Here is a 144,179-nt window from a genome sequence, read left to right on the forward strand (position 1 = left end):
TCGTTGGGGATGAAATGAAAAGATATAAAGAGTAGAAGCGGTTAGATGCTAGAGTGCGTGAATGATGGTGTTGATGTTGAGAGAGTGGTCGGTATCCTCAGAGGTTGAGGCAGTCTAGAAGGTGAAGCACCTCATCGACATTGCGGTCTTTGGCGCAAAGTCCATGAATCTTTTTGGTACAGTATGACCTATTGATGATGCTGATGTTGATGTTGATACTGATGTTATCTTCTGGTTTTCGTGGTTCATGTTTTGGTGGTTGGTCGACAGTGTGAGTGAAAAGGAAAGCAAGAGGTAAGTTTTTGGTCTTGAGGATCATTGGTGATGGGGCGATGAGGCGGAACATTTCTCATATGCAGACATTCCTGAACTCTTAACACCACCGCAAACCCACAAACACTTTCATTCAAGGACATTGATGATCAAACACAATCAGATCAAACTACTTCACAAGGACAACCCAAATATGCTCAAAAACAAAAACCATCCAGATCAAACTTTTTCAGGAACTCGCTGTAGTTGCCATTGCTATTCAATTGAATGCGAAGCCAGGGGAAGCTCTTGCAGTGGCCGTGGAGGTTGGTTGAGAGTGGTTGGTAGTGGTGAGGGTTTGAAGGGTGTGACTATGAACGAGGGTTTGCTTAGACAGAGAGAAAACAGATGGGGAATTCGCCCTTTCCAACCATTAAAGCCACTACAGAAAGAAAAGAAGCAGAAATTTTAGTACGAGGTCAATCAAAACATAAATGGAAATGGAAATTTAGAGAGAGAGAGAGAGAAATATTACCTGGTTTGTGAGTGAGCCAAAAAATCAAACCAAAAATACTCTAATCTGCTTCTCTCTTTGTGTCTCTCTCATTCTATGACAAACCCACACACAACCCCTATCAGAAAACAAAAACAAAACATTCTGTTGGGAGAATAGTGAAATGGAAATCACAATTTCCCCATCTGTAGACACATCAAGATTCAATCATTCTGACTAAAAACAAATAGCAAGATATAATAGACCTCCAGTTGCAGGCTGACAAAAATGACATCGATGATGAAATAGACAACAAATAGCAAGACTTCAATTAACAAAATGAAGCTGCAGGCCAAAAAACTAAAAAAACACACAAGCAAAAACATTATCATTTAGCTATTATGAAGAGAATAGTGAAATCAATTGACAAAGAGAGATTATTGCCTTGAGTCCTCAAGCATCAAACTCCATCCAAAGTAGACATACCATACCTACACACATTAAACAAATTAATTTAGGGGTAACAAAATCATAAAAACCCTCCCATCCCAGAGCATGTCCAACAATAAAAAAGAAAACTACGCAACTTTGAAACCCAACCAACCAATAAAGTAGATATAAGGAAGCATAGACCTAAACTTCTCTTGTATTTAGAAAACAGTTATTTTTAAGGCATGCAGATCTTATCTTATATTGGCTGCCAATGACACTATGATGCAAATTCAAAGCCCAACTCATGCAAATCACCACAGGAACTACCCACACTATCAAAAGGCATTACCACATACGAATTAGATAACTAAAGAAAAACAAGAAAGCAGGACAAATGGACAAAAATTTCAATGGAACTTTCAAACCCTCGTTGAGTGAGACTGAAATTTATAATCCTCGAGGAAACCAAATCCTAAAAAAAGCATACATTGCCCAATATTAGAAAACAATAGGGAAAATATCCTTATAATTCATATGATTGAAGGAGAGAATAAAGAAAACAAGGGGGAAAGAAAAGATTGCTTATTGCCAAACTAAACTGCATCACTTAAGCTGCCAACAGCAACAAGAAGCCTTAAGCTGCCAAGCACCAAAAGAAAATTTATGCAAGGTACAGAGTCAGGTGGCTAATACAGACAAGCACCCAATAAAACTTCTGAGCTGTGTCCCTACAAGATAAAAGATAATCCAATTGTATAATGAGAGAAAAAATACAACAAAATACAATCACAAACTTTATAGAACATGGCACATAATGGTGCCTCAGAAAGCATAACCACATATGAGGTTAAAGACAACAAAAAGAACACTAATAAAAAAAAACTGTAACACATAAATGGGCAAGGAAAAAATCTCTTGATCAGTACTTAAACTAACCAAAGCACAACTGTGCAAGACCTGTTCTCACTTCACCAAAAACATGTTTCAAAAGACTAACCAGAAAATTGTACCTTCAGTGGACCTGGGGATCAATGAAAGATAAGTGCTACTTTCAAAAAAACAGATTGCAACAATCATAAATAACCAATGAAGTACATGACACCAAGAATCAGAGCATAACTACTATCACATCATGCTTAGCCAAAGAAAGAAGCCTCAATTTATGAATTCTACAAAAAATAACAAAAACTAGGTTGTTCATTCCTGATCCGAAATTTCAAGAGTAGAAAATTTTCTTGACAACAAACAGTTTTGAAATGTAGACAAATACTGTCCAACGAATTCTCAATTTTTAAAACCAAATGTCCATGATCCATTCATTTGCAAAAACTACGACATAAAATTATAGAATAATTACATATAGTCATATACTGCATTTAAAAAAATGAAATATTAAAGAAAGCATGGAAGAAGGAACGCCAACACAGTTGCATAAAACATATAAAAAGAAGAGATTAAATTCTATAAGGACATGGTGAAAAACTCATATTTAACCCCTCCAATCCTAACATGCCACATCATCTTATCACATATTTAAGAATAAACACAATTACACTCAATCAATTCTAATACCCATATATAAATCCAACCAAATTGGGAATTTATTGAGATGTTATTAGGTGTGGTAAGATTTATTGAATTTTAAGTAAAATGCTGATGTGGAAATCATTTATTGGATGGTGTAAAATATGGGTTTTACACCCCATCCTTATAGAATTTAATCTCATAAAAAGAATTCAAACAAAAGAAATATCTTTCACATGAACACAATGCAACTCTAAGGATCTAATCACCAAAAACATAACTATCAGTTAATACAATAGAACCTAAAAGGCCTCTCAAAATAGAAAAAGGAACACCAAATTAATCCTTTATCAGACTGATAGGGTAAGTGAACCATTCAATGCAAAGGAGCATAAATTGTAAACCAAAGCAAGAAATTTATCCATGGGAACAGAGATATTATTAGTTCCCACCACTTTAATCAAATTTACACCATTTGTGGATAATGCTTGTCTTTATAAGGCAATCTCATAGGACACATGGTACTTAAGTAAGATCAATCCAACAACATAATGGCATCACTTTCCATGAGACTCCAAATTGGATATGCCCACAATCTGGACATGCCCACCAAAAAAAAAAAAGAAAACACAAGTGCCAAACAAGGCCATAGTACTTTCAGCATCCAAGAGGAGGTGTTAATGTAGGAAGACAGTGAGGTCATGCTCTATTGAGTTATCAGATTCCATCACCATAATAAGAAGAATAGGTGCCGACCGGAATTGGGAATCACGGAAAGATGGAAGAGCCAGTTGGGAAAGAAAAAAAGGTACACACAATTTAAAATAAAATAAAAGAATGAAATAAGAAATACCATGTTTGGAAACAACATTGACAAAAGTACAAATAAGACCATTGAAAATCTGGATATTGCTTTTGCAAGTCTGGAAAGAAAAGCAAATAGTATATCCTCAAAATTATGACCAAGCCTTGGGAGAACTGTTGGTTCATGCTCCATTTTATCCCAACATTAACAGATTCCACTAAAACAATAAAAGAGGCTTAGTCCTGGACAGAATAGAAGTCCATGACATGGGTCACACCTGAAAAAATAGAAAGAGAAAAAGGGGCCCAAACAAGCAAAAGACAAAAGTATAGGAACTCAAGAAACATCACATCAGACCACTCAATAGCTAGTATGCCCAAATTTGTGACTAGGCAAGTTACGAGAACAGTTGCATTTATTCTACACTAAAGTATTAATGAGATTTCCCCAGAAAAACGAAAGAGAATCAGCTCTAGATGGAAATAGCAGTCCAAGACATGCCCATCATAAGGAAGAAAAAAAGGCCAAAAAACAAAGATCACAGATTGCAGGACAATTTTTTTTTTTTTTAAAGGACAAAATTAGCAGTCCAAGACATGCCTGGAAAAAGGAAAAACAAAGAAAAAACAACAAAAAAGGAAATAAACACAGAAACAAATAAGAAAAGCATAAGTATGACATTCACTGACCCATATATAAGTTTATAACAGAATTTATGCTATACATTTTGTAACCTTTTACATACTTCTTTCAAAATTATTTTCTTTGAATTGCATTTCCCCACAATATCTCTGCAATGCACCCCATTGTGATTATCGTTTTTTTTTAAAAAGACTAAAAAAAAATTGGACTATGTGAATATGGCATTTCAGTGGTTGAAATAATGGAACTCATTCTCCATGATCTTAAGAGTCAATGACTCTCTACATTTTTAACTTTCTACGACTAGGAAATCAATCGGCAATAACCTGAGATTACAAATTATGATGCAAATTCTCCACGTAATTCCCAGAAAGCCCAACTCATACCAATCACTACGGCATGTAATCTGCCCACACCAGTAAAAGTCATTACTACATACGAATGAGATATAAGCTTGTCAAAACAGAATGACTAAAAGTCGAAAAAGAAAGCAGGACAAGGGGACAAGAATTCCAATGGAATTTTCAAACCCTCGTTGAGTGTGACTGGAATTTATAATCCTCAAGGAAACCAAATCCTAAGAAATGCATACATGTCAAAAGTATTGGAAAGAATTAGTACAAGTGGGAAAATATCCTTATAATTCATTTGATTGTAGGAGAGAATAAAGAAAACAAGGGGGAAAAAGAAAGCTTATTGACAAACCAAACTCACCACTTAAGCTGCCTGGCACCAGGGAAAAAAAAAATCCAGTGAGAATATTTCATATGCACCCAGAATTGCAATAGTTGCCCTTACAAGGTAAATCTTGTACTTCTTTGGCATTCAAAACAACTATGTTTGAAGCTGGCTGCTTTTATCTTATATGAATGCCCAATGATGATATGGATGACCTTAGGTTCTTTAAAGTAGTAAGAAGTGCAAGTAGACAGCAGTAAAAAAAGGAACCACGACAAAAATGCCAAGTAGTGCTGGGATTAATTAAAACCAAACAAATGAAACCTGAAAAACACACAATGCAAGCACCAATTTTTGTTTACAATATAAATTTAATTTTTAAACCCATCATTACCAGCCAGCCAACAATAAGGGATTCTGCTCCTATAGACAAGAACCAAATCACTCTAGAAAAGCCAACTTCACAGAAACAAATGCCTTCATAGAATAGTATAGTATCACATTAGTGGGAACACTATATTAAAAGACCTATAAGCAAAATGTAAAATTTAAGACCAAAAAAAAAAAAAAAGAGTTTTCTTATAATTCTGGCCTACACCAATAAGAGGTATTGCCAGATTAAGCTGTGAATTCACTATTGAGGTTGCCAAGGCATAATGACCAAAAATAAAATAAGACAGCAAGATAAAGGGAGAAGAAATGCAATAGAAATTTCAAACCCTCACTTCGCAAGACTAGAAATTTCAACTCATAATCCTTCTCAAAAAGGAAACCTAGGAAATTCAGTCACAAACCCATGTATTAGACAGAATTAAAACAACTAAAATGTATCCTTAAAATTCTTATGCTTGAAGGAGAGAAAAACAAAAGGAGAGAAAAACAAAAGGAAAGAAAAAGAGAGTTTGTCGCCAACCATCTTAAGGTCACAAACTTTGTAATTCACCTATCCCACAAAAATAAGAGGCATTACCATATTCAAATTGAACAAGACAAGACAGAGGTACAAGAATTGCAAGGGAAATTTCAAACCCTCACTAGGTGATTAACAGGGAATAGACTAATGATAAAGTAGCTTATAAGAGCTTGCATCAAGATGATAAACATATGTCATACCACAACTTAGCAAAATATTTGAATGGAGACCACATACTTTACTCAATCTATGATATTGTTCTGCCAGCTTTCCCCTTTTTAAAACCAAAACTTGAAAATCTGGACCCATACCACTGCAGAAGACTTTGCATAGACTTTAATGGCCTGTTTGGAAGTTTAGAGAGGGAGGAGAGTAGAGGGGAGGAGAGTTCCCCTCCACCTTGTTTGGATGTTTTTAAAATTAGTAAGGGGGAAGAAAGTAATTAGCCCGTCCCCTTGTTTGGATGTTTTAAAATTTAGGATAGAGAGGAGAGGAAATGATTAAAATAGACAAATTTAACCCTATTTGAAAATGGACTTGCAACATTGGTCTATTATTAATTTAGAAATAGTAAATTGGGAAATTTATCTAGTCAATAATTTATCTACTCTACTCTTCCTCCAAATCTCTCCAATTTGGGGGAATTAAAAATGAGGGGTTAGAGGTGGTTGAAACCCCTCCAAACTCCTCCCCCTCCTTCCTTAAAAAACTTCCAAACAAGGTAATTGAATTACTCTCCCTCCCTCTACTCTACTCCCCCTCCTTTTTTAAACTTCCAAACAAGCCATAAAATTAGGCAAGAGAGAAACTGAATAATAAACAGGGGATATATAGTAATAGGCCCAAAAAAAACCACTCCATAGACTGAGGTAGAAGTAGTAATAATCTCTAGATGCTTGTTTGGGAGCTAAACTTGATTTTTTTTTTTTTTTTGAATAAGTAAGACTTTATTAAAAATATGAACATCACCCTGCACACATGAAGTACACACAATAAGAACATATAACACGTAATGTGGTATATGGAGTTCGAGAATCAAGCAACCTGGAACTCACATATGAAATTATGTTTCCAAGGAGCACCAAAGCAGCATCTACCTGGATGGAAATTAAAATGAACATCAAAGTGGCGGCTCACACAAACAATTAGAAAAAACTTGCATGCTATTTTAGTAAACTTCCCAACAATTAGATCTTTTAGGCTATGTTTATTTCATACTATCAACAAACTAGAGAAAGGTTGTCTATCATCATAACTATAATTCAGTAAGGCACTAATAAAAAAAAAAACTATAATTCAGTAAGGCATAACTTACTTATAAAAATAAAAGTACACAAACAAACAAACAAAAAGAGTCAAGCTGGGTGAAAATTTAAGGTGCTCAAAGAAAAATAAGTTGAAGAAATATACAAGAACTTGAACCCTCAATATACTGAGACTATCAAAAAAGATTGACACTACCAAAGAAGATTGTACAAACAGAACTTACAACAGCTATATTGACAATACGAAAGAAGATTCCATAAACAAAACTTACAACTGCAGTTACTGAGCTGAACATCGGTATCCCATGCAAGAGACAACTCCATATTACTTGCCAACTACAGTCAAACTACAAAATTTTCTCAAAAAAATAAGTTAGTTTTAAGTTTTTAGTATGAGGATAACAATATTAATTAGAGCAATACAGAAGACATATATGATTATTAATAGGATTTATAATATTGTGATACATAAAAAGTTTTCTTGCAAAAAAAAAAAAAAAAAAAAGAGTGCAAATCTATGAAAAAAAAAGTTTCATTACCAAGAATTGACACATTGGTAAGAAACATGAGACCAATATAAAAGGTTTTGAATCTGAATTTGACAGAAATAGTTTTTGTTTTTCCATATCAGTAAGAAAGTGTAATAATGAATCACCTGTTCAACAATAAATTTTATCAATGCTTCAACCCTCGATCCTCTAGGAATGATTCTTTGGAGGGTTGTGAAGATAGGTGCTAGGTTCTGGTGCAAACGGCAAAATGCAAACATACCACCTATGGCGAAGAAGCCTACAATGCACAAGTTGAAGCCTACAATGCCACACCCACACCCACACCCACACCCAGTCACACCCAATCAAAGCAACCACAGCCAAACCCACGCCTAAACCCCAATCAAAACACCCATCACCCAGAAATCTGAATCTAAAACCTCCACAAACACATAAGTAGTAATTTAAATCTAAAAGCTCTTTACTTTCAAGGACAAAACACCAAACAAAGATATATAAAACAAATAGAAACAGCAATGACAATAAACCAAGAAACAACTATACCGATAATGTTCCGTTTGGTTGCCGAGAAAACGCAGGAAAATACAATAAACACGAGAATCACAAATTCAAAATACACCTAACCTAATAGTAGGCGAAAAGAATCCTCAAATTTATTTTCTCTATATTAATATTGAATTTTCCAGAGCTTTCATGGGAACCAAACGGAGAAGAGAAAGTTAGGGTGTAGCACACCCACAATATCAAAACACCCATCACCACAGCCACAGCCAAACTAACACCCAAACCCACCACCAAACCCCACTACCACCAAACCCAATCGGCTTAGGGCCAAAATATATATATATATATATATACACCAGACCATTGTTGAATTCAACTGAGAGAGAGAAATTGATCTTACCTAGGAGAGAGAGAATGAACGATCTTACCGTGGAGAGATAGAACGTGCCGAGTAGAAAGAGAGAAATCGGTGGTGTGTGGCTGGGACCGAACCGAAGAGAAGGAAGAGTGAAGGGAATGTGGAGAAAGAGAGAGAGAGAGAGAGCCGTTGGGGTGTATTTAAATGATGTGTGGGCCCATAAATTTTGGGTTTTTTACAAAACTGCCACGTTTTGCTAAAAAATGAAAACCCCCAATAATTTTTTTTTTTTTTTTTAATTCCAAATCCAACTTTCACAAAATTATTCTTTCTTTTTTTTTTTCTCTAAAAGGTAATAATAGTAAATACAAATAGTTTTTTTTTTTTTTTTTTTGTAGAAGTTTACTATTTAGTCTTTTGAATTTTTTGTTATGGAAAATATAGATGGTTAAATTGAGTCACGTTATTTCTCTATATTATATTATTTTATTTTTTCTATTTTATCAAAAAATGATTTTTTTTTTACCAAATTATGATACTAATATATTAATCAAGTCAAGACAGATCAAAAATGCTAAAAAAAATCGGTTTCTCAAAAAAAATGCTAAAAAAAAACACACATATAAAAACCGTAATATTTTAATACTAAAGTACATCATAATTTATAAATATATTGTACACAAAATTATTATTATTGACAAATATGTATTTATGAGATAATTTTTTAGGAAAACTTATTAACTTTAAAACTCCAATTAGTATACAAAAACTATCTGTGGGGCCAGACGATTTGTGACCCCGGCCCACTATACATTAGGGCCCAAGGCCCGCGCCGAGGAGAAACGTTGCCGAAGACATGCAACGAGAGTCCAAATGGCTTAGAAATGCAGTCGAGGACGATCCTGTCCTTGGCATCCCAAAACCTATAAGGGAATAACGCCACGCCATTAAAGGCAGCCCCCAAAGCGCTCCCAGAGGAAAAGACGAGTACAATAGAACTTGCACGGGGTACAGTGTGGGAGCGGTTCAAGGAAAAACTATCACCTTCGCATTGAATGCGCCCACAAACGTCCTAGCCACATTGATGGGAAAAGACCCCTGAACAGTATGGTTTCGGTTATTGCAACTAACAGAAAGTGGGGGAAGGCGGCTGATGGGACAAGCACTCGAGTAGTTACCTGCCTGATCAATAGATGGAATGTCAGGATCAACTGAGAGGGGCTATATAATGTAAGAATTTATCCCCGGGAAAAGAGGAAAGAGGGGGGGGGGGAAGAAAAACAAGAGCATTATGTATCGTCTCTTGAACTATTGTAACCTAGTGTAAAAAGAATAATAAGAACACTAAACTCCTCAGATGAGGTCCAATGACCGGAGCCACTCAGGCCATGCCGGAGAGAAAGTCTTCTTGGACAAGCTCAGTTCACCTCTGAGCAATCATTACGAACATCATGACTAATGGCTCTCCGTTCACCAAGGCCTAACCTTTTAGCCCACTCTCTACAAATTTTATTGTTTGGGTCTTTCACTTTCAAACCCAATACACCAATTTGGGGTCGTTACAAATCGAGTCATTACACTATCTAATTTGATATTAGATATGTAAAAAAAAAAATTTAACAAATTAAAAGAACATAGTACTCATATAAAAATGATGCTGAATAATGATTTTTCATTGAATTAAATTCATCTTTTAATATGAAATTAAGAAATTATCTACCAAAGTGAATAAAAAAACATTTTAATGAAACCACCGAAGTTTTCAAAGACATATATTATATAAAACTTCTATAGATATAAGAACACATTTTATAATAAATAAATAAATCTAATTAAGAAAACAAAAATTACCATATTTCAATAACTACTATACCAATTAGACAAAAAAAAAAAAAAAAAAATTCTTAAGAGCTTTATTGAATTAATTCAAATATTATTAATAACTCATTTTCATTAATTCAGCGGCAATGTTATGAGAAACACATGTATTCATTTTTTGAATCACTATCTTATGATGAGATGTTCACATTAAAATCCATAACATATTTTGGCGGTTGACATTATCATTATTTTCTGTTCTTTATAAATCACACATTATATCTAATATTCTAATCTATGTAACTCCAATCAAACAAAAATATCAAGTCTCCAAAAAGAAAAGCAAACCAAGAATTCAGCCCCAACTGGTTTTTGCTTTTTTTATTTGACATTTTTTTTTTACATTAATTGGGTTGTATATGGGCTTAGGGCCTCCATACAAAATGAGGATGGATATATGGCCCAGACATAGAACAAGATGTCAAGATGGCCTAAGGGACCTAGAGAGACAAGGATGGACCTAAGGATAAAAGACAAAACTAGATGTGCCTAAGCTACCTAAACAAGATAGGAATGGACCTAAGTCACAAATAAAGAACAAGGATGGGACTAGTGCCCTTAAACAAAACAATGATAGGCTAATTGGCACCAAAATAAAACAAGGATAGACCTAAAACCCTTTGATCAAGGACAAAATGGACTTAATGCCCTAGATAAGACAAATAATGGCTAAGCCCAAATAATGTTGAATGCAAAAGATGGGCTTGAAGCCCCTAGACAAAATCACAAATTCAAAAAAGAAAGGCTCAAATCATCAAACAAATTAGACCACATGGTTGAGTCAACCTCTAAAAATATTTTGAGAACATCTTTAAAGATTTATTTGTAGGGGATTTTTTTTCTAGAAACTCCATTTGAATTTGTGGGGGAAAAAAACTTTTTTTTTTGGGATTTTTTTCTTTTTTTTTTTAAACATTCAATTTTTTTTTTTTACTTCTTTGAAAAATCTAGAAAACTTCTTTGAGAATTTAAAAGATTTTGAAAACTTCTTTTGTCTATTTTGAAAACTTATTCAAGAATTTATTTGAAAAGAAATTTTGGAAAACAAATTTGTATAATTTTTTTTTAGTGGTTGACCTTTTTTGGTAGACCTAATAAACAATACAAATACAATTGGGCTAATGCCACATGTGTGAGCCTAATTCCCCTGAATGACTCGTAAGCCCAGAGAACAAGCCCACAATTAATTTGTATAACGTGGGCAATGGAATTCCTATAATGGGAAGACCTCTTATTGCCAACTTGGTAGCCCAAATGACGGAGTTCTTAGTCTAGTCTGTATCCTCCCACCCCCTTTTTCGTGTATTCCCCGAGGAGTACCTCAGCCATTGATGGGGTTCTCCCTTTTCTTTGGTTCCTAACAATTCTCTCATGTGTTTCTCTCACCCTCCTTTTTCCAACCCCCTTTTTCTCCCCTTCATTTCTTATTTATAGACTTCCCTTAGTTTGGTAGTCATGATGACTGGGAGGCCTTTTAGGTGGGTGAGACCCCTCTGGAATAAATTCCTAACTCGATAGGACCAACTTTTCTAAAAAACCTGACCGTCTTGAAACTTGCTTTCACTGGCAATTGGTTATCAACAAGCGATTTCCCTCAAGGCACTACCGTGCTGAGCAATATCCATCCCCGACATGTAACTAGTTTCTAGGCCGGTACGATGTACAACCCATTATTAGGCTCGGGGTTCTCGGTTTACTAAAATTAAGGGGCTGGGTCTCTATGTCATGCCCGTACACTGAGCTAGGCCTAAATACCATGTCCGTACACCACATGTCATCACAATAAACAAAGTAAACACACATATAATTAGGTTCTAAGGTTTTCTATTTGTGGGTAAGGATAACAATATCTCATTCTCCTCCTCATTCAAAAGGTCACATATAACTAGGGAAACTCTTTCTCCAATCCATGTAGAGTGAACCCTTAATGGGTTGGCGGACCAGCCTTTTAGCATACTCATAATCCTTTATAGGTAATGGCATAGGTTGTGAGCCAATGTAAGGAGGTTCAAAGAGTTTAAGCCTAAGTGAGAATTAACTTTTTGTGTGTGGGAAAACTACATATAAAATGAAATAGAGAATTGTAAATTTATAGTAAGAGGAGGGTAAAAAGAAAAGTCAAAAATAAAAAGGAAAATAATGGGATACTGGAAAAGTGATATTAAGATAGATAGTAATGGGGAGATGAAAATGTAAAACTCATAGGTTTCAAAACCTATTTGTTGATTAGTCACTGACCTAAACAGCTAAACCAGATCTAACTCAAACTAGACTGACTTGGCCTGTTTGCCAAGTATAGGGCATTAGTTAAGTTTAAAAAAGAACCAAAAAAAGCCTAACACCCCTAAAGGCTCTTCACACTTTTTAATTCTAGTTTGAGTTGCAACTTTTTTTTTCTTTTTTCAATGTTGCACATTTTAAGTTTTTTTTTTTTTTTTTAATTGTTTAATATACACACATGATAATCACTAAGTAATGGGAAGAGTAAAAATTAAGTTTATCAAATGCAAGGTACTTCATGTGCAAAGAATGACATCAAAAGAGAGTTGACCAAATGCAAGATACTTCATTTTAAAAGACTTAACGTGACAATACATTTACATCCACTGTTGTAAAACACCTAAAAATCTAAAATAGATTTGAGTTGTGTATACTAATTACACAAAACACCCCCTCTGCATCACTATACAAAAATTTGCTAGAGTTGAAGTTCTCTTCTAAATATACACGAGAATCTTTAGCTCTTGTAAAAATTTTAAATATCTTCACTATACAAAAATTTGCAAAAGCTATAGTCCTCTTCTAAATATACGATAGAATTGTAGCTCTTGTAAAAAAAATTATATTCCTTTTTTATTAACTTTTTGGTACTCTCTCCTCTCTTGTACCTTCTCTCCTTTACTCTCTCATTAGATCTATAGTGGCTGACTACTCTCCCTTACTCTCATGACACCGCCAACAATGGTGGTATCATCAAATCGGTGGTGAATGACAAATATCATCAGAAAATTGTAAAAACTAATTTACCCTAATAAAATATTCTTATTAATTTACCACAATTAAAGAATATTGTTATCATCAATTATTGTTCGTGAAGATTTTTTTATGAAGCCCAATTTGTGTTGAAAAATAAGGCATAAACATTTAGGGCTTGTTTGTATTGAGGGAGAGGGATGGGGAATATAGTAGAGTTGACCAAAAATTAAGAGTAGAAATTAATTTCCGGCCAACTCTACTCTACTTCACCCTTCCCCTCAATCCAAACAAGCGCTTAGTTTTGCAAGATACAAATAGTGTTCATTGGAAAATTTTCAAGAAAAGAAGGAAACTAATCTACATCATACAACATACATGTGACATGCCACTAAAATTTAACAAACAATATTCAGCAAAAATAATAATAATTATAATAATAATAATAATAATAAACAATAACCCTTACTCTATCCAATAACACAGTAATTAATTTTACTAATGACATCATGAAGCATTCATGTGACATGCCACTAAAATTTAATAAACAATAACCCTTACTCTATCCAATAACACAATAATCAACTCTATTATGACATCATGAAGCATGATGCACTGGATGTAGCCATATGCTAGAGATTCTTCAAATGGACACTACATTAACACACTTGGAAAAAAGAGAGTAAGTTAATGCAATTAAAAAAACAAAGATTATTATTACAAAGACCTTCAATAGGTTATCTTGTTGAAGAAAATACATTATATAATAATAACAAGTAGTTGTAAGTCCAACCTATTTGTCTCATTATTATTATTATTTACTATTATCAAGGTTTTTTTTTTTTTTTGGATTGTACTATTATCAAGGTTAAGGTCTTGAAACTCTGAAGATAATTGCAAAGAAGGCATGACATTTTATGGTCATGCAAAACAAAAAAGTTACTTTCTACTCTGTAACCATGCTATGTGAAAGGTCTTGGATGAAGGCATTGATGTTGGTTTCAAATGATCCTCCATTTGCAATTGCACGTTGACAAATGCGTTGAACTTCACTTGCTCTTGTCCTAATTTCTTTCACTTCATCATTTTCAAAATTCATAAATTTATGCACTAGCCTTGCAATTTCCACTCTTGACACCAAATTGTTCATTCCCACATCTTGCTTCACCCTCCACCCAATCTTCCAATCTTCCACAATTAACTTACTGTTTAGGATTTGATCAAAGATTATGGGAAAGGTAAGAAAAGGAAGACCACATAACATTCCTTCCCGAGTGGAACTCCACCCACAGTGTGACCAAAAGCCCCCTACAGAAGAATGAGATAAGACCATCAATTGATCACACCAAGGCACTACTAATCCTCTATGACCACAAACCTCTTTCAATCTACTAGTCTCGTCACGTGCCACCCAAAAGAATCTAACACCAGCATCACACAAACCAGCTGCAATTTCATCCATTTGGGCACTAGAAAATGAAAGAAAACTTCCCATTGAAATATATAAAACAGAATTTCTAGGTTGGCAGTCTAACCAATGTAAATAGTTGTCGTCACTGTGTTTTGTGTTTTCTCCAAAATCAAAGTTAGGTACGATTTGACCCATAGCATATATTGGAAATGAGAATTTTGCTTTTAGAACATCGAATACTTTGGATTCGAACTCATAACTGGAAGTTAATAAGAGATATTGTGCTTTGTTTAACCATGAAAAAGCTTCGAGAATCCTTGGCGTCGTTTGTTGGTTTCTCCCATTAAATGGAATATTCACTAGTTGTGTGGAGGAAATTCCAGGGATGTAATCTACCTGCTCCTCAAATTTTGCTAACATAAAAAAAAAAAATAAATAAATAAAACAATGGTATCAAAATAAATCCAAATTGGCTAAACATAATAAAGTATGACAATGAAGAAACTACGTTAATTGGTAATTAGTTCATTTATTTTCTAGCCGTTTTCAAGTTTTGTTCGAGTTACTATGAAAATGAAGTTAACTTATTGTTGAATTGGTTCTTTTGTCTAAGGTAGTTGTAAGGGTTAAATCTCATAGGCAAAAAATTAATAAGCAAACATAAAACTAAAACAAAAAAAGTAAGAACAAAATTTGGTTACAAATTTGGTTATAACATAAGGCTACCAACAACAATAGGAAGATTATATGTGTCCTTGTTATATGCAATGCACCTAAAATTGATTGTATACAATCACTTAAGTGTGATTTAATAAGTAAACACATGACATTTTCCTATTGTTGGTTGTAGCCAAATTTTATCCGGAAAGTAATCCATCCTCTAATTTGTCATGGTGTTCTCTCCATTTTCATAATTTCATTGTGTTTGTTCAGCAACTATAGCTTCATTTCGCACTACCAAATCAATATCTTTGGTAATCTTTCAAAGCAAAGAAAGAACCCCCCCCCCCCAATAGCCAGGGGAAAAAATGATTTTTGTGAGAAACCAAGAACGTGACCAAGGATACGGTACAAGTATAATACGGAAAATATACGGATGGGTATATTTCGACATCTTTAAAAAAAGTACATTTCAAAAATTCGGCATAAAAATACGAAAACAGATTAAAAAAAACAGTACATGTATCGTACAAGTATGCTACGTTTATTTAAAAAAAAAATCGTAACAAAAATATGGAAAACATTTTCCATATATATTTTTTATAGATAAAAGCAAATAATCTTTGTATCATAATTTTTTAACTCTTGCTAAGTGTGACTTAATCCTTAGAAGATCCCAACAAAATTTTTTAAAAAAATTATAAGAAGATAGCAACTTTCATTAAGAATAAGATAAAAGTAATACATCTTAAACCAAAGCAGACTTAATCATATAAAATTTAAATTTTTCTAAGAATGATATTAGAGATATTACAAATTTAACTATATAGGTCTTATAAATTGATGCATCACTAATTATAAAAATTAATTCAAACATTCATTATTATGCTCACCAATCACATTCATTGGTCCATTGATTATTAAGTTTTTGTATTAAGAGTTAGGGGTGTGCATAGGTTGAGTTGGGTCAAGTTGAGGAGTTTTTTTTCAATCCAACCCACCATGGTGGGTTATAAAAATCCAACCCAACCCATTATAAGGGTCTAACCCGACCCACATGGATCGGGTTAAACCTATGGGTTTGACATTTTTTTTAATTACTATTATTATTATTAAATTGAGTATTATAACAACACTATCACAAATAAGGGCAAATTTATAACCAAATAATCATGAGTATAACATCAAACAAATACAAACTATATAAGAAGAAATTAGGGTTTGAGTTTTATTTAGGAAGAGAGGCAAAAAAGTAAATAACAAAATTATATAATATATTTTTTTAAATTTAAAAATATATTAAATATAGGTGGTTGGATTGGGTTAAGTGGATTTGAAAATCTCATGACCCGAACCCAACCTAACCCACTGTAAAAAATAAAATAAAAATAAAAATAAATCATGACCCAACCCAACCCACCAACCCTTAAAAACTGACCCAACTTGGTGGATTGAGTTAGGTTATGTTGGGTCGGTTTTGGTGGGTTGGCGGGTTTGTTGTACACCCTTATTAGGAGTAATGCTACATCCATAACAATTTCACAACAAATTCCTGGTGGCAAATCGTTACTGGTGATGGTGAATAAAAAAGTGGTATTAGTAATGGATAGAGATTATAATCAATACCAACTCACTGCCTATACTTACTGTAAAATTATTATGAAAATATTGTAGATGCAACATTACTGATTTATGTTGTAGTAGAATTAGTTTTTATTTTTATTTTTATTTTTTTTTTATTAAAGAAACTAAATATGATTACTTGGGCATTGGAAATGGAATTTGCGATTTGTTGTCAATTTTTTTTTTTTTTTGGGTTATATACTTGAAATATATTAAACATGACATGCTCATTCTCTTAAGATACGTTTAGTAGATTGTAATAATGATTACATATAAATAGGAAAAGGCATTATAAGGAATACAAAATGATATAATATAATACTTATTACTATTCATTTGTTTAATGACAACATAAGAATAGAACCCTGAAGACAATGGAATGAAAGCATTTTAAATCAAATTGTTTAAATTGTAACATTAGAAAAAAAATTTAAGATATATTTTAGGAAATATCTTATTCATATAATTATATTTCCTAAATTTTTTTTTTTTTTTTAAATTTGAAAGAGAGAATAGTTATTTTTTATGATTTTTTATTTTCATAATTGTTATGTGCATGTGGAAAGTTTATTTATTTTGAAATATATTAATTTTAGAAATTAATACACCTATTAAATAATATCTATTACAATCATTTTAGAAAGGAATAATTATTTATCGTTTTAAAGAATAGCTATTCATAAGTAATGAGTAATGACCATTTCCTGTAATAAAAATACAACCAAACTACTGAATAACTAAACTATATGAATAACTATTACATTACAGTGACTATTACAGTTTACCAAACATACCCTTAGTGTTTGACATGTGTATGTCTTTATTGAGATTTTTTAAAATATTTTATATCTCTTGTCCTTACGCTAACCACTATCAAGTTTCAATAAAAATTGCTTTTAATCTTTTATAACAATCCGTATAACTCGCCAACTTGTCCGTAACTAACGCGTGATATACGTCTAGCCTCATAATAACACATTTAATTCTGTAAGTTTGCACACAATACATAAGACGTGAGTAATTTTAATTGTTACGCACGGTACAATATGCGTATTATAGGGATATTAGGTCCAGTAGAATGTATTGGGCCGGGGGCCCAGTCCAAGGACACCTCATAAGCTCGAGGATGGAAAGACATGGGATAGAGGTCAACACTGATAAATAAAGGAAGGGATTTAGGCGTTATGTTGCAGGGAAGTGGTCCGAGGATGAATGCCTCCTCGGCTAAGTAAAGACAAGGTCGGAAGGTATGGTTCGACATCAAAAGCAACGTTCCAGATAGTTCCATTGATGATGATAAGTATCAAGAAGGAACAGGATATAGGGAGGTTATGAAATATCTGAAAGGAAAGCTGCTACCACCGCATTAAAAGTTCTGCAGCTAACTCTCTGGCCACATTAATGAGGAAGTGATATTTGAACAGTAACTTTCAGCCTTACACCTACTACCCAAAGACTTCAGGAAGGTGCTAATGGGACAAGGATCAACACCCACAATCTGATCTGCACGTGAAAGGTGGAGATGAAAGGAAAATAAAGTATAAAATGGAAGGGAGATCCTAAGACAAAAGGATCGAGAAATTAAGAGAGAAACACTGTAGTAATCAAGAACTGAACTTGTAATTAAACTTGAGAATCAATATATAAGAATTGATTTTCTCGGACTGTGTAGAGAACAGTTTTCTTTAGATTAAATTAGTTTATCTACTTTTTCTTATCATCTAAATCCACTTTATTCGTTGTCTGATTCATTAAAGCCTAGTTTTCTAACTCACTCTCTACAAATTCATTGTATTGGGCTTTTTGGGCCTAAATTCATTGATCATTTGGGATAGGGACTCAAATCTGGTCCTTACACGTACTTACTAACTATACTACATCATCAATATTCGCTTCCTAATTATTTGCATTTTTTTTTCTTTTGAAAAAGTCAAATATTATAATTAGATTTCTCATAAAATACAAATTAAATAAAAGTCATATTTATTACATTATCATATGTCTAATATTCTTCTAAATAGAAAATTAATTAAAATAGTATTGCCACATTAAAAATAAAATAAAATAAACTCAAACACATTAATCTTTGCAGTGGTTGCTCTCCTTAGTAGAACCACTTGAGGACATAAAGATCGGTGATTGTTGGTGGACAATGGTGGTTGTCCTCAAAGGATGAACTAACTTAAAGGTGTAGGTTATGAGCTAACGTTTAAGCATTTGTTAAAGATGAAAGGCTTTTATTATTATTATTATTATTATGTTTTTTTTTTTGGGAGGAAGCCACAAGTATGAATCATTTGTTTATTATATTTTATGGGTCTATTTAAGTTAAATTTTATTACTTATTAGGAAGCCACGCTATAATTTTTGGATTCAAACTTTAAATTATTTTATATATCTATATGCAATATAAAAAAAAAAATTGAATTTCTTTTGATTTCTTTTATTTCTGCCACATAAACTTTCAAAACACATTTTTTTCACGTAATTATTCTAATATGTTTTTTTTGTAGAGTTTAAATCCTATAAGGATTCACTATAGAAGCTATAATTTTGAATACAAACGTTAAATTATTTTATATATCTATAATCTAAATCTATATGCAATATAAAATAAAATAAAATGACTTTATGTTAACTTCTTCTATTATTGCCACATAAACTTTAGAACACATTTTTTTTTTCACGTTATTATTCTAATATGTATTTTTTCGTTGAGTTTAAATTCTATAAGTATTCACTATAAAAGCTCTTATATTTATCGTCTACATTAGAATTGTCATATTATATTTTCTTTAAATAATATAATAGATTCAATTCCATTAACAAACACAATCATATATTATGAATATCTTTTAATAATTATCAAAGTCCATATTTAATTTTTTTTATTATAAAAACATAGAGAAGATAATATTTTGTTACTTTTGTATGTGTAGGGCCGAGGAGCTTATGATCCGGCCCACGTTCTATCCGGACTCAGGGCCCGTGCCGAGGAGGTAGTGTGCCGAGGACGAGTGATCAAAGGCCGACGGGTTAAAGGTAACAGCTGAAGACGACCCTATTCTCGACACTCCAAGACTTCGATGAGAAGAGCAACGTCTTAGTGAAGGCCATCCCCAAATAGTCCCCTGAAGGGGATGTGACCGGAATAGGGCCCACGTGGAGGTACGGTGGAAAATAGGTTCAAGGAAAATACGTCCCCTCCGCTTTAAATGCACCAGCCAACGTCCTGATCATGTTAATGAGAAAAGACGCTTGGACGGTATAACTTCGATCCTCGCAACTAACAGAAAGTAAGAGGGGACAGCTGATGGGACAGGTACAGAAGTAAGCATCTGCCTGACCAACAAGTGGAGGGCTAGGATCAACCAAGAATGACTATATAATATAAAAATTAGTGCACCCAAAGGGGGTTAGGAAAAATGGCAAAAAACCAGAGCCTCCCAGCCCGCCTCCAGGAGAGAGAGACTCCCAAGGCGAACACGATTTAAACCATGTATGAACACCACGAAAAACCCACCGTTTGGTGACCAAGGCCTAGCCTTTCAAACCCACGCTCTACAAATGATATTGTTTGAGCCTTTTTACGTGCGAACCCAACACAGTTATGGGTCGTTAGGAATCGTGTCCTTACAATTGGCGCCGTCTGTGGGGAAGGCTTGTGTGTTGGCATAGGCAGTAGGTTGAGACAGTTCCCTTGTCACTTCTAACAGCCGGTTATAGTATTCTAGCATAAAGTTCCACTAGGGGCTACGATTCTTTACTAGGGGCTACGCTTTGTAGCGTCAATCGCGTGGATGGTTCTAGGGGCTTGGCCGAGGAGCTAATTCCCCTAAAGCCAAGGCCCCATATCAAAATCAAGGTTTGGACAGAACCAAGGTATTGTATGGTCCTCGGACTCAAACTTATGGGGAAACCAACTACTTAGATGAGAAAACTGAGTTTTGGACAGAACCAAGGTATTGTATGGTCCTCGGACTCAAACCTATGGGGAAACCAACTACTTAGATGAGAAAACTGAGTTTTGGACAGAACCAAGGTATTGTATGGTTCTCGGACTCAAACCTATGGGGAAACCAACTACTTAGATGAGAAAACTGAGTTTTGGACAGAACCAAGGTATTGTATGGTCCTCGGACTCAAACCTATGGGGAAACCAACTACTTAGATGAGAAAACTGAGTTTTGGACAGAACCAAGGTATTGTATGGTCCTCCGACTCAAACCTATGGGGAAACCAACTACTTAGATGAGAAAACTGAGTTTTGGACAGAACCAAGGTATTGCATGGTCCTCGGACTCAAACCTGTGGGGAAACCAACTACTTGGAAGAAAAACTGAGTTTTGGACAGAACCAAGGTATTGCATGGTCCTCGGACTCAAACCTATGGGGAAACCAACTACTTATCAAAATCAAGTTTTTGACAGAACCAAGGTATTGCATGGTCCTCTGACTCAAACCTATGGGGAAACCAACTACTTATTAAAATCAAGTTTTGGACAGAACCAAGGTATTGTATGGTCCTCGGACTAAAACCAACTACTTTAAAGAAACCTGGGCACTAAGCAGGACTTAGCGACTACACGTGACATCTAAAATGATGCCTATATCTTTGTTGAATGAGGGTTAGAAATGAGTCCAAGGCTCTGCTGGTGCAGGTAAGTTGGGGTTTTGAAACATGATGTTAAATGTATCGCATGCACATATGTTCATATGTGTTAAGATAAATTAGTTCAGAATTCATAAACAATAGTAAGTATCGACAAGGGCAACTAACAAGTAACCAAAAGGCAAAAGGGAGAAAGAGATTTCATATGTACATGTTCAACAGGTTCAAACTACTAATAGATTACAAAGTTTTCAAAATGAAAAAGAAACAAATTAATCGTTAAAAAAAAAAAAAAAAAAACAAATACGGAGCCTAGCCAGGGTTTCTATTTCTTTAGTTTTGCGTCGGCCACGTCTTGGAAAGGAGGAACGGAATCAGCTTTGACGCCCTAGAGGAGAGTCCCTTCTGGGGAAGGTTGAACAAGGTCAGTATCGGTACTCTTGAGGACCACAGCAGGGGGAATTGCTTGTGGGGGCTGAGCAAGTATGGCTGGTTCCTCAGCATTAGGCATCTGAGTACCAACCACGGACTCAGTAACCTCTTTAGGGGCCTCAGGATCCGTATGCTGAGATATTTCTATCACATCCTGAAGTTCTCCCTCTTTGAGCATCTTGCCAGGAGAACCGCCGACCTGTAAGTCTTCCGACTGAGTGACCCCTTCCTCGGGTTGGTTACCCTTAGCCATAGAGTTAGAGGAAGTGGCCTCGCGGATGGCTGTAGGGTAGAATATGTTCTCCGCCTTCCACAAATCGGATAAAGCATTTACCCCATCTCGCTTCAATGCCTCTTCCCAAACCTGGGAGTAGTAAAGCCTACATAATCCGGGAATTTGGGTTTTAAGAATGGCTTAGGTTTCAGCTACCCCCGCATTATAACCTTCATCCTTCTCCTTCTCCTTAGAAGGTTGGGATTTTCCCCCATCCATGGTTTCCTTGTCCTTGGGGCTCCTCTTTCTCTTTGAATCAGTGTCTTCCGGCCGAGAAGGCAGAGCTGGTTGGGAGGAAGCAAGAAGTTTGGGGCGAGGGGATTGTGGCTGTGACTTGGTGGAAGATGACCTAGTCTGGACAATCTGGGGCTGAGGTGGTGGGGAAGGAGCATTGGGTTGTGGCGTTCCCTGCGTATCCTTCCCAGGTTGGCCCTCGAGGAGTTCGAGTAGGGGGGTCGGGGGCTTTCTCTTGAGTCCCATCTCGGCTTGAGAAGAGGTGCCTACTGATGACAATTCCGCCTCGGACAAGGCTGGGTCACCTATATCACCAGAAGGATCCTCGGATTGGTGGGCTAGGTCAAATACCCCAAAAGCTTCCTCGGGCCAGTCTAGCTCGCCTTCGTCCTCAGCTACTTGATGAGACGAGGAGGGGCCCACCGGTGGGATGTTCTCCGGGACAGATGGTTCCTGGGAGATTAAAAATCCTGTCTCGACCACGGTAATTTTTGGAAGCCAAGGACGGCTGGCGCTGATCACGTGCCTTACGTCCGCAAATGACTTCTGAACAGGAGGGTACCCTAGTATTTTGTGAGCTGTTCGGACTTGACCATCTCCGTCATTTACGAAAACTGCCGCTTGTAAGACAGTCTCCAAGTCCGCCCGGTTGACCAAGTGAAAATGCCGTTGGTAGGCGTGTGGATCTACAAAAAGAAAAACACGTATGCATGGTTAGTTACCGAATAACATCAGATTAGAATGGCGTAAAGGTTCATCGCCCTTCCATTCCCAGTACCCCACCTGGTTCTCCTTCTACTACGGGGCACGGATCGCCATCGTGCCATTCACTAGAGACGATGAGAAAATCCTTATTTAATCCCTTGTTGGAGTCAGGGAGGCACTGGATTAATCGAACCCTTTCATCCCTTGACTTCATGTAAAAGGTTTTCCCCTTCAACTTTTGGAGATTATAGCACCAGTTCACATCATGGTGGGTCAGTCTTAACCCCATCTTCTCGTTTAAAGCGTCCACGCAACTCAGAATCCTAAAAACGTTGCCGGCGCACTGGGTGGGGGCTAATCGGAAGTGCCTGAGGTAACCCCTCGTTACCGGCCCCATAGGGATTCTCATACCCCCCTACAAAGGCGAGGACGGGAATTACTACCGCGCTCGTTTCCCTCTTATAATGCCACTCCCCCATCTTACAATGCCTCAGACTTATGTTGGGAGGAATCCTATAATCGACGATGAACTTATTCATCGCCTCTTCAGTATCGATTAATTTCCTCAGTCTCAATTTAGCCATCTCTATGATTTACTAAACAAACCCAACCCGTGACGGGAGAAGAAAGGGAATCAACGAAAAATAAACCAAGAAAAGAAAAAGTATGAGTTAATGGAGGTAGGGAACTTACATAAAAGAGGAAAGGCGCTTCGGATAGGTTTTTTGTGTTGGAGATAGACTTGAATTTGGACGAAAATTCAGATGAACCCAGAATATACGCGCTAGAACTCTTAAGTGCAAAACTGAAGAGATAGATCCGTTCCAAAAAATCTCTTATACTTTCTAGGGTAACTGCACAAATTTTCCCGCCCATAAAGACCAAGGGATCACGACCGTTCGATCTTCATCATGCCGTAGAACGTGGGAAACACAAAGCCGCCCGTATTTAATGAGGCCACGTTTCGCCTTCCAAGGGCTCCAGGAACGTGTCTCGGGCAGATAAAAAGTCTCGGGAACCGATAGGTGACAAGGATGGACAGGCATTGGCAGATATATGATGTCATCAAAACCCTCCTATCCGTCCGAGGAGTCGGATAGCAGGATTTTGAAGGGCTATTGTAGGACCGGGGAGCTTATGATCCGGCCCACGCTCTATCCGGGCTCAGGGCCCGTGCCAAGGAGGTAGTGTGCCGAGGACGAGTGATCAAAGACCGAGGGGTTAAGGGTAACAGCTGAAGATGACCCTATCCTCGACACTCCAAGACTTCGATGAGAAGAGCAACGTTTTAGTGAAGGCCATCCCCAAATAGTCCCCTGAAGGGGATGTGAGCGAAGTAGGGCCCACGTGGAGGTATAGTGCAAAATAGGTTCAAGGAAAATACGTCCCCTCCGCATTAAATGCACCGGCCAACGTCCTGATCTTGTTAATGAGAAAAGACGCTTGGACGGTGTAACTTCGATCCTCGCAACTAACGGAAAGTAAGAGGGGACAGCTAATGGGACAGGTACAGAAGTAAGCACTTGCCTGACCAACAAGTGGAGGGCTAGGATTAACCAATAATGACTATATAATATAAAAGTTAGGGCACCCAAAGGAGGTTAGGAAAAATGGCCAAAAACCAGAACCTCCCAGCCCGCCTCCAGGAGAGAGAGACTCCCAAGGCGAACACGATTTAAGCCATGTATGAACACCACGAAAAACCCACCGTTTGGTGACCAAGGCCTAGCATTTCAAACCCACGCTCTACAAATGATATTATTTGGGTCTTTTTACGTGCGAACCCAACACAGTTATGGGTCGTTAGGAATCGTGTCCTTACAGTATGCATTGCAAAGATTACTAAATAATTTTTAATCAATAATTTTTAATATATATAGAACCAAAGCAGTTTGACTTTTGGTTGAACATATAACATTGTCTTATGTAACCTTTTGAAACCTTACAATTTTACACATCATTAATTTAATATAAATATATATATATAAATAATTAAATTTAAATTTTATTTCATATTTAAACCCACTATTAGATTCTTTGCGCATCATATTTCTTCAAACTCTAGAATTTATTGTTTCATATATAAATAAATCATAATGAATGACTATTAAAAACTAAATCTTGCTTGGACTGTGTTCCATGCCATAAAATGGTAAGGTGGGTTTTTTGTTTTCCAATAATGCTTTTTTTTTTCCTACTCACATTGTCACATGTTAAAAAAGATTGAAATATTTTATTTATTATTTACTAAGAAAAAAAAGAAGTAGGAGGAGAGATAAGTAAAAAGAATTTGTATTAATAATTTAATACATACTCACCTGAGTCAGATGGGAAATGACCATTTTTGACTAAAAGATCCACGTGTTGGATGATGGTGAACATGGACGACGACATAGGCCAAAACGATGCCACTGGAATATTCCTTCGGTTCCCAACTCCAACTGCCCAGAAAAGAAAAGTATCAGCCATGATAACTGTAACCGGAGGCTCAAGCTGATCAAGGAGCCGCACAAATGGAGCTTCAAACTTCGTCATGACAGCTTCGGCGAAGGAGTAAACGTCAGCTGCGCGGACTCGCTCTGATGGGACAACGTTAGGAATGGTGCCGAAGCGAATGTTGTCGGGTTTAGGATCGGAGCCGATGAAACCAAGCCATTCTTCGGTGACAACGAAAGTGACGAGGATATTGCTGTTTTTGGAAGCTAGTATCCTGCAAAGGTTCATCATGGGGTTGATGTGGCCACGGCCTGGATAAGGCATGGCCACCACGTGGCATTGCATGGTTGGTTTAGCTTTGAGGGAATTCATGTCCGAAACTGGATGTGCCGTAAGCGTAGGTGTCACTGATTCAATTCAATAGCATAGAAGAACACTTAATAATCTACAAAGGTCAAAAAAATACAACACTTGTAAACATATATAGTAATAACCAAAGGAGTCGTTGCTTATTACTTAATTATTATGCAATTTCACACGTGTGCTTTGATCTGATAACTTGAAACTTGAAAGTCATGCCAGTGTCGCATGCCATGAGCTCAGCCTTTGTTATGGTCAAAAAGTAAAACCCGCTTCTCAAAAAAAAAAGGTAAAACCCAAATACCCATTTTCCTTTTTGTGCTTAGAAGACTTGTGAAGGTTTACCAGCATAAATTTCATACGCATGTGCCATAAAGTGGAGTGTACTAGTGCAGCCATAGATTTCCATTACATTATTATTGTAAAAAAAAAAAAGGGTCTGAATTTTGACTGAAGTGTTCCCCGGCCTCCATAGACTTTTCGTCTATGTGAGTAGTTGCCTCACTTGCCTGGTGACTTTTCGTCAATGTGAGTAGTTGCCTCACTTGCCTGACACTGGTGACTTGACTTTTTGTCAATGTGAGTAGTTGCCTCACTAGCCTGGTGACTTTTCGTCTATGTGAGTAGTTGCCTGACACTGATGACTTTTTAGTGTGTTGTCTAATGGTAAAATTGGATTAGAAATTCAAAATGTGTACCCTGGAGAATTTTTTTTTTTTTTTTTTAAGTGAGTAAAGATTTTTGGACATGTGAAAAAGGGGTTAGTCTGCATCCGATCGGCTAAGAGTATCCACACTTTTAAAGTCTTCTAAAATGCAAAAAGTGACAAAATTTACACAATTTTCTTTCAAAATTGCCCACATTAGTGGGGTAAAGATTAGGGATGGCAATTTTTATAAAAATTGATTTGATTTGATAGGATAAATTTGTAATTTTAAGTATATTTTCCTTAATAAAATAAGTTTTATTAAAAAAATTGTACTAGTTGTAGGGCAAATTAACAAAAAGTAGAGTTTTATGGGGTGGAGCGGGGTTTCGTGGGGCCTCAAGGGGCGAGGATGGGGTGAGAAAGTGTTCCCCGTCATGCAGGGCGGGGCGGGGCGGGGCGAGGATGGGGCAAGACAAAACCATGTGGGGCGGGGATGAAGACTCCATCCTTCGACCCCGCCACGCCCCATTGCCATCCCTAGTAAAGATGTGCATATTTGCACGTTACTACAGTAACTGTGCAAATATGCATAGTTACTGTAGATGTGTATAATAATATTATATTATTTTTTTATTACTTTTTTTTATCTCTCCTCTAGGCTATGAACACTGTCCTCCATTAGCAGTCATGAGCACTTCTTCCTCAGCCCCAAAAATCACAGAACAGGAAGTGTAGTCCACCAATACTCCTAAACCAACTATACCAATCCTTTCAACTACAAAAATCACCAAAGAGGAAGCAAATCCTCTTTTGCGGTTGATCACCGAAGAAGAAATCGCTTCAATCACCAAAGAAGATGCCTCCGACATGAAACCCAACGGAACCGCTATAGTTGCCGATCTACTCCACTGTTGCTGCTAATCTGCTGCCACTGTTGCCGTCGATCTACTGCCGCTCTACCGCCGGATCTGCCGCTGTGTGTGAGTGTTTGAGAGAGGAAAATAGTTAAGGGAGGAATGAGAGAGAGACTTTTGGATAGGATTGATGAAAGATACGGTAACTCTAAAAATTAATAAATAAGTAATAAAAAAAGAATAAATAATAGTATTATTTAAATAGAGTATAATTTAAAATAGATGATCTGATGTGGGTGTTTTAGAAAAGTAATAATGTAAAATAGAAAAAGTAGGTTTTTAATGTAAAATAGACGAAAAAATTTGGCCGAACTGATGTGGTTACTCTAAAGTAGTAAAATGACTGGTTGCGGTTTTAGTGAAGGAAAAAAAATCTCAGATTTGGGATAAAAGGAGATTTAGGGTCCGTCTGGTTGTAGGAGTGGAAAAGTGGGAGAATGAAAAATTGTTGGGAGGATGGAAAAGTGAGAGGATGGAAAATATTTAGTTTTCTTTCGTGTGTGTTTGGTTGGAGGGATGGAAAAATATGGGGGTAGAAAACTCTTTTGTTTGGTTGAAAAGAAAAGTGGGAGGATAGAAAATGTAGTTTATATAAATTGACTATTATACTCTTATTACATAATAGATAAGAAATAGATTTATTTATACTTATTAAATAATATAAAATTTACCAACAATTATATTTTTCAATGAGAAGTGTTACGTCCACAACATTTTTCACAATACTTTCACAATAAAATTTATGTGGAAAGTTGTTACTAGTTCTAATTTGAACCTATCACTAAAATTATTTTTTTACTCACCAATATTAACTAATAGCAATCTGTTACTTAAAATTTATTGTGAAAATATTGTGATAACATTTCTCAATTTTTGATTCTTTATATTATTTCTCCTTTATCTCATTTGATTTCATCCATATGGTTTTTTTTTTTTCCTCCATACACGTTTGTCCTTATCTCTTTATCTTCCCCTTCTTTTCTTTCTTTTTCTCCCTCATTCAAGAAGTGCTCTCATTCTTTCTCTGATATTTCTCCAGCTCTCGCTCTCTCTCTCTTTTTTTTTTCCCCTCTATACACGTTTGTCCTTATCTCTTTATCTCCCCCTTTTTTTCTTTCTTTTTCTCCCTCATTCAAAAAGTGCTCCCATTCTCTCTCTCTTTTTTTTTTTTTTTTTTTTTTTTTTTTTTTTTTTTTTTTTTTTTTTTTTTTTTTTTTTAAATTGATTCTAGAATAGCTGTTGTGTTTGTGAAGAGGGTAGGTGAGACAGGGCATTTGTGTAATTCCACAGTGAGAGCAGTTTTCTCTCCACAATTTTCCTCCCGATTTGGGAGGATGCAAATTGTGGGCCCAGGAGAGAAAATTTTCTCCCCGATTTTCCATCCTCAACATTTTCCTCAGCATGCCAAACAGTGGAAAACACTGTTTTCCACCCTATTTTCCTCCCTTTGTTTTCCATCCTCCCTATTATCCCCCCAACCAAACATAGTGTTAAGGAGACTTACTTTGGGAAAAATCTCATATTTGTTTGAGGAGGTGTGAGAATCTATGTGAGAAAATGATTAGGAAACATCTCAGGTCTGTTTGGTTTGGGTGAGGAGTGAGGATGAACTACTGGACTAGGCTTGGAGGAGAGGAATTTAAATCTGCCACTGCTACTTCTTCAGAGAGAGAGAGCTCTAAGCAATTTTCTAACTTTTTATGGATCTACTTTTATTTAAGCCTTTAAGGAGAGAAGACTTTATTTCTTTTAAAAAGTTTAGCATAAACATGTTTGGATGTTGTTTGGCCATGATGGTGGTTAGGTGGGAGACCACTTTGTGACTCCCATGTTCTTATTTGCACTTCATAAATAACAGCAATAGCAAGGCTTGTTGCATTTTGGGCATAAAATATTTACATAAAAAATACTAATATTTTTGGGAGAAATATTTAGGTGTGAAATTATATTAACATTGGTAAATATTTTTCTAAATAAATAATGGTTTTGTTAAAACTTAAAAGTAAAGAAAATTATATATGAATGTAAAACTCTAAACCCGTTTTCATAAAACTTTAAAACCATAACCTTTTCTATTTGATAGTTTGTTTAGGTTAATATCTTTTAATTTGAGTTAAATTTGACATAAAAATACTTCTAAAATGTTATATCTATTTTTTTTTTAGTAAATATTGGTAGCTATATATATTTTTTAAATTATATATTTATTAATTAAATTATTTATTACGTCACTAGATTGACCATCAGTTCAACTTCGGTTAAGCTTAAAAACCAATAACCAGTCTATTTTACGGTTCTTTAACGAATTCGGTTTTTAAAACCATGCTCTTTTACAGTTCTTTAAAGAATTCGGTTTTTAAAACAATGCTTAAAAACCGTTCTATGCATTAAAACTGAACCAAACCGAACAGTTCAACCAGTCCGACCATGAATCGATATGTATACCAATTCGGTTATCATGAAAAATCGAAAAAACCTAGAAAACCGCAGTTCAACCAGGAAACCTAGGAACCTGAATGATTAAACAGTTTTCCAACGGTTCTGTAACTTAGCTACAAAGTAACTGTAGGGTCACGATTCGTGGCGGACCGTAACAGTGTCGGGTTCGCACGTAAAACGGCCCTAACAATATCATTTGTAGAGCGTGGGTTTGAAAGGCTAGGCCTTGATCGATAGGCGATGGGTTTTTCATGGCGTTCATACAAGGTTAAACGATCGTCACCCCTAGAGTACTTCTCCTGGAGGTGGGCTGGGAGGCTCTCGTTTTTGGCCATTTTTCCCAGCCCCCTCCCAAAGTTACTTAGTTTTCCTTTTTATACTCGCCTGTGTCCATTATCCTTCATCCACGTGTAGGGTCAATCTTTCCAAGGCTGATACTTGTCCCATCAGTCCATCCCCCAAAGTCGTTGGGGGTGGTCGTAAGAGCCAAAGAATGCGGTCCTGTCGGGTTCAGAACATTAAATGACAATAACAGCAGCTTTCCCTGGATATTTTAGATCTTTCTTCCATGTTCCAGTCCTATACCATTTTTACCCTTCCCTTTGGGGGTACTGTGGGTCTGCCGAGGACTGAACTACTCTCGGTGGTACCCAAAGGCTATTTCGTTGAACTTGGGCCATAATCCTCCTCGGCTTGGGCCTTTGGACTCTCCCTGGGTAGATGGGCCTGACCCATAAATCATTTGTGCCCCACAGTAACAAAACTGCTTAAAAAAAATTACCAAGCCAGCATTGCCAACCACCTTAAGAAAAATTGAGCAGATTGGAACTCTGATCTAATTTCTTTGACTGAGAGATATTTGTGTAAAGCTTTCAAGTTTCAAGTTGAGAGATATAGAGAAACAAAAAATGAAGTTTTGAGGGAAGAAATCTTGCCGTCTTGGTACCGTACTTGCACTAGTGAAAAACCAACCCACAGAACTATTGAAAAACTCAAAAGCCAAGTATTAATGAAAGGCATAAAAGGTAATCTATTAAAGTATCAAGGCCCGTTTGGTACATATGTTTAAACAACAGTTTTTCAGTTTTTTTATAAATACGTGTGGATGAAAAAGTTGGTAGAAATGCGTGTAATGTTGTTTAAAAACTGAAAACATGTGTTTAAAATGATGTACCAAACAGCCCCTTAATGCTTGGCAATTGGCACTTGGGAATTAGGTTGGGTACTTCGGGAGATGTACAACCATGCATGTTAGCTAAGGGGTGGCGTTTGTGTCTAGTGGTCAGTTCCACTAGACACGTTGGGATATGGACACGTGTCCACATCGTAACGTGTCCAGTGAAACTGGCCACTGGACACAAGCCGTTCCCTTAGCCAAGTGTTTCATTTTTTATTTTTAGTGTGTACTGTATGTTTGTGTTGCATCTTATTTTGCTGAATAATTTTGTGTTAATAACTTAATTTTGATTAATAAAGGAATACAAATACATAACATAGTTTTTAAACGATAAAAGAATGATTTGTATTTTAACATTTAGGCTACTATCATCTAATTAAACACCCTTTTATTTAGAATAGATCTTTAAAGTACTATAAAATTACTTATTCTTAATACCGTTGTTAAAAAAATGATAAATAAAACAAAAAAGAAATAACATTGATATTATTTTTGTAATGTTAATTTTGATTATTTATACTTTCTTTCCCTTTCCCATCTAATATAAGGTATGAAAACTCATTTATAATTTTTTTTTTATTTGTTTGGATATATTTGATGAGTTATTATTTATTTTATAATTTTAAAATAATTAATTAAATTATCTATGACATCATTGGTTTGATCATCGGTCTGACCCCAGTCGGACTAGAAAACCAAGAAGCATTACCTTTTTTGGTTCTATCACTGTTTCGATTTTTAAAACCAATCGAACCACGGTCGAACTACCCGGGTTTGAAAACCATGGACAATTCTCATGATTCCGGTCAAAGCTTGAAAAAAATATATTATCTACAAGCTTGCAAAAGCAAATCTCCATTGTTATAGCTTCAAACACTGTAAGATGCTGTTAGATGTTGAGACTTGAGATTGCATCACAGTTTCTTCTCATTCTTCTTCTGTATATCGCTCTCTCGTTCCTTCTTTGTCTTAGACTCTCATTATTCTTCTCTTTCTCTTTCTTTTTCTCTTCTCTCTTGTTATTTATATGTTTTTGCCTTCTCTTTCTCCCTCTCTTCTCTTGTTATTTCTATGATTTTGCCTTCTCATTTACTCAACTTGATTGTCAACCACAACCTATATTCTTGGGCTTTGATTTTAGGGTTTGGTTTACTTCCAGTATTTTTTTAACTGGAATCTCTTTTTATTTTAATGAGAGATTGTTACATCATCTACTAACTAGGCTAGTAGAATCTTGATTATCTTCCCCGGAATGATACCCCTCTCCCTCTGTTAACACTGTTAACAGTAGGGCTCGTTGGTTTTTTCTTTTTCGTGGGTTTAGGGAAACACATCTCACCTTTCTTTTTCCATCTTTCCATCCTTTCTTTACTACTCGCTTCAATCAAACCATGGACGAAGTTCTCAGTGCATGGGAAAATTTGTCCTTTACTGCTGAGGAAAGTACAAAACTTAGCCTGACAAAATCAAAAAACCTGAGGGAAAAAGAATATGTCCTAGCAGCAAAGTTTCTAACAAAACGTGCCATGAACGTGGAAGCTATTGGGAGAACATTTAAACCGTTGTGGAGGGCCAGGGAGGAGTTCAAGATTAGAGAAGCAGGAGACCACATTTTATTATTTGTTTTCAAGCTTGAGACAGATGCGGTACGTGTATTAGCCCAAGAACCGTGGTCGTTTGATAAACATCTCGTTCTGTTCCAACGATATGATTATTCGATCCTAGCCAAACACTTACGCTTTACAAAGATTATGTTTTGGGTGCAAATACATGGTCTGCCTATGAGAATGCTAGACCCCGAGACTGCCATTGAATTAGGAGAAACTCTTGGAGAGGTTTCAACCAAGGAAACAAAGAAGGAGATGGTGGGGGGTGACTTTGTCCGGGTTAGGGTGAAGATCGATGTCTCAAAGCCTTTAAGCCGAGGTCGAAGAATTGTATTGGATGAAGACATTGAAACGTGGGTAGCCTTCAAATATGAAAAGCTCACCAACTTCTGTTACTGGTGTGGTATGGTCTCTCATGAGGAGAAAGAGTGCGAGAAATGGCTTGCTGGAAGGGACCAAATCCTCATAAAAAACAGGAATATGGGGCATGGATGCAGGCCACTCCTTACAATCCGGGGAAATCTCCCTACACGACTGTGCCAGGTATGGGCGATGGGCTTGGGGGTTTCACAACGCAGTCTTATGCAGAGAAGACTAGTGTGGCAGAGGAGCCATCACCGGCGACTCAAGACGGCGAACCTGTCCTGGTACAATCCAGTAACGTCCAAGTAAACGCCGATCTCCATCAAGTTTCTTAGATGGATATTGCGGATTCTACGGAGGATTTGGCGCAGATTTCACGCCCGAATTTATCTCCATTTAATCGGGTAATAAATTCTATTCCAAACTCTTCTCCATCCCATATCCGTTTACAAGATTTTGAGAACCAAATAGAAGAAATTGATTCGGCTTTAATGAAATTTGACTCCCATGCACCTCCAATAATAAATAAGCCAACTGTAACCCCTAAACATGCAGAATCTGTTGGAGACAAATCAAGGGGTATTATAGATACTCACGGTGATGTGGCCAATAATAACCCCACTCACGTGACCATCCAAAATAACTCCCATGAGAACCATGCACTTCGCACGTGGAAGAGATTAGCCAGAAATAACATTACACCTGAGACCCCAAATAACCACTCTGTTTTTCACAAGCGAAACAGAGAGTTTGAAGAGTGCGACCAATCTGAGTTACCAAAGAAGAAGTTCCTGGTTTCAAAAGATGATTCGGATAATTCATTGGCGGAGGCTGCTGCGCAGCTCCGCCAAGAGCCATAAGCATTATAGTTTGGAACTGCCGTGGGCTTGGGAACCTACGGATAGGAAAAGAGCTTGAAGTAGTGATTCGAGCGAAAGTTCCCTCCGTCGTGTTTATAGCCGAAACGTGGGCGGATGAAGCAAGGCTACAACAGATTAAACGGAACATTGAGTTTGATAATTTATTTTTTGTTGAGAGAAATAACAGGGGTGGGGGTCTTGCACTCTTTTGGCGAAATTCTGTTGATCTGAGTGTTGATTCTTTCTCACCAAACCATATAGACTCCATCATAAATAAAGGGAAGGAAGATGTATGGAGGTTCACCGGGTTTTACGGTGAGCCAGTGACGCATAAAAGAATGGAATCCTGGAATAAGCTTCGACAACTTCATAACAAATTTGATCTCCCTTGGCTGTGCGCCGGGGATTTTAATGAGATTATTAGAAGCTCTGAAAAAATGGGGGGAAGTAACAGAAGCCAAACTCAGATGCAATATTTTCGGGATGCAATGGATGAGTGCGGATTTATTGACCTTGGTTTTTTAGGTCCCTGGTATACATGGCAGAAACATTTTTCTGCTGGTTACTCAATTTGGGAGAGACTCGACCGTGCATTGGCTACTAATGATTGGTTGTTGAGATTTGCAGGAACACATGTCCACCACCTCAAGTCAGATACTTCGGACCACAGTCCACTATGGATTGATATGGAGGGTCATAATTTTCAGTCCATCTCCAAGCCTTTCTGATTCGAAGAGGCATGGCTGTCTGATCATACATGCTCGGAGGTCGTTGAAGCAATCTGGGAAGCAAGGGAAGTGGCTGATCCAGCAGCTAGAGTCATTCGGAAAATTGATAAATGTGGCCGAGAATTAAAGCGATGGGAGAAAGATCACTTCGGCAACATAAGGAACACTCTAAAGGAGAAAAGAAAGGAGTTGGCTAAAGCAGAAAAAGAGGCGTTACGCACTGGACTAAATTTCCGAATACAGGAACTAAAACGGGAGATTACGGATTTGGTGGACAAAGAAAACAGGTTATGGTTTCAAAGGTCTAAAGTGTTGTGGGCACAACAGGGAGACCGAAACTCCAAATATTTTCACAGCCGAGCCACTCAACGATGGCGTAAAAATACCATCCAGCAGCTTCGGTCACCAAGTGGACAATGGAAGTCTAACAGTACAGAGGTAGCTGAGATTCTAATAGACTATTTCCAGGAGCTGTACACCTCGGCCAACCAGGCCCCATGTGATGCAGCCACAATGTCCATTGGAAAAATTATCAGCTCGGATTTAAACAACCAGCTTGAACAGGAATTTACAGCATGGGAGGTGCAGAAAGCAATAAAAGAAATGGCCCCTCTCAAAGCCCCTGGTCCGGATGGAATGCCTCCGTTGTTCTATCAACATTATTGGAACACAATTGGTAATGATGTTACACAATCTGTTTTACATTTCCTTAATTCAGCTTGTCTTCCTGAAAATCTCAATCATACTTTTATTACCCTTATACCAGAAAAGAATTCTCCTGAATATGCTTATGATTTTAGACCCATCAGCCTTTGCAATGTTTTGTATAAAATATTTTCAAAGGTCCTAGCCAATAGAATAAAAAAAATCCTCCCAAAGATCATTTCAGAACATCAAAGTGCATTTACCAAAAGCAGATTAATTTCTGATAATATTCTAGTTGCTTTTGAATCTCTCCATAGTATGCAGAAACATGCAGGAAAGGAAGATTATATGGCCATCAAATTAGATATGAGCAAAGCATATGACAGGGTAGAATGGTCGTATCTGGAATTAGTCATGCGACGCGTGGGCTTCACTGAAAGATGGATTACTCTCTTGATGCTTTGTGTCAAGACAGTCTCTTATTCTATTCTAGTGAATGGAGAGCCAAAAGGGATGATTTACCCCACTCGAGGCATCCGTCAAGGAGACCCTCTATCACCTTTCCTTTTCCTACTTTGCACTGAAGGATTAAATGGTCTCATCAACATGGCAGCAGATAAAGACCATATTAAGGGTTATGCCCTTTGTAGAAATAGCCCCAGACTAACCCATCTATTGTTTGCAGATGATAGTCTATTATTTTGCAGGGCCACAATCCAAGAGTGCCAACAAGTTTTGAATATTCTGGAGACTTATGGCAGATGCTCGGGTCAACGAATCAATAAAACAAAAGCCACCATTTTTTTCAGCAAGTCTACTCCTGCAGAAGTCAAAAACCATATTAAATCGGCCTTGGATGTTCTGGTGATCCTGCAATATGAGAAGTACCTAGGGTTACCTTCATTGGTGGGGAAAAATAAAAAGGCCAGCTTTAACTACATTAAGGAGAGAGTTTGGAAAAAAATTCAAGGGTGGAAGGAAAAACTTTTGTCTCAAGCAGGTAGAGAAATCCTTATTAAGGCCGTAGTTCAAGCAATCCCAACTTACATAATGAGTTGCTTTAAACTCCCTTTGGGTCTTTGTGGAGAAATCGAAAGTCTTATAAGGAAATTTTGGTGGGGCTAAAAAGGAGACCGAAGGAAGGTACATTGGGTAAAATGGGACACTCTATGTAAGACCAAATCGGAGGGGGGCATGGGATTCAAAGATTTGGCAAATTTCAATGATGCCCTACTAGCCAAAAAAGCATGGCGATTACTTCACCAAAAAAACTCTCTATTTTATAGGGTTTTTCAGGCGAGGTTTTTCCCACAATGTTTTATCTTAGAAGCCCCTTACTCAAGCACGGGATCATATGCATGGCATAGTATTTTGAAAGGGAGAGATTTAATTTTGAAGGGTGCACGGTGGAGAGTGGGAAGTGGTGAAGCCATAAGTGTGTGGAACGATGCTTGGTTGCCGTCCACAACTCATCCAAGAATTGAAGCCAATGTGGTACCAGGTTTTGAAGATATGAAAGTTTCTGATATCATTGATCCAGCCACGAAGAAGTGGGACCTTAGCATGTTGCATGGACTCTTCACTAACCAAGAGGTAGAACCGATTTCAAGCATTCCTCTGTGTTCTAATGCAGTGGAGGATGTTATTGTTTGGCCCTTTACTCCATCAGGGAATTACACGGTAAAATCAGGCACACGGTTCCTCACCTCTGACCAAGCTCCTCTTCAACCTGTGATCACTGCCCAGCCCGAGAAAGAAGTGTGGAAATTGATTTGGAGTCTCAACGTGCAAAGCAAAGTCAGAAACTTCTTATAGAGGTCCTGCCACAATGCTATTCCGGTTAAACAAAATCTGAAACGACGGCATATCATGAATGACGATGTATGCGAACTATGCAAGCGGGAGTCTGAGTCAGTTGTCCATGCTTTATGGGGATGCTCACAGCTCACACAGGTGTGGGGTTCAATTCCGTCGTTTTCATTTCGGTAGACACAAGTTTTCTCCTCCATCCAAGATGTGCTCACCTATACACACAAGAAACAGGGGAACACGGAGCTACTGGCATCAATTATGTGGTCACTTTGGCATCGTAGAAACCAAGTACGAACATCCTCCAAGGAGTATCCGCTATCACTGGTTGCTCCAACAGCGTCGCAAGCACTGGCTGACTTCCAACGGGCTAACTCCTCTGATGCTCTGCAACCCAGAAGCTATGGCCAAACACGGAATCAATGGACACCACCAGTAGAAGGAGAAATCAAAGTAAACTTTGACGGAGCCCAGTTCAAAGATTTGGGTAAAGCAGGTTTGGGAGTCATCATTCGGAATAGCAGAGGACAAGCGCTTGCGTCTCTGTCTGAGCAAGCACTTTTGCCTTTCTCGCCGGAAATTGTCGAAGCTATGGCAGCAGCTAGAGCTATCTCCTTTGCACAGGGACTTGGCTTCACATCCTTCATATTAGAGGGGGACTCGGTGAATGTAATAAAAGCAATGCAGTCTGATGATGAGTCCCTTTCTCCATATGGTCATATCCTTAGCTCGGCAAAGTCCATGGTAGTTACAGGCAGTAGCATCAAGTACTCGCATGTGGGTCGAAATGGTAATACTGTAGCACACAACCTAGCTAAACATGCTAGACATGTTAGAGGTTTTTCGGTGTGGACGGAGGATGTTCCTCCCCACCTTTCTCATGTAATTTTTGCCGACCACGGCTGATTTGATTTTAATAAAGTTTCAAGGTCTTGTTTCTCAAAAAAAAATAAATAAATAAAAAGTGGAGATTAAAACTCACTACCACTTGTCATTATATATTTAAAACAACTGGATGTGTCTAATTAAAAAAATACTGAAAGTGAATCAATCACTTGATTTTAAACTAGCGGACAAAAGAATATCTTCCTTTCTCACATTTCTCGCTTTAGTTTATATTTTATTTTTAAAATTTCATGGGGGGAATGGGTAAAGTATGAGAGCTTTGGGTCTCTCAACAAAAGCTTAGTGGGAGACAAACCATTGCCGCCACTGTTCAAGTTTTTTCTTTTTTTCCCGTTAATTTCATAGGGAATCTGGAAATGTCTATTAACTTCTTCTTTTTTCAATTAATTTCATGGAAATGTCTATTAACTTTTATATTGGGTTTTGTTAATAAAAAAAAAGTTTATTGGATTGAATAGTCAAATATTTGAACTATTTTTGGCAATTTTTCAATTTTTACAAATTTAATATATTTATTTATATTTTAATTAATTATTAAATTAATTATGATGTCGTTATAATTCGACCTCGATCCAATCTTAAAAACCTTGAACATTTTCCTTTTATGGTTCATTAAACAGTCCAGATCTGAAAACCATGATATTTCTAACTTCCATATTAAAGGAAAGCCAAGAAAATGAAAATTAAATAGAACTTTTCCATCTTATTTTATTTTGTAAATGAAAATAAACTGGTTTTATTAATGGAGATGTCACACGACCTCAGGCTCAACTTCGTGTTGCAAGAGTAGAACTCCTACTTTGTTGAATCATGGTCTACTCTAAACAATATAAGAAAAGGCAAAATCATACAAGGACGTATATATTTTATGCAATGGCATAAAATAGCCTGGGTAATATTGAACCACATGACTAGAGCAAAGCTATAGCAATATATTCCAGACCAAGCGCACACAATTATATCACAATGTATAAACTTCAACAAAGAACTATTTAAAATGCCAATTTTATAGTTCCCTTGCAATTATACACAAAAAAAATTTTATTGGTAAATTACACACAAAACACAATCGGTGGGCTCTTTTAAGTCCATGACCTTATCTTCTGCCTTTGCTCTAATAAGGGGAGAAGGTGCCATTCAAGTTCATTGGCTCAAAAAAAAAAATATATATATATATATATATATATTGATAGGTAAGAAAAATTTTATTGAAAAAAGAGTAAAATACGACAAAGTTGAAAAAGATACAAAGGAAATAAAAAAGAATATGTACAAAAGAGAAGAGAATCTATAAACATTGGGAGAGATTCACTAGATGTGAGACCCCAAAGCCAAGACCAATCAAATAAAGTGCCTATAATGATAAAATGGGTATTAAGTAGAGATTTTTTTTTGGGTGAGGGTTGGGAATAGGAAAGTGGGGGTAGATGTGAGACCCCAAAGCCAAGAACAATCAAATAAAGTGCCTATAATGATAAAATGGGTATTAAGTAGAGATTTTTTTTTGGGTGAGGGTTGGGAATAGGAAAGTGGGGTGGTGTTCTTAAATTTGTTTAAAAATGTGTGTAGTTGCTGAAGATGGCAAAATAATGCTGCTTTCATACCATGTGTATAAATGAGTATTTTTCTCATAATATATTTATTTTGAACATGATAGGTTATTAATAGTTTTTCAATATTTATAAGTTTGTCTAACTCAATATTTTGCAAAGGTTCATCTCAATATTTATAAGTTGAGTGGAAATTTTATGGGTAGAAATTGTGTTAATCTAACTTCCATCAAACGAGATGCTGATTTTCAATAAAATAGACCAAGAAGTTCAAAAGTAATGCAATTTTCTGACTAAATTCTATATATATTTTTTCTTTTTGGTAGTTTCCCAACACATCCGATTAATAGTTGTTCATTCATTGTGATTTGCGAACAGTGAATTGGTTGGGGTTGTGACATTCTGGCATTCTGCTCCATGTACAACTAGGTGAACTTGCTCCAGTTTTTCAAGAAGTAATCATTCAACTCTCTTAGCAATTAGTATTTTTGTAGAACAAAATGGTGTAATAGAATAGATATGAGAAGATGGAACACGAATAGAGTGATTAAGGTCCATGTATGGTAGTTTCTCAAAAAATTAATTCAGTCCATGTATGGTTAAAGGTAATGAACAAAATGTTAGACCTTTGACATGAACTTTGTAAGCTTTATCAATTTGACCAAATATGATTGGAATTTTGCCAAGTATAGTTGATTCAGTAAAAATTGAAATGGTTTTCTTCATGTATCTACTCTGGGTATCATTTTTTGCTGCAGCATTTTTTTTTTTTTTAATGTTATGTTAATTTAATTTTTCTCTCTTCATCTTACAATTTCTTTGTCTGCAAAATACCAATGTGAGCCCAAGTTTAGCTTCCACTTCTTGGTTAGTTTTAACCATGGGATACTCTTATATGTGATGATTGAAAAATATGACTGCAAAATGTAAGAACCCTGCTTTATGATGAAAGAAAATTATTGACATTTTCAAAGAACATCTTGTTCACAATAGCGAACACTTTTTTTTTTTATAATCCACAATAGTAAACACTCTGTGCTTATAACAAATACAACTCAAAAAGAGGTACGAGCAGAAAGTAGAAAATCATGAATGGAAATAAATTGTGTAAAACCTTGAATGATCTAAAAACAAAGTTCCATAACTGAAAAATAAAATTGAGATCTATTCAACATTAACAAAATATAAAACGAAATAAATAATAATAATAATAATTGTTTCTTAATAAATTTTCTTATGTAAATAAACATGACAGTCAATAATTTTTAATATATATATAAAACCAAAGCATTTTGACTTTTGGTTGAACTTGTAATACTATGCCACACAAACTTTTAAGACCTTACAATTTTACACATCATTATATATATATATATATATATATAATTGAATTTAAATTTCATTTCATATTTAAACCCACCATTAGAATCTTAGCACATCATATTTCTTCAAGTTCTAGAATTTATAGTTTCATATACAAATAAATCAAAATGAATGACTATTAAAAACTATCATAATTATCAAATTTCATATTCAAATAAAAATAAAATAAAAAAGAGAACAAAACATATTATGTTAAAATTCCCTGTGTAGTGTATGGTTACCTACTATTAATATATATAAAATGTAAGATTTTGACTCTCTGTTAAATTTTTTTTTTTTAAATTGCAACAAATTTTAGAAAACTCACATTTTTCCGTCATCATTATAATATATATATATATATATATAAATTTTCTTAGAACTTTTAAACACAAAAAAAATTAAATAAATTTAAAGGAATTATTTAATATGATATTTACATGGTACCAATCACATAGCTAGTAGCTACCATGTCAATTTGTAAATCTTTTATAGTAAAATTAGAAATACTATTTATTATTTCCTTCTATAGTATATTTCATCAATATGTGTGTATATATTACAAAAGTTTATTAAGATTCAAAATATTTCATAACAAATACATAATTTAAGGGAAAAAATTTATATTCAAAATTAAATAAATAAGGCTTTTTTTTTTACATAATTCATATATGTAATTATACCTATAATATATAAAATAGAAGTCTTTTAACTTTTTATTGACTATGTTTTTTTAAACTGAATAGATCATTTTTTTTTTTTTTTATAATATAAACCAACCACATATAAAATCTTTTGCTTGGACTGTGTTCCATACATGATTTAAAAAACCAGTACATTCAAAGAACTAGAATAAAGAGTGATTCTTGGTTTTATAGTCCGACAGATGGTTAAACCGATGGTGTCATAAATAAATAATAAATAATTATAAAATTATAAAATAAATTAATAATTTTATAAATAATCATTTCAGGGTCATCACTCATCTCTTTGGCCATGGCATTATAAGAGGACGAAGACTCACCACTCTGCGAAACTTCCATTCTATCTCCATCATCAGACCAGAAAGTTTTGTCCGCAGAGCTATGCCTCTGGCTTGGGTGGGACAATTCCACTCCTATTATCTTCTAATATTTCCTTTGTAAATTTATATGTGCTAGAATCTGATCCCACCAAAGCTCTCCCAAAAGATTCTTCTCTAAGTTCCTACTCACTCCATAAACTGCATTTTATCACCCCCATAATTGCTGCTACCACCCAGGGAGAACTTCCCTGATCCAGCCTATTATGCTCCTCATGATGAGCTACAACTCAAGCAGAAAAAATGTACAAATGAGCAAAATAACTTATTCAGCATTTTTCTAGTAACAATATAGTTTTACACAAGCAAACAAAACAGAATTTGCTATTATAGAACAACTGCTCTATCATAAGAGAACTGGAACTTATAACCACCAAGATAACAGTGTGCCCTCCAACCATCCATAGCCACAAAACATTATAAATTCCAACTGTTTCTTTCATTCCACTAAAGCCTCGTATTTGCAGTACACTTACTCCCCAGATCCAGAAAGAGGCATGACTTTAAAGAATGAGTAATCAAAAAGTAAATTGAAGGGCAAAGAGAAAATTCATTTACCTGCAGCAATAACCTTCTTTGGTTGTTTTTTGAAGAATGTCATATAAGCACAAGCATCCATTCGCTTTTGTTTCACCGATGCAGATTCATCCTCTTTTTCATTTTGAACAGCTTCTATGGTTTCCAGTGTCAACTGTTTCACGCTCTTCTCCGTTTCTTCCCTTTTGAGATCTCTGAGTACTTGGAGGGCTAGGAATCATCTTTCCAGTCGGTTATGTTTCTCTAGCAGACCTTCTTAAACCAGTGATGAAACAGTGGAGGCATTGATCTAAGAATTAAGACATTTTAAAGAAACTCAGCTTCCCATGGCAATGTTATAAAGCAAGGCATTGTTTTCATTTGAACCTCAAGCACTGTATACTTCAGCTTAATCAAACATTGGTTGATGACTGCCACAGTGCCACCACTCACTTAGTCACTTTGAAGTTCTACATTCCACAGCCACATGAAACAAGACAAGGTTTCATATCTGTCAAGAATTATTGCAAATGCATTGAACTTCCCTACTTGTTTCGTCACGACTGGAGACTTAGAATTCTCTAATCTGAAACCTGCTCATGTTGTAGAAATACCTTTAAAAAATTTCTTAGGAAGAAACATACCTAAAGTTTTTTCAAAGTATTTTAGGTAACATACCAACAACAACCTACCAAACTTAAATCTCCAACCAACCAAGCATATAAAAAAAACAACCTCGATTAGATTTTTCTTTTTTCTTTTGAGAAAAACCCATATTAGATTTAGATTAGTGAATCAAGAAGAGGAAAAACAAACAAACAAAAAAACAGAAATATTTAGGCCCTATTTGGTAGAGCATCTTAAACACATGTTTTTAGTTTTTAAACAACATTACATATATTTCCACATACTTTTTCACTCACACGTATTTCAAAAAAATACAAATAACATTACTCAAACTCTTCTATCAAACGAGCCCTAAATAATAACTTGTCTAGGAGGGGGAGGGTCCATCAAGTCTTGGTAAGAACTCATTGAAATTGATCATCCCATCCCTGTTTCTATCAACACTGCTGATCATCTTCTTGCGCTCCATCAAGGAGTGAGACCATGAGGCCGTAAGGTTGAGCGAGGCCATGAGAGGGTGGCTAAGTGAGGCCGTGAGGGGGCGGCTAAGTGAGGCCGTGAGTGAGTGGCTGACTGGTAGGTATTGATGCGAGATGGGTAAGGGATATGACCATATGGGTTGTACGAGATGGGTGAGGGAGATGAGAGAGTTATGTGAGATGGGCAAGGGAGAACCGGAGATGAGAGAGTCAGAGAGTTGTGCTTGTGGCCTTGTGAGTGAGAGAGCTGAGAGATGAAGAGGGAGAGGGCGGCTGAGTTAGGGTTAGGAAAAATGAAAATGGAGAGAAAGTTAAGATATTTATACTTAGGGAGTTAGGGTTTTTAAAATTTTTTAATATTATATATGTATACGAGTTGGGTTCGAGGTGGGTATGTATAAACCCGCACCCAACCCGAACCCGCCCCATTAGGGTCCGATTGGGTCGAGTACTAGTGGGCTAGACAAATTTTGCCATTCCTAAGAGAGGCAAGGATGGACCTAAGGATAAAAGACAAAACTAGATGTGTCTAAGCTACCTAAACAAAATAAGAATGAACCTAAGTCACAAACAAAGAACAAGGATGGGACTAATTCCCTTAAACAAAATAATGATGGGCTAATTGGCACCAAGGCAAAACAAAGATGGACCTAAAACCCCTTGATCAAGGACAAAATGGACTTAATGCCCTAGACAAGACAAATATTGGCTAAGCCTAAATAAAAGTTGAATAAAAAATATGGACTTGAAGCCCCTAGACAAAATCACAAAATCAAAAAAGAAAGACTTGAAGCATCAAACAAATTAGGACATAAGATTGAGTCAACCTCTAAAAATATTTTGAGAACATCTTTAAAGATTTTTTTTATAGGGGATTTTTTTTTTTTGTGGAAACTCCATTTGAATTTGTGGGGAAAATTTGGTTGCTAAAAAAAAATTCAGATTTTTCTTTTTTGAAAATATTCAATTTTTTTTTTTTTTTACTTCATTGAAAATCTATAAAACTTCTTTGAGAATTTAAAAGATTTTGAAAGTTTCATTTGTCTTTTTTGAAAACTTATTTGAGAATTTATTTGAAAAGAAATTTTGAAAAAAAAATTTTGTATAATTTTTTTTAGTGGTTGACCTTTTTTGGTAGGCCTAATAAACAATACAAATACAATTGGCTAATGCCACATGTCATCCCAACAAACAAAGCAAACACACATACAATTGGGTTAACCCTACAAGTTGGGTTCTAAGGTTTTCTATTTGTGGGTAAGGATAACAATGTCTCATTCTCCTCATCCTTCAAAAGGTCACCTATGACTAGGGAAACTCATTCTCCAATCCATACAGAGTGAACCCTTAATGGGTTGGCGGACCAGCCTTTTAACGTACTCATAATTCTTTATAGGTAGTAGCATAGGTTGTGAGCTAATGTAATGAGGTTCAGAGAGCTTAAGCCTAAGTGAGAAATAACCTTTTGTGCGTGGGAAAACTACATATAAAATGAAATATATAATTGTAAATTTATAGTAAGAGGAGGGTAAAAAGAAAAGCCAAAAATAAAAGGAAAATAAAGGGATAGAGGAAAAGTAATATTAAGGTAGATAGTAGTAGGGAGATGAAAATGTAAAACCCATAGGTTTTAAAACCTATTGGTTGATTAGTCACTGACCGAAACAGCTAAACCAAATCTAACCCAAACTAGATTGACTCGGCCTGTTTGCCAAGTATGGGGCATTAGTTAAGTTTAAAAAAGAACCAAAAAAAGCCTAACACCCCCTAAAGGCTCTTCACACTTTTTAATTCTAGTTTGAGTTGCACTTTTTTTTTTCTTTTATCAATGTTGCATGTTTTAAGTTTTTTTTTTTTTTAAAAAAAAAAAAAATTGTTTTGGCAGTTAGATCAAATTTAGCATGAAATAATTAAAATTGTTATTTTAAAAAAGATGCATAATTCCCTGTAACTACCATACCATTAATATAAAAGTTGTTATGAATTTCAATTGATAATATACACATATGATAATCACTAAGTAATGGGAATTGTAAAAATTGAGTTTATCAAATGCAAGGTACTTCATGTGCAAAGAATGACATTAAAAGAGAATTGACCAAATGCAATACTTCATCTTAAAAGACTTAATGTGACAATACATTCACATCCACTGTTATAAAACACCTAAAAATCTAAAATAGATCTGCATCATATATACTAATTACACAAAAACACCCCCTTAGCATCACTATACAAAAATTTGCAAAAGTTTAAATATCACATGAGAATCTTGTAAAAAGTTTAAATATCTTCACTATAAAAAAATTTGCAAAAGCTGAAATTCTCTTCTAAATATACACGAGAATCTTTAGCTCTTGTAAAAAGTTTAAATATCTTTACTGTACAAAAATTTGCAAAAGCTATGGTCCTCTTCTAAATATACAATAGAATTGTAGCTCTTGTAAAAAAATTATATTCTTTATTTATTAACTTTTTGGTACTCTCTCCTCTCTTGTACCCTCTCTCCTCTACTTTCTCACTAGATCTATAGTGGTTGATTACTCTCCCTTTTTCTCATGACACCGCCAACAATGGTGGTATCATCGAAACGGTGGTGAATGACAAATTTCATCCAAACATTGTAAAAACTATTTTATCCTAATAAAATCTTCTTATTAATTTACCATAATTAAAGAATATTGTTATCATCAATTATTGTTCATGAAGATGTTTTTTTATGAAGCCCAATTTGTGTTGAAAAGTAAGGCATAAACATTTAGGGCTTATTTGGATTGAGGGAGAGGGATGTGAAGTATAGTAGAGTTGGCCAAAAATTAAGAGTAGAAATTAATTTCCGGCCAACTCTACTCTACTCCCTCCTTTCCCTCAATCCAAACAAGCACTTAGTTTTGCAAGACACAAATATTGTTAATTAGAAAATTTTCAAGAAAAGAAGGAAACTAATCTACAACATACAACATTCATGTGACATGCCACTAAAATTTATTTAACAATATTCAGCAAAAAAAAAAAAAAAAAAATTAATAAACAGTAACCATTACTCTATCCAATAACACAATAATTAAAAAATACTTAGTATTCTAAAAAAAAAAAAAAACTCTATTATGACATCATGAAGCATGATATACAAGATGTAGTCACTTGCTAGAGATTCTTCAAATGGACAACACATTAACACACTTGGAAAAAAAAAAAAAGAGTAAGTTAATGCAATTTATAAAATAAAGATTATTATTACAAAGACCTTCAATAGATTATCTTGTTGAAGAAAGTACATTATATAATAATAACAAGTAGCTGCAAGTCCAAACTATTTGGCTCATTATTATTATTATTATTATTATTATTATTTATTTTTTATTATTTATTGTTATCAAGGTTTTTTTTTTTGGCTTGTAATGTTATCAAGGTTAAGGTCTTGAAACTTCGTAAATAACTGCAAAGAAGGCATGACATTTTTTGGTCATGCCGAACAAAAAAGTTACTTTCTACTCAATAACCATGCTATGTGAAAGGTCTTGGATGAAGGCATTGATGTTGGTTTCAGATGATCCTCCTTTTGCAATTGCACGTTGACAAATCTGTTGAAATTCACTTGCTCTTGTCCTAATTTCTTTCACTTCATCATTTTCAAAATTCATAAATTTCTGCACTAGCCTTGAAATTTCCACTCTTGACACCAAATTGTTCATTCCCACATCTTGCTTCACCCTCCACCCAATTTTCCAATCTTCGACAATTAACTTACTATTTAGAATTTGATCAAAGATTATGGGAAAGGTAAGAAAAGGAAGACCACATAACATTCCTTCTCGAGTGGAACTCCACCCACAGTGTGACCAAAAGCCCCCTATAGAAGAATGAGATAAGACCATCAATTGATCGCACCAAGGCACTACTAATCCTCTATGACCACAAACATCTTTCAATCTGCTAGTCTCGTCACGTGCCACCCAAAAGAATCTGACACCACTATCACACAAACCAATTGCAATTTCATCCATTTGGGCACTAGAAAATGAAAGAAAACTTCCCATTGAAATATATAAAACGGAACTTCTAGGTTGGTAGTCTAACCAATGTAGATAGTTGTTGTCACTATGGTTTGTGTTTTCTCCAAAATCAAAGTTAGGTACAATTTGATCCATAGCATATACCGGGAATGAGAATTTTGCTTTTAGAACATCAAATACTTTGGATTCGAACTCATAAATGGAAGTTAATAAGAGATATTGTGCTTTGTTTACCCATGAAAAAGCTTCGAGAATCCATTTCGTCGTTTGTTGGTTTCTCCCATCAAAAGGAATATTCATTAGTTGTGTGGAGGAAATTCCAGGGATGTAATCTACATGCTCCTCAAATTTTGCTGACATAAAAAAAAAATTAAATAAATAAAAAAACCAATGGTATCAATAGAAATCCAAAATTAGGTAGACATAATCCTAGTAAAAGTATGATAATGAAGAAACTACGTTAATTGGTGTTTAGTTCAATTATTTTTCTAGCTATTTTGAAGTTCTGTTTTTGAGTTGCTATGAAAATAAAGTTGACTTATTGTTGAATTGGTTCTTTTGTCTAAGGTAGCTGTAAGGGTTAAATCTCATAGGCAAAAAATTAATAAGCAAAAATAAAACTAAAACAAAAAAAAAAAATGTAAGAACAAAATTTGGTTACAAACTTGGTTATAACATAGGGCTACCACCAACAATAGGAAAATTATATGTGTCCTTGTCATATGCAATGTACCTAAAATTGATTGTATACAATCACTTAAGTGTGATTTAGTTAGTAAACACAAGACATTTTCCTATTGTTGATTGTAGCCAAATTTTATCCAAAAAGTAATCCGTCCTCTAATTTGTCAAGGTGTTCTCTCCATTTTTATAATTTCATTGCCTTTGTTCAGTAGTTATAGCTTCATTTTGCACTACCAAATCAATCTCTTTGGTAATCTTTCAAAGCAAAGAAAGAAAAAGCACCCCCCCCCCCCATGCCCAAGGGAAAAAAATGATTTATGTGAGAAACTAAGAACTTGACCAAGGAAATGGCACCAGTATAATACGGTAAATATACAGGCGGGTATATTTTGGCATCTTTAAAAAAGTACATTTCAAAAATTCAACGTAAAAATATGGTGTGGGGCCCAAATGATTTATGGGCCAGGCCCATCTACCTGGGGAGAACCCAAAGGCCCAAGCCAAGGAGGGCTATGGCCCAAACTCGACAAGATATCCTTTAGATACCGCCGAGAGCAGTTCAGTCCTCGGCAGAGCCAAAGTACCCCCAGAAAGAAGGGTAAAAACGGTATAGGACTAAAACTTGGAAGAAAGATCTAAAATATCAAGGGAAAGCTGCCCTTACTGCCATTCAATGCTCTGAACCTGATAGAGCCGCATTCTTTGACTTTTACAACCACCCCCAACGACTTTGAGTATAGGCTGATGGGACAAATATCAGCCTTGGAAATGTTGACCCTATACGTGGACGAAGGACAGTGAACACAGGCGAGTATAAAAGGAAAAATCAGTAACCTAAAGGAGGGGTTGGGAAAAATGGCCAAAAACCAGAGCCTCCCAGCCCACCTCCAGGAGAAAGACTCCAGGGGTGAAGGAAAACTTAACCTTGTATGAACACCACGAAAAACCCACCACCTGTCGATCAAGGCCTAGCCTTCCAAACCCACACTCTACAAATGATATTGTCAGGACCTTTTCACGTGCAAACCCGACACTGTTACGGTCCGCCACGAATCGTGTCCTTACATATGGAATAAGATAAAAAAACAGTACATGTAGTGTGCGTTTGCCTAGCATTGAAGCTACGTTTTTTTGGCTGGTCCCATGGCACTATTCATGGACCAGCTAAAGTACAAAAACGCGTGAATAGTATTCGTGAATAGTATTTTGCATTTAAAAAAATATTTTGCTATAGTATTTTTAGCAATAAGTTTTCAGTTTTCAGCAAATAAGCGATATTCAAACAGACTTGTATTGTATGAGTATGTTACGCTTATTTAAAAAAAATATAGTAACAAAAATATGGAAAACATTTACAATATATATTTTTTATAGATAAAAGCAAATAATATTTGTTTTTTAGGAGGGAGCCACAAGTATGGATCATCTGTCTATTATATTTTATGGGTCCCTTTAAGTTAAATTTTATTACTTATTAGGAAGTCACGCTATAATTTTGGATTCAAACTTTAAATTATTTTATATATCAATAATCTTTATCTATATGTATTATAAAATAAAATAAAAATGAATTTCTATTAATTTCTTCCATTATTGCCACTTAAAATTTTAAACAAATTTTTTTTTCACGTCATTATTCTAATATGTATTTTTTTTGTTGAGTTTAAATTCTATAAGGATTCACTGTACAAGTTCTTATATTTATCGTCTATATTTGAATTTTGTCATATTATATTTTCTTTAAATAATATAATAGATTCAATTCCATTAACAAACACAATCATATATTATGAATATCTTTTAACAATCCGTATAACTTGCCGACTTGTCTGTAACTAACGTGTGATGTATTAATGTACGTCTAGCCTTATAATAATGTGTTTAATTCTGTATGTTTGCACACAATACGCAAGACGTGAGTAATTTTAATTGTTATGCACAGTACAATATGCGTACTTACTGACTATACTACATTATCGATATTGGCTTTTTAATTATTTGCATTTTTTTTCTTTTGAAAAAGTCAAATATTATATATAGTTAAATTTCTCATAATATACAAATTAAATAGAAGTCATATTTATTACATTATTATGTGTCTAGTATTCTTCTAAAAGAAAATTAATTAAAATAGTATTGACACATTAAAAAATAAAATAAAATAAACTCAAAAACATTAATCTTTGCAGTGGTTGCTCTTCTTGGTAGAAGCACTTGAGGACATCAAGATCATTGATTGTTGGTGTACACTGGTGGTTGTCCTCAAAGGATGAACTAACTTAGGGCCATAGGTTATGAGCTAACTTTTAAGGATTTGTTAAAAGTAAAAGTTTTTTTTTTTTTTTTTTTGGTTTTTTGGGAGGGAGCCACAAGCATGGATCATCTGTCTATTATATTTTATGGGTCCCTTTAAGTTAAATTTTATTACTTATTAGGAAGCCACGCTATAATTTTGGATTCAACTGTTAAATTATTTTATATATCTATAATCCAAATCTATATGCAATATAAAATAAAATAAAAATGACTTTATGTTAACTTCTTCTATTATTGCCACATAAACTTTTAAAACACTTTTTTTTTTCATGTCATTATTCTAATTTGTATTTTTTCGTCGAGTTTAAATTCCATAAGAATTCACCATAAAAGCTCTTATATTTATCGCCTCCATTAGAATTGTCGTATTATATTTTCTTTAAATAACATAATAGATTCAATCACATTAACAAACTTAATCATATATTATGAATATCTTTCAATAATTATCAAAGTCCATATTTATTTATTTTTATTATAAAAAAATAGAGAAGATAATATTTTGTTACTTTTGTATGCATTGCAAAGATTGGTAACTAAATTTTAATAAATAATATTTAATATATATAAAACCAAAGCAGTTTGACTTTTCGTTGAACATATAATATTGTATTACCTAAACTTTTGAGACCTTACAATTTTACACATCATTATTTTCATATATATATATATATATTAAATTTAAATTTTATTTCATATTTAAACCCACTATTAGATTCTTAGCCCATCATATTTCTTCAAATTCTAGAATTTATGATTTCATATATAAATAAATCATAATGAATGACTATTAAAAACTAAATCTTTGCTTGGACTGTTTTCCATACCATAAAATGATAAGGTGGGTTATTTTATTATTGGGTTTTTTGTTTTCCAATAATTTTTTTTTCCAACTCACATAGTCACATGTTAAAAAAAAATTGAAATATTTTATTTATTATTTACTAAGAAAAAGAAGAAGTAGGAGGAGAGATAAGTAAGAAGAATTTGTATTAATAATCTAATACATACTCACCTGAGTCAGATGGGAAATGACTATTTTTGACTAAAAGATCCACATGTTGGATGATGGTGAACATGGACGGCGACATGGGCCAAAACGATGCCACTGGAATATTCCTTCGGTTCCCAACTCCAACTGCCCAGAAAAGAAAAGTATCAGCCATGATAACTGTAACCGGAGGCTCAAGCTGATCAAGGAGCCGCACAAATGGAGCTTCCAACTTCGTCATGACAGCTTCGGTGAAGGAGGAAATGTCAGCTGCGCGGACTAGCTCTGATGGGACAACGTTAGGAATGGTGCCGAAGCGAATGCTGTCGGGCTTAGGATCGGAGCCGATGAAACCAAGCCATTCTTCGGTGACGACGAAAGTGACGAGGATATTGCTGTTTTTGGAAGCTAGTATCTTGCAGAGGTTCATCATGGGGTTGATGTGGCCACGGCCTGGAGAAGGCATGGCCACCACGTGGCACTGCGTGGTTGGTTTAGCTTTGATGGAATTCATGTCCGAAACAGGATGTGCCATTAGTATAGGTATCACTGATTCAATTTAATAGCAGACAAGAACACCTTATAATCTACAAGGTAAAAAAAAAAAAAAAAATACACACTTGTAAATATATATAGTAATAACGAAAGGAGTAGTTGGTATTACTTAATTATTATGCAACTACTCCTTTAAAGTAATAAGCAACTACTCCTTTAAAGGAGTTGTTGCTATAAAGGAGTTGTTGCTTATTACTTAATTATTATGCAATTTCACATGTGTGCTTTGATCTGATAACTTGAAAGTCATAGCAGTGTCGCATGCCATGAACTCAGCCTTTGTTCTGGTCAAAAAGTAAAACCCAGATCCCCATTTTCTTTTTTGTGCTTAGAAGACAAGTGAAGGTTACAAGTATAAATTTCATATGCACGTGCCATAAAATGGAGTGTACTAGCGCAGCCATGGATTTTCATTACATTATTATTGTAAAAAAAGGGTCTGAATTTTGACTGAAGTGTTCCCCGGCCTCCATAGAGTCTCCCAACTTCAGCCTCTTTATTAATTTATTTTGAATAAAATAATCTTATATTTTGCTTTATTGTTTTGTGTGTCTGACATCCACTAATTTATTTTGAATAAAATAATATTATATTTTGCCTTATTACTTTGTGTGAATGAGAGCATTAACAACCCTCGTTATAAAATAATATTATTTTAACATGTCAAAAAGTTATTTTTACTATTTTAACACATTACTTTACAATAAATATATTCTTTTTTTTTACAATTTCATTTAAATATTATTTCTTAATTCTTATTTTATTCTTTCTTTATTATTTGTCCCTAACAATCATATTTTCAAATATTCTTATTCTAATGGTAACATTCTCAAATAATCCTCTTATTCTAACTGACATAATTTTTAAAATCATATTTTCTTAACAAGTATTTTTTCAATTTATCAAGACTTAGAACTTGTCAATTTAAGAGCCTGTCAATTGAACTTGTCAAGACCTAGAACCTTTCAATTGAACCTGTCATATTTTTAAAAATCCATAAAAATAAAAATAAAAAACTTAGAACCTGTCACCTTCCAAAAAAAAAAAAAAAACGTTGAACTTGTCATGACTCATATCAAAAGCCAAAAACATATTTATAAATGCAATCTAAAAGCCAATCTGTCAAGTTGAAGTTGTTTCAATTTAACTAAACTACCAATGTAGTCCATAGGAAACTTATACACATAACTCATATCCAATAGCATTATCTAACATAGAAAACCCATTGAATTAAACAGAGTTGAGCTTGCTACTTCCTTGATGACAAATGGTACTTAAACTTAATACAACAAAACAATTGGCTAGTACTTAACACAACAAAACAACATAGCCAATGAAGGGGGAGTCAAATGGGCGTAGTCTTCCTAGATCTAGCTTCAGTTGCTGAAAGGCGGGGAGGTAGATGATGTATGCAGAGCTACTGTTGTCTACAAGGATCCTCTTGGTATTGAATCCTTCTATCGTGAGCATTATGACCAAGGGGTTGTTATGAGGCTGCTTCACTCCCCTAGCATCTTCTTCGTTGAAAGACGTGTCTTGGTCTGTCTGTTTCTACTTGAACGGGGGTATCATGTAGACGTTGTTCACCTGCCGCTGACATGCTTTCCTGAGGGATCTGAATGACCCGCTTGTGAATGGTCCTCCTGCAATTGTCTTTATCTCCCTAATTACATTATGTGGGGGCTGGGACGTGTTATGTTTGTCTCTTAACGAGGAGTCACGCTGCTTTTTGTTACCATCCCTAAACCTGCTAGACTCTTCTTTCTTCACATACTGTTGCAGTTTCCCTTTCCGTATCAACTCCTCTATTTGCTCCTTTAGGTCCCGACAATCTTCTGTGTAGTGGTCATGATCCTTGTGAAATCGACAGTATTTATTATTATCTCGGATGTTGGGGGACGAATGTAATGGCCTCGGCCATTTGAGGTAGTGCTCATCCTTAATCTGCATTAGAATTTTGTCAACAGGCATAACTAAAGGGGTAAATTTTACCGTTCGAGGAGTTTTATCGTCTTTCATTTTTCCTTCGTCATTGCTCCAACGATCTGGGCGTTCCCTCTTTTGTCCTCTACAATCGTCTTCCTTCTTTCCCTTGTCTCCTGGCCTCTCTGCATCCCTTATGGCTGCTAATGCGTCTTCAGCATTCATATACTTCTGTGCTTTCAAGAGTGTCTCTGCCATCGTCTTTGGAGGATTCTTCATGAGTAAAGCCACGAACTCTCTGGAACTCAGTCCCGCTTTGAAGGTCGTCAACTGCACCTTGTCGTCAGCTTCGTCTACCTCCAAGGTCTCTCGAGTGAAGCGTTGTACATACGACCTTAAGGTTTCTTTATCTCCTTGTCTAATGGTGAGTAAATGGTCCGCCGGCCTCTTAGGGTGTTGTCCTCCAATGAAGTGGCGTAAAAAGGTGTTACTCAGCTACTCGAAGCTATCGACGGACAATGTTGGCAACTTGGTGAACCATTCTCTTGCCGCACCTTTGAGGGTTGTAGGAAAAGAATGGCACAGTATCTCATCAGGTGGCTGTTGAAGGCTTAGCGACGTTTTGAAGGTGTTGAGGTGGTCTTAGGGGTCTTTAAGCCTGTCAAACGGTTCAAGTTGGGATAGTCGAAATTTCGATAACACTGGACACTCTAGGACTTTCGTAGTGAAGGGTGAGTTTGTTGCCCTGACCATTCTATCCACATTCTGGTTTGTTTTCTCCTTGATTGTGTTCCTCAGTTCGTCCATCTCCTTCCTCATCTCTCAAAGAAGATCCGAACTCTGTTCATCTAGAGTTGTAGGTCTTCGATGGTCACTTCTTCTATGGCTATCTCATTCGTCCTCCAAGTTGCCTTTGGATCGATTTTCCTCCTATTGAAGTCGTAGCTTCATTTCCTGATTTTGTCTAGTAAGCTCTTCAACGGTGGCCGCTAGGGTCTGGACTTGCTGAGCCAAGGCTGCAGAATCTTGATTAGACTCCATTTGGATGTTATAGTTAATCGGAAACTACGTTTTTGAATTTGAATACGAAAATGTTCTTTTCCCACAGACGGTACCAATCTGATGAAGCATGACTTCGTCAGTCTAATTGAACGTGTCCAGATGGATCCAAACTCTCGCCTGGATACATGTGTAAATGAAATGACTACTCCTTTCAAGGTGGTCACCGGTGTGGTGCCTGCCACAACGTCTCCGATACCCAAGTCAGAACAAGAAAATACTTTGTAAAATGAAACAGAATAGCAGGATAAAAATGAGTATTTCTCAAAGTGTCTATGTACCTTGTGTTGGCAATGTGAGGGCTTTATATATGTTGCCTTGTATTCTAGCCGTTGTGGTTGATATTGTGATGTTAATGTCTTTCTTGGTAACGCCTCCTGCTTAGTAATTGGGCTTCAATATGCTCTCAACGGTCTGTACAACTGGTTTTGTAACCGTCCGAGACATTATTGGCGGTATTGAATGGTCCTGCTATCCTTGTCGGTGACGTGGGCATTGGTTTGAGCTCGTCTAAGAGAATGACCTCGTCTGTCTTATTGGGTTCTTCTGCAGTTGATTTCGTCGGTCCCATCACAACTACTATTTGATGGATGAAATCGTAGTATGATAATTTTAAATAATGTGAATGACATGCTTATATTAATCTACATGATTATATGTACGACATATGAATTCAAATAGTCAAAGGATTTACTATCCTAAGAATTAGTTCATGTAATATGTGAGTGCATGATCATGGAAATCAACATGAGATGCCAAAATCTAAGAACTATCATGATGGAAATCAAAGTATAAAAGAGATCTATAATAAAACATTTTTTTGGTTTTTTTTTTGTTCATACTATCAAAAGATAACAAAAACCCTAACTAAACATGCTATGGGAAAATTAGAGTTATCAGCAAAGAATTTGAAAATAAACTACATGCGTTCTTGGTATTTGAACAATTGATGGCTACCGGATGGACTGTCGACCCTTCATGCTCGTATGGTTTGCCTTGATCACATATTGCCACCTTTAAATCTTCACCATGTTATACAGATTCTCCAAAAGATTGATGCTTGTTGACAGATCTTTACTAAGTTGAATGATGATGAATGCAAATAAATCCTAGAAATTCCTATGTGGATCGGTATGCTCCGATGAATCCATGTATGTTGTGAGGAGTGATGTGTAATGAAAAAATGCATAAACTGTTAAAAAATTTGGTTTTACAGTGGGGTTGGTGAACTAGTTATAGGGATTCCTAAGACTACACAAAGTGATGTTTTGGAGCCCCAGGGTCATCCATGGTCCTTGGGACTTTTTTTTATATATATATATTTTTGAAAAACAAACTAATTGCTAAACACACAAACATGTTTAATTACACTCTCTCACCAAACTCAAAAAACTAGTTAGTAATTGTGCAATGCACATGAAAGTTTAACATAATATGATTTGTTTCTCTCTTTTATATCTATTGTCTAAATATTAATTTTGACTATTATAGCCGTCATTAATAGACATTTATTGTGTTTGTCTATGAAATTATATATTATATGTACTATTGAGCATGTATTCATTGTAATTGTATTTGTAAGGGGTGTGATCCAACGATCTGGCCCAAACTAGTTAAGGGTGGGCTAGGATGAAGGCCCAATACAATTAATTTGTAGAGGTAGATTATCAAGGCCAACCCTTCAAGCCTTAATAGTAGCTTTTCTTAGTAATTTAAAGAAAAAAAGTTGGCTAAGACAACAATTTAAGTAGAGAATAACAAAAAGAAAGATGAAGATTCTTATTCAAGTTCTTCCTCGAGTTGGCCAAGGATCGACAGTTCTTTGGGATACACACTTCTTGGTTTCACAATTCTTAATTTCTCTCTCTATTTTCTACTTATTCCTTTTTTGATTATCTCGATCTACCTTTCAGGAGGATCTTCCTTCCTATATATAACTACTAGGGTTGCATTCAAGCCCTCCACTTGGATGGTCATCGATTCCTCCTTGGATACTTATCACATCGTTGCTTTACTGGTGGTGGAGGTGGTATAGTAGAATGCAGGTTGTGGGGGCACTATTCAGGGGTCATTCTGCCATTAATGTGATAACTGGGTTGGTATAGTGCATTTAATGTGGAGGTGATGGGTGCTTTATCTAGAAGCTTCCCCCTTCTCTTGCTTGCACATCTCTACTTTATTTCTCAGACTTCAACCTTATGGCCTTGGTGGTTTGTCTCCAGTCTCCCGAGGAGTGTCTAATCCTCGACCTCTTCGAGCGGGCCGCCTTCCTCGATTTCCCTGACTAGAGTTTAATTGATCATTTTAGGACCAAACAAAATTAACATAGGATAATCTTATGAGTGCGTGTCCCCAGTTAGATCATGGATCAACCAATCAAATTTAAGGCCTTATAAAACAATGATTTGGGCATTGTTTTAACATAAAGAAAAATACCAATTTGCCCTTAATTGCTCCATGACCACTCGAGATATTAATTTTAGGGTCAATGCCATTTTTTTGAATTTACACTCATGCAAATTTTACTTTTCTTACACTTAATGCTAAAAAAAAGTTAAAATAATGAAAATATATATAATGAAAAGGGTTGCAATGGGGTGTATACAATTTTTGGCACTATTTCTCTACAAGTGAATAAAGGATTACTCAGCTAAAATAGGTAATTGGAGAATTGACTAAGAAACTAATTTATAGACCGAAGAAAGTCTAATTAATAAGAACCCGTGTTAGTGTACAATTGTGATGAGTGATCACGTCATAATATGATACACCTTCATACATGCAATAACTACTCACTTGATGGATAATGTTGATTCTTATACGTGAGATTTGTTTATGTAGAAAAGTATTAATTAAATAGTATTTTGGGTAAAGTTGTGACTATTGGAACATAATAGGTATATATATTTTCATAAGGGGTATACGCCTATAAATACCTATTGCCTATGAATGTCATCACATTCGTTATATTAATGGCTCTCTTCGCATTTGTTCAATATGGGCCCATCCTAGCTATAGGCTCGAGACTAAACCACTAACTCAAAAGTTATGGTGGGTCATAGAGTCACTGCTTTATTTTAGGTCCAATAGCCGATTTTGACCCCTATGCAAGGGTCCAACTTAAAAATACATTTATCATTAGGTTGAAAGTCAGGATACAAGCTTGGGAAAGTGTCAAACACTCAAGCCTTCATGATGAAATGGACCGACCTGAATTTTTTTTCTAAATAACAATAAATATTAAAAAATTTAGTTAGTTATCACGTTTCAAAACAATGTTGAAAACTAGCATCTCGAGTGTCTAAAACTTGAGTTCTAAGATAAAACTCGAGTTTTTAAGTCTCAATTTGTAAGAGGATGGGTTAAAAGTGAGAAAAAAATCGACGTGAAAATTGAGTTTTAAAGACTCGATTTCTATAAATTGTAGAAAAACGCCGCTATAGGGCTTAAAAACGTCACTATAGGGCTTAAAAACGCCACTATAGGGCTCCTTAAACTTGGTACTTATAATTTTTTTTTTTTGCAAGAAAATGTCGCTATAGGGTTTTAAAACGTCACTGTAAGGCTTAAAAACGCCACTATAGGTGAAATTTTTTTTGCATGAAACTCGAGTCTTAAAGACTCGAGATCTATGTGGTAATTTTACACTTGCGACGTGAGTCTTTCGTACTCGGGTTCTAATATGGATCTCGAGTTTCTAAAACTCAAGATGTTACTTTTCTTAAATCTTTCAAACCGTTCCTAACTTACTATTTTGAATCACTATACACATCTGTTATGCACAAAACCTCGGACCGACCTTCATTTGTGTTATTATTTAATTAAGGATTTTACTAGGGTAGATCCTTATTTCTTTTTTTTTTTTTTTGGATGAAGGTAGATCGTTATTCCTGATCATACAATATTTGCATTGAATACAATAAATAACTCGCATAAGGAAATATTTCATTTCAATAACCATATTATAACACAAAGTAAACACGTTTGGAATTGAAATTCAAAACTAAATGGCAAATTGAATCAAATCAAACCAAATAAAATCAATAATGTCAATTACTAAAATCAAACTAACTATGGAAAATTATCTTAGTTATAAAAGTTTAGTTGATTTATGTCAATCTAGCTAACTTAACCAATTGCACAAGGTCCAAATATATCTTCAAAGAAAACAAGATTAAATTATAAAAATCAAATGCAATTTGCTTTGTTAAGGAAGGGAGGTAATCACCAATTAAGCCTAATTGACCTAGTCATAGAAATCCCATAATTAATTCAGTTTACATGAATGTATATCAAGTCAAATATCACACCAATTTTCAGTTTACACTACTGCACACCCTTGCTGCAATGATCACTTCACAAGTATAAGTACTTGTGGAGTCTGGGGGGTAAGGACCGTGGTTCAAGTCTCCAAGAGGGAGCTTCACACACTTACACACTTAGATTAAGTTAGAGTAGAATTCTATCTTGTATTAAAAAAAAAAAAAATTCAGTTTACATAGAAATCCCATAATCAGTAATTTTCTTTATGTATCATCTTTCTCAAGCTTTTCATATATAGCAACCAAACTTAAAAATGTGAATAGTTATTATGTATCATCTTTTTCAGGGTTTTCATATATAGCAACCAAACTTAAGAATATTAATAGTTATTTCTACAACATATTTTGTTCATGTATTTTTTTGATAGAGTTTTAATCTATAGCGTCCGCTTCTATAATTTTTTATCTTTATCATTAGACCAAGACACCAATTAATTTTTAGTGTAGACGGGGATTGAATCCCAGATATCTCATTCAATCATCAGAGGCTTTATCAGTTAAGTTAACTAAAACCCACTATTTTGTTCATATTAATAAATATTAATATTTATAGTGTAGTCTCCATTCAATGTGCTAAATGTGCCCTAAATCAATTAGTCATTACAAAATTTTAAAAATTTAATTGAAACATTTTTTTATATTATGAATTGGTTAAGTTTGCTACTCATTCTTAACAATGCGTAGGCATCCACTTTTAGAATTTTAATTATTATATTTTTATTTAATTTTGATTCAAATTTACCCATACATTGGTTATCAATCATTTGTTCATACTATCTAATAGTTCTCAACACATAAAAACATTAGTCCTGAATGCATAAAAAAAGAAGTAAAATAGAACAAAAATAATCCCGTAATTCTAAGGATATGTTCTACAAATTACTTATTTATTTGTTCGAGTGGAATTTTTTGGGAGTAACAACCAATGATATCTCGCAGGGACAACCAAAAAAAAAAAAAACTAAGATAGTAACAACCAATGATATCTTGCAAAAGTATACTTTAAGTAACATTATAAAGGGCAATGAGAGCATCAAAGGAAAGGAGTGAGACAAAAAGTTACCAACAACACTTGTTTTTGGAGGAATTTTCATTGCTTACGACATCAGATGGCTCTTCAAATACTTTGCCTCCCTTTGATTGCAAGATTTTGTGGAATAACTTATGTGATTGACTACTTATTCATATAGGGTCCATTTAGATAAAACTTATTTTGCTGAAACTGAAAACTGAAAATACTATAGCAAAATAATTTTTAAATGTGTGAAGAGTACCGTGGGACTAATTTTTAACGAAAAAGTTGCTGAAAAATTAAGTTTATGGGTCCCATTAATAGTGCATGGGTGCACTGTTCACGAGAGAATTGGTCAACAACTACGGCTGGAAAAAAAAAAAAAAAGCCTGAAAACACGCTAGAGCTGAAAACGTGGACGTGGATGTGTATCCAAACGGATACATAGTATTCAATTAACTTCATAATCTCATTATTTTGATTTTTTTTTATTGAATTACTTTCAATTAGACTAGTCACAAAATGATTTGAGCCAAGCTCATTAGAATATTATCCTATTATTATAAAGAAAAGGGAAGAGAAATTCTTTGAGTATGAGTTGTAACACCAAAATTATGAACGATTGTTAATAAGAGTTTATTTTTTGAGAATCAACAAGTTATAAGAGTTGAATGATAGTTAATAACCCAATGGGATTGACAGAGTGATTGGGCACTCAGCTCCAAAGTAAATGTCTCGAGTGACAGTAAAAGAGCTGGAGTTTGATTCTAGCACTTTAGAAAAACTCTTTGGACTAGTGATTCACCTTTGCCCATAATTTCGAGCAAAATTATGGTGACAAATGTGGGCTTAACTGTAATGACCAAGTTGGCACGATGAGTTGAGTTGATCTGACTACATTTTCCTTAAGATCAGTTAATTACTGATATTACCTATAACTTATCAATCAAGTATATTTGCTTTTCTTCTTAAAAAAGAAGAAGAAGAAGTATATAAGAAATTTCTTCTTAAAAAAGAAGAAGTATATATATATATATATATGCAATTAATCTAATAAGATCCAATTATTAAGTATATTTATAATTATTTAATTGAAAAACTTTTATTAATCAAAATCATGAAAAGAAAAACATTAATAATAGTCTATCGAATCTAACAATCAATAGCAATTTGTTTCTCTACCTATAGCAAATGAATTTAAGAAGCACCTGCCAAATTCCATGCCTCGTACGGCGGGAAGCTTGAAAACTAGAATTTCGGTATCACCCGATTCAACCCCCACCGTGCGGGAGACAACTTCTTATCATTTAAGGACGCTTTGGTCATTTAAACAAGGGCAAAATAGTCACGAAACAAATAAGGTTCTCAGTTTCAGTAAGTTCTCTACTTCTCTCATCAACCTTGACAACAGCGTTTATATTCTAATTTTCCCAGCACCAAACAAACACTCAACCTAACTTATAAACTTTCTCTTCTTTTTCTCGGAAAATCAAAAACTAAAAATCTGGATTATTATTTTCCCTGGAAAATAATTCAATATCCGCATTTGCATGCAGGTTAGTCACACTTTCACGTGTTTCTTATGCTTGATTTTACTCTAAAGATGGAACTGTATGTGCTTGAAATTTCGTTCTTTTTTGTGAATTAGGGTTTCGGTTTGAATTCTCTGTGATTGCGTAATGTGCGTGAGTATTGAGTGTTTTCTGGTGTTGTTTGTGCGTGATTTAGGGTTTTGAGCATCTGACAATGTCAATCTGAAACGAAATGTTTTCACAGAGTTGAAGGCATGGCAAACGAGACTCGACCTAGTCGAAGTGTTAAAGACGATGAGAGTAACAATTCGAAAGTGAGGCAGAGCAGTGGTAAAGAATCGACTACCTCTGCTGGCTCTGCGGCAACGTCTGGGTTAAGAAGGTCTGTTAGAGAAACTTCATCGTCGAAGAGGACGAAGGTTCCGAGCCCTAGTCCGCCGACTATTCGGAAATCTGAGCGGCTTGAGGAGAAGCGTACGCCGATTCAGAGGAAATCTGAGAGGATTGAGAAGAGGGAAACGCTGAGTTCTCTTAGGAGATCTGTTAAGAGTAAGAAGATTACCAAGTCGAGTTCTTCTGGATCAAAGAAATCTGGGAAGAGCTCAAGCTCATCTGTGGCGAAGCCGAAGAAGGAAAAGAAGGAGAAGAGTGTGAAGGAGTTGACAATGGAAACTAAAGAGTTAGGGAAAAGTGTAGAAGAGGATGAATCTGTTGCTGAACCGGTGAAAAAAAAGCGAATGGATGCTCGGGCTTATAGGGCATTGTTCAAAAAACAACCAAAGAGGGTCAATGCTGCAGGTAAAATGAGTTTTCTCTTTTGTCCGTGTTCATTTATGGGGAGTAAGTAAGTAGATTATTGTTAGTACTAGGCATTAGTGGAGTGAAAGCACCAGAAACTTCTGTATTGTTTGCTTGTGTAAAACTGTATTGTTATAATTAAAATGCTGAATAGGTTAACTTGCTCATTTGTATTCTTTTTTGCTTGAGTTGTAGCGCATCACGAGGAGCAGAATAGGCTGGATAAGTTCTCCCAGGGAGGTAGCAGCAATCGTGGGGGTGGCGAATGTAGTAGAAGGCAGGAGGAGGAACCGGCAGAGGAAACTTTGGTGGGATTGGATTCTAGTGTACACAAATTTGCAAAGGGAAAATTAGAAGATAAAAGTGGAGTGGAATTGTCCCACCCAAGCCAGAGGCATATCTCTTCTGCTGAAAGTTGCAGGTCTGATGATGGAGATGGCATGGAAGTTTCTCAGAGTGGTGATTCTTCGTCATTTAATAATGCCATGGCCAAAGCAATGAGTGATGGTCCTGAAAGGGTACAGGCAGATTGTTTTGTAAAGGAAAATTTACAGACACCCGATTTGATAGATTCCACACTGAAAGGAGGGTCACTTGACGGTGACTCAGGAAAGTGTCAGGAAGTCGTACCTGTAAATAATAGAAAAAGAAAGTCAGTGGAAATGGGTTCTGATACTTCTGCTATAATTGCAAGAAAAGATACCTGCACCCCAATAGCTGATGCCATCTCTTCAATGCCACCTGCGTGTGAAAGAAATGATCTTGTTGAGACATGTGGCACATGTTTTAAGAGGCAAAGGTGCTTATCTGTTATCCATTTTTTCTATGGGTGGCAGTTCGCAAAATTCTTACTGTTAATTATGACAATCACTGTGTTTATTTGTATATATGTTTGCTATTACTATATGTAAGATGTGTGGATTTTGAATTCCATTCGTCATTGGCATCGCATTCAGCATGAGATATTATTTTGTGAGAATTTTGAAACTTGTGGAAGTTGACTGATGCTCACTGCCTTCTACTTCGGACAACTTGTGGAAGTTGTCTGATACCAAAAATCTTTAATCATTAGTTTCATTGTTAGTGTATAATTGAGCCATTGAGCTTTAGCTTGAATGGCACCTCCTTCCTTTGTAAGGGCAAGGTGGAGGGTTAGGTCATGGACAGAAGACCCCCTGAGTGTGTGTAACTTACCAATAAAAGAATTGTTAGTGTATAATTGAAACAGAACTGTAAAATTGGCATTTTATATTGATGCCTATAAGTTGTGATATAATTGTGTATGCTTGTTCTGGAATATATTGCTACAGATTTGCTCAAGTCAGGTGGCAAACAAGTGGTTATCCAGGCGATTTTATGCCATTCCTTAAAATATATACATCCCTGTATGTTTTTGCTTTTCATTTATCTTGCATGTTTTGCAGAGTGGATCATGATTCGACGAAGCCAGAGTTCTGCCCTTGCAACAAGAAGTTGAGCCAGGGGTTGCGTGACATTTCCATTAATAAGGTTGGTTTATTTTCATTTACAGAAAAAAGAAGGAAAACTTCTGTTTATTTTTCTTTATTTTCCTGTTCTTTTCACTGTACTTCCAGTTCTTTTTTTTCCAGATTCCCTTGGCCTTCCCCTTATATGGAAGATAGAAATGATTATTATAAACTCTATATATCTCTTTGTTGCCCTGGCTTTATAGATTAAAACTAAATGTACTCAAATATGAAACTTTTGCTCCTTTTCTGCCTATGCTTTGATATGGCACTTCTTTGTCCTTGCATCTCTTTTCCTGGTGATTAGTATGTGTATATATATATATATATATATTTTTTTTTTTTGATAGATAACAAAAACTTTTATTAATAAAAAGGCCAACCCAATACATTGGAAATGTACTAAAGGGGCAAGACTCAAGAACCCAGATTACAAAAATAAATTAAAACAGGAGGGGAACAACATGAATATGTTGGCAATACTAAACTCCATTCAAGGAGGGTAAAAAAGAAAGCAGACTAAATCTGGAGAATAGACTGTTCACAGCCTTCAAAACATCTAGCATTCTGCTCCCTTGAAATCCACCACATCAAACAGTGTGGTACGAACCTCTAGATAGCTAGATTTTGATACTGACTGAACTTTCGTCGCCATGAAGCCAAAACTCAATAACCCTGTGTGGCATAGCCCAATGAATGCCAAACAACTCATAGGCTATAGGGCAGTGAAGAAGAAGATGGTACTGATTGCCCATACCTCTTACACATATAGCACCAATCAAGAACTGCAATATGCACCAACCACCCCATTCATTCCCATATTTTGCGTCTATAACCCTCCTCCACAGGGCATCTCTCTCCGTTCCATATCTCCACAACCATTTGCTTAACAAAGCTGAATTAGACCTTCTTAAACACCGAATACCTAACCTGCCATGCTGCACTGGCTTGCAAAGCTTAGACCATTTCATTGGAGGTGTTTTTGGGTTGTCACCAATACCAATCGAAAGGAAATCTCTCTGTAATATCTCCATACGTTTAGCCACCTTCACTAGAATAGGGAGAAGAAAGAGGAAATAAGTAGGCAAACTGCAGAGAGTACTTTTAATAAGTCTTAGCTTATCCCCCCTTAGATACATACAATCTCCCTTAGATAAATAAGCATGTGTATCATTGTCCTTCTTTCAAGATGAGTTGTATATGTCATTTTATTTTAGGGACAGATGCTTCCATCTTATTGTCAAAAAAGCAGCTGATTGAATTGTTTCCCTTGTTTTTGATGAAATGATGGAGGCACTCATCTTTTTATTGATGTAGGAAAAATTGGTGAATTTTATCATTTGCTTGTGGTGGTATAAGGTTTGAGAAGGGTTAGGGTTCAATAATGTATATTGGTTCACTAAAAAAGGGAAAATATTTGATTTTTTGTTGAAACCTTACTGTATCTATAAAAAGAAAAAGAAAAGAAAATATAAGATACTTAGGATCTCCTTGAAAATTGTATACTTGACTAACTACCAAAATTATAGTTTGCCCTTGAATACAAAACTGACCATAACTTGTTAAATGAAAAACCACACTACAAGTTGATTTTTTTTTTTTTTTTGATAAGTATGAAAGATATATATTTAGAAAGCTACCTCATGCAAAAGGAGCGTAAGGCAGACCAAAGATTACAAAAAGAGAAATGAAAAAACAAAGAAAAAGCTAATTACAAAGGAGAGAACTAAGGAACAAAGGGAGAGAATCACTAGAGGTGAGTCCCCAAGCCCTAGACCAGTCAAAAAGGGAGCCACTGAAAGAAGCAAGCAATTGGTCATTGGAGCTTTCCATGTCCTCAAAAGTCTGCCAATTTCGCTCCCTCCAAATACATCACGTTAAACACAACGGAACTAAATTTCAAATGCTAGATGAGTGCTTTCCAAATCAATTCCATCAACCAAAGAGAGTATTTGCAATTGACCTTGGCAAGACCCATGAAACCATGGGGCACATGTGACTAGACCTGTAAAACCATGTGACTTTGACTTCAATTGGACTTCACAGTTCACACATGGGCCCCATAAAAGAACTCTTGAATGGACAAATTTGCGAAGTTGTAACAAATTGCCATTCATGGCTGTATCACTTGTCTAGTGCTCAGTGATTGGTTACTCTTGGTTCCCTAGAGGTTTAAAAAAGTGAGTTACAGATCTGATATGGTGAATTTATATGCATTTGTCTTCTCTAGTTGTTTTGAAGCCTCTAAGAAATAGTATTGTATTGTACAATTTTAAATAAGGATAATTGCCAGATTTGTTGCTGTTTTTACTGCTGTGGTAGTTTTGATTGCTTATGGGGATCAAGCTGATCTGAACATGTCTGTGAGCGCATCAATATAAATTTACCTATAAAGCTATTGATACCTAGCACTGAAATTGCTCATCAATGTAGCCACCTTTATCTTCTTATCTTTATTTTAGGAAGTATTCTTTTTTTCTTTTCACCATAATTAAAGTCCTAGTTTTCCTCTTTGATCTACTTATTTCAGATCTTGCTGAATTATTTTTACTTATCAAATAGGTGGGATATGTCGTCACAATTTACTTATGAATTTACTGGATGATTTTTTTACATGTTCCCCAGATGAGTCATTGATCTTGTTATGAATATCATTTTTCTAAATGTATTGCATTAGGATAGAGGGAAACCTGGAGACAATGTTACAGTTGGTTATTCTGGAAAGCGCAACGATTATTTGCAGCAAAAGGAATCTTCTGTAGATCTTCAAAGAGAAAGTGACCAAAATATATGCCTTTCTTGCAAGCTTGGCGGGAAGCTATTGTGGGTAACCTTTTTCAATTGGTTTATATATCATTATGATTGGACTCTATGCCTGTTGTTTTTCTATTTCCATGCCTGATGCCTCTGCCAATTTAATAGATGTTTTCTTGTTAATGTAGCTATGTACACACGTACGCAAATGTGATGTACATACTTTTTGTTGTAATCTTATCTTTTAAGTTAATTTTCAGGTGCTGTGAAGGAAGAGGCTGCAGAAGAAGTTACCATCTTTCTTGTCTAGATCCTCCTTTGGAAGATGTTCCCCTTGGAGTTTGGCACTGTCCTGTATGTGTGAGGAAGAAGATAGAAGCAGGTGTACATTCAGTGTCAGAGGGTGTGGAGTCAATCTGGGATGAAAGAGAAGTGGAGGTGTTAGATGTTGATGGTATGGGCAAAATACTAGATAATTCAGGCTTTCTTGTTAATAGTTTGCTTAATCTTTAACATGTGCTCCAAAATCTTGTTAATTGATTTTGAATCATTTTCTTAAAGTTCTAGTCATGCTCTGCATTCATACTGCTGTGGGTGGTCATGATGGTTTCTGATAATGTTGATTGGCCTTATGGTACTTGGTTTTAGGTTTGCAAAAGCAGAAGCAGTTTTTTGTTAAATACAAAGGTCTGGCTCATGTTCATAATCGTTGGGTGCCAGAAAGTCAACTCATTCTTGAAGCTCCATCTCTTGTTACGAAATTCAACCGAAAACACCAGGTTTCTTATATCTTTAGATGCAATATTGGTCTTGTTTAATCATTAAAGTTGTTGTTGTTGTTGGTTTATTTTATTTTATTTAATTTTTAATTTTTAATTTTATTATATTTTTTATTATTAAAATTTATAATTTAATTAATTAATTTTTTATAAATAAAATTAATTAATTAATACTTTAAAGCTCCTGGGCTTCATCCTTCCATCCTCCCCTTCTTAAATTTAAAATGTAAAAATGAGAAAATGAGAAAAAGAGAAAAAAAGAAAGATAGAAACGAAAACCTTTGGGCCATGTGGCTGGTGTTGGCAAGGCAGCTTTGGTCGTCATCGAAATGGTTATATTTGGTCCATCATTCTTCATTGCTTATTGTGGTGTCTTTGGAGGGAGAGGAACAGTAGATGTTTTGAAGATACTGAGAAATCTATTCCTGACCTCAAGCTTCTCTTTTTTAGAACTTTAAGGGATTGGTTGTTTGCTTTGCAAGATAAATCTTTCCCCTCTTTTATTGATTTCCTAGACTCTTGCAATTTTTGTATTTGATTTCTTTTCCCTTGTACACTCCCTGTGCACTAGGGTGTCCCCTTTATATCAATATATCTTATTACTTATCAAAAAAAAAAAAAAAAAACCTTTGGGCCATGTGGGTGAATTTGGTAAGGAGGTAGGATGGAGGATGATTTCTAAGTACTTGAGCTACCTTAGGAGTTAGAATACTACTTTTCGGATGGGCTTGGGAGTTCACTTATTGGCTTTATTCTCTCTTCTATCCTCAAAATAACTTAGCAAAACATACCCAAAAAAAGAAAAAAAGAAAGTAAACTTTGTTATGAATGGGAAAAGGGTTTGGAAATTCTTGATTCCAACTCTCTTGCTATTCATTTCTTATATAGTTAAGGGTGGTTGCAATAAGAAAATGAATATTCTTGAATGGGATAGCTGGTAGGGACACATCACCACTAGAAACTTAATTACCCTTTCTAGAAGAGTACCACCTATACAACACAAGAGTACAACCCATAAAATCATCTTTCTATTTCTCTAACAAACTTAGGCCTTTTGGATGAACCTTGCGTTATGAAGGAGGAAGGATGAGTGATAGTATATAGCTGCTTAAACTACCTTAGGAGTTAGGATACTGTTTTTGGGGTATGCTTGGAAGTTTGCCGATGGGCTTTATCCTCTCACTCTCGAATTAACTTTAAAAAGTAAAATGAAAGAATTAAAGAAAGAAAAAGAGAATCAAATTTTTTGGCCACGTAGGTGAATAATTGGTTGGTGGGGGAGGGTGCTTACTAGTGGTAATTTGAGATGAAGAGGCTAAACTATGGTAAATTGTTGTTGCATGTGCCGATGTAGTGGGGAGACAGTAGATCACTATTTGATCCATTGCGGGGAGGCCTATCAGCCGTGGAGTTTTATTTTTAGATCTTTTGGAGTCTCTTTGGTTTTGCCAGAGAGAGTGATAGACCTCTTGTTTGGGTGAATAAATTAGTTAGGAAAGCATTTGTCGAGCTATTTGGAATTTGGCGCTACCATGTTTGATGTGGTGCATTTGGAGGGAGCACAACAATCTTATGTTTGAGGATGTGGAGAGCTCAGAGGACCTACTCCTAGCCTCTATTGTTGGCAATCTATTTGATTGGTCTCGAGCTTGAAGACTCACATCTAGTGATTTCCTTCCTAGTGTTTTCCAAATTAATTCCTCTAACCAAACAAAAGATCTTTCACGCACCTCCGGTAAGACCTAGGAGATACCGAAAGATCTAAATACAAAATACCACAATTGATAAGCTTCCGTGCAATGAATCAAAAGATGATCCAACCCCTCCCCACTACACTAACAAATGCAACACCGTTCCATTATAGTATATCCTCTCCTTGTAACCGTTCCATTATAGTATATCCTCTCCTTGTAAGATTGTCTCAAGTAAGAATCTTCCCCCATATCTACCTGTAGTCCAAGGGAAATGATAACTCAATAGATGAAGAAAATCAGCCACCAAATCCACCTCTCAATCATTAAAGTCCCAAGAGAACTGTATATCCCACATATGTATCTATTGCAGTTTGGAATGTGGTGTTAGAAATATTAGAGAAGCAGTTGCTTATAAAAAAGAAAGATCAGAGGAGGAGTTGGTTGGGTGAAAGAGATTGTATTTGTCTAAAGGAGGCCACTTTATGCTTCTCAGACATACTTTAGCTAGTTTACCTACTTATTTCTCACCTCTATTCAATATTTCATTATACTTGTCTAATAGGATTGAGAGGGATCCAATGCAACTTCTTGTGGTTTGGGGAGGATGGTTATGCAGTATTTCATTTACTATGCTGGGATAATGTGTGCTCTCCTATTGAATATGGGGTTTAGGGGTTTGACGAGTTACCACCTTTCATCAAGTCTTGCTGGGTAAGTGGTTATAGAGATATGGAGTTGTGAGCAACTTTGGCGTGGTGTCATTAACCCAAAATATGGGGAACATTGGGGTGCTTGGTCTACGGCAGTAGTGTGGAGACCTCATAGTTGTAGTTTGTGGAAAGGCATTCAAGTTGGTTGGATAGATTTTCTGCTTTTGCATCTTTTAGGCTGGGGAATGGAAAAAGGATTAGGTTTTGGCATGATGTCTGGTGCAGAGATTTGTCTTTGAAGGTCTTGCACCCTTAGTTATATTCTATTGCAGTGGATAAGGATGCTTCAGTGCATTCATTCATTATGTTTGGAGAGGTTGACAGTAGTTGGTATTGAAATATTTATTTATTTTTGATAGGTAATACGAGAACTATTATTAATGAGAAAAAAAAGACAAGTACAAGTTGTTCATGATGATAAACAACAAGAAACAAATAAAACAAACAACAAAACAATGGAGAGGGAGATCAGAAAGATAATCTAAGGGAAAACATAAACTCTAAAAGAGACGAAGAATTAGTAAAGCTCCAACAATGAGACCACTCAAAAAGACTACGTTGGCATAAAACCTTTAACTCATCCAACGTCTTCTCCTTGTTCTCAAAGGAGCGACGGTTCGTTCTAACCAGACCATCCACATTAAGCACCCTGGAATCAAATTCCAAATATTCGAGATATGCTTCCCAAGCCACTGATACCAACAAGATAACAATCCTGCCACTGATCCTTGCATAACCCAATGAATACCAAAAGCCTGAAGACGTTGGAATATATATATATATATATATATATTTTGATTGTTATATTTGGTTAATTGTTCCCCTTTTTTGATTGGAACATTCAAGGGGTGAATGGCTTGATATATATATATATATATTTTTGATAAGTAATAAGTTTTATTGATATCAAAAAAGGAATACCCTAGTACAGGGAGTGTACAAGGGGTCAACAAATCAAGTACAAAAATTACAAGAATCAAGAAAATCAATAAAAGAAGGGAATGATTGGTTTTGCATGGCAACCAACCAATCCAATAAAGTTCTAAAGAAAAGTAACTTGAGGTCTAGTATGGATCTCTTATTATCCTCAAAACACCTACTATTTCTCTCCTTCCAAAGACACCACATTAAGCAATGGGGAACAATTAACCAAATATAACCATTTTGATGATGACCAAACTTGCCTTTCCAACACGCTTGGAGACCCAAAACGGATTGCGGCATAACCCAGCTTACTCCAGATAAACCCAAAATTATAGACCACAAATCCATAACAACCAGACAATGAAGAAAGAGATGGTCAACTAATTCACCATTACATTTGCACATGTAACACCAATGATATATTTGATTTACTCTAAGCTGATTGTAGAAAGGAATGAGGATTGTGTTGTTTGGAACCCAGATGGTAAAGGCCAGTTTAGTGTTAGATCTTGTTATGCATGTTTGAGACATGCACCCACATCTACAATCCCTTGTAAAGGTGTCTGGGTTGGTAAGGTTCCACATAAGGTAGCTTTCTTCGTATCAACAGCAACGGAATTCCCATATTGACCATGGACAACCTAATTAAACGAAAGCTAATGGTTGTCATTAGATATATAATTTTTGAAGTCTTTGCTAGTTGGGACATTGTTTGGATGGTCTCGTATTTGGGTTTTATGCAGTGTATTTCTGTATTTGATTTCCTGCAATCTGTTTCTGTTTCTCTTTGATTTGTTTGTATTTGTTTCAAGTACAGTTTGTTCATCATCGTGAATATGATGTACTTTTTTATTAATGAATATATCTATTACCTATCAAAAAAAAAAAAAAAAAAAGCAAAGAAAAAGAAACAGTTGAGCACTTGTTACTGCACTGTCCTACAGTTAGGTAACTTTGGTCTTTTGCACTTATGACCTTTGGAGTCATTTGGGTGATGCCAAGCCAAGTGATATATTTGTTGACCCTTTGGAGAGGTTGTTTGGGCTTCACTGAAATAATCTTGTGTGGCAAGCTAATCGGCATTGCATTGTGTGCACTATATGTAGGGAGAGGAACCCCCGGACGTTTGAGAATGGAGAGCAATTTATGCAAGAGATTAAGGCTAGTTTTTGAGATCATTGCATATTGTACTTCGGTTGGGCTCATTGGGGGAATGCCATGTATTTCCATTGTTGATTTTTTGGACCACATTAGTGTTTGTATGTAATTCTTTAGGGGCGCTTGAATTTGAGTATTCATTCCTTCTAATAAACTATTCAATTTACATATTAAAAAAAAATGTGTATTTTTATTTTTGATAAGTAATGGAAATTTTATAGATATCAAAAAAATGTTCACCAAAGTATACATGGAGTATAAAATGGGGACTATCAATCAATCATGCAAATTACATGAATCTATCAAATCAATAATAGACCAAAAAGACTAACTATGCAAAACTAACATTCAATCTATCAAAGTTCTAAGGAAAAATAATTTGAGATCAGGCGTAGTTTTCTCTGTATCTTCGAAGCTCCGGTTGTTCATCTTCCTCCATAGACACCACATCATGTAGCGTGGGGCAGCCATCCACAATTGACCATTCTAGTGATGCTACCTGTCATAGGGAGAAGTTAGCCATTTCGTGCAACCACAGTTTCTGAGACCAAACTTTTATTATATAGAATATGATATGATTTTTTGAAATTTTTTATGATAGAATTTTAGTTGGAGTATAATTTTAAACGTTTTGAAACTTAGTTTATAGAGTTTTACTTGGAATAAACTATTATAATATTAAATTTCTTAAAATTTTGGTAATAGAATTTTAGTTGGAGCAGAATTTAAAATTTCTTGGAACTTATGTAAATGAGTTTTAGTTGGAACAAACTATTCTAACAATTAAATCATCACTTGCTCTTTTGGTAATAGAGCTTCATTTGTACTGAATTATCTTAATAAATAATGAGAGTGTAACCACTTGTCATAGAGAGAAGATAGCCACATGGAACAGCCACAGCTTTGAAGACCCAAATTTTATTATATGGTATATGAATAGTATATGATTTTTGTTGTCTTTTTCACTCTCTTAAACCCGCCCCCCCCCCCCCCCCCCCCCCACAAACACACACAAAATCTGATATTGATAAGTGGGAACAAATTGGATAATTGATTCCATCATATGTGTTTGTTCTTCAGGTTGTGAAGTGGAAGCAAGTATGGACATTGCCACATCGTTTGCTGCAAAAAAGATTGTTATTGTTATTGTCTCCCAGAGAGTGTGATAAATATCATAAGGGGCCTGCTGGTGATAATCTAGGTTGCCACTACGAATGGCTTGTGAAATGGCGCAGTCTAGACTATGAGCATGCTACATGGGAATTGGAGAATGCTTCATTTTTATGTTCACCTGAAGGTCTGGGCCTTATTAGAGATTATGAAAATCGTCGCAGAACAGCAAGGTCAACTTCTAGAGTAGATAAGGTGCCCCCAGAAACAAGACTACATTTAAATTATCTTATTTTTTGTTGATGCTTTATCTTCATGAAATTTCTTTAACATTTATATTTATAGATGCCTATCTTTGAATATGTATGCATTAAAGTTGTTCTTTGGCTACTGTTTTTATTCATGAATATATGACCCCAAGGACCTACTCTGTCCTAAGTCTTTTTTTTTTTTTGGTCTTAAATTATTAGCAGCAAAATATATCCTAACCACCTAATTATCAAAAAATAAAAATACAAAAAAAAGCCTAACCTCCTTTTAAATAAATCAATAGTAGAGAGGGACACCAAGCAGATTCTTGGGTTGTAAGGTGTGCTATCACTTAGCTGGAATTGCTACTATGGTTCTCTTTAAGTCTAGGTTAGTTTCAAATGTGTTAATGGAAGGAATGAACGTGGATTAGCAAGGTGGAAGAAGATACAGATCCAGGGGACTTATTTTCATTAATAGTTCTCTCTAATATGCCTTCCTATATTGTTTACTTTTCCTGTTAAGCTGGCTAATAGATTGTAGAAATGGGATTTGGGGAGGTATTGGGAATGAGCAAAATACCTTTTGGTTGAAAATAACTTGTTTACCACTTTAGACGGGGTTTGGGAATTAGAAAATAACTTGTTTATCACTTAAGACAGGAGGTTTGGGAATTAGAAAAATTGAGTGTTTTCAGCCAAGCTTTCTAGGAAATTGGTGACAGTGTATGCCCAGGAATGAGATCAACTTTGGAGTCTAGTGAAAGTTAATTATGTTGAAGATTGGGGTAAATGGACATCTGCTTTAGTAGGATGCAGTCATGTTGTGGGTTTATGAAAGAAAATTAAGATATTTTCACGATCTGTCAGATTTCCAATTGGTGATGGGAGATGAGTTTGTTCCTGCTATGGCATGTGATGTGTAGATGAATACAATATCTAATTTCCATTTCCTGGTAGCCGCAGATAGAAACACCTTGGAAGCGTCATCTATGGGGATAACAGGACAGATAGTGCATTGGAGTCCTATTTCTATAGCATAGCATTCTTTTGGAAGACTATTTAATTGAAAGTAGCTTTCTATGTTGCCTTCAACTTTGGGAAAATTCTTTTTTTTGATAGGTAATTAGAAAACTTATATTAAAGAGGAAAAAAAAAGAAAAGAGAAGTACAAGATGTTCATGATGATGAACAACAACACAACACAACAGCAAAAAAACAGCAACACAGCACAACACTACACAACACAATAGCAAGAGAGAAGTCAGGAAACTAAGCTAAGGGAAGGCATAAACTCAGAGAGGGAAGAACACTCAGTAAAACCCCAGCACTGAGACCACTCCAATAGACTGCGTTGGCATAAAATCTTTAACTCCTCCAACGTTTTCTCTTTATCTTCAAAAGATCGACGATTTCGCTCCAGCCACACAATCCACATTAAGCACCCTGGAACCAAGTTCCAAATTTCTGAATTATGCTTCTCAAGCCATTGATGCCAACTAGATAACAAACCCGCCTCCGAACCCGGCATAACCCAATGAATACCAAAAGCCTGAAGCATGAAAGCCCATAGGGAATGTATAATAGGACAATGAAGAAGAAGGTGGTCTACCGACTCTCCATCAGAGCAACACATACAACACCAATTAGCTAGAGGACGACCCTTAAGCATGAGGTTATCCAAAGTGAGGATCCGACCATGAGCAGCAGTCCACAGAAAAAAAGCCATGCGCTTAGGAATCTTTGGTTTCCAAACACCCTTCCAAGGAAATAAAGAATTCGAGGCACCCCGAATCTCATGGTAGTAAGATCGGGTGTCGAACTTCCCATCCCCTTTCAGCCCCCAGCGAAGAGTATCTCTCCTATCACCTCGAGGAATACGAGGATGGATAAGCTGAAAAAGAGAGTAAGAAGCAGCCAACTCCCAATCTTCAAACGCTCTATAAAACCTTAAATTCCACTCTAACAGAACCCCCTTCTGGAGCCCACAAAACCTCAGAGATGCAAGCATCCTTGACCGCTGAACATGCATAAAGCACAGGATAGCGATCTTTTAAAGAATTCTCACCAATCCACCTATCATGCCAAAAGCGGATACGAGTACCATCACCCACTTCATAGGATAGATGCTTAGAAAATCTCTCCCACCCTTCATTAATGCTTCTCCAAAGACCACACCCATGAGCCCTCCTGCAGACTTTAGTGCACCACCCCCCTAGATCCTCACCATATTTTGAGGAGATAACTCTCCTCCAAAGATGGGTAGCTTCATGACCAAATCTCCATAGCCAATTCCCTAAAAGAGCTTGATTAAAAGACACCACATTTCTTATCCCTAAACCGCCCCTCTCAACGGGAGAACACACCTTATCCCAAGCCACCAACGGAAACTTGAAACTCCCCTCAGAAGACCCCCACAGAAAATTCCTTTGAATACTTTCCAATCTAGCCGCCACAGCTTTAGGAATAGTAAAAAGAGATAAAAAATACGTAGGGAGACTTGAGAGAGTACTCTTTATAAGCATGAGTCTACCACCTTTAGATAAATAGAGCCGCTTCCACCCAGATAGCTTCTTCTCCATTTTCTCCAAAATAGGATTCCATATTGCAGCTGTCTTAAAAGAAGTTCCCAACGGCATCCCCAAATATTTCATAGGCAATCTGCCCACTCTACATTGAAAAATATTAGCCAGAACATCTATATTATTCACCTCCCCAACAGGAACGATCTCACTTTTCCCGATATTAACCTTCAACCCTGTAAAAGACTGAAAACAAGACATCACCAACCTTATGGACAGCACCTGTTCCCTAGAGGCATCACAAAATAAGATAGTGTCATCAGCAAATAACAGATGGGAAATATGCACACCAACAGCGTTCACACCTCCCACATGGAATCCCCGAATAAGATTACACTCCTCTGTCTTCTTCAAGAGTCTACTTAGAACCTCCATAATCAAGAGAAACAATAGCGGGGATAGTGGATCCCCTTGTCTCAATCCACACGAGCATCCAAAAAAACCTTCAGGTGATCCACTTTTCAGGACAGAAAAACGGACAGATGTAACACAAGCCTTAATCCACCCCCTCCATTTCATCCCAAAACCCATCCGGTCCATCAAATAAAACAAGGCTTCCCAATTCACGTGATCATAAGCTTTTTCAATATCAAGCTTGCATATCACCCCTGGACTTCTGCTCTTCAACCTGCTATCCAGGCATTCGTTTGCAATAAGCACTGAATCTAGAATCTGCCTTCCGCCAACAAATGCATTTTGAGTCTCAGATATGAGCTTGTCCAAAACCACCCTCAACCTATTAGCCAAAACCTTAGATAGCAACTTGTACACGCTACTCACCAAACTGATGGGACGAAAATCCTTGATGTTAATGGCATTACACTTCTTAGGAATTAAAGTGATAAACGAAGCATTCATAGACCTCTCAAACCCTGAGTGTCGGTGAAAATAGGCGAAAAAATCCATAACATCTTTTTCCACCACACTCCAACAAGTGTGGAAAAAAGCTATGGTGAAACCATCATAGTGGAATGGTGTTGTGTGTGTTTTCAAATGGTGAAATTGCAGATCATCTATTGCTTAATTGCCCACTTGTAGGGGACGTGGACCTGTGGTTGCTCATAGTTACGCTATTTGGTGTCAAATGGGTTATGCCAATGACAATGTTTTCTTGAATTGATTGTTGGAGTTGGAAGCCAAGAATATTTTGAAGTGAGGTGTGGGATGTAGTGACGTTGTCTTGTGTGGAGTATATGTTATGAGGCAGGAGGACGGACTTTTGAAGGAGTTGAGCTTCCTATTGACATGCTCAACCTTTTGTTTTTGAGAATGTACTGACATTGTCTTTGTGGAGTATATGGCATGAGACAAGAAGAAAGACTTTTGATGGGGTTGAGCTTCCTATTGACAGCTCAACTTATTGTTTTTGAGAATGATAATTCATGTGGTAACATATGGAGTAACAGTTACACCACTCCACTTTATTTAAACAAGAAGGCAATCTACCTCTTCAAGTTTGGTCCGTTCATGAAATACTGGATTGGAAACAATGTGGATTGTTGCATGGTTGTCACAGAACATAATCTGAGGCAGTTGCACATCAAACCTTAATTCCTTTACAAGATGCTTAATTTTACAAGTTCACATTATGTGTGAGCCATAGTTCTACACTTGGCCTCTCCGCTAGATCTGGACATAATAATTTGCTTCTTACTTTTCTAAGTGATCAAGTTTTCCCCAAGGAAAGAGCAATATCTTGTAGTAGATCTCCTGTCTGAGGGTGATCCTGCCTAGTCGAAGACTATAAAGACTTCTACACACAAATGAACATTGACTCTATTTATACATCCACGTCCTAGATCAGCCTTAAGACATCTCACAATTCGGGCAACCTCTTAAAGTGGAAGACAAGGTCCTATTGAGTACTGACTCATAACACTAATAGGAAAGAGCAATATGTTGTAGAAGATCTCCTATCTGAGGGTGATCCTGCCTAGTCTGAGACTATAAAGACTTCTACACACAAATGACCATTGACTCTATTTATACATCCATGTCCTAGATCAGCCTTAAGATATCTCACAATTTGGACAACCTCTTAAAGTGGAAGATGAGGTCCTATTGAGTACTGACTTAGCACTAATTGTAAGAATATATCTAGGAGAGCATAACACTAATTGCAAAGGATATATCCAGGTGAGTAATGGTGAGATGGTTTAACTTAGCAACCAATTGATGATATCTCTCAGGATTTGTTAACAACTCACTCTGATTTGTATGTAGTTTAAAATTAGGATCTTTGGGGGGGTTGCTACAAGGTTTGAACCTAATAAACTTGTTTCTTCCAACATATCCAACACATGTTTGCTTCGAAAAATTAATTCCTTAGGTTGTGTTACCTCAATAACCAACAAGCAACATAACTTTCTATATCTTTGGTCCAAAAATTGGTTTCAAGAATTGCCTTTAACTCAACAATTCCTTATGTTCATCACCAGTAATAAGGATGCCATCAACATAAACTATCAATAAAATTTTCCTTCTCTTATATTTAGAAGATAAGAATGAGTAATTGGCAACAATGCACCCCAAAATCTGATAACTGCTTCACTGAATTACCAAACCAAGCCGGGAAGATTGCCTAAGGCCATATAGTACTTTTTGCAGTCTAAGCACCATTTTTAGACTCCCTCTGTCGTCTTCCATATCTGTTTTCCAGCTTGGAATAGGAGTCTCTTGGATAGACTTTAGGATAACTATAGAAGAAACAGAAGTAGAAAAAATATGAAAGGATGGAGACAAGTGTGTGTATGAAACAAATTAGGAGATAGGGTGAGAAACACAACTACGTTTATGGCTTGTTTGGAAGTTAAAAAAAGGAGGGGGAGTAGAGTAGAGGGAGGGAGAGTAATTCAATTACCTTATTTGGAAGTTTTTTAAGGAAGGAGGGGGAGGAGTTTGGAGGGGTTTTAACCACCTCTAACCCCTCATTTTTAATTCCCCCAAATTGGAGAGATTTGGAGGGAGAGTAGAGTAGATAAATTATTGACTAGATAAACTTCTCAATTTACCATTTCTAAATTAATAATATACCAATGTTGTAAGTCCATTTTTAAATAGGGGTAAATTTGTCTATTTTAATCATTTTATCTCCTCTCCATCCTAATTTTTAAAACATCCAAACAAGGGAAAGGGCTAATTACTCCCTTCCCCCTTACTAATTTTAAAAACATCCAAACAAGGTGGAGGGGAATCATTCCCCTCTACTCTCCTCCCCACTACTCTCCTCCCTCTCTAAACTTCCAAACAGGCCATTACCTTTACGCTTGACAATTCAAAGAGAATTAGGATCTAGTTGAGCACTAGACAAGGTTTGAACATCATTGTGAACATAGAGTACTTTTTATCAATAAATTTTTTTTATTACTTATAAAAAAAGAGGATAAAAATAAGGAACAATATCGGAGACAGGAGGAGAAGGTGTTGAAGTGCATCTATGATAGGGAAGGAGTCGGTAGTCTCAGTGGGAGGTAGTCGTAAACACTGATACACTTGTAGTAGATTCTCTAAACTAGTGGTAGGAGGAGAAAGTAGAGTCAACCAAGGAAGACAAGGAGGAGAACTATCAACCTGTAGAAGAAATAAAGAAAGGAAATAATCAACCTGTGCAACTAGTAGCTAACCAAAATACTGCCAATGAGGTCTAGCTCAATTGGGACCTCCTCCCCATTTAAGTGCCATGTGGAGGGTGAGGTTGTGGGTTCAAGATCCATTGAGTTTGCATGTAACTTATCAATAATTAAAAAAAAAAAAAACTCAATTTCTCATTGTCAAAGTTTATTGGTCAAAGTCTGGTTTTGTTTGAGTACAGTGGAGCATATATATGACGAAAATTAATCAGATTCTGACCAACCAAATGCTGATTCCTTCAAGTTTAAGGAGCACTTAATAGACTCTAGAACCCCTGTTTAGTTACTGCATTGGGATTTCTACTTATAAAAAAATCCCAATATAAACGAATGAGAATTTCAAATTAGAAATTGCCTCTTACTTATTAATTTGAATTTATTCCTTTGGTGTTTCTTGTCCTTTCCATCTAACTTTTCTTGTTGATTATAATCAACTACCTGCAGATGGCACAGAGAGAAAGAAGTTCCTCAGATAAATTGTTGCAGATGACAGCTGGAGGTTCACCTGCATTTGACAATAATTATCTAGACTACGTTAACAAGCTACGTGAATTTTGGAACAAATGCCAGAATGCAGTTGTTATTGATGATCAGGTTAGTTAATCAATAATACTGTTCCAAATCTGATTTTGGTCAGATGTTTTGGATTTTTTAAGAGGTATGCAATCTGGTGACCTGATAATTTTCCAAATATGATTCTTCTGTTAGTCACAGGATTTGATTTGAATGTATGGGTTATTCTGATATGATATCAACCTGATGGAACTTGTGATGAATATAATTTTTTTTAGTATATATAGAAATATGATGTATGATGTCATGAATATTGGCTAGAATAATATATATTGGATAGCATCATATGATTCATATTCTTCCTTGCACGTGTGATGAATGTTTTCTTATGCACTTTTTTGATAATGTTGTTGGGTGGTTTTGCAACTGTTCTGTTCCTTTAGAAGGCCTTGAAAATTTTGTGCATTAGAATGTGCTTAGTTTTATGAGGTACAAGGACTTCTTCTGCCTCATTAGTGATGCGGGTATTAATTTAGTTTTGTTTAATTTAGAAGTCAATTGTATTTTTTTTACTATTAGTCTATTGGATTTATTTTAGGTCATATTAATTGTTAGATTATTAGTATTTTATTACTTTCCCAAAGTTAACTTTTTTTTTTTTTTAAATTCAATAATTGGATTTCATAAGTCAATTAGGGGTGTTTGGTTTTTGTGTTTTCATCACCCATAACTCTGTTTCCATCACTCATAACTCAAAAATGGTGGGACCCATGGAGAGAAAGCTTGTTTGGATTTGTTTTCAAGTTTTGTTTCCATCACTCAATTCTCTGATTTTTGAGTGATGAGTTATGGAAACTGAAAACACATTTTAGATATTTTCAAGTTATGGAAAAAGAGTTATGATGGCAATCTTGTAAATACACACACATTGAGGGACCCACCAGCCGCAACTTTTGACTTCACTCTCCTCTTTTTTTTTGGTTAAAAGATGAATTCATTAAAAACTAAGAAACAGAGTTCAGCTCAGGACCATGCCTGACCGAAAACAACCCAGATACATCAAAATCCAAATGTCCATAGGCGGACATGTAAAAGATAAAAAGCTAATATCCTGCTCAGCACCCATCTTTGCAAGAGCGTCTGCACAGCGATTTGCTTGGTGACAAATGTGCTTAATTTGAACCTGGACATGAGCTGCAAGCATCAGTTCTTTCTTTCTTTCTTTCTTCTTTTTTTTTTTTTTTTCACCTTTCTCATCTCAGACCCAAAAAAAAAAAAAAAAAATCAAGAAACAAACTTTTCTTTCTCTGTTCTTCGCTGCATGCGTCAGTTCTTTTTTTTTTTTTTTTTTTTTTTTGCCTTTCTCCTTTTCGCTGCTGTTGATGTTGCTGTTGCTGTTGCTGTTGCTGCTGTTGTGGCTGTGGTGGGTTTTGGAGTTTTTAAGGGGCGGAATGTCGTTGTCTGTCACTGTGGGTTGTAACGGCGGCAGGGGAAAAACGAAGAGAAAAGCAGAGAAAAATGAAGGGGAGAGGCAGAGAAAGATGAGAGTCAGGGGAAAAAGGAAAAAAAAAAAAGGAGAGAGAAGCTTTATGACATTGGGTCAGTGTGTGGGTCCCAGTTTTTTTAGTTTTTTGGTTGAAAACATAACTGAGTGATGGGTGCCAAACGTGTGGGGTTTAGGGAATTGGGGTATTTTAAGTGACGAGTGATGAAAATTGAGTGAGGAGTGATGAGTGATTGAAAAAAAAAAAAACCAAACAGTCCCTTAAAATTTTGGTTAAGTTATAGTAGTCTATATAAGCACACTATTGTACTTCACTAGACACACTTTACAGGTAAGTTGGTATGCTTGATTAATAAAATTTCCGTTAAAACTTTCTGGTGTTACTGCAAGCAAACCATAGGTGTTGATTCCTAGGTTGTTCTTTCTTGTTTGGTGTCAATTCCAGACAAGCCTAGGTCCTAATTCCTAGGCTATTTTATTTTTTCTGCTCTTTAATTTTCAGAGTTGCATCAGTTTTAGTTTTGTCCTGCGTCACTCAGCTCTCACTGCCTGTCTTTCTTCTGTTCCTTGCAATACAAATTTGTTTATGCTAAATTTGTTATTTCATTGAATAATTTGTCTTGATTTCATATATATATATATATATATATATATTTTTTTTTTTGGTTTTATAGATGAATTTTCATGTGCATTGGTTCTGATAATTCTGTTTTTGCAGGAACGCATTGTGAAGGTGATTGCGTTTATGTTATCTTTGCAGCCTGATGCCCATCAGCCGTTTCTCATCATCTCAACTTCCACAGCACTTTATTCTTGGGATCATGAGTTCTTGCGTTTGGCACCATCTCTCTATGTTGTGGTTTACAATGGAAACAAAGATATGCGAAAATTTATCAGGACACTAGAGTTCTATGAGGATAGCGGTTGCCTATTGTTTCAAGTACTTATAACCTCACCAGAAGTTATAATGACGGTAAATCTTTACAGCTTGCTTGAGTGCATAGCTTTGAAAAATTGTACTGGACTTCAGGAGTGACAAGTTGTCCTAAGAATTAGTTCTCCCATTTGTTAATGTGAACCTGGTTACTTAAGCATATAAAAAAGAAGTTAATACGGATTCATAGATTCTATTTATTTATTTTTTTAAATATGCATGCTGTTTACACCCTTCCTGTTCTGATAAATGGACATCCAAAGTTGTTGTAGCTGGTGCTACTTTCTAGAAAGTCACCAGGATAATAAGTTTTCCTTGATTCATCAAGGAAAACATGCCACAGCCTCAGGTTTTTCAATTTTCTCTATCCATGAGCATGTCAGCCAAGAGCCATGTAGCTTGATTGGCACCTCCCCATGCACAAAGTGCTTTTAGGGATTTAGGGTGGAAAGAGTTTGAGCTGCGGGTTAGTAGCATATAGTAACTATCTAAAAAAAAAAAACTACATAGAGATCATTAATGGTTCTACTAAACAGTTTGTTTCACAATTTTTACTTATTTAAAAAAAAAAAAAAAAACCTATCCATGAGCATGTCTTGTTGACCTCCTTTGTTTTGCAGGATCGTGATATGTTAGAATGCATACGTTGGGAAGCAATAGTAGTTGATGAGTGCCAACGTTCTGTAATTTCTTCACATTTTGAACATATTAAGATGTTGCATACTGATAGGAGGCTTCTTCTTGTCAATGGTCAATTAAAGGTTTGTTTCTTGTATTTGGTTTTTAGTGGATATAAGGCACACTCTTGCACATATAATCTCATAGGTTTGCTCATGCAATGCTACTGGATTTTGCAGGATAGCAAAGATGAATATCTTAAGTTGCTTTCTGTGCTTGACTCTCCGGGTGATTTGAATACTGATGATGTTTCAATAGCTAGTTCCAATGAAAATGTCTATAAATTGAAGGAAAGGTTGTCAAAGTATATTGCATATGGATGCATGTCAGACTCTTCTAGGTTTCTAGAGTACTGGGTACCAGCACAGTTAACTAATGTGCAGCTTGAGCTGTATTGTGCTACTCTACTCTCAAAGTCCATGGCACTTCGCTCATTTTCAAAGAATGACTCTGTTGAGGCTCTCCGTGATATTCTTATTACTACCCGGAAGGTTGGCTTGTTGAACTTGTTGTGTTAATCCTGTGGTTGCATGAGATCTAGATGTTATTCCATTATAACTTTGTAGTCCAACAATTTAGGTGTTTCTTTTTCTTTGTACAGTCCCAAGATTATATCACAAACTTATCAAGTTTTGTATTTTTATATATGTCAATATTGCATGGGTCTGGCTATAGATCTGCATCATAACTGGTGTTTTACTATCAAATCCAGTGAAAATACATATTATAGGGAATTTCTAAAGGTGGAATTTGATTCTATCTTTTGCTATTGGTAATTTGAATTTTAAAGTTGTTGTGGTAAGTTGGTTCCAAAAAAGTTCTTCAATCATGAATTTTTATTTAATTGTTCATCTGTAACCTTATAAATCTGAGTTTGATATTTCTAATGTTCTTTGCATTTTTAAATCTGAAGTGGTGCTCCTCTATGCTTTTGAATGAAAGTTGTGAGAAAATATTGTCTATATCCCTGAAAGCTGAGTTATGCAGTATTTGTTTGCAGTCTAGTCAGAAAAATGATAGCCCTTAATGATTTTTAACGTTTTCTTCAATTTTGTTTAAATTGTATTTCTTGGCAGTGTTCTGATCATCCCTATGTTGCGGATCCATCCCTCCAAGAGTTACTAACTACAGGCCTTCAACCAGTTGAGTATTTAGATGTTGGAATAAATGCAAGTGGCAAGCTACAACTTCTTGACTTGATGCTTATGGAGATAAAAAAACGAGGTTTAAGAGCACTTATTCTTTTTCAGGTACACATTTTATTGACTGACTTGTGCCTTTGTTACTTGTTATTCTCCTCTGTCCCTTCAAGTAATTCTTATCTGCTTTAGTGTTGTTGGTACTAGTGTTACTGATATGCACTTGATTACTGTTGTGTACCAACATGTTGTCATTTTGCCTGAAGATGTCAAATGTTGATCTCATTTGACAAAACCTTGAAAAAATGGTTATTCATTCTTTGATTGAGGAATCAATTTCTTATTTCAAACAGACAATCTGAGTTTTGCATGATATTCAGTGACTGAGGGAAAAAATAATGATAATCAGATTTTCATTTGGGGTTTCAATTACATGGAGATATCGATATCTAAAGCAGGATGCAAGAGGCTCTTGAAAAAATAGGTCTAAAGACCAAGAAAATTGTTAATTCTGGTTTTGGTTTTTTGAATGCAAATTTTAACAAATTTACCATTGGATTAGATTTTCTTGTACTATACATGGTTGCAAAATTCCAAGATAATCTAAAGTCAATAACTATGTTATTGTTCAAATTTTTAAATTTCAAGTTTTTCTATTTATAATTGTGCACAAAAGATGTGTTTCTAGATTGAATAGTAAATAACATCCGATTGACACGAAACTTGTTATGGGTGTTAGGAACATAGAGAACATGTAATCCAACGGTTGGAGGGGTTGGTACTCCAAGTTGCGAAGGGGTTCGCATGAGTGTGGTTTATGGTGAGGTATATGGATGGGGTGGGAGAGTTTTAGTAAGTTCATTTATTTTGAGATTGCTACTTATAAGGAGGCATCTATGTTGATTTGTTATTGAGTCATACGGTGGAGGAAGGGTGGAGTTGGGATGTACGGTTTTAACGTGGTTTTAATGATTGGGAAATGGAATTGGTGGGGCCCTGCCTTGGAGTCACTGAATCCTCCAAATGAGGAAGGGGTTAGGATGAGGTGGGGGTTGAAGTTGAAGGGGGATTTTGAAAGTCTTTTTATGGTGCTTTGAGGGGATCTAACTCTACTTCTTTTTCATGGAAAAGCATTTGGGGTGTGAAGGCCTCATGTCGAGTGTCTTTCTTTGTTGGACAGCTGCGTGGAGAAAGATTCTAACAGGTGATTATTTAAGGAGAAGGGGCGTTCCATTTCTCAGTTATGGAGAGTGTTGATAACCTCTTGTTGCATTGTGAGGAAGTTTCTCAGTTATGGAGGCTTGCTCTTAGATTGTTTGGTGTTGCTTGAGTTTTACCCAAGAAGGTTATTGATTTATTGGCAGTATGGATAAACTGGTTGGGAAAGCACTCTTCAAATATTTGGAATTTGGTACCACATTGTGTGATGTGGATTATTTGGAGGGAGCGCAATGGTTGTCTTTTTGAAGATATGCAGCTTACCGGGGATCAGTTCTTAGCTTTATATGTAGGGACCTTGTTTGATTGGTCTCGTTTGTGGGGTTTTACTTTTAAGGAATCCATTTCGTTATTTTTAGATTCCCTTTCTTCTTGTACATAATTCTTTTTTCCTTTTATGTTGTTTGTGTGTCTATATATATATATATATATTTATGGCTATTTCATTTTTCTAATGAAGTAGTATTCTCTTAATTAGTGTTGTTAAAAGTGCGCTTTAGGCATGCTTAAGCTTAAAGCTTGAAGCCCCAAACTCTCATCACTTTGCTAGGCCAAAAAAAAAGAACATTTAATGAAGCACACTTTAGGCACAGTTTTTTGGAGCTTTTTGAATATGCACATTAAGCACAAAGCTTGCCTAGGCACACATTTTTATTTTTTTGCTAAAAAAGATACGGATCATCAAAATTAATTGCTTGAGCTTGAAAGAAATGACAATGACCAATGATTTACTACACAACCACTATCCTTGGGGTGTTGTCTTACACAATATTTTTTATTATTTTATGTCATAACTCATAAGATACAAACAAGGTTAATTCACAATTCTTGTGCTTTTTGGTCTTTGACTTTTAGATGTATGTTGATTGAATCATATACATCTTTTATATATCATTTGATCATAACTATCATGGCTATGTACACTTTCATATAGTACAATAGAATTATATAAAATATTATGTTTGAACTTCTATGACTAGATTATTAGGGTATTGACCCTTGATAATTGTTTTCAATTTACTATATAAAATTTTTAAGAATTGAAATAACTTAGGTAAGATTTGCACTTACAAATATTATACAATTGCACTTACCTAATAGGTGAAACATATAAATTTTGAAGTTATTATTATTTTTAATTATATGTTACTAATATTTCTACTAGAAGTTATGAGATATTATATTTGAAAACTATGCCCTTTACCAACTTTGCTCTTCATATAAGTTTTCTTACCTATAAAATGCTTTTACCAACATTGCTCTTAATACGGCCTATAAAAAATACATGTAATTCAGTGATGAGATTTTTGAAATATAAATCTAATAAAAAGTTATTAGATGATATAACATTGTTTAGAGATATATCAAGTGTAACTTGAACCCAACTCTCTCTCTCTCTCTCTCTCTCTCTCTCTCAAGTTATGCTTGGTGTAACTTTTGGCAATGTTACACCAGTCAATATATTTTAATTGAATGTGAATTTTAACAAATCTACCGTTGGATTGCATTATCTTCATATATTTTCCATGCTTGCAAAATTTCTAGGTGATCAAAGATCAATAGCCATTTTATTAATTAATTGTTTAAATGCAAATTTTTGTAATTTAAAATAATGCATAAAATATGAGTTTATGGATTGAATAGTTAATAACATCCAATTGGCATGAAAATTGGCAATGCATATTAAGAACATATAGAACATGTAATCTAATCCAATAGTGAGATTTTCAAAATTTGAATTTAATATCAAGTTATTATGTAGTGTAACATTGCTTAGAGTTACGATTTAAACAAACAATTTTTGTTGAGAAAAGAGAATTACTTCATGTTCACGATGATGAGCACAAAGTATCAAAAGAATTACAAAGAATCAACCAGAAAAACTTAGAGAGTTGTGAAACCCAAAAATGGAAAAAAAAGACATTGGTAATTGAGTCTTAGTTTCATGTTTGTGCATTAGGAAGCTTGTAGCTTGTTTAAAGTTATTTTTATTCAAATTAAGGAGTTAGTATGTATACATACACGCACTAGTAATTTGTGGGCTGGCTGGACATAGATTATAGTGGCCCCTAGGTCTTATAATGGGTCTTATGTAATTTCGCTTTTATTTCTGTTCTTCTTTGTTTTTTAGTTAGTCTTTTTTTAAACAATTTTTTATGCTATGAACTATACCCTCTAAGTTTGGTCTGTTTTCAATTTTGTCTCTAATGATTTTTCAATTTAGTCCATCAAGTTCCATTTCATGTTCAATGTGGTCCTTTCATCCACTTTTGCCAAGTGGGTCCATAAAGTTCCATTTCATGTTCAATGTGGTCCTTTCATCCAATTTAGCCCAGTGGGCTGCAGTTAAGTCTCCTAAAATGGTATTGTTTTGAATTCACTTTTAAAATATGTAATAAAAAAATAATTGCAAAAACCCTTGCTCTCCTTCTTGTCTTTATTGAATCATCTTACCCCTTTTGCTCATTCTTTCTCTTTGCCTCTTCATGGCAACAATAGCTAGTTGAGAATTTGTGATTCTTCACATTTGAATATTGCCAATATTTCAGATCAAGAATTTGGGCATAAAGTTTTTGTGTTTTGGTGACCAGTGCTTGAGTGTTTGGGCATGGTGGTGGTGGTTTAAGGCTTTGGGGTGACTGGTTGGTCTGAGGCAGAGTTTTTGGGGACGGATACACTCCAGTTATTGGTGAGATGGAATGGGTTTGGGTGGCGCCTGAGGTTTTGATTTGGAGTGGTTTGTTTTTTGCATTTTGAGATGGTGTGGATTGGGACCTCATGACAGATTTTTGGGTGTCTAAATCGGCTGGTTCAATGACTCTCCTAAGCAGCTGAGCCTGGGCATTGAGAATTCGTACGTGACACTAGAATCGCTGTCTCAAGCTTTCTTGGTTGGGTTTGGTAGCATGCTGGCAATGGATCAGACAAGTATTGGGGCATGTTCCTTCTAGATCTGTCAAGTGGCTACCATTAAGTCTCCTAAAACAGATTAGTCTACTTTTTTTTTTTTTTTTATATGTTTCAAAATCTTAAAAAGTAGAGAAATTGTTTTTATATAAAAAAAATTGTTTAAAATAAGGCTAAAATGCAAAACTCACCCTCTAAGTTTCACCACTTTTCATTTCAGTCTTTTAAGTTTAAGTTTTGTCATTTCAGTCCTTTAAGTTCATTCATCCTCAATTAAGTCCCTTGTTAACAATCTGTTAGTTGTTGCCGTTATCCCACCCAAACAACACCGTTTTTGCCCTTTATTTATTTTTTTAATTAATTAATTTTTTTTTAAAAACGTTAATTTAAAAAAAAAAAAAATATTAATCAGTGTCATCCCTACCATCTGAAAGAACACAATTGCAATCCCACCCACCTGATACCCCAGCCCAGCCCAATACTGAGAGGGAGAGAGACAAAACTTAAACTTAGAGGACTGAAATGAAAAGTGGTGAAACTTAGAGGGTGAGTTTTGCATTTTGGCCTTAAAATAATTATTAAAGAATAAAATACTACCCACAAGCCACAACCCACCACCATGAATACCATTCTCAGTGAAGTAAGAGATGACTAATTGATTCCCCATTACATATACATATACACATTTAACACCAATCTAGAAGCCTCATCTTTTTCCGTTAATTGTCAATCGTCAAGATTTCATCCAAAGCTGCAGTCCAAATAAATAAGGCAACTCTAGAAAGAACCTTTGATTTCCATATGCTCTTCCAAGGGAAGGATTGATCTCCATTGCCAACTCTCTAATTCTTTTACATTTTACTGCATTTGATTTGATGATTTTCTTTTGGTTGAGAAGTAAAAGTACTTATAACAAATCAATATACAATAATAAAAAAGGAGAATGATAGAATATACTAGCTATATACCTAAAAGTTCCCCAAAAGAGATGCAAAATACAAGGGATTTAAAAAGCATGCATGTTGGAAGGTCTACTTCCATCCGTAGATGTCCAACAAGACCCAAGAAACTGGGACTTAATCTCTGTGTACAGTGTTTGTGTATGTTTTGGAAAATGCACAGCATATGTTTGCAACTGTAACGGTTCTTATCTAAACATTTTTTTTTATTGACAGGCGATTGGTGGTTCTGGAAGAGATACTATTGGAGATATTTTGGATGACTTCCTGCGTCAAAGATTTGGTGCAGAATCTTATGAACGTGTTGAAATGGGTGTTATACGTTCTAAGAAGGAAGCTGCTATGAATATGTTCAACAACAAGGAGTGTGGGAGGTTTGTGTTTTTATTAGAATACCGTGCTTGTCTTCCAAGCGTGAAGCTGTCATCGGTTGATACTGTACTAATATTTGATAGTGATTGGACTCCTATGAATAATTTAAGAGCTCTGCAAAGGATAACACTTGACTCACAGCCTGAGCAGATAAAAATATTCCGTTTATATTCATCTTTTACTGTGGAAGAAAATGTTCTAATCCTTGCAAAGCAAAAAAAGATATTTGAAAGCTTACAGAACATTACCCGGAGTACTAGCCATATGCTGCTCATGTTGGGGGTAACTCATTTATTTGATAATTTGGATAAGTTCCATTGTGGCAATACTCCAGCCTCTAGTGCAAGTAATATGTCTGAACAATCACGTATGAAAGATATAGTCCGGGAGTTCTTGTCCATACTTCAGAATGGTGAAGCCACTGACACAAGTAACTTGTCTATAATTTTGAAAGTTCAACAAGTAGGAGGATCTTACAGCATGAGTTCTCCATTGCCTGGTGAGCTTATAGTTCCTCCATCAGATGAATCACAACCCCACATTTTTTGGGCAAAATTGTTGGAGGGAAAGAATCCTCCATGGAAATATTGTGTTGGTTCATCTCAGAGGAATCGGAAAAGGGTTCAACATATTGATGAGTTGCCAAGGAGATCAGAAGTTGACAGCGAAGAAGTTGTAAAGAAACGCAAGAAGGTGGTCAACAGTAATGTTGATCCACCCTTTCTTAAATGTAGACCAGAGGAAAGAACAAATGCAGGGGACAAGGAAGGTAAATATGACTGATTTAACTTTTTGGGGGGACATAATTCATTATTCGATAGGGCTTTTGTTGGTGGATTGAAGATTCAATATTTGTAGGAAAGGATTGTAGACTTAATTTATTCCCAAATATAACTTTCTAAAGCATCTCTTATGTAGGTGAGCATATTGTGTCTCAATCTGTCCGTGGGTCAACTGCTCTTGTGAATGATAACCTTGATGCAAATCATGCTCCTACCTCACCTTGGTTGGCTAATAGTATTTCAGAATTACCAGAAGGTAACACGAGTGAGTCTGAGGAACGGAGAAAATTGCATGATGCACAGAAGATTCTCCATCTTGATTTGAAGAAACAGATAAAACAACTATGCCAAATCCTACAACTCACAGTATGAATCTCATTCCTCTCCTGATAAAATTTTATGTGTCACTTGTTGAGCTGCTATTGTTCTTTTCTTTGGCAATTATTCTTATCCGTTTGTTTACTACAATGATATTCATACACATTCCCTTAATCAGGAGGATGTCAAGGACATGGTTGAAAAGTTTCTTGAATATGTAATGACTAATCATCATGTCAACAGAGAACCAGAGACAATATTGCAGGCTTTTCAGATATCTCTGGTCAGAAATGTCTCCCTCATTTGCTTTTTTCTGGGAATTTTTTTTTTCCTTCCATTATACTTGCTGCTCCGTCATCTGTTTGTTTTTGGAAGTATCTGTCATTTTCTGAACGAAATCTAAGCAATGGCGTTTTTGTATATGAATATTAGAAATTGGTTAGATGTATGGTTAGTTGTATAAATTAAGAAGTTGTTATTATTTATGAATATTTTTGATTTATTTATTTCAGTTCAGTAGTCATTATTAGCCTGTTGATGTTGTCCTGTCCCTATAAATATTAGTAGCCACTTCATCATCTAGGCCCCCTTTTCGTTTGGGATGCTTACCACTTACAATGAAATAGCAATGTTTTCTTTTAGGCAATATCCAGTTTAACACACCTTGAATAAAAAAATTCTGTCGATGTACTGACACCACTCTTTCAAAAATGGAGCACCCTTCCAAAAAACTCTCTGGTTATAACACTTTGAACTTGTCATGCCAAAACATCACATGATTACTATCCCCTACATCACATGTTAACCCCATTTACCCCTAGCTTTAAGTGTGCTTCTACCAATATTGTAATGCCCTTTCCCTTCTTGAATCTGGACTTGAAACCATGGCTCCTCTGAGCCAGGAATCCATCATGTGGCTCCAACTACTCTCCTACACCTTGATGCCTGCGCTCTTTGGATCCATTACTTCCTTGAAACCACCGCTGGTAAGCCAAAGCTTACACTGTAACCCTCGCAGCAACTATATTAGGGTGATGGTGCTCCACACTTAATTTTCTCCTTCCCGTAGCAAGTAACATCCATGGAGTTGTGCATTGGGCCAAATTTTGATGCTCTTCTTTGGTCGAGAGAGCTCCTTCCTCTCTCTCTGACTCTAGCTTTCTTTCTTTGAGAATATTGTCTCCTTCCTGAGCTCAGCACAAGTCACCTGATTACTTGTAAGTATGCACATAGATGGCCTAGGTCTGATGGTAAATCTTGGGCCGTCTACCTTCACATGAATAACCATTCCATTATGGGATCTATTACAGGATATTAAAAGTGCCCTTAGTGCTCCGCCGCTCAACCCCTTTCAGTGCAGCTGTTTAGATTGCCGGCCTTGGATGCTGCTATAATTTATCTACAGTTTCTGTTACTGCTGATTTCCTTGTTTCAGCCCTCTGATTTGGGATTGCACAAAGTTCCAGGGTTCTCCTTACTTCCAGCCCAAAATCTTTCTACCCATTACAATTCTGTCCCCCCGGAATAATGATCAAACCCTTCCATTTGCCACTGCAGAACTCTGTAGTTGTCAAAAACATACCCCTAGAGTTGGACGGTTGCTGTATCATGAACACTTTTGTCTCCCTCTCTTGATATTCTTTTAGACTCCTTTTCCTTGTCTGTATCATAAACACTTTTGTCTCCATCTCTTGATATTCTTTTAAACCCCTTTACCTTGTTGGTCCTAACCAACTTACAGGATGGATGACAGCCATTGTGCACTTCTCTTCCCTAGGAAAACTGACCTCAAGAAGTCATTTCCTCTCTCGTAAATTTGGAGTCGGAAGTACTAACCCCGTTCTTCCATTGTGATCTTCAACGCTTTGTTTTCGATAAAAAATCTTCGTGTGCCTCACATGATGCTGTGTTATAGTCTCGATATGCTAAATGCCTGAGTGACTATCACCTCTACTACCAATATGGACCTCCAAAGGTTGCTGCCAGCCAGCAGCGGAGGAGCTTCAGTGTGGGAGCTGGTGGTTCCCCAGGAAAGGGAAACAATTTGTCTCTCCAGTTTCTCTCAACAAAAAACTGAAACTTTTCACCTAACCAATTCCACTAACCAATTAGTAAATCTGTCACTCTACTCCGCATCACCCAATTTACTTACTCCAAAGAGACTGAAACATAGCCTAGCCCCAGTGCACCAGTAAACTCACAATTTACTTACTCCAAAGAGACTGAATCCTAGCCCCAGTGCATGAATAATTTCACAATGCAGTAAAAGATGATACCTCCGCTCCCTAATCCTTACTGCACCAATCCATTAACTTGGTACCCCTTTTCTAAGGTTATCATTTGTTTGAATCCTCCTCCATGCTGCAGTCCACACAAAGAAATCTCCCTTGGGCGTCGCACTGTTATATATTTTTCCCTTTAACTTAACAAATATTTTATGATCACATAATATTTCTTATGCATTTCTCCACTTCATCCACCTTGCTCTTATCCTATGATTCACATCCTCTTCAATTTCTCCATCTTCAGGAATAATTGATCCAAGATATCAAAAACTCTAGCTCTTTGGTATCTCTTGGCCATTAAGTCTTAAAGCTCTTCATCTTTGTTTCTATCTTTACTAAACTTACATTCTATGTATTCCATTTGAAAGACTCTAGATTCTAAAGCAGCCTGCCAAATTTCTAACTTGCCCTTAACTTCATATCTAGTTTCATCCTTTAAAATTATATCATTTGTAAAAAGCATACATCAAGGGACTCTCTCTTGAATTGATTCAGTGAGCTCATCCATCACTATTGCGAAGAGATATGGACTAGTTACAACTCCGTTATATATATATATATATATATATATCCTTAAAATCAACTTAATATCTTTAGAGGAACTTCTTTCTTTTCCAAAACCCACCACATAACCTCACTAGGGATTCCATATGCTTTTTCGAGGTCAATAAATACCATACGAAGATCTTTGTGGGTCTCCGTATTTTTCTATTAGGCTTTTACGAAGAAAATAGATTCCGTGGTTGATCACCTTTGCATAAAATCAAATTGATTCTCCAACATTGTTGTTATGGTCTCAACCTATGTTCAATCACCCTCTCCCAAAGTTTCTTAGGGATTGACCGTGAACAAAATATATGGCACTAAATGCCGACATAGGCAAAGTTAAAATTCTAGACTCAACTAAATTACCAAAATATCCTTAATTTGAAGGGATTGTAGAAAGTACAGTTTTTCTGCTAAATACAAAATTAACCATAGCTTAAATGACATCCAAATCAAAAACTGTTTTAGTTCTGTAGGACAAATAACTAGACCTTTAAAACCTCACAACTTTTACTTCAATTGTACTTCACACATGGGCACCGTAAAATAAATCCTAAGTTGTCAATAGACTCAATACTTTAGTGTCTCTGTACTAGTGGTTTGGTTAGAGGGAACGAAATATTTTGGTACTGGTTAATATCCTTGTACCATTTCAGGGTTACCACTATTTTGTGTGTATTTATTTACTTATATTTTTATAAGCATAGAAACTAAATCCACATTTTATAACCCCTATATATTAGCCAACTAGCATATTTTATAACTATTTTTTTTTCTTCTTGTACTGGCTGAAACACCTTACAAATCACTGGTACAATCGGTACTGGCCAGTATTTTATTCGTTATGTTTCAGGGGATATTTGTACTTGATGGTATGTATTGACAACATTGAATGAATAGATGAATTTGCGAAATAGTAACAAATTAAATTAAAATGGCTGCATCACTTGCTGCTTATTGTTGCACTCAACTAAAACTAAAGCACAATCTAAAAATGTGACGTGGCTGGTTAGACATAGAAAACCCACTGTTGATACTTTTTAATTATGTGGGGGTTCCCTTTGGTTTTGCTTGGGTGCGATACATGCCTGTGTGTGTATCTCGATAATAAAAATAGCAATATTTAAAGATGTCATTATATATTTTACAATTCCACTTGGCGTTTGCCTGCATGCATGCAATTATTTTTTATTTTCCCTTTTTATAATACTACTTTGGCGCTTCTAATGACCACTGTTGTACTGTTTAAATTTCAGTGTTGGACTGCAGCTTCATTGTTAAAGCACAAAATTGACCACAAAGAGTCGCTTGCACTTGCGAAACAGCATCTAAATTTTGACTGCAAGAAAGATGAGGTGGACTATGTTTACTCATTGTTGCGGTGCCTGAAGAAAATGTTTTTATGCCGTACAGGGATTTTCAAAGTTTCAGATTATCCAAATGTTTGCGAATTGTCAAGTAAAGGTGTTACAGATGACCATTCACGTGCGAGGCTTTCACGTTCAATGACATCTAGCCCACAAAAGGTGAATGGAGAGGTTGAAACTCTGTCATTGCATCAAGAATTCTCTGATAAACAGGTCCTTTCCCAGCTAGGATCAGTGCCTGAATTTAGATTAGCACTGAAAGATGTCACAAAAAGTATCAAAGAAATTCAGAAGAAGTGTAACAAGCAGTTGATGAAAGTTAGTCAGAAGCAAGAGGAAGAAAAGAATGAGATTAAGCGAACTTATGAGGAAGAAAAGTCACTTCTTGAGAAAAAGCACAGAATGGAATCAACTATATTCCGTACTTGTTTGCAAAGTAATATTTCTTTGAGAGCAGATAAGCTTAAGATACTGGATAATGAATATGTAAACAAACTTGAAGTTCTGGCACAGCAGCTAGAAATGCGCCTAAAAACTCTAGAGGATATGCATCAAGCTGCAAGAAACAAGTTGGCTGAGAGGGAGGCCCGCTGGGTGGAAGATGTAAAGTCCTGGGCTCAAGTTGAATTAATGGGCAAGACATGTTCAAATGGGCCTGAGTGTGGAGTGAAATGCTTGCAGACAACTGAACAAGTTACAGTTCATGCTGGTCCTAAGAATGTTGCACCTGTTTCTGGTCATCTATCAGAAGAGTGTATTCCTCGCAAAACTGCACCTAGTTTACCAGGCCATGGATTGGGATTTATTGAATTACCAGAAAATGTGCCTGACAAAGCTGTTGCATGCAGTGGTGCCGTTGAAACACTGGCTCCCCTGCATAGGCCTGATACTGCGAATGATGAATCAAATACCATCAGTTCTGAGAGTGTCTCAGTTACTGGATTTGTGAACTGCAATGGAACTGGCACTTCAGGTGATGTTCAAGTGAAAATTGGCTCTATTAATCCTTGTACCAAAGAGTGTAATCGTGATGGAGCCACTTCTAGTAAGCCAGATGATGAGGTTCTACTGGAAGTGCCTGAAACTGTCAGTTCCAGTGATGGTACCAAGAAAGTGGTCCCATCTTCATCTGAAGAAGGGAGAGACACATTAAGTGTGCCTCATGGAGAAGTTCCAATGGGAATTCATGATAGTTCAACTGAGTTTCCAGAGAAGGTACTCTCGTTGAATTTGCCTTCTACTGAGCAGATTCCTGATGAGGCTACATTAAGTGTGCCTGGCACAGAGGTTCTGTTGAAAGTTCCTGAAACTCACAATTCCAATGATGGTCTGCAAAATGTTGTCTCTGTTGATGGATCCAGTCTACCAACTGAAGGGGTTCCATTTGGAGTTCCTGAGACTGTTAGTTCCAATGATGGTCTGGAGAATTTTCTTTCTGTGACTCCGCTTTCATCTGATGAACAAATTCTTGACAGAGCTTCATCAAGCATGCCTAATGGAGAAGTTCAATTGGAAAGTGCTGCCAGTAAAGTGGTGGAGTTTAATAACACCAACAACCACAATGATGGATCATATGCTGTGGCCTCAGATCATTTTATTAGAGTTGACCAGCAGGATGGAGTGGATAATACTATCAATCAAAACTCTCATTCTCAGATGCTCTCTCTGGTAAATTCACCTTCAGTGCAGCCCATGACAACCTTGGATCAAGGAAGTCCTTTGCCATTTGAACAGGTAGTGTATTTTAGTGTCAATCTGTATCATAATCACACTGTTGGTATCATATGGCATTATATCAAACCAATTTAATATTGTGATTTCCTTAGTAGTGGACTATGTATTCCGTGTTGGAAATTCCAGAGGATTGTTTCTGAATATATTTAGAGGTGTGTTGCAGCACTCTTGTTTGACTCTTATTGTGATATCATCTTGCCCATGTTTTTGGTCCATTTTCTGCATCGATAATATCTGTTGGAAAATTAAAAATAGAGATTGTCCTTAGCTATCCAATTCTTATTGATGAATCTGTTTCCAGGCACTCCAAGATGAAGGCACACCAATCTCCACATCTGCCCGTTTTCCAGTTAGAGATGCACCAGCTAATGAGATGCAGAATACTTCACATCAAGTTGAATCTTCAGTATCTAATCAAGATGAAGCTGTGCCTTCCAATCGATTGAATCATGAAGCGGCCACAACAGAGCCTTTGACGCAAATACAGCTGTTATCACCTGCAGATTCACACACTGGCAATAATGTTGATTTACCTTCAACTGGTGGAATCGAACCTCAGCTAAGCTCTGGAGGCCATACATCCAACCAACTTGCTCAGACTCCTACACAAGCAGTTGAGAATCCTGTTGAGCTTTCAAATCAAGCTGTTTCGCAACCTTCAACATCTTATGCATCACATTTGCCCATTGATGCACCTATGGTTGGCTTGGGAACACATTTATCAGACACCAGGATGATGCCCACTACAGAAATTAGTAATCCTCCTATTCCAAATGCAGCCCCTGTGGCATCCAGCATGTCTTTGCTTTTGTATCCTGACCCACTTCAATATGAGTTCGAAAGAATACGTAAAGAAACAGACCAAGCCGAGAACTCCCATAAAGATGCAGTCAGTTTCCAATTTATTTAGTTGCTTGGTTAGTTATAATTACACTTTTTATTATCTAACTGCCTTTGTTTTTCCTTGGAGCAGAAGTTGCAGCTCAAGTCTGATTGTGAGAAGGAGATTGAGGAGCTTACTGCCCAAATTCGTAGGAAGTATGACATGAAAATTCAGGAGATGGAATCTGAATTTCTGCTTAAAAAGAAGGAACTGGATGCAAATCGTAACAAAGTTCTAATGAATAAGATCTTGGCCGAGGCTTTTAGGTCTAAATGCATGGATCTTAGGGTACCTGGTCCATCAGGAATGCCGCGAGGTATGTGACATCTCAACAGCTTTTGAATTTTTAGTGCTTTTCTTTAGTTCACTGCTCAAATTAGTTGTCAGAGAAATGACCTTGTTCAAAAGGTTTTTATATTTGGTGAATCTATAATGTATATGGCTTTCATCAAATTTTTTTTTTTTTTTTGGGGTTAAAAATTGATTACTTTTTGTTGTTTGATTTTCAACATAGGGTAGCAGTTGCAAATCATGATTATGTTTAAAGCTTTATGTAAACAATTTTGAATAGAAGATATAACTTGTGTAGGATGCTTGTGACGCAAGCTTTGTGAGGGCAATTATGCAATCTTCTAGTTTCTGGACAAGGCTATTTATTTGGATGTATTACTTTTTATTAGGGGGGCAAAAAGAATAAGTTTTCTAGAGTTTCTAAAGCTATAAAGGTTTTTTGAGGTTTGTGTGATCCAACCTTCTTCAAGGTTTGATGCGAAGGAAATCCTAGGTTGAAGTTTATTTATTCTCTTCTTCTTTTTTTTTTCTTCTTAAATTTCCAGCAACCTGAAACCTTGCAACCACACAATTTGTCACCTTTAGAGCTTAAAATTCAAAACTTCAGAATCCTAAACCACGCATCCATCAAATAGTCCCAAATAACTCACAAACAGCCCAATTATTGTTCATGGTTACTGTTTACAGCCCTAGAATAGCAAAACCCAGATCTTGGTTTTCCCTTTTATTTCATCACCAAATTCTACTATTCCTTTTCATCATTAGAAACGCTATATGCTTACTATTTCCAGCCTTTTCCCACCCAACCCTAACCCTAATTTTTCATATCCAACTTGTCCAGGAATTGCCAGACCTGATTTGGTGTTACTCCATTTGTCCTACCTACATTAGCTTGGTTTGACTGTTTGATTAGAACCATTGGAAAATTTTGGCTGAATGTTGGAAATTGGGTCAATTGATATCCCTGCTTGCTTGTGTTTGTTGAAACAATGAAAACTCTACTAATCTGTTGGGATTTGGGGCTTGCAAAAGCATGTTCACACTAACAATTGAAAAAAAGGTTGAAAATATTGATTGTGGGTCAGCTAACTTTAAGCCAACATCCGGATAATGCCAACCAAAATCCACTATCAACAATTTGGATTACAACCACTCATTTAAACCTCACAAACTAGACTCTAACAAACACAATCGTAAACACAACTCTCAGAAGCACACAGAAACTCACAAACCTCCCACACAAACTCATAATCCCAAAGCCCCAATATACCCAATACCTGTTGCACGCTCATACAAAAAGGGGGGAAAAAAACTCAATAAGTCAAACATATGGGTATCTTTCAACTGCAAAAACACTAACGCACCATTCTTCACACAAGAGGACTGCTTTGGATAGAGCTCCCACTTGGGGCTAAACACACCAAACCTTTTACAATGCCTTTTTTTATAAAGTTCCAATTTTATTCCTTGGTAAACAAGGAATACCCAACTACTTCAATGCGGGAAACTTTTTCCTCATACACCAATATATCAAATCTAAATAGGAAATCAAGGCAATTTCCAACAGTATTCATATAAAATATGGTACACTTAGTGTCTGTCTTTTCAAACTACAACATTTTAAACTTCACTTTTTTCTAGTTATAGTTTTTACAAACAACCCCATTTTCAAAAAGTTGTTCCAAATGGGCACTTATGGTTTCAATGAATTTGATGCTTATAAACAAAAAATAAATGGTTCAGTGAATATGAATTTTTATTAGTGATAACCTATAAAATAGGGTAGTGAGTTTGTTTCTGCATCCACAATCCAAATGTGGATTCATGCTCTGAGGTTCAACCGTTCAAGGTTGACACTTCTTTCACATAGATTGTGTCATAATGGGTTGACTTCTGGCATTACAAAGCTGATCTCTATTATAAGTGTAGACTCAGTACTGGCTGAGGTTAATTTTGGACACATAAATTTTCACGTAATTTGTTCTAATAATTAATAATTTGGAGATAATGAAAGGTGCCAGAACATTTTATTAAATCGAAGAGATGTCTATTTAATAAACAATAGCTCATTGAGTCCAAAGAAATTGAGTCAGTCTCAGAAACCAACCATAACTTATTTGTACTGAGACTGTTGGCATATGTTGCCAGCTCTTAGTCAAAGGGAGGTACAGCAGGATTTTCCTTGATACAAATGTAGTTAAGAGATAATCAATGATAGTTCAGACCCTATCAAGGTTGATGGCACCTCATTTTTCTTTCCCACTTATGGTAGTGAGCTTTCATAACAATGTAGTTCATTAAATATATTAACGGCCTCATATGAGAGGAAATAAGGTCAAAATTAGAAATTGGGAGAAATTATACTTTACCCCCTTAAACTATACCCCTTTTTACACTTACTAAACTATGAGAATGCACACTTAGCCCTCTTAAACTATTATCCGCGTAACCCTTGTCCCCCCTAAACTATGAGTGCACACTTACCCCCTCTATAAACTATTACCCGTATAATACTTTGCACCCCCATCCCTATTTAATAGTTTAAGAAAGTGTGCATTCTCATAGTTTTGATTGATAGTTTTGGCATGGATGTGTTTTGGAAGAGAGAGTGGAAACAAAAATATGAAATTAGTAAAAAAAATGTAGAAGAAAATTTTGAGGGGAGAGAGAGAGAGAGAGAGAGAGAGAGAGAGATGAATTATGAGGACTATGGAAGTGGTTGAGAGAATTCAGGATATCGAAAGAGAGAGGTAGAGACTACATGAGTGTTTAATTGGCAGATGACAATTATACCTTTGTATTATTGCCCCCCTTCCCTGCAAAGGCAATCAAACATTATGGAATATCCGGTGACAAATTTCATCATAAAATGGCTAAAGAGGGTCATATTTACTCAAGTGCTTGAGCTGTGTGTATATGTATGTGCATGCATCTCAAGTTTCCCTGTATATTTACTTTCCTCTCATTGGATGTGAACTCATGTATATTTATTATGCATGCACATACAAAATATGCTGAATGCATATTGAAATTACTTATATGCCAGTTTTCTCTCATCATGCTCTATTTCTTATTTTTCCTAGCAGATGTGAATTTAAGTTTCGTGCAGCAGCTGTTTCAGCTATCGATGCAGCAAAATGCACAAAGACCTCTTACAGCCAGTCCATCTTCAGCCAGCCCGTCTGGAGCTAGTCTGCAGAATACCAGTTTACCTGCAGCTAGCCTTCAGACCATACCACCTGCAGCTAGCCTTCAGACCATACCACCTGCAGCTAGTCCTCATATTACAAACCCAACTGTGCAGACTTTTAACCATTCATCTTCAGTTTTCCCGAGTATTCCAACAAGACCTCCCAACATCAGCCCCATCTCCCCTCCCACAGGAAATCTCCAGGTTGGCAGTGAAATTCGTGCCCCAGCTCCACACCTGCAGCCTTTTAGACCTACATCCGTGTCTCCAATCAGTCTCCCTTCTCTTCAGCGTGGGCTGCCTAGTCAGCAGGCACCTTGCAACTCCACTGCAACGTCTACCTCACTTGCCCATCAGCAACCCCGAGCAGCAGCACCTACATACCAACCTGGTCCTTACAGTAGGGGCCAGTGGCTTGAAACTTCTGGTGGGTTGCCATCTGCTCTGGAGTTGCTTATGGACGTTGACAGTCAATCTGGTGCAAAGTTGCGCCGACAACCTGAGTTATGCTCAAACTTTGACTCCCTAAACATCTCAGAATTCGGCACAAGTAGTACACGGGTCAATGCTGTCCGTACAGGTGGAAGCCCTGACATTGTTTGTTTATCAGATGATGACTAACCAGCCTAGGGATTTTGTATAGTATGTGCATACTGTCTAACTACCCCATTAGTGTTCCTTGGAGCCCTGTAACTTTGTGCCTGAAGGAAAGCTTGTGACCTGGCCTAGTGAGAGGATGGAAAAGCTGTACTGCTGATGCTAGGAATTTGCTGCCGTACATTGTCGTTTTTTGTTCTAGTTGTGCAATGCAAAATTCATTGTCTTTTTCCCTTGTAATATATTTCTTTTGCTGCATGGCTAGAAATTTCAAGTTATGAACTAATGCAAATGGGCTTTAATATTCAATTCATGAATTATTGTCGGACAGAGTTGTACTTAAAATAATCTTGTTAAAACTGATGTGATTACATATAGTGGTACTAAGCATAACATGCGAACAACCAAACGTGAGCAAAATGTGCTGAATTTATGGTGGAATTTGGGAAATGGAAGAGAATGCTATCTCTGTGAGTTAACTATTACTTTCATTTGATAAGGCAAAAATTATCGTTCTCGGCAAAGATAAGCTGCAGCGCACCAATTATCAGGGTGCACTAGTGGACCACAACCTTTCAAATTTTGAGATTTATTTTTATTTTTTTTGATAATTTGGAAAACTGTTATTGCCCAAAGAAGCAGGATTACAGAGGATCAAAAGGCCCAGCCTCGTTAACGATACCTGAATTACAAAGCGTGTAGGTGACCCATGCCAAAACTACCAAAATAACAAAAGTTCTCAAGACCATCTAGCCAACTCATGAGCTACCATCTACACTTGTGTTTTAGGGACGGCCACAGGCCGGGTTTGGGTCTGATCGACCTAAACCTAAAATGAGCCCGACCTTATACTCGAACCCCACCTGCCCCATTCCATACACAGACTCGATGACCTGCGGGTACTTGAACCCTACCTGGCCTGATTTTTTTTTTAAAATTGTTTATTACATATGTACTCTATACACAAATGGAACCCAAACCCAGGATAAGGAATAACCAGACTCAAAGAAAGGAAAAAGAAAAAAAGAAAAAAAGAAGAGAATGTGAAAGATGATGAAAAATAGTAAAGCTTGTACATGCTGAAATCTTATCTTGAACTGTACTTGGATTTAGTGCGAATTTACTTTGATTCGCTATTCCAATTGACTTAAATTTAATTGGATTGATCTTATCTGCTTCATTATTGCCCTCGTCAAAATTTAGTGGGTAAATTACAAGTTTGGTCTCTAACGTTTGCATTACATGTTAGTTTGATCTCTAAAGTTTTAAATGTGTCAGTTTAGTTCCTAACATTTTAGTATTATATCAAAATAGTGTCTGCTGTTAAGTAGGGGATGAAAAATAATGACTATGGATAATGGAGTTATTAAATTTTATTTTTTACCAACTGAATTGGCACGTGTTAAATAAAAGGACACGTTCAGCAAACTAAATATAAGATGTATCACTTGAGATTGAGAGAGAAGATTAATTTGGAAACTGAATCTTGGTATGTAAATTTTTTTTTTTTTGAACACATTGGGGAGAAAAACTTGAAAAAGAGAGAGATGGAGATTTAAGTAATTTCAAATTGGGTTTTTGTCCGGCGGCATTGCTCTCAAGAGAAAAAATTTCCAACTTTGCTGTTTCCTTTTCTTCTTTTTTTTTTTTGATGGGGCTGTTTCCTTTTCTAAGTAGTTTCTTTATGAAGATTTGAAATAATTCAAAGACTGTTGATGCAATTTTAATTGAAGGATTTATATATATATATATATAAATTTTTAAATTTTATTTTATTAATTCAAATCTATAGCTTGCTTTTTGTAAGACACGACCTCTGTAGCTTTGCCTTTTCCGTTTGTTTTACCATTTCTGGGTTGCATGTTTTTTGTTTTTTAGTTTTTGTTTTTAATTAAGGACATGTGTCAGCACACTTCTAATTGGTAAAAAAAAAATATTTTAATAACCATGTTATCATTTTTCATCCACTACTTAATAGCAGAGAGTTAGAGACTATTTTGAAACAATATTAAAATGTTGAGGACTCTCCCATTAAAAAGAAAAGAAAAGATTCAATTGATACATTTGAAACGTTAAAAACCAAATTGACTCATGGTGCAAATATGAGGGACCAAACTCATAATTCACCCAAATTTAGTTTATTAGCCTTCTTCTTTACACAAATTTGCTAGTGCCTTTTTTAATAAATATTGCTAGAACTAATTTAATTATCCCACAAAAGACATATTCATGCATTATAATTTATTTTATGCACAAAATTAATTAATTAAAAACCAAATATAAAATACATGAATTAACATAAAAAAGTATGATAATACTTTCCAATAATTATATAAATGTGAAAAATTAATCTATCATCAATTTGCTTAAACAAAATTTATTCATCAAACAAGTTTTGTGGTTTTTTATTTTTATTTTTTATTTTTAAATTTTATTAAATTTATGTTTATTATGGTTAAAATCACATGTTGAATGGATTGTATATGAAAGACCATTAAATATCTAAAAGATCAATTTAGGTTAAGTGAAATGGGTGCCTAGGACATTCTCATCTAGTAACTTACCTTTGATCTTAGAGCTGGGGTTCAAGATTGTGCTTTTCTATATAATTTTACATTTTTTAGGAATGTAACTAGGTGTCAATGTCATGTAACTTTTCTTAGATTATAACTAGGATGACCGTCCTATTGTATAAAAGAGAGCTGAGGAAGTGAAATAAAACGAAGAGACAAACTAATGGCAGATCTTACCTTGTGGAGAGTCCAAGCTAGTGGATGCTCACAATTGCTTCGTTTTTATAGTTCAATAATTCGTAGAAGAGATATTTGAATCTTAAATATTTTTATTGGAAACATTAATAAGTGTCAACTAGTTGAGTTACAAGAGGTCTTGAGTTTTCATATTTTAGTTCCAGGCTTGATGTTTTGGCTTTGCTTTAGAGGATTTTTTTTTCTTTTGGGGGGGGGGGGGGGTGTGGGTTTGGGGGCTATTGCTTTACAAGCTTTTCTTTACACTTTTTGTGGACTGAAGCTTGTATGTCTGAGGTCTGAGAGGGTATTCATAAAGAGAAGGTGTAAGTTAGTTAGGCAGAGTGAAGGCATAAGGTTTTTTTTTTTTTTTGAGAAACTAGTGAAGGTATAAGTTAATTGGGAGTTCATGTGAAAAATGCCATAAATTTTGAGAATTTACACGGATTTTGCTAATATCATGATTGCATCAATAGGACCTTATTCTTTTGTATAGATGGATCCAATACCCCAATCTCAATAAGAGTTATTGTACAGAATCAATTATAGTCTCATCGGTACTCACACACGACACAACCAACATTTGGTTGGTACCATTCCATGCCTTGATGGCATAGTTACCTATATTTTACCACTTCCAGTCACAAAAGTCATAAATAAAACTCCTTATGTGATGAATAATTTACAGTCAAACCGACGCATCTGCAGCAGTATCAGCAATTGCAACCTCTCTTACAAGATTTTTGGTTGAAGGCAACCCTGCAACCACATCGTCTTCAATACCACACTCATTTGTCCCTCTTCTGATCATGAAGTAACCATCCTGTCATCAAAATCAAGTACTAAATTAGAATTTGGGAAGGTACAATTTTAAAGTGGAGAACAATTTGGTGGAAACATACATCACCCCAGCCTCTATTCCACTGATTCGCAAGAAGCTGCAACAGAGAAAAACGGCATATTATCTTCCCAAATCTTGTAACTATAAAATTTTAAGGCAATAACAAGAAAATATCAACATACCCAATAGTCCTCCCCAGAATCACTTGTCCCCCACCCAATTAGCTTTACAGCATGACCGCCCATTACATCACCAGTAACGTGTTTGTAAACCCCAGATTTGTAGTGAGCAAAATCCTGTAAAATGGTTAACAGAAACTACAATGATCAGATAAGTTCATATCTAACAGAAAAAAGAAAGGGAACAAAACCTAAGAAGAAGAAGAAGAAGTCATTTCCTTGAAAATGGTTGTAAAAATGTAAAATGACAAAAGAATAAAGGCTATGAATAAATTAATTTGATACTTATTTTGTTGAAAGAACTATAATGACCAAGTGAGTATATTATTTAACTTGATAATAACAAAATGTCATTTTTTCAATCATTTGGATAATGCAATGCATGAGCGCCAAGGGTTTGAAATCCTTCTTCGTTTTTAGTTTAAGGGGAGCTCACAAGCTAACCTTAAAGTTAGAAAGGTAAGTGTACAGTGACATGTTATAGCTCATGTCCGCAACAAGGCCATCTGCAATGCTCTGAAGAATAGATAGAAGAAAAGGAATTGACGACCCAGTTGGCATCCTCTACAAAGTGGCAAGGGTCTGAAATCCTTTTTCATTTTTAGTTTAAGGTGTCAATCAAAGCTACTTCAAATGGTAAGTGATCATCAAAAACCACATCTTAGGGTTTATTCTTTGTTTATAGTCCCACATTTTTCATAAAACAAGTTTTCAAAAGCCCTAACCTTTACATTTTGCAAAACAATTAAAATTGAGTTTTGCATTGGTTGCTCGAATAAATTCTAATGACCTTATAAGAGAAAACACATTCTAGTCATTCAAAAAATCTTCCTTGTAGATCAAATGAGGCAACTTTATGGGCTTGACAGCCTTTGAAATCTCGGACAATTGAATGACCTCTTCAAGCGATTGATCAAGAAGGCTCTTTTTGCAAATTTTGTCTATTAGAATTAGGAATCCTTGTTTTCTCTAGGTGCTTGAGCAACAAAATTTTCCCTCTATATAAGGACCCTTCCGCTAGAAAAAACAAGAGTGATCAGTTCTTCAAAAGCCAAAAATTCCTTTGGGAGCAATCTCTCTTTTTTGAGTTATCTTTTGATTCAAAGTCTATGTTTTGTGAGAATTCTTTGTGTTCTCTCCATTTCTTTGTATTTTTCATGATTAAAAAAAAAAAAAAAGAAGAAAACCTCTGAGAGGTCCAAACTGCATCCTTAAACACTTTGTTACAGTGAGTTTGATAACACTATGGACTTTATATTGTGTGCTTTCCAGAGAAATTTTCAACCTTTGGCCTGGGAAAGATTGGTATTGGTAGTTTCAATCTTTCATCTATAAAAGGTTGGTATTGAAGAATACACATGTTGAAGAAAAAGCTCAGGTTTTAGCTTGTATTGCATGAAGATTTACAGAGGGCCTGGATATTCAAGGAGGACGTGGATAGTCAGTTTGACAATTGGGGACTCATGGATTTGAGTTGGAAACTCATTGTTGGTAACTAAATGTAATCTTTGTTTATAGTTTATCGGATGCAGGAGTCTGGTTATCCTGCGTCATTATCTCTTTGTGCAGACTAGGTTCTGTGGCCTTTTTCGGGTTGGGTTTTCCACATTAAAAATCTTATGCCAAGCATCTGTGTGTGATTGATTAATTATCTTGTTATGTTAATTTACAAGCTTGGTTGAACTCTAAATTCATTTCCACTATGAGTAACAGCATAGGTGTTAACTCTAGGGATATATGTTTACACGCACCACACCTTTTCATGTTTATCAAGGGAAATAGTGCTAGAAGGTCTTAGGAGACTGTGGATCATTTACTCAACTGTTTGAACAAGCCAGAGTTAAAACCTAGAAATTACAAACCAAGCTCCAGCTATGCTTGCTTTCTTTACTAACACTCCACAATGTACCACTCATCCTGCCTTTAGATGGGGACAATCAAGATTCTGGTGGCTTTGCCACCTGAACCCTATGGTCCCATCACATTAGTGAAATCCAATGGCGGGCAGATTGCATCCCACAGTTGACTGATGAGAGTAAAGACCAACTAAATCAAAAATAATCAAGGACCAAAAATTGCAAAATAAAACCGGGGTTCTGCTGGATCTCCCTTCAACAAGTCATATTTGAAGATGCCAACCAAACTGATGAAAGAGGCCAGGCAGCTTAGGTGGACATAACATGCAATGCATCTACAAGGGAAATACGGTAGAGATCAAGTGATCTTTGAATGTACTTTCTCAAAATTTGGTCATTGTGGGAAAGAGCCCTTATTCCAGAGGTGTGGGTGATTGGAATGTGGAGTCTGCTTAGGATAGAAGTATTCTGAATAGGAGTTCGCTTTGGTGCATATGAAAGTGGCATGGTCAGCCAGCATAAATTAAATATGGAATAACAGAGAAATCCAGGCCCCACAGAAATTGGTAATACTAGTATAGTTCTGGCCACTGGATGGATTGTTTACTCTTAAACTCCATCAGCTTTGATATGACTGTTGTATCTATGTCTTGATCCACTTGCATAACAATTTTTTGTCTAATTAAATTTTCTTGTTATTATATGAAGAAAAAAGAAAAAGAAAATTTCCCTTATTAATATAGTCCCCAGCTGTATACTTGGGTGACTATTGTTTTATAGCAATAAAAATTCCATTACTTATCAAAAAAAATATTAAAAAGAAGAAGAAAAAGAACTAATGATATTAATAAATAATGTCGAAGGAAATTCAGCAAATTCAATTATAAAAGCATAAATCAAGAAGCCAAGAAACTTTCGTTTACCTCATAAACGGTGAAGGCGACCTCAACTGGTCCATTCTTATAAATTTCTGCCATGATACTGTCTGGATCAGAACTGATTCTATATGCACTAACACCATAGTGCTTTGAATTCCTCCATAGCTGGTTCTTGTTTACACACTTCCTAACGCACTTGGGAGTAGGATATGCAGGCTCACAACCAGGGTGGGAACAGCCAATATCATCAAAGTATGGGTCACACTGCCAAATGAAAAAAGAGTTCATTAAGCATACACCACCCAAAAAAAGAAAAATGCAACACCAATGTTACAGAGCAACTTGATCACGCAAAATTGAGAGAGAGAGAGAGAGTTGTTACCTCTTCAGTGACAACACCATGGTGGACAAAGTATCGCCATGCATAAATTGGATACCCCCCATCACAACCAGAGCCACACATAAAGCCACAGCATGCTACGAGATCGTTAGCAGAGAGAGATATGTTCTGCAATAAATCATATAGGGAATAAAATGCCCCCAACCAAAAAAAAAAAAAAAAAGGATATGCATTAATATTGTTCAAGACAATGCAATCTGTTTCCTATATAACAATTCAGTTACCATGCCAAAATGGATGCAAAAACGATCTGATAGTGCTTCAACAGCACCAAACGCCCAACAAGAACCACAGTGACCCTGAAACATCAAAACCAAGAAGTTTTGAGAGTTTTTATAACTCTTCTCTATCAGGAGATAATACGAGGTATAGAAGTAGAATTACCTGATCTTCAATAGTGAAATTGGGTCCAGCATTTGACATATAAACAAGCTAACCATTAGGACTTCTGAAAGAATCTTTTAATGACAAAATATAAACCAATCAAGCAACTTACCTAGAATTCTTCCAATTGTGCTACACTGTGGCCAAGCAGTTCTTGCATCAAAACTAGTTGGCAACTTAGATAATTTTGGATGAGTTATAAGAGGGATACTCTCCAAATCCTTTTGAGGTGTTGGTTTGACTCCAAGAATGTGCTTAAATTGCCCAACCTGTGCATAATAAGAAGCACTTGTCAAGCATGTAAATGGGGTAAGAAGTAATCATAAGATGTTACTGCCAATTGAATACTCACGGTATAATTAGCAAATCGAGGATTCATGGTAGCTTCCCAACCAGCATTAGGGTCATCGTTTACCTGTTTAGTGATTGACTCCTGCAATGGCCATGTGAGAGCCAAAACTTAAATAATTTTGACTTCCACCCAAAGCAAAGTGCTGAAGCAGTACTTATGTAAAAAAATTCACAATGAAATAGGTAAAAAGAATGTTATTTACACCATACCTTCACAAGTAAAATGGTAATATGAAAGTTATTTTATTTTGAAGAGCTCCCAAAGGAAGCTCCGAATATCCATTCCAAGGATATTGGAAGTTATAAAAGTTTCCATTAATTTGGTAATAAAATTCTCATTACTTACCAGAGAGAGAGTCTTTCAACAAGTAAGGAAAGTACCTGAAGGATATGAGAGTTAAGTTTGAGACTGGGAACTGGTTTGACTGCAACTACCTGCAGACAACAACGATAAGATGTTCACATAGAGATTTCAAACCTTAAAACATTAAGAGAAACAAAAAATTCACTTGAAAGTAGAACTAATGATGATAGACTTGGATGAAGACAACATAAGGTTCCCATTGTCCAACTCTATATATGAGCTCAAAGTTAAGAGTTAACATAATAAACTAGAACCTGGTGAACGATGTGGTACACTTTGTTTACAAATTAAAAAATTTGGCAAACCAAAAATTCCGATCTTTTTCTTCCTTAAGAGACGACTATTTTGAATACTGAAATCTTATACTTGTCAGATGCCATAGGGTCAAATCTATCATATCTATCAAAAAAAAAACTTATACAGCAAGTTTTTTGTCAAAATCAGGCTAAAACTATAAAAATTAGAACTTGAATACAGTATTATCATTATTTTGTATAAAATATTTATACACTTCTCATCCCAATAGCAGATCAATATTGTTCACAACAATATACCCATTAAAAAAAAAAAAAAAAATCCCAGAGAGTAAATTGTTTAGTTTAGTAATAGTAAGAGGTCATGAATAGGAACTTTGGATCATTCTTTTTTAAAATAAATCACTGAATCAAAAAGGGTATAACATCTAGCTGAATTTAAGGTTGTTATTACAATAAAACTAACAGTTACAAACAGAGATAACAATAAAAGTGAAATTGGTGTCATATGAAACATATATGAAGTAGGTAGTTAGTTTAGTTAATACCTGTTGGTGAAAGGCTGAAATGGCACCCAAAAGTAACAAAAGAGATACAAAATAAAACGGAGTATTGGCCATTGTCCCCAGCCTCTTCTCCCTCGTGTTGATCGAGAATGAACTTTTTAACTTTGAAGAAGGAACAAGATAAGGGAAAGGTTGTTGGGTGGCGTGCTAATTTCGAAATGATCAACTATTGGTTGCGTCTCCTATTATCGATATTTGATGCGTGTGACTAAAGAAGAAGGAAATCGACATTTCGACTGACTATTATGTAATGAGCTCATACTTCATCTTATGTTATCCTATCCTAGCCCAACAGCCAGCCCAACAACAATACCATTCACGTGTGTCAATAAGGATCAAGAGCACGTACTAAGATTTTTCGGATAATTTTAAATGGACCATAAACATCACTGTTGTTTGTAATTGAGCTTTATGAGTCTTGGTAGAGCTAATACAAGACAAAGATTAAACTAAGAAGAGTTTGTAAATGATTAGTAAGTATTGATACTCATTTTCGTGACACTTTTGGGCTCAATTCATGTATTATATTCTTTTAAGCACGATCTAAGCCCATGCAACATGTTGGAGAAATTGAGTAAGTGTGGTTTGGAGAGAATGTGTTAGTTTCTTTCGGACCTTTTGCATGAGCTTAGCCTATATGCGTTACTAAGTGGGTAAGGGACACTAGTAGCACCTTAAGCTCATAGAGGAGGTTTTGTACCCGAAATTTTCACCTTAAAAGAGCTTCTATTCTCTGGCTAACTGTGGCCCAAAGTTTTTGCCTTAACTTATTTTTGCTTTTAAACATAGTTGGCTCTCATTGGCCAACTCCAGCTACTAGCCTTCACTTAGGTGAACCTCCCAATGATATGAAACAACTAAAAAGGGGGAGCTAATGGGGGTTTAGTCAAACCTTTCCCTTAATGATGATAAAAGTAAGCCTTCCTTTTATCCAAACAAAAGCAAACCTAAAAATTACTATTTGCTTAACACCTTGGGGTTCAAAATCTTTTCTATTGACCAAAAACCAGTCACTAAGAGCACCCAAAACTCAATATAAAATTTCAAAACAGGCCAATCGTGTTTTTCCCATATAGCTGAAACTTGAGAGTAAAAGCTCACTTAGTCAGGAAACATTCTCACAATTATAAAGCTTGAGGGTGGAAATAAGGGTACAGGAGAATTTTCCCTCTTGTCCTCACAATCTCTCTTAATTTCCTCTTCTCGTTGACTGTGGGTCGAAATTTCGGACTTGTTATGTTTTTATGCATTTCTCTGCATTTTTGTTATTGACATTTTGATTTCTCTCTTGTTAAAGCACCATTAGCCTTTATTTGCTATACATTGTGAATTTTGGGCTTGACTCTCCACAAATAATCATTTCTAAAGAACCCAAAGGGAGATTTGGGTTGTTCTTGTATTTTTGGCCCGTCAAAAACGTCCCCGACAATTAGTTCAATGGATTTTGAGCAATGTGTGGATTCACACGTATGTAACAACTTTTTCCCTTTTGTTGTTGGCGGTTGAAATTTTGGATTATTTTATTTTATTTTATTTATAGAAATATTGAGTATGGAGTTCAAGAAGGCAAAGCCTCAGTCCAATCCATAGAGCACTAAACCTTAAGAAATTTACTATATATATTAATTAGAGGAGAAGAGCTTTAAAAAAAAAAAACTATTTTTAATTTTTTTAAATGGTATTTTTTATTATCTTTTTTATTTTTATTTAAAAATTTTATTGAAAAGAAAAATGACATTGTTTTAAGATACTTAGTAATGGCAATTCCCTCACGAATGTGGATGAAAAGACTAAATTAAGTAAAGTTAAAAGTTGGAAAATTAAAGTGAATGGAAATTAAAGTTAAATGATTACATTGAATTTTAGACAAAATTAGAAGGTATAATATGTAATTTAACTGAAAAAAAAAAATTATTTAAAAAAAACAAAACTTGAAGAAAAAAAATCCTAAACATTGGATTGAGATCAGGTGATATTGCATCTGATGCAATAGCTTTTAATGGCTAATATTGAGAGTTGAAAAGAAAGCAACTTTCAATCTTAACATTGAATAAAAATAGTGAGAAAAAGTTAAAAAATAAGAGTGGTAAAAACTTTTTGTGAGAGGGGAATGAAGTAATGGGATATTGCACCGAATCCTAATCCCTAAACAATCACTTTGTCAATGTCATACAATCCCACAATCCTCCCAAATTTACTACATTGATAGAAGTTGGTTTCTTTAATTTCTCTTCTAATGATACCCCGTAGTAGTGTTATACACTTACACTGCTGGCAAGATCTTATAATATCTCAAAAGTTGAACTTGAATAATGGTGTCCCAACGTTGAAACGCATAAGCAATCCCAACCTAGGACACAAAACGATTCCTTGCTTTTGCAAATATCATGATTGCATCAATAGGACCTTATTCTTCTGTACATATAGATCCAATGCTCCAGTCTCAACAAGATTATTTGTACAGAATCAATTAGTCTCATTGGTACTCACACACAATTAGCATTCAGTTGGTAACATTTGATGCCTGGATGGCATAGTTATCCATATTTTACCACTTCCAGCTCAAACTGACACATCTGCAACAGCATCCACAATTGCAAACTCTCTTACAAGATTTTTGGTTGAAGGCAAACCTGCAAGCACATTGTCTTTGATACCACACTCGTTTATCCCTCTTCTGATCATGAAGTAACCATCCTGCCATCAAAATCAATTACTAAGTGAGAATTTGAGAAGGCACAATTTCAAAGTGGAGAACAATTTGGTGGAAACATACATCACCCCAGCCTCTATTTCACTGATTCGCAAGAAGCTGCAGCAGAGAAAAATAGCATATGATCTTCCCAAATCTTTGTAATTATAAAATTTGAAGGTGGTAACTAGGAAATATCAGTATACCTAATAGTCCTCCCCAGAATCACTAGTTCCCCACCCAATTAACTTTACAGCATGATCTCCCATTAAATCACCAGCAACGTGTTTGTAAACTCCAGATTTGTAGTGAGCAAAATCCTGTAAAATGGTTGACGAAACCTACAATGATCAGATAAGTTCATCTCTAACCACTAAAAAAAAGGACATTTCCTTGCAAGTGGTTGTAAAAATGTAGAATGCTGAAAGAATAAAGGCTATGACTAGATATTCTGATGCTCATTTTTTTGAATGAACTATAATGATCAAATAATTAGTATATTACTTAACTCAAAAATAACAAAATATGTTTTTCGATTCGTAGTAAAATGCAAAACGTTCAAAGAACAAGGGTTGTGGATAGAACAGCCTTAAATCATTATGTTCGAGACAGTCCAAGCAGATAATGAAATGCATGAGCTCCCAGATTTTGAAATCCTTCTTCGATTTTAGTTTAAGGGGAGCTCACAAAATAAGATAAGAGGAGCTAACCTTGAAAAGGTAAGTGGTATGGTGACATGTTATAGCCCATGCCTGCAGCAAGGCCATCAGCAATGCTTAGAAGAATAGATAGAAGAAAAGGTGGGAAAGAATTAAAATTTTTTTTTTCCAAGTTCAATTGACAATCGAGGTGGCATCCTCTACAAAGTGGCAATGGTTTGAAATCCTTTTTGATTATTAGTTTAAGGTGTCACTCAAAGCTACATCAAATGGTAAGTGATCTAGTTACTAAAAACCACACCTTAGGGTTTATTCTCTATTTTTGGTCCTACATTTTTCATAAAACAAGTTATTGAAAGCCCTAACCTTTACATTTTGCAAAACAATTGAAATTGAGTTTTCACCTTGGTTGTTCAAATAAATTATGACAACCTTCTTATGAGAGAAACTCTTTCTAGTCGTTCCTACAATCTTCCTTGTAGTTCAAGTGAGCCAACTTTACGGGCTTGACTGCCTTTGAAAACTCAGTCAATTGAATGACTTCTTCAATTGACTGATCGAGAAGGCTCATTTTGCAAAACTGGTCTATTAGAATGACAAATCATTGTTTTTTCTAGGAGCTTGTGCCACACGTTTTAGCTTCTATCTAAGCACCCTTTTGCACAAAAAAGCAAGAGTGCTCAGTTCTTCAAAAGCCTATAATTCCTTTGTGAGCAATCTATTTCTTTTAGAGTTATCTTTAGATTCAATGTCTATGTTTTGTGAGAATTCTTTGTGTCCTTGCTAGTTATTTGTATTCTTCATGATTCTTTGAGCAAGAAAACCTTTGAGAGGTCCAAACCCACATCCTAAACACTTTAATGTGACCATGTGAGTTTGATAACATTATAGGTTCTATATTGTGCAGTTTCTAGAGAAACTTTCAACCTCTGATCCGTGAATGATTGGTAGTTTCAATCTTTCATCTGTAACATTTTGTAGACAGAGCTCAGGTTTAGCTTGTTTTGTGTGAGGATTTATAGAGGGTCTGGATATTTAGGGAGGACGTGGATAGCTGGTGAAACAATTGGGGACTCATGGGATTTGAGTTGGAATTTATAGTGCATCTCTTTGTGTGGACTAGCCGACTAGGAACTGTGGTTTTTATTTATTTTTTTGGGTTTGGGTTTTCCACATTAAAAATAAAAAATAAAAATTCTTATGTTGTGCATGTGTGTGATTGATATATTATCTTACTCATGTTAGTTTACAAGCTTGGCTGAAATTCAAATTCGTTTCTGCTATGAGTAGCAGTACAGGTGTTAACTCTAGGATATATAATTATATGCACTATGTCTTTTCATGTTGGTCAGGGGCAATAGTGTTAGAAGGGGATTGTGGAACATTCGCTCAACTTTTTGAACAATCTAGCTTCATGGTGCATGAAAGAGTTTGTAATAAATGCATTTACAAATATTACAATGCCCGAGCTCCAGCTACGCTTGCTTTCTTTACTAACACTCCACAATGCACCACTCATCCTGCCTTTAAGATGGGGACAATCCAGATTCTGGCGGTACTACCAGCTGAACCCAACAGGCCCATCAAACTAGTAATATTTAATGTGGCCAGACAGATTTGGCGGACATAACAACATGCAATGCATTTGCGGGGGAGATACGGTAGAGATCAGGTGATCTTTGAATGTACTTTCTCAAACTTTGTTTTAGTCAGTGTTGTGAGAAAGAGCCCTTATTCCAGAGGTGTGGGTGATTGGAATGTGAAGTCTGCTTAGGATAAAAATATTCTGTATAGAAGGAGTTCACTATGGTGCACATGAAAGTGGCATGGTCAGCTGGCATAAACCATATATGGAATGAGATGGAAATCCAGGCCCATATGAATTGGTAATACTAGAGTAGTTCTGGCAACTGGGCCATTGTTTTCTCTTAAACTCCATAAGCTTTGATATGACTCTTTGTAGCTATGTCTTGATACACTTGCATATTGTTTGTCTAATAAAATTCTTTTGTTATTCTTATCAACAAAACTAAAGATAAATTTATCTTATTATCATATTAAAAAGAAGAAGAGAAACAACTAACAATTAAGACTTATGTCGAAAGAAGTTCAGCAAATTTAATTATAAAAGCATAAAGCAAGAAGCCAAGAAACTTTAGTTTACCTCATAAACAGTGAAGGAGATCTAAACTGGTCCGTGCTTGTAAATTTCTGCCATAATACTGTATGGATCAGAACTGATTCTATATGCACTAACAGCATAGTGCTTAGACTCCTTCCAAAGCTAGTTCTTATTTACACACTTTTTAGCGCACTTGGGAGTAGGATATGCAGGCTCACATCCAGGGTGGGAACAGCCAGTATCATCGAAGTATGGGTCACACTGCCAGAAGAAAAATGAGTTCATTTTAAGGATACAAAAAAAAAAAATAATAAATAAAATAAAAAACACACACACACACACACAACACCAATGTAACAGAGAAAATTGATCCAGCAAAATTGAGAGAGAGAGAGAGAGATCCTACAGAATCATAGTAACAGGCAAAAGAAAAAACTTGTTACCTCTTCAGTGACAACACCATGGTGGACCAAGTATTGCCATGCATAAATTGAATGCCCCTCATCACAATTAGCACCACACATAAAGCCACAACATGCTACAAGATCATTTACAGACACAGATATGTTCTGCAATAAACCAAATAGGGAATAAAACGCCCCCCAATAAAAAAAAATATATTGAGATATGCATTTATATTGGGCAAGATAATTCAATCCTTTTCATAAATGACAATTCAGTTACCATGCCAAAATAGATTCAAAAACGATCTGATAGTGATTCCACAGCACCAAACGCCCAACAAGAACCACAGTGACCCTGAATCATCAAAACCAAGAAGTTTTAAGAATTTTTAGAATTCTTCTCTATGAGGAGATAATGCAAGGTATAGATATAGAATTACCTGGTCTCCAGTAGTGAAATTGGGCCAGCATTTAACACATAAAAAATCTTACCATCAGGAATTCTGAAAGTATCTTTTGATGACAAAGTATAAACCAAGCAACTAACCTAGAATTCTTCCAATTGTGCTACACTCTGGCCAAGCAGTTCTTGCATCAAAACCACTTGGCAACTTAAATGATTTTGGATGAGTTATAAGAGGGATACTCATCAAATCCTTTCAAGGTGTTGGTTTGACTCCAAGAAGGTGCTTAAATTGCCCAACCTGTGCATTAGAAGAAGCATTTGCTTATAGAAAGCATATAACAAAACCATCACTTGATGTGTCAAGCAAGTAAAAGGGAAAAAAGGTAATCATAAAATGTTTCTGCCATTTGTAGACTCACGGTATAATTAGATAATCGAGGATTCATGGCAGCTTCCCATCCAGCATTAGGGTCATTGTTAACTTGTTTAATGATTGATTCCTACAATGGCCATGTGAAAGCCAAAACTCAAATCATTTTGACTTCCACCCAAAGCAAAGTGCTGAAGCAGTACTTATGTCTAAAATTCACAATGAAATAGGTAAAAAGAATGTTATTAACACCATACTTTTACAAATAAAATGGTAATTTAGCAGCTATTTTATTTCGAAGAACTCCCAAATCCCAAGGGAAGCTCCAAATATCCATTCCAAGAATGTTGGAAGTTATAAATTTTTTCATTAATTTGATAATAAAACTCTCATTACTTACCAGAGAGACTTTCTGCAAGTAAGTAAAGTACCTGAAGGATATGAGAATTAAGTTTGAGATTGGGAACTATTTTGACTGCAACCACCTGCTATCAACAGCACTAAGATTTTCACACAGTGATTTCAAAACTTAAACATAAAGAAAAACAATAAATCACTTGAAAGCATAACTAATGATGATAGACTTGGATGAAGACAACATAATATTCCCATTTTCCAACTCTATATATGAGCTTAGAGTTAACATCATACGCTACTACATACCCTGGTGAACCATGTGGTACACTTACCTTTCAAATAAAATAATTTGGCAAACCGAAAATCCCAATCCTTTTCTTCCCTTGTTGATACTTATTAAAAATGACAATATTTTTATACTAAAATCTTATACTTGTTGGATGCCATATGTTCAAATCTATCACATCTTAATAAAAATAAAACCAGAAAACTTATACTAGTCTATTTGTTAACGAGTTTTTGTCAAAATTAGGCTGAAAAACAATAAACAGTAGAACTTGAATAGAGTCTTATCATTATGATGAAACAATATATAGAAAGTTGTATACAATATATTAGTAATAGATTTTAGTATAAAAATACTGTCTACACTTCACATCCCAAAAGCAGATTAATATTGTTTTTCAACAATAAACCCATAGAATAAATAAAGAGGAACTTCCCAGAAAGTAAATTGTTTAGTGTAGTTTAGTAAACTAACTTGGATCATTCTTTTTATAAATAAAATCACTCAATTAAAAAGGGTACATGACAACAAAATTAACAGTTACAGAGATAATAATAAAATGAAATTGGTGTCATATAAAGAAATTTCTACAACATATACATATTAGATGAGACGTGGGAGTTAGTTAGTGTGGTGGGCCTTTTAGTAATGATGGGCTAGGCTATCTCCTGCCGTACTGGACCTAATTATTCTGGATTAGGGAGTTGAGATCAGTCCAATTGCAACTCACTTTGGTCCGATTTGTGCACAAATTATGTCTCGTTTGCCAAGAACATGTTCATAGCAGGCAGAACTACTTTGGATGGGTTATAGCAAGCAAACATGATAATAATAATAAAATAAAGTACTTTTGTCCTTTAGATAAAATGAACAAATAATCCTCAATTTAAATGATAATCACAATAATAAGGAACATCTTGTAAAGAAAATAGTGGAAATAAATGGGTAAGGCACAAGTTAGCAAAAGAAAGGAAAAAGATTAATTTGATGTGTCGAGTTATGTCACTGTACCAAGACCAAAAAGGAAAACTGTTTTTCCTCAATGAGAATAATCTCTTAGGGAAAATCCTGCTGTGGAAATTAATCACTTTGAGGGAAACGGGCCTGAATGGCTTGTGCTCAAAAGAATCTTTTGCTTTTGGCAGAGAGCAGGACTGTTAGAGGGAGAGAGAGGACAACCTATTAGTGCATGTCTACCATTCTATACTCCCCGTTTTCTATTCTTCCTAGTTTTTCCTTTGTTTCTTTTCTCTTCCTTTTCTTTCTCAGTGTTTACTTATTTGTTGCGATTCTCTCCTAAAGGTTGATATTACCGTGTTCATGATTGTGATCCTGCCTCCCCCTGCTGTGCACGGTAAGGGTCCTTTATATAGTGCCTACTGTAACCAGATTTTACTATTTTAGCCTTTAACAACCTTTGTTTGGTCTGGGTGTTCTTGCTGACCACTTATTGGTTTGTCAGTCGCTCAGCCATCACCACTTACCTAAACTGGCTGTGCCACTAGGCAAAGAAGACTATTTTGTTTGTTTGCTGGCCATGACACTCTTATCTGCTACGGTGTGGGTGCTCTCTCTCTCTTCCTATCCCTCATGACATGCACCTAGTGGTCTCGGCTCATCCTTGCTTCCTTTGGGTGGTATGTCATCCCAACAGGACATTTCCCCCAAAAGAGCCTGAGCAGGAACCCTAGAATAGGTTTTCCTCTCTTTCCACCACCAGACCATGCCCTTTTATCTTTGACCCATGACCTCACCACCTCCTGTATTGGCTAGGTACAGGTTGGTGATGTCTAGGCCTTGCATGTGCTTCACTTTCATGTATGTTCAAAATCTGCCTGCTGCTCATGCGTTCGTCGTGGTCTGGAGGCTTATCTGCATTTTCTACTGCCCATCCTTGGCTTCTTATGGCGTGAGCCATTTTCTGGCTTCTCATTCTTTAGGGCCCGCTCCCTTCAGGGGCTGGACTTTTGCTTAATTGTGGGCTTTTCCTCCTTCAGTCCATTCTTTTGCTTTTTTCTGCAATCTTTACATTTCCTACCGTATTGCTCTGTTATTCCTGCTATGGTGTTATTTGACCCAAGCCTGCTGGGTCTCTTTGGGCTTGTTGCTTATTCTTCTCTCAATGACTTAGTATAGTCACTTGGGCTTTTTGGTTACATTGCTTGTGGGCTCCTATGTCCCATTTTCCTTTTGGGCATCTTTGGCCCATTTACTTTCCTTGGGCATCCTCGACCCTTTCTAATCTTTTGTTCCGATGAGCTTTTACTAATTCCTTTGGGGTTCCCTAGCCCAATTACTTTATCCTTCATCTTTAGGGCTCATAGACTTTCTATCAACCCCTTACTTTTTTTACTTTCATTATTTTGGGCCTTCTGTGGCCCATTCTCACTTTTCTACATCACATACTGCCCATGAATTTGCTACTTCTCTCTTTCCGGGTTCCTTTAGGCCCGTTTGCTTTCTCAAGGCCCATTTGTTTATTTTATGACCCTATAATCTATTATTCCTGTCGCTTGAGCTTAATGACTTTTCTATCCAATTACCAACTCATTTTTGCCCATGTTGCTGGACTTCTCCTTTCTACTGGACTTCTCCTTTCTACTGGGCTCCTCGAAACGAGCCATCAACAGTTAGTTAATTAGTTGGTCAGTACCTGTGCGTTAAAGGCGGAAATGATCACCAAAAGTATCAAAAAAAAAAAAAAAAATGCCAAAAACAACGTAGTATTGGCCATTGCCCCAAGCCTATCCCCTCTTGTCAATCGAAATAAATGGATAATAAAAAGGACAATTGTCAACTGCGAAATGAGCAACGATTGGTTGATCTTTCTTTATGTGACTAAAATAAGAAGAAAACCACTTTTTTTTAAAATTTTTTTTTTTAAAGTATTATTATGTAATGAGCCCAAACTGCATCAAGCCCAACATCCAGCCCAACAACACATCCATCCATGATACATGTGCAGAAGAGCATGTGAATTTATAAGTTCAAGAGCTCCTACAAGACAAGACTAAGAAGAGTTTGTTAGAAATGGTTAGTTAGTTAAACGTGGTAGTTAACAAAGGTCATTATGAAAGTTGATGCATTTTTTTCTCAAATTCTCTTTTAGGCTCCCTTCCTAATTCCTTGTTCTTCTTCTTCTTATAAGGTGCTTAGCTTGAATAAGTCATTGCTCTTAACATTTCCCTTCAAACAGATTCCACTCCACCTATAAACCATTCCGCATTCCAATCCCTTTAAACGTGAACAAGTTCATTACCTATTATAAATGTAATTCTAATGACTTAATTAAAAAAAAAATAATTATAAAATCAAGTAATCAAATTAGATATAATATTATTGCCATACTTCTAATCTTTGAGTTTTATATCAATGGGTTTAATCCATTAATAAATCTTTGGGGGTGGCAAGGGGACGGATTTTATACTTTTATCAATTTCCTCATGGTCTCAATCTCACACACACACACACATACACACATTTAAATTTTTTTTTTTTTGAGTACTCATTGTCTCAATCTTAATATATATGACAACAGCAACAACAATTCCCATTAAAAAAAACAACAATAATAATAGTAATAATAATAATTATTATAATAAAAATAATGAGAATACAAACATTTAAAGTGATTTGGCCTTATAATCCTACATCTAGAACGAAAAGTCCTTAATAGCTACATTTTTACTATTAAAATCTTTGAATTAGAACAAACCTAACATTATTTAATAGACTAAATCCTAGAATAATATTAAAATAATTAGGCTTATACTATTTGAGTTACGTATAATTAAGATTACTTGCATTTAAAAAATAAGATTAATATTACATTGTTTACACCCCAAATAGAAGGATTGAATTGGATCTGGAGTGGACCAGACTGGATCAAATTAAATGAAGCATACATAACATGCTAAAACAAAGGTTGAATGCATGCAATGATTGAGGCTTTAATGTTGAGACACTATGTAGATCACACTCTATCGATCAAAAGTGTATAAAAAAATCTCTCACGAATTTAGACTTGAATGATGGTGTTTTTACACCCAAAAAAAAAAAAAAAAAAAAAACATAATATCCACATCATAAATGCTTTGATGAAATTGATGAGAAAGAGGGAGAGATGTTTCTTTATGTGTTATTCTCTACAACACTACGCATTGATAAATATTCTATCACTTGTACAAGTGAGCCCTTGCCCCCCTTTATGTAGACAACCAAAATTTAAGAAGCCAATAGATCAATAACTAAAATTGAATGTGGTTGCAATCGCTAAAATTGTATTGTTATCAAATATGAGATAGATGCATATGAGGTTGTTAGGTCGTTGTTCACGGTAGGGAATAAATTAGGATAATCTTATAAAGACGCTGTTAGTGATGGAAAGATAAAGAACCTTTCATGATAGGAAATTTTTGGAGAGTTTCTTATTGATTTTAAAATCTCACATTAGATAGAAGAATAAGAAGTTGCACTAATCATATTATAAATGGTAGCCTCACAATGATAATAATGGAAGTAGGGAGGTGTGGTAAACCCTGTGAACAAAGTAGTGGTATGACTTTCATGTGTGTGAGGTGGTTAAAATACGAAACCCTATGAAATTTTGAATTTTGTATGTGTGAGGTGGTTAAAATGAATGGTTCTAGGATCATAAATTATTTTACAATGTTTTGGTCATAACTCTGACGTGACAGATTGTGAGTGGTTAACTATTACTTACACATGGATTCACAATTTTTTCTTTACCACGCTACAATTGTAGCAAGAAGTTATGAAAAATTAGGTGGTCCTAAACTTTTCCGGTTAAAATAGGAAACCCTTTGAAATTTTGAATGTACTGTTTTATGTACAAAACTGTTAAACATTTGTGAAAATAAATAGTGGTTGTAGCATGACATGCGTTCATACAATTTTTTACAAAGAGTCAATGCCAAGGAGTTGCCTTACACAATTAAAAATTTATAACACATAATACAATACTACGCTAGTTGTTTCGTGTTTAATTAATATTATTATTATTTTTTAATTAAAAGAGTTAGTTGTTACACTCAAAATATCAAAGAATTCTACAAGGGTTTTGTGTGTTTTCCCTAAAAATATATACGGATTTTCAAAAAGGTTATATGGTAATATTAGAATAAATAAATAAAAAGTAAAAAAATTATGCTATAATATAATAATTATTATTAGTTTCTCAAAAAAAATATTATTACAATTATTTTTAAAAAATTAAATTTTACACTTTATAAGTTAAGGTGTAATTAAACTTTATAATTCCAAAAGTAACAAGTTTAATTTAATTTTAATCTATTTAAGATAATGAAATTAGATCTAGAATTTAAATATAAATTGAAAATATAATTTATTGCTTTGAAAACATAAGGTTTAATTTATTATTAAACCATTAAATTTTAGAGTTTAAAAATGTAATTTTTCATATTTTTTTTTAATGAGTTCCATTTTTACTTTGATTTATCATTTCCAGGGAAAAGCTTCTTAAACCCAACGGAAGATAGACAAGTCACGAGTCACGAGTGGATAACAGTCAGTCCCAGCTCAACTCTCACTCTCACTCTCTGTCTCTGTAAAAATGGCAACCTTCACAACCACAATACCACCCTCATCTCTCTCATTCTTCTCCTCCTCCATCTTCCTTCCAAAACTTTCTTCTTCTTCTTCTTCTTCTTTAACCTTCAGACCCAATTACCTCAAAACCAAAACCAAACCCCTCTCAGTCACCTCTGAGCTCGCCACCATTCCAGTCCTCTCCTTCACCGGCGACAAAATCGGCGAGACCCAACTCGAAATCAAGGCCGCCCCACCCGACACGGCCCGCGCCGTCGTTCACCGAGGCATCATCACTGACCTCCAGAACAAGCGCCGCGGCACCGCCTCCACCCTCACCCGCGCCGAAGTCAGAGGCGGCGGCAAAAAGCCCTACCCACAAAAAAAGACGGGCCGGGCCCGCCGCGGTTCGACCCGGACCCCGCTCAGGCCCGGCGGAGGCGTAGTATTTGGGCCCAAGCCCAGAGACTGGACCATCAAAATCAACAGGAAGGAGAAGAGGTTAGCGATATCGACCGCGATCGCAAGCGCTTTAATCAACACGATTGTGGTGGAGGATTTCATGAACAAGTTCGAGGGGAAGCCGAAGACGAAGGAGTTTATTGCGGCGATGAAGAGGTGGGGGCTTGATCCGAAGGAAAAGTCGCTGTTTTTGATGGGAGAAGAGGAGGTTTCGGATAATGTGAGGCTTTCGAGCCGGAATATCGGGACGCTGAAGATGTTGACGCCGAGGACTCTGAATTTGTTCGACATTTTGAATGCGGATAAGCTTGTGTTAACCCCTGCGGCGGTGGAGTATTTGAATGCCAGATATGGTGTTAATAATAGTGCCTATGATGATGATGAAGAAGAAGAAGAAGAAGAATATGAAGGAGAAGGAGAAGGAGAAGGAGAAGAAGGACAAGGTTAGTCATTTATGTACTTGTCTTTTTGGGTGTGAAAATACAATGTAGTTCCTAATCTTTAGTTCATTAGTGATTTTTAGTCATGATCTTATCAGTGCCACTTATCATATCAGTGATACAAAGAAGTTAAAGTAATCATTTTTAGTCCATAATATGTCTAATGAAGTGATGACGAATCAGGTTTTAGTTTAGACATATCACTTTAAACTCCATGTATATACTAAAATCGATCATGGACTAAACTTTAAAGACCAACATTGTATTCAAGCCGTTTTTCTTTTTATCAAGAAGAAGATGTGGTGTAATTTTAAGTTTGAGAGTGATATCTGTAGCTTCGGGCTTGAAATATGGCTTCATAGTGGATGACCATTGGATAACATGAATAAGGGAATTGTATGTATTGGACGATGTTGGTGGTTATGGATTAATAACCTATGCTACTCGAGCAAATGCCAGATATTGTTATATGATTGAAGTTTATATACTCTTAATTATGCTTTGTTGAGGATTGCCATTATGCTTTTTACTGCCACAAATGGGCATTCTCATTGGAGAGTCTATCTAGTTTCACTCTTGGCAATGTGCATCCATTTTCGTGTTACTCTTGCCAGGCCTCTGAGAAAGTTTTTTTTTTTTGGTGGTGCCTTTCTGTTACACCCATGTTTGTTAATATTTGTTAGTCTTAGCAAGGTAATTTTTTCCGGTTTGCTTCTATGGCGGTCATGGATTGGTACTTCATTCTAGCTGAGTATGAGAAATGTAACCTGGGAATTTCCTTTGCTGTTTCTTATAAGTTATAAGAGACTGGCAGTGGATCTATTATTCATGCTATTCTTCCACTGATTATATTTATTTTATCAATTTGGCATACAGGAACAGAGGCAGATGAAAATACTAATGCATGACCCGCTTATTCCTTGATTGACCTAGGACCAATACCATTTCAATCTGGCTAACCCTGAAGGGGGATTCTGCCCTTTATGTTGCAGTTGCCATCTTATCAGTTATCATATTGCTGGCTGATTTTGGTAAATTTTCTGTGCATGATTTTTGTATTAATTTCCACATTCCTTTAATACAATTGTGTCTATTTGGATCTTGTACCTTGTTGTTTCTCCAGAATGTTGCTTCCTGGCTCAACTCTCCTCCCTTTGTAGGATATATAATCTACGGGTACTCTCTTGGGCTATTGTTCTGGTTTGGATTTTGTGGTTCTTACCTTTTGCGAATTTTTTCTGTACCTTATTAGGATTGCACATTGTTGTTTCACTGTAATGAATACTCCATATAATACCCCGTATCTGAGTCTTTGTAACGCCTCCCCCCCTGCCCCCCCCTATCCTTCTAGAAGTTTGATGTTTTCAATCCAAAGGTTATAGGATCAGATTGCAGGAAAATCTCTTATTACATTCTCTATGTTGTCATTACTTCTAGCTAGATGACAGATTTCTTGAATCCAAATTGAAGTTAAATGGCAAGCTGGAGTTGGAGTGGATGATAAAATAGTACTCATTTTAAAATTGATTAACAACATTGTCAGAGCTCATGGAGATGTATCTGTATTTGGCGGAGTATACTCGTGAAGGAAATGATCTGTAAATGAAAGAATCATTATTAATTAATGAACAAAATATTGCTAAATCATCTCCGCAAGATCTTTACATGGAGATGAAAGGTCCTATCATCATTTAATGGTGGAAAATATTGATATAGCAAATGAAATTCATGCTATGTCACGCATGAGGTTTCAAAGTGATTTTGGTTTATGAATTCTGTTAGTTATGTCAAAAGGTACCAAAGCATTATTTGCCTAAGTTGTGTGAGGTCTCCACTCAGGTTCACTATGTTCACTTCCCTAGCTACAGGGACTTGTCATTTTTATGAACTCCCGGATATCTTTGCTAATGGATTTTGGACATGCTGTCAGGTAATATGGTACGGACTTCCTTGGGGATCAAGCATATTCTGATTTTATGTAGAATTTGGATGTATATATATTCGATAAGAGTTGTTCTACAACCACGACAAAATTTCACAAAACATTTTCATTAAAGTGAGGTGTCAATTCATTATAGATCAAAATAAAATGTAATTTAAAAAAAAAAAGGGATTATATTGGGATTCACCATAACAAAAAACAAAGGTGTTGTGAAAATGTTGCAAGATTTTGTTGTATCTTTAGACTCTTTCATTCATAACAGACTGTCTTAAAAAAAAAAAAAACTTTCATACAACAAAAAGAAAAGGTTCAAGGGAAGATAATAACATTAAGTTTTAACCACCACTATAGTCATTACTGAGTACAAACCCAAAATATGTTCATGAAACTAGGCAAGATTGGCTAATTGTTGGGATTCTTGCAGCACGGCTTGATGAGCGGCATAAATAGAAGCACTGATCTTCCGTGCCAAGATTCTTTGAACGTCTTCAACGAAGGACTCTGCTTTCCATTTGATGCATCTGTTGCCTTTAATCATTTCTTCTATTCCTTGTTCAATCAAGATGAAGTTGAATTGATGTTTAGGTGAATTGCTTTCAGTAGAGCTTCTCTGATTGCTAAACATCTCACCACCAATAATTCTTGCACCGTTTCACTAAATGATCCAATACAAATTTTCTTTCCTTCCCTTGACTTTGCCACCATCGTATATCCTTCCCAATTTTCTGTTTTTGCCCCCACACCCCTTCTACAAGTAGTATTATGCACCATCTTGGTTCCCTTTGCATATTCTTTGGTGTTTCTCTTTTCTACTCAGGTTAGCTCGACTCAACTTTAACTTTAGATCGTGAAAGGCTGTAGTGTATCTGTAAGAAAGAATTTTGCTTGTGTTGAGCACACTTTTCCTATATTTGTATTTTATCATTAAAAAAAACTCGGTTCCTGTGATTCCAGACTGCCCAAGGAGTAGTAACCAATCTTGGATGCTGCTTTGCTGCTCTCCATGTATCCTTTAATATATCCTCTTCCAAGAAAATGTCTCTCTTCGTGTCATTTAAGTTCTAGGTGGTTGTATGGTTGCTCTTAAATTTCTGTTCTTTGTTGGATAGTATACTACAATAGTTCACTTTCTTTGCATTTCACTGCTCTCTGTTTCTATCTCTCAGTTCTCTCTTTTGCTTCTGCAGTTCAACATTAGAAAATTAAGGCTATGTTTGGTTTGCTAGTTTTCATCACCCAATACTTGGTTTTCATAACTCATTTCCTAAATTTTGTGGGCCACACCCGAAATTGCTTTGTTTGGGTTGGTTTCCATATCTTAATGCTCAAAAAACTGAGTTTGAGTTGTGGAAATTGAGAACAAGTTTTTCTTGTTTTTAGATGATGAGTTATGAGTTACCATGACATTTTTGTAAATTTTTACACATGAGTGGAACCTAACTTAGTGTCATGTCCCATCAAAGTCAAACTACACTTACTCCCAACGATTCTTTTAGTTGGCTTTAACTCTTTTTCTTTTTTCTTTCTTCTTTCATCTTTGCCTATTGACACTCTTATTTCTTCTTTGCCTTTCTTTTTTTTTTCTTTGTTCTTCCTCGCCTACTTACACCCAGGAATTTGAAGTATATCTTTTCTGATGACTGGGTTTTGAGAGAAATGAAAGAGGAGGAAGAGGAATGTGGGAGAGAAAAAAAAAGAGGAGTGGGAGAGAGAGTTCACACAGATAAGAAAATGTAATGAGGTTGGAAAGTCTGAAGCTTTTGATCCAATTTGACATGTGAGCTCCACTTGTTAACGTTGAGTTTTGGTGATGAAATTTGAAGTAAACTTTTTAGCCAAACAAATTGGGAGTTAGTTAAGAGAGAAATAGAGAATTAGATATGAGATATGAAGAATTTTGAGTTATAAGAACGGAGTTTTTTCTACGTTTATCTGGTTTGCTAGTGAAATCTAGTTTAGGCTTAAACCAATTGACGACTCAATTAGATTTTGGTCTTGTTCCTAGTTGCTAAGTTTATAACAAGTAACAACTAAATAGTCAATGGAACTTCTAAGCATTAAAGTTACCTTTCATGGCATTAACATGTCTACTAGATACCAACTTTATCGTTAGATTTTCCATTGAATATTTGTTGTTACGTGTTATAAACTTAAGCAATAGGAAACAAGACCAGAATCTATTGATCGTCAAATTTGTTAAGCCTAAATAGATTTCCACTGCAAACCAGATAACTAGAAAAAAACTCGTCTTATACTCAAAATTCTTCATATCTCATATTAATTCTCTATTTCCTCTCTAACTAACTCCCAATTGTTTGGCTAAAAAGTTTACTTCAAATTTCATCACCAAATCTAACGTTAACAAGTGGAGCTCACATGTCAAATTGGATCAAAGCTTCAGACTTTTCCAAACCTCATTAATTTCTTATCTGTGTGACTCTCTCTCCCACTCCTTTTTATTTTTTCTTCCCACATTCCTCTTCCTCCTCTTTCATTTCTCAAAACCCAGTCATCAGAAAAGATATACTTCAAATTCCTGGGTGTAAGTAGGCGAGGAAGAACAAAGAAAAAAAAAAAGAAAGGCAAAGAAGGAAAAATAAGAGTGTCAATGGCAAAGATGAAAGAAGAAAAGAAAAGACAAAAGAGTTAAAGGCCAACTAAAGAGAGAGTGAGTATAGTGTAGTTTGACTTTGATGGGCTGACACAGTTAGGTTCCACTCGTGTGTAAAAATTTACAAAAATGTCATGGTAACTCATAACTCATCATCTAAAAACAAGAAATACTTGTTATCAGTTTTCACAACTCAAACTTAGTTTTTTGAGTATTAAGATATGGAAACCAACCCAAACAAAGCAATTTCGGGTGTGGCCCACACAATCCAGGAAATGAGTTATGAAAACCAAGTATTGGGTGATGGAAACTAGCAAACCAAACATAGCCTTAATTTTCTAATGGTGAACTGTAGAAGCAAAGAGAGACAACTGAGAGATAGAAACAGAGAGCAGTGAAATGCAAAGAAAGTGAACTATTGTAGTATACTATCCAACAAAGAAGAGAAATTTAAGAGCAACCATACAACCACAAAGAACTTAAATGACACGAAGAGAGACATTTTCTTGGAAGAGGATATATTAAAGGATACTTGGAAAGCAGCAAAGCAGCATCCAAGATTGGTTACTACTCCTTGGGCAGTCTGGAATCACAGGAACCGAGTTTTTTTTTTTAATGATAAAATACAAATATAGGAAAGGTGTGCTCAACACAAGCAAAATTCTTTCTTACAGATACACTACAGCCTTTCAAGATCTAAAGTTAAAGTTAAGTCGAGCTAACCTGAGTAGAAAAGAGAAACACCAAAGAATATGCAAAGGGAACCAAGATGGTGCATAATACTACTTGTAGAAGGGGTGTGGAGCAAACACAGAAAATTGGGAAGGATATACGATGGTGGCAAAGTCAAAGGAAGGAAAGAAAATTTGTGTTGGATCATTTAGTGAAACGGTGCAGGAATTATTGGTGGTGAGATGTTTAGCAATCAGAGAAGCTCTACTGAAAGCAATTCACCTAAACATCAATTCAACTTCATCTTGATTGAACGAGGAATAGAAGAAATGATTAAAGGCAACAGATGCGTCAAATGGAAAGCAGAGTCCTTCGTTGAAGAAGTTCAAAGAATCTTGGCACGGAAAATCAGTGCTTCTATTTATGCCGCTCATCAAGCCGTGCTGCAAGAATCCCAACAATTAGCCAATCTTGCCTAGTTTCATGAACATATTTTGGGTTTGTACTCAGTAATGACTATAGTGGTGGTTAGAACTTAATGTCATTATCTTCCCTTGAACCTTTTCTTTTTGTTGTATGAAAGTTTTTTTTTTTAAGGCAATCCGTTATGAATGAAAGAGTCTAATGATACAACAAAATCTTGCAACATTTTCACAACACCTTTGGTTTTTGTTGTGGTGAATCCCAGTATAATCTTCTTCTTCTTCTTTTTTAATTACATTTTATTTTGATCTTATAATGGATTGACACCTCACTTGTAATGAAAATGTTTTGTGAAATTTTGTCATGGTTGTAGAACAACTCTTATCGAATATATATACATCCAAATTCTACATAAAATCAGAATATACTTGATCCCCAAGGAAGTCCGTACCATATTACCTGACAGCATGTCCAAAATCCATTAGCAAAGATATCCAGGAGTTCATAAAAATGACAAGTGCCTATAGCTAGGGAAGTGAACATAGTGAACCAGAGTGGAGACCTCACACAACTTAGGCAAATAAAGCTTTGGTACCTTTTGACATAACTAACAGAATTCATTAACCAAAATCACTTTGAAACCTCATGCGTGACATAGCATGAATTTCGTTTGCTATATCAATATTTTCCACCATTAAATGATGATAGGACCTTTCATTTCCATGTAAAGATCTTGCGGGGATGATTTAGCAATATTTTGTTCATTAATTAATAATGATTCTTTCATTTCCATGTAAAGATCATTTCCTTCACGAGTATACTCCGCCAAATACAGATACATCTCCATGAGCTCTGACAATGTTGTTAATCAATTTTAAAATGAGTACTATTTTATTATCCACTCCAACTCCAGCTTGCCATTTAACTTCAATTTGGATTCAAGAAATCTGTCATCTAGCTAGAAGCAATGACAACATAGAGAATGTAATAAGAGATTTTCCTGCAATCTGATCCTATAACCTTTGGATTGAAAACATCAAACTTCTAGAAGGAGAGGGGGGGCAGGTGGGGAGGCGTTACAAAGACTCAGATACGGGGTATTATATGGAGTATTCATTACAGTGAAACAAAAATGTGCAATCCTAATAAGGTACAGAAAAAATTCACAAAAGGTAAGAACCACAAAATCCAAACCAGAACAATAGCCCAAGAGAGTACCCGTAGATTATATATCCTACAAAGGGAGGAGAGTTGAGCCAGGAAGCAACATTCTGGAGAAACAACAAGGTACAAGATCCAAATAGACACAATTGTATTAAAGGAATGTGGAAATTAATACAAAAATCATGCACAGAAAATTTACCAAAATCAGCCAGCAATATGATAACTGATAAGATGGCAACTGCAACATAAAGGGCAGAATCCCCCTTCAGGGTTAGCCAGATTGAAATGGTATTGGTCCTAGGTCAATCAAGGAATAAGCGGGTCATGCATTAGTATTTTCATCTGCCTCTGTTCCTGTATGCCAAATTGATAAAATAAATATAATCAGTGGAAGAATAGCATGAATAATAGATCCACTGCCAGTCTCTTATAACTTATAAGAAACAGCAAAGGAAATTCCCAGGTTACATTTCTCATACTCAGCTAGAATGAAGTACCAATCCATGACCGCCATAGAAGCAAACCGGAAAAAATTACCTTGCTAAGACTAACAAATATTAACAAACATGGGTGTAACAGAAAGGCACCACCAAAAAAAAAAAACTTTCTCAGAGGCCTGGCAAGAGTAACACGAAAATGGATGCACATTGCCAAGAGTGAAACTAGATAGACTCTCCAATGAGAATGCCCATTTGTGGCAGTAAAAAGCATAATGGCAATCCTCAACAAAGCATAATTAAGAGTATATAAACTTCAATCATATAACAATATCTGGCATTTGCTCGAGTAGCATAGGTTATTAATCCATAACCACCAACATCGTCCAATACATACAATTCCCTTATTCATGTTATCCAATGGTCATCCACTATGAAGCCATATTTCAAGCCCGAAGCTACAGATATCACTCTCAAACTTAAAATTACACCACATCTTCTTCTTGATAAAAAGAAAAACGGCTTGAATACAATGTTGGTCTTTAAAGTTTAGTCCATGATCGATTTTAGTATATACATGGAGTTTAAAGTGATATGTCTAAACTAAAACCTGATTCGTCATCACTTCATTAGACATATTATGGACTAAAAATGATTACTTTAACTTCTTTGTATCACTGATATGATAAGTGGCACTGATAAGATCATGACTAAAAATCACTAATGAACTAAAGATTAGGAACTACATTGTATTTTTTTTAGGGGGATTTGTAAAGAAACCACCATACCAAAAATGTCTTTTTTAAGCCAAGAACCTTACAATTCAGTAACATTTATGAGGAGAACCAAGGTTTGAATTCTCTTTTTCTATTGTTGTAACTATAGAATTATAAATGATTTTTTTTTCCAGGTTCTTGCAAAAATTAGAAAAGGTGTGTTGGCTAAAATATGATGTATTGTAAATTTGTACCTACCATGATTCATTTATGTAATTCAATAATTTAACCCAGTTAGCATAATAGTATTCATATTGCTAGTAAGAGCATTAGCAATGGACTAGCCACTAAACATGTCTAGACAATGAAATATTTTAAGATTTTTTCCCTCCATCCTTGAGCCTCACGCTCTTTTGATCTCCCTCTCTCTCTCCACGAGGCTTCGCAAATTTGTTTTCAACGTGGATTTCGTGAACAATTGGGTCTTGAGGTGGGATGACTTAAGTGGCTGAGTTAAGGTTTTGTGATGGTGATAGTGTACGATGGCAGTACTCAACTTAGCCTTCAATGGTGCTCTACAGCGCCAATTGGGGACAATTCTAAGTTGGATCAATGAGTTGGTAGTGAGAATGAAAAAGGAAAGGAAGAAATGGGGAGAAATGGATTGTAGTGATGCGGTGAAGGAGAGCGAAGAAAAAGAGAAATTTTTTTAAAATTTTTTTTAAAGTTAATAGAATGCAGGAATTAAAAAAAAGATACATAAATAATCCAATGTGAGATGCATTTGAAAGTGAGTACGAAAAATGCAAAATAACTTTTTAAGATCAAATGGTAGAGATGGTAAAGGGCTTTGGCTGCAAGATGAGTAGATGACCCGTGGAATTTGCACAGGAGCTGGCGATCGACAATGTGTTTTTTGAAGGTGATTTGGAGATTATTATCATGGAATTTAGGGGAAGTAGTTCTCAAGTTTCCCACTTCAGTCATACCATTGAAGACACAGACTTGTGTTAAAGCTTTTCAGCGGACATCTTTCACCCATGTTGGTAGACAGGGGAAGAGTAGCCCATGCATTAGATCGATGAGCTAGATCTTCTTCTCCTCTTTTAGTCTGGATGAAGGATATTTCATCAGATATTCAAAGTGTTTTCATTGGCCATTTGACCCAGATTGAATAAAGTTCTTAAGGTTGATTCTAAATTTTTTTAAAAAAAAAAAAGAAAAAAAAGCGCTTCTTAAGATCAAATTAGCCTAAAACTTTATCTAAGCCGATGTTAATGCTCTAATGTTGCCCTCATTAGCATAATAGCATTCTACAATCATATTTAAGTACGAATATGATTCCTTAGTATATTATTAGGTTTTACATGGTAATGTGTATTTTATATTTTCAGAGGTCGAGCAACATTAATGTATATATAGCCAGTAGAATCAATGTGACTTCAAAATAAAGCACAGGAAAAAGACAGAACTGCCAGTTTCAGCTACTTCCCAGCCACATGACTAATTAACCTGGCCATGACATTGAATCTGCCTCACATGGATCAGCTAGCCCGAACCATGAATAGAAGCTTCCGCCCTGTGCAAGCACAGAAAAAAAAAAAAAGGAAAAGAAAATGCACGCTCCCTACGCAGGCATTATCCTGTTCAGGTTCAAAGGGACTATCTCAGCCTGACCTGCTGAAAGCCTAGCCAAATAGCTAGAGCTCAAGCAGATAAAGGCACCCCTGGTGCATCTCTTATGTTAATTCGACAGAAAAAGAAATCATGATGTAAAATTAAACATGAAACATAGGCATTTTATTACTGGGGCACACGAAACAAACAGAATAAAGATAGATATGTCTTCAAAGCTTTAATAAACTAAACTTTGAACTTCCCAATAGTGTTCTTGATAAGTCAAACATGCACCAAGTCTTCATGATTTCCAAACTGATTCTCCTCATTTATATGATCCTGCCAAATACATGCCGTAAGACATTGTTCATTTTTAACTTGCAACAAAAAATAAATAAATCTAGAGATGATTTGTGAGAAATATTAGCATATTCAACTCGCTATGGTTACATGAAGAATGAACATGTTTAAGTTTATTTGATATGGCCATGTGTTGGCAGGCATATCAGCATTCTAACTCACTTCACATAAAACACATCATAGCATGTCTACTGAAAATTAATGAACATTTGGCCAGATCTTGCTTTTCCTAATATAAAGTTATAGTATGACATCTATAACCATCCTCGTTTCTAGCATGAGGAGAAAAATAGTCATGCTCTAATTGCACTCTGTTGTAAGGAAAAAGGCATCATATTCAGCAATCCCTATCAGCTACCACCTGGGAGGGTGTTTAAGATCCCTATATGATCATGTGTTCATCATTTTGGCATCCAGATGATAAATCTATGAAGTCTTAAAGTTCAAGTGTATTTACATGTTTTTATCTTAGTTTAGTAATATTAGGAGGCTGTTTTTTCTAGGTCACTATCCATATATTGAACAGTGTGGATCATACTTGGACAAAACAAAGCCAAGAGAATGCATTTCATAAAGGATAATATATCAATATTGCAAAATGCACTGACCTTCACCTCTCTGAGAAGCTTACATAACTTGCAGGCAAGTAGATTTCCCCCCCTATTTCACCATGTTGTTCTCCACTGACAGTTTTCCTAGCAGCCAGAAACTCAGCACTCATAGCATCCATCCCATGCTGCACAGCTTCCTCAGCACTTCCATAGCCATGCTCCTCAGCATACTTCCTCACATCCTCAGTTATCTTCATTGAGCAGAATTTAGGTCCACACATAGAGCAAAAATGGGCCACCTTAGCACCTTCTGCTGGCAGGGTTTCATCATGGAAGGACATGGCAGTCATAGGGTCCAATGACAAAGCAAACTGGTCCATCCACCGGAACTCAAATCTTGCCTTGCTTAGTGCGTCATCCCAGGCTTGAGCGTATGGGTGACCTTTGGCTAAATCAGCTGCATGAGCAGCTATCTTATATGCTATAACTCCAGCCTTTACATCATCCCGATTTGGCAACCCAAGGTGTTCTTTTGGAGTTACATAACATAGAAGAGCAGTGCCTAGAGCCCCAATATTGGCAGCACCAATTGCAGAGGTGATGTGATCATATCCAGGAGCAATATCAGTTGTTAAAGGACCAAGGGTGTAGAACGGTGCTTCATTACACCATTCCAGTTGTTTTTGCATGTTCTCAGGAATCTTGTGCATTGGAATATGTCCAGGCCCTTCATTCATGACCTGAAAGTGCATAATGTCATATTTTAGGTCATAATGATATAATGTTAAATCAAAAGCAATTACTGGGGTGGGGGGGAGGGAGGGGGGAGGAAAGCAGTTGCTATAAATACATTGAATCACTGTACACTTCTTTAAAAAAAATGTTTAGTTTCACAGTTTTTTTTAAAAAAGTCAAATTAAACTAGTAACTCCATTAATTAATGCTTCCATGGCTAATTCAACCAAGTTTAATTACAGGTGCTACACTATCCCCATTAATTAGCAGTATAATTCAATGGACTTGTAGTCTGTGTCTACCTGATTTTATAATGCTCATAAAAAAGTAGGCCCTGGAGAACACTACACTCTATGAAAAACACAATATAATGGGGATAGTGTACAGACCTGATTCTACTTAAGGATAGCACTTGAAAGAAGTACGATTACTAGGTATATGTAAACATCACGAGGGCAACATATAGCTTAACATGCAGCAAAGTTTCCTCATATTGTTATATTTTTATATGCACCAGGCCACAGTAAAATTTTGAAATGTCATTACCTGGACATCCTTCTCCCATGCTCTGCGGGTCAGTTCTCCCTGAGTTAGCAGCTCTGCAAACTGAGCAGTGTCGTTTGCATCATAAATGGACCCAGGTCTCAGCCCATCTCCTATTGACAGGGCTACATCATACTGATTACAGATGTCAAGTATGTCATCCCAGTGCTCATAAGCAAAATTCTCCTTATGGTAAGCTAAGCACCACTTTGCATGAATGGATCCTCCACGTGAAACAATTCCTGTCATGCGCTTTGCTGTTAGTGGGATGTATCGTAGTAGAACCCCAGCATGGATAGTGAAGTAATCCACACCCTGCTCAGCTTGTTCAATCAGGGTGTCCCTGAAAACTTCCCAGTTAAGATTTTCTGCAATCCCATCCACCTTTTCAAGTGCTTGATATATGGGTACAGTCCCTACTGGTACAGCAGAATTACGTAGGATCCACTCGCGGGTCTCATGGATGTGGCGACCTGTAGAGAGATCCATGACAGTGTCACCACCCCACATGGTTGCCCATTGAACCTTATAAACTTCTTCTTCGATGGAGCTTGCAACAGCAGAATTTCCAATATTTGCATTCACTTTGACCAAAAAATTTCTTCCAACTATCATTGGCTCCAGCTCCAGGTGCTTCTTATTGGAAGGAATGATTGCCCGCCCACGAGCAACCTCTGACCTCACAAATTCTGGGTCAAGCCTCTCGCGAGTGGCGCAGTACAACATTTCCTCAGTTATAATTCCCTGCTTAGCATAGTACATCTGTGTGTATCTAGGAGCACCTAATTTCTCACGCCCGTCAATCCAGTCCTTGCGCAGTTTTGGAAGTCCTGTTTAACTAGCAATGTCAATTCAAAAGTAGCCAAGTAATGAATGATAATTAACACCTAAAAGGCTGAATTAGAAGACACTGAACTGACAAAAATTAATAAAGTGAACTACTTCATTGAAATTATCAATCTGGATTGTTTCAATCCATTTCCGACAGAAGTCAGGAAATATCCATACAAAGAAGATAAAGCTATGAACATCTGAAAAAGTTGATATGGTAGTGTTCCTCACAGTTTAATGTTTTCCAAAGCTATTGTCAATAGAAGAAAGTTATCAAAGAACATTTGAGGACTTGAGGTAATTTTGACTGAACCGTACCAACTGGATTCAACAGAATAAAATAGCATTGATTACTTGGAAGATACTAGGGTCCATATGAAGATGGAAGATGTAAGATTTCTTTTAAAGCCCTCATTAACAACCAAAAAATAAATGAAAAACAGAACCAAAGACTTCAAAGAATGGATATATAGAAGTTAAAACTCAATATGCATACCAATGCGAGGGTTGATGTTTTGAGGACCACTGGTGTCGTAGGTGTCAAAGTTTGGTTCATCCCCAGCCAGGTGGACTCTTCGAAAGGGAACTTTGAGTACATGACCGGATTGTTCATGAGTAACTTCCCTGTATGGCAGATCATGCATCAATTCATTGCAAACAAAACACAAAACATATCTGAGTGCAGACAAGATTTAGGGAACCAAACATCTCAAAATGAAAACAAAATTAATCATAAAACACAATGGAAGAAGAACAAGAGATGTACTTATATTCTTTTGTGCTCTTTGGAAAGCATTGTTCAAAGGATGGAAGTGGCAGAAAATCAGGAGAAGCAGGATCAATTGTATGCTTCCTTTGTTTGGTTTTATCCGAATCAGTTGTCGGGGGATCAAAGGTTAATGTGGCTCTAGTGCCCGAGCTAACAGCCGCAGCAGCAAACATTTCCTTCTTAGACGATGCACTTGAGACACGCCCAACGACATCAAACCCAGGCAAGAAGGCAGTACTGGGGAACTTTGCTGGAGAAGCATGGTTGCCATTTTGGCACACAACTGATGTCAAGCTAGCATGCACTGATGCCATCTCTAGGTTGTTGATCTGAACAGAGTATAAAAAGATTACAATATAGGAGAAGTGAGTTAAAAGTTCATACACAAGTAACACAATGCACAAAGCTCCCACTTTTTGCAGGGTCTACGAGAAGTGATTATTAGAAGCCTTAACCCCATTTGTCTATCACTAAATAACAGAGTTATAACTTGTAATCAGAAGGAAAAATTATACATTTACAATCTTAATTTCTTGCTTTATGCTTTCATAATTGAATTTGCTGAACTTCTGTTGACACGATTCTTAACATTGTTAGTTCTTTTTCTTCTTCTTTTTAATATGATAATAAATTAATAAGATTTATTTATTTATTTATTTTTATTTTTCTTGATAAGTACAAAAGGTCGAACTTTAGTGTGATGGCAAGTGCCTTCCACCCAAAGCAAGATGTCACGAATCCGAGAACCAGTCTCTCCAAAAACAAAAACAAAAAACAATAAGGTTGTCTACCAATTACCTTTACTAAACTCCCTAGATAGCTTTGTGCACGAATAAAACTTAAAAAATAAAAAATAAAAAATAAAAAATTATAGAAAGAGATTTTGCTTTTGGCTCTGTATCAGAGAGTCCTAAACGTAACAATTAATATATATATATATATATATATATATTGAAAAGAAATTGCTGCAGAACCAGAAAGTATAAAAATGTTATTACTTTTCCTAATAAACATGTCTAGTAGACAGCTCAACTCTTACAGTTCCTGTAAAAAAATCGATCTACAATTTCCAGAGTCTCACAAAATACAAAATTCGAAATGAAATAAAAAAACAAAAACCTCAACTCAACATAGTTCAATATTCACTCTCTGGTAACCAAACAGAGAGAGAGAGAAGAACTATTTTATTTAATAAAAATAAATAAAAGAAAAAACATTTCCTTCATATTATTACCTCCTTTAGTTTTTGTTTGGTGATGGTAAAGAAGCAGAGAACTAAGTCAAAACGTGAGAGAAATTAACGGATCAGAAAAAAGATGAAAACAAAACAAATGGAAGGAATTGAGCCTCTGAAACGTAAACATGCATGCAAATATATATATATATATATATATATATATATAATAATTTATAATTAACATTTTTTTTTTTTTGATTTGTTCTAATTAACATTCTGAATGAGAATTAAAGCTAAAGAAACTGAGAGAGAACCTGAATGCAAAGAGGCCTTGTGTTGTTTAGTCTTATCTTCTTCTTGTCCTTCTCTCTCTTTCTTTCTAACAGGGTGTGGGTGGGAAAGTTATTTCTGAGCTCACATGCCAAAGATTACGTTCGCTTTTTATAGCAAGTTACAGATACAGCCACACACTCTCTCTCTCTCTCTCTTGGAGTACCCCAAAAAGCTCTTTTTTTGTTGCCCAAATTATCAACTTAAAGCTTTTCTTGACGTGGCTCTCATTCGTCATCTCTCTTTTCTTACTTAGATATTTCTTCTTTCTTTCTTTTTTTCTTTTCTTTTTGACAAATTACACCCATGCGTTCGCCGACTCAATTGCCCAATCAGGTACCACTTGAATTTTTTTTTTTTTTTTTAATATGGGCTAATAATTGGTTGTCAATTTTTTTTTTTTTTTTTTTGTTAAATTTTTAGAGCTGATCATCTGTGGATTGTGCTTGTTTGGGCTAATATGTGGTTGTTTGAGCTAATTTGTGATACTTTTGGGGCTGATTTGTGGAGTCGATTGGACTGATCGGTGAAGAGGGGGCAAAATTTTGAAGGGAGGGGAGCCAAGTTTTATTTTCCTTAAGTTCAATTTGAATTAGGCCTTAATATATCTACAATGTAGGGAGGTCAGAGTCCCTACACATAACATGTGAATGAAGTCTCTGAGTGTATGGTCTCCACCAACTGTGAGACATTGTTTGCTTGCAATCGATGTAAGATAAATTTTCCTCGTTGAAATACCATGAGATAAACCAAGAGAGAAAAGGAAAGGAAAAACCTTTTTTCTTTCGGATCTGTATGGTCTTTATCATTTTAGGCTTTGTCCTGCTCCTAATGCAGCTCCTTCTGTTTCTTAGTTGAATGCATTCTCCAGTTTACCAAAAAAAAAAAAAAAAAACCAAGAGAGCTTCATGGGATAAGGCATTCATTTACTATGAAGGACTTGTTGGCTTGTTGCACTTACAATAAGTGCACTAACTAGTTTCTGCTCAAAAAGATCATACGCCTTTTTTTCATGCAAAACTTTCTAGAGTTATGTTAGGACCATCAAAAATGGCACAATTTTGTGCCACAACTCACCACATGGCGAGTTGTGACTGGTGAAGGAGTGTTTGTGGGCCATGTGGGGACACACCTTCACCAATTACAACTTGCCATTTTCGGTGGTCTCAGCATTTTTCAACTTTCTATTATCATGTGACACATTATGTTTTGAACTTTGCCTTGGTATGGGTTTTGTTTTTCATTTATTTTTTTAGAAAAAAGTTCAATTTTCTTATTAGGCCAAAACAGAAAATCTTTATTGTTTTTGCAAATTAGATTGTCTTCAACTATGTTCTTTTTAAAATGAACTATACATCCCATAAGTTCTTAGGGGCCATTTGGTATAGCATTTTAAATAATAGTTTTTCAGTTTTTAAATAACATTATACGTATTTTTATACACTTTTTCACCCACACGTATTTCCAAAAAATACAAACAGTATTACTAGAACAATGTTAACAAACGAGCCATATTTTTCGTTTTCTTTCCCCCTCCCCCTAAATGGACCTTTTTTTTAAAGGTACCAGAATACTTACAATCTTATTAAATTGGCCTTACAAATTGGTGCTATAATTTTAAGACAAAATATAATTAAGAAATTTATCTAATATGTGGTTTTCTTGAAACCAATAAAAATCATTACAATGTCAATTTGTACGTTATTTTATAGTAAAATCGGTAATAACTTCAACATTTTCCTTTTTTTAGTAAACAATATCACAATCTACTTTCTCAAAAAAAAAAAAAAAAAAAAAAAATCACAATCTGGAAAACTAAACAACCTTTCTCTATTATGCTATAATTTCCCAACCTCTTGATTTTGGAGTCTTTTGGCTGAATATTGCAGAAAATCAAGTTTATTTGTGATATAGGTACTGTTCAAAGTTATTTGAGAAATTGAGGAGAAAAGTAAATTTCAATAACCCCATTGCAGAAATTCTAATAAAAAAGGATGAGAGAGGAGAGAGAAATAATGTGACAATGGAGTGAGAAAAGAATTGAATTTCGATAATGAGGTTATCAAAATTCATTCTGCTCGATTTCTACTGCCCAGATCGATGTCTATGAAGTGCCTAAAGGAGAAGTGCTCAGGAAAAAACTAATTGTGGCAACCAAGTTGCCAAAATTCAAGGGGAGTGAGGAGAGAGAAAAAAAAGGATCGTGGCAACCAAGTTGCCAAAATTAAAAGGGAGAGAAAAAAATGGGATGAAAAAAAAAATTTTGTGTCAACCAAGTTGCCGAAAATAAGAGGAAAAAAACAAAAAGAGTGGTACTTTACTCTTCAGCACTCTCACTTTGGTGGACCCCTGCACCTCATTTCTAAAAAATATGGCAAGGTCAAAAAAATTCACTATAATAATATTTTTATTTTTTGTTGAGAATCATAATATTATATATATATTCCAATATTGCTGCTCTTGTACAGTACTACTCAAGTAAAGGAAAATTGAATGCTAACAACTTTTTCTTTTCAGCAACTTCTTGTTATTTTGTATTTATTTATTATTATTTGATTGTGTTGACACAAATTTGTTTCCCTCTCATTTTCAGCAACTTGATTGTCACCATTATTTTTTCTTCTCATTTTTGGCAACTTGGTTGCCACAATCCTTTTTTCTCTCTCCTCACTCCCCTTGAATTTCAGCAACTTGATTGCCATAATTGGTTTTTTCCTTTCAAGCACTTCTCCTTCGAGCACTTCATTAATCTGGGCAGTCAAATTCAGGTAGAAGGAATTTCGATAATCTCATTACTGAAATTCAATTCTTTTCTCACTCCACTATCACATAATTTCTCTCTCCTCTCTCATCCTTTTTTTGTTAGAATTTCAGTAACGGGGTTGGCAAAATTTGCTTCTCTAAATAAACTCGATTTTCTGTAATATTCAACCAAAAGTCTTCTTGATTTTGACTTTCCAATAATTTTGTTATAAGATATTACTGGCTCTTTAATGTCTTTTTGAGCTTGTCTACTTTTTAAAAATGACAAGAAAGAGTACACCTCCAAGTCGTTTTCCTTCAGTGTACAATTGGCTGAACCTCTGCCTTGATTTGGGAATAAGATCTACTTTGAATATTAATAAATAAATAAGGGATCAACTCTTCCATATTCTCGATGTACATTGCCTTCTTTTTTCTAAGTTTTCCTTTCCATTCTTTAAGTGAACCTTTTCATTTCTTCACCCCAAAAAAAAAAGAAAAAAAAAAAAAGTGAACCTTTTCATAAAATCAATAGGCATTTTACTCTTTTCTCTGCCGCTTTACATTTTTTAACAATTTTATAGCTGCTTCTAAGATTCCTCTTTATTTACAAGAAAAATGTATAATTTATTATTATTTTTTGTTAAACTACAAAACACACCCTCTAATTTTGATGCTTTTGATTCAGTTTCTTTAATTTTATTTTTTTTTATTTGCAATTTTAAACTGCAAAAAGGGCACAACCGCTCAAGGGTAAAAAATACATGCTTGTTTATTTGAGCTACTGATCTATTGCTAAAACATTAGTATATCTATTTACTTTATAATAAATATATCGTACCTTCACTCGTCACATCTTATTTAAAATATTCCCACAATCTTTTATATATATATATATATATATATGTGTGTGTGTGTGTGTGTGAAAATGCAATTAATTATGGTTGATTTTTAAGTTTCAATAAATTTAAAACGTATGTGTAGGGGCTAGGGCCCAAAATAATGTATTGGGTCTTGGGCCTTGTCTAAAGATACTAACAAATTAGAGGAGGAGAAGATGACTTAAATGATTCACATTACAAGTCTCATCAGTGGGGGATGAAGGGAAGAAGGTCCGAGGAGGAACTCCTCCTCGGACACGACAAACGCAGACCAAGTGTGTACTCTAACAATTGAAATGCGCCCCATGAACATGTGAGAGGGAAGAAAACTCAAAATATCTAAGGAAAAACTGCCACCACCACATTAAATGCACTGCAGTTATTTTTCTGGCCTCATTAATGTGGAGAGGACCCCTGAATAGTGCTGTCTTGGCTGCCACAACTCAGAGGGCTAAAAGGGGTGTCTGATGGGATGAGTACTCAAGTAGGGATCCAGATGATTAACAAGTGTAAGGTCCAGATCATCAGAAATGAGCTATATAATGTGGAAGAGCCTCCATGAGGAGGGGAGGAAAAAAAAAGGAGAGTGAGAAAGAATACTGTATACAAAACAATCTTAATATTGTGATCAATATACGTTAAATCTTGGTCTCCTCAAGCTAAACAGCCATTGGCACTGATGTCTTTTATTTGTGCTTGATTGTTTCTTGACTCCATACTAACTGTTGCCCAACTCATTTAGACCTAGTTCTTTGATCCATATTCTACAAAATTCATTGTATTGAACTTATTAGACCAGAATTTCATACATTTGGGCTTGGGCTCCAAATCTTGCCCTTACAATATGTGTTCACAATTTTAGTTCATTTAAAATTTTAAATTTATACCATCATGCACCCTTGGC

General features: G+C 35.7%; 8 protein-coding genes and 2 pseudogenes across 9 annotated transcripts; 3 read left to right on the forward strand and 7 right to left on the reverse strand.

Moving 5' to 3' along the window:
• The window catches only part of LOC115985140, a 10,394-nt pseudogene extending 9,212 nt beyond the window's left edge, over window positions 1-1,182 (reverse strand).
• Window positions 1,183-1,245: 63 nt separating this feature from the next.
• Window positions 1,246-8,535, reverse strand: LOC115985147 (serine/threonine-protein kinase ATM-like). The gene is made up of 5 exons (XM_031108115.1): window positions 8,421-8,535; window positions 7,660-7,814; window positions 7,277-7,351; window positions 6,795-6,836; window positions 1,246-1,905 (listed from the first exon to the last, which is right to left on the reverse strand). The coding sequence occupies exons 2-5, from the start codon at window positions 7,771-7,773 to the stop codon at window positions 1,864-1,866; spliced, it is 273 nt and encodes a 90-aa protein (XP_030963975.1). The 5' UTR covers window positions 7,774-7,814; window positions 8,421-8,535; the 3' UTR covers window positions 1,246-1,863.
• Window positions 8,536-14,175: 5,640 nt separating this feature from the next.
• On the reverse strand, window positions 14,176-26,027 carry LOC115951701 (UDP-glycosyltransferase 87A1-like). The gene is made up of 2 exons (XM_031068857.1): window positions 25,499-26,027; window positions 14,176-15,053 (listed from the first exon to the last, which is right to left on the reverse strand). Exons 1-2 carry the CDS (start codon window positions 25,986-25,988, stop codon window positions 14,176-14,178), a joined length of 1,368 nt encoding a protein of 455 aa, XP_030924717.1. The 5' UTR covers window positions 25,989-26,027.
• An 11,401-nt stretch (window positions 26,028-37,428) lies between these two features.
• LOC115951716 lies at window positions 37,429-38,073 on the forward strand. Its single transcript, XM_031068871.1, has one exon. The coding sequence runs from the start codon at window positions 37,429-37,431 to the stop codon at window positions 38,071-38,073; it is 645 nt and encodes a 214-aa protein (XP_030924731.1).
• Window positions 38,074-47,089: 9,016 nt separating this feature from the next.
• On the reverse strand, window positions 47,090-52,233 carry LOC115991721 (UDP-glycosyltransferase 87A1-like). Its single transcript, XM_031115634.1, has 2 exons — window positions 51,720-52,233; window positions 47,090-48,057 (listed from the first exon to the last, which is right to left on the reverse strand). Exons 1-2 carry the CDS (start codon window positions 52,228-52,230, stop codon window positions 47,180-47,182), a joined length of 1,389 nt encoding a protein of 462 aa, XP_030971494.1. The 5' UTR covers window positions 52,231-52,233; the 3' UTR covers window positions 47,090-47,179.
• A 9,731-nt stretch (window positions 52,234-61,964) lies between these two features.
• LOC115985153 (helicase protein MOM1-like) lies at window positions 61,965-102,629 on the forward strand. Of its 2 annotated transcripts, none has more exons than XM_031108119.1 (20): window positions 61,965-62,122; window positions 62,295-62,896; window positions 63,092-63,695; window positions 64,321-64,405; window positions 67,061-67,206; window positions 67,398-67,591; window positions 67,786-67,916; window positions 73,483-73,767; window positions 80,416-80,565; window positions 82,707-82,961; window positions 83,543-83,683; window positions 83,780-84,091; window positions 84,677-84,850; window positions 90,040-90,964; window positions 91,114-91,343; window positions 91,474-91,578; window positions 95,383-97,227; window positions 97,529-98,116; window positions 98,201-98,426; window positions 101,488-102,629. In XM_031108119.1, exons 2-20 carry the CDS (start codon window positions 62,353-62,355, stop codon window positions 102,210-102,212), a joined length of 7,665 nt encoding a protein of 2,554 aa, XP_030963979.1. In that variant the 5' UTR covers window positions 61,965-62,122; window positions 62,295-62,352; the 3' UTR covers window positions 102,213-102,629. The 2 variants fall into 2 exon arrangements, with proteins under 2 accessions (XP_030963979.1, XP_030963982.1); XM_031108122.1 differs by having other exon boundaries at window positions 62,343-62,896.
• Window positions 102,630-105,396: 2,767 nt separating this feature from the next.
• On the reverse strand, window positions 105,397-111,255 carry LOC115985163 (cathepsin B-like protease 3). Its single transcript, XM_031108130.1, has 11 exons — window positions 110,991-111,255; window positions 110,206-110,259; window positions 109,826-109,906; window positions 109,586-109,742; window positions 109,474-109,478; window positions 109,314-109,388; window positions 109,072-109,197; window positions 108,735-108,953; window positions 105,959-106,072; window positions 105,838-105,873; window positions 105,397-105,758 (listed from the first exon to the last, which is right to left on the reverse strand). Exons 1-11 carry the CDS (start codon window positions 111,060-111,062, stop codon window positions 105,624-105,626), a joined length of 1,074 nt encoding a protein of 357 aa, XP_030963990.1. The 5' UTR covers window positions 111,063-111,255; the 3' UTR covers window positions 105,397-105,623.
• A 2,065-nt stretch (window positions 111,256-113,320) lies between these two features.
• LOC115951724 lies at window positions 113,321-120,928 on the reverse strand (annotated as a pseudogene).
• A 2,874-nt stretch (window positions 120,929-123,802) lies between these two features.
• Window positions 123,803-125,977, forward strand: LOC115985171 (50S ribosomal protein L4, chloroplastic). Its single transcript, XM_031108134.1, has 2 exons — window positions 123,803-124,777; window positions 125,651-125,977. Exons 1-2 carry the CDS (start codon window positions 123,898-123,900, stop codon window positions 125,680-125,682), a joined length of 912 nt encoding a protein of 303 aa, XP_030963994.1. The 5' UTR covers window positions 123,803-123,897; the 3' UTR covers window positions 125,683-125,977.
• Window positions 125,978-134,512: 8,535 nt separating this feature from the next.
• Window positions 134,513-139,822, reverse strand: LOC115985182 (phosphomethylpyrimidine synthase, chloroplastic). The gene is made up of 6 exons (XM_031108152.1): window positions 139,637-139,822; window positions 138,143-138,474; window positions 137,873-138,000; window positions 136,549-137,375; window positions 135,325-136,007; window positions 134,513-134,695 (listed from the first exon to the last, which is right to left on the reverse strand). The coding sequence occupies exons 2-5, from the start codon at window positions 138,457-138,459 to the stop codon at window positions 135,327-135,329; spliced, it is 1,953 nt and encodes a 650-aa protein (XP_030964012.1). The 5' UTR covers window positions 138,460-138,474; window positions 139,637-139,822; the 3' UTR covers window positions 134,513-134,695; window positions 135,325-135,326.
• Window positions 139,823-144,179: the final 4,357 nt, after the last annotated feature.

This window comes from Quercus lobata, chromosome 1 (assembly GCF_001633185.2).
Source record: "Quercus lobata isolate SW786 chromosome 1, ValleyOak3.0 Primary Assembly, whole genome shotgun sequence".
NCBI lineage: Eukaryota > Viridiplantae > Streptophyta > Magnoliopsida > Fagales > Fagaceae > Quercus > Quercus lobata.

What these genes read in the sequence shown, in the direction of transcription:
- LOC115985147 (XM_031108115.1), bottom strand. Translation starts at nt 7,773, where the DNA reads ATGTTTGCATTTTGCCGTTTGCACCAGAACCTAGCACCTATCTTCACA. An exon ending in TAAAATTTATTGTTGAACAG is followed by an intron (nt 7,352 to 7,659) that starts GTGATTCATTAT and finishes AAAATTTTGTAG; the next exon opens with TTTGACTGTAGTTGGCAAGT. An exon ending in TTGGAAACATAATTTCATAT is followed by an intron (nt 1,906 to 6,794) that starts GTGAGTTCCAGG and finishes TTTATCTTGTAG; the next exon opens with GGACACAGCTCAGAAGTTTT.
- LOC115951701 (XM_031068857.1), bottom strand. Translation starts at nt 25,988, where the DNA reads ATGAATTCCCTCAAAGCTAAACCAACCATGCAATGCCACGTGGTGGCC. An exon ending in TCATTTCCCATCTGACTCAG is followed by an intron (nt 15,054 to 25,498) that starts GTGAGTATGTAT and finishes TTTTTATGTTAG; the next exon opens with CAAAATTTGAGGAGCAGGTA.
- LOC115951716 (XM_031068871.1), top strand. Translation starts at nt 37,429, where the DNA reads ATGTGGTCACTTTGGCATCGTAGAAACCAAGTACGAACATCCTCCAAG.
- LOC115991721 (XM_031115634.1), bottom strand. Translation starts at nt 52,230, where the DNA reads ATGGCACATCCTGTTTCGGACATGAATTCCATCAAAGCTAAACCAACC. An exon ending in TCATTTCCCATCTGACTCAG is followed by an intron (nt 48,058 to 51,719) that starts GTGAGTATGTAT and finishes TTTTTATGTCAG; the next exon opens with CAAAATTTGAGGAGCATGTA.
- LOC115985153 (XM_031108119.1), top strand. Translation starts at nt 62,353, where the DNA reads ATGGCAAACGAGACTCGACCTAGTCGAAGTGTTAAAGACGATGAGAGT. An exon ending in CACCAGAAGTTATAATGACG is followed by an intron (nt 82,962 to 83,542) that starts GTAAATCTTTAC and finishes TTTGTTTTGCAG; the next exon opens with GATCGTGATATGTTAGAATG. An exon ending in AGAACTCCCATAAAGATGCA is followed by an intron (nt 98,117 to 98,200) that starts GTCAGTTTCCAA and finishes TCCTTGGAGCAG; the next exon opens with AAGTTGCAGCTCAAGTCTGA.
- LOC115985163 (XM_031108130.1), bottom strand. Translation starts at nt 111,062, where the DNA reads ATGGCCAATACTCCGTTTTATTTTGTATCTCTTTTGTTACTTTTGGGT. An exon ending in TTTCAGCCTTTCACCAACAG is followed by an intron (nt 110,260 to 110,990) that starts GTATTAACTAAA and finishes TGTTGTCTGCAG; the next exon opens with GTAGTTGCAGTCAAACCAGT. An exon ending in GGAATAGAGGCTGGGGTGAT is followed by an intron (nt 105,759 to 105,837) that starts GTATGTTTCCAC and finishes TTTTGATGACAG; the next exon opens with GATGGTTACTTCATGATCAG.
- LOC115985171 (XM_031108134.1), top strand. Translation starts at nt 123,898, where the DNA reads ATGGCAACCTTCACAACCACAATACCACCCTCATCTCTCTCATTCTTC. An exon ending in AGAAGGAGAAGAAGGACAAG is followed by an intron (nt 124,778 to 125,650) that starts GTTAGTCATTTA and finishes TTTGGCATACAG; the next exon opens with GAACAGAGGCAGATGAAAAT.
- LOC115985182 (XM_031108152.1), bottom strand. Translation starts at nt 138,459, where the DNA reads ATGGCATCAGTGCATGCTAGCTTGACATCAGTTGTGTGCCAAAATGGC. An exon ending in AAGAGCACAAAAGAATATAA is followed by an intron (nt 138,001 to 138,142) that starts GTACATCTCTTG and finishes TCTGCCATACAG; the next exon opens with GGAAGTTACTCATGAACAAT. An exon ending in AAACATCAACCCTCGCATTG is followed by an intron (nt 137,376 to 137,872) that starts GTATGCATATTG and finishes CTAGTTAAACAG; the next exon opens with GACTTCCAAAACTGCGCAAG.